Consider the following 144,179-nt stretch of genomic DNA (forward strand, 5'->3'; position numbering starts at 1 on the left):
GTTCAAAATATCGCAAATATCGATCATGTTGCGATATTTTGAAATATAAAAGTCAATTGATTGTCCATAATATCGCTTACCTATTTTTTCAAAGAAATGTTTGTTAAAAGAAAAGTCCATCACCAGCTGGATTCGAACACACAACCTGCCAGTTGGTAGTCACGCACCTAGACCAGTAGGCTACAAGACAGCTCGCATGAACAGGCAGGCGAAACAGCCCTACACAGCCCTGTCGCAGCACACGAATATAATCATACCGTTATTAAATTCTTTAGATACGAGATTCCATATTATATTCCCTTTTAATCAAATTCTAAAAGTATGCTTGTTGACTCAGGTATCACGTTAGTTAAAGACTTCGAAGCTTACAATGTTTAGGGAGAAATGGAATACTGGTGTGTATTTTTTTCTTTAAAGTACCAAGACCAGCTATATACTGTATGTTTATGTTCCAAAATTAATATCGTTTATGACCTTCAGATGCGTTATGCTCCTCTTCTTTTTATGCTCAGCTACTAAAATTTCCCTTTAGTGGTAAAATTCCATATAAATATTCAAAACTAAGCGGATTGAATTGTGCACAGTAAAGACATTAAATGATTAAATCTTTTCACTACCAACCAATGCACCACGAGTGCCCCTGTCGGTCATTTTGGCCAGCCAATCACTTACCGCGGTGCCCTGCGGTTACTGTACCGCGGGTTTTTACCGCTCATTTTGAATGGCTGCATCTGTACGACAAGCAAGTGCTGCAAGAAAATTTGACATCGTTGCCCTACGGATATTAACACGATGGATGTCAGGTTAAAACACCCTTTTTCATGCATTTTGTCCGGACCCTCAAATTGCAGTAAAAGTTATTTTATAAAACAACTCTTGGAGAACAGTGATACCGTTATGACTCGTAAACCCGAAAACATAGTCTGGTGTTACAGCTGCTGGCAACCTCTATACACTGAGTTACTTGTGAAATTTCCATACATTCAGTTTATAGAAGGACTACCGACGTCGTTTTCCGACGACCAGCTACTGCCACCAGGTAGAGTACATTTGATTATAGTTGATGATTTGATGGAGTCTGCGTGTGAAAATAATGAGATAGAAAAAGCTTTTATCAAATACGTACACCACCGAAACCTCAGCATCATGTATATTGGCCAAAATGTGTTTTGTCAAGGCCGGAAAAGTAGAACCATAGCGTTAAATACAAAGTACATGGTGCTGTTTAAAAACCCTAGAGATAAACTACAGATTACAACCCAGTCCCGGCAGATGTACCCTAGTAGAGCCAAATTTTTTTTGGAAGTGTTCGATGACGCTACTAAAAAACTTTTCGGTTACTTGTTGGTGGATTTAAATGCCGACACCCCAGATGACTATCGCTTGCGAACAGGTCTTTTCCCCCCAGATGTACCCACGGCTTATGTATTTTAAAAATCTAAAAGCCGGTGATCTCGCAACCACAGACTCAGTCAAAAAAACACATTCGGGGCGTCGTCATGTCTTCACGCGTTCGGAGAAACCTGACTCTCTTACATTTTCTGGTAAAAGCCACCCCCTAACCCTAACCAGTCCGGCGGGGTTTATCGGGACCTTGTTGAGTATTGCAGTACCATTGATTACTGGGCTTCTACAACGTCAATAATGGAGCATGCTGAAAAAATGTACCTGGTACATCAGAAACAGCTCGATCGACTCCGAAAGCGGTCTGGGTTCGAAAGCGATGTAAGAAAAATAACAACCCGTCGGTTGGATGATGAAATGAGAGACATTCTTCAGAACTCGCATCTGGCCGAATATGAAAAAGTGAAATTGTACAGTCAGGTGTTACAACGGTATTTGACATTAGTACGCCAGGAGACTTCAGAAAAGGGGACTTTAACTGTTGTACTACCGGAAAATGCACCCGCCGAGCTATCACGCACGTTAGCACAACCGCCGTCATCGAGCGATGCTGACTTTGGGTATATTCTGGACAGCGTGTCTCAGTGGTTCAGGAGAAACGCCGAGATATTGTTAAAGACCATGGCCCGCAATGAACCATTAATAGCCTGGAATGAAAAAGGGGAATTTGTGTACAAGGGGGCACCCGTTGAGGGCTCTCACATGATTGATCTTGTCAGGGCTCTCACGCAGCAGCAAGCAGTTGCGGTCGGTAAGAAGCCAAAAGGTTGGGATGTGTTCATGGAGGCTATGGCAGAAATCAACGTGCCGGGCACCTTGCTAGCCAACGCTGGTAACCGAGAGCTACTTGAAAAACCAAAGGCTGCCCCGCTGGGGTGTGCAGCATCGGTCAAAACAACCGGTAGAGTTGTCGACAGTCGACCCGGTCTCTAAGATAACCGCTGAAAGGAGACGATCATTAATACCTAGACCCACATGGTTGTCTTTATAATATTATTCTTTATAATAAGCTTGAGCTATAACAGCGAATGTATAATAAAAATATTGTATTGATTTTAATTCATGTTTTGTGTTCTTTTTTAAATAATACCCACAAAGATGTCGAAATGGTTCGATTTCATTTTTATTTTACACGGTCGATTAACTTTTATGACATGTTTTAAATTGTCATAAACACCCGCATAATTGAACATTCGTATTTTCAAATGGCTTAAAAGGGTACAGGGGTCTCCATCTCACACGACGTCGGTTTTTCAGAAACATTTCCACCATGCGGTCATTCTGGATTGCATTCATAGAATAAAGTTCTAAAATATTTCTAAAAGATAAACCTTTACATCTATGGTATAGAAAAAAGACGCAATGTAGACCGCAGGTCACCGCAAAAGAATCTTGCAATTGTCTGTTGTTGTAAAATATGGAATTAGCATTTCTGTTTAAGAAATCAATAATGTTCTTGGGAAAGAACAAGGCTTCGGGTGAAAATCCATAGGAGTTGAAAAATTCTGCGCCCTCGTCATCGGGTAAGTAAATAGCAAGCCAGTGTTCACCGGGGCGGTCGTGTGGGTGAGTATTAACTATTAAACTCAGCAGGCGCCGCTTGTCTCTCGCGCGTTAAGGCATCACTGGGGAACACGCCTAGAAAACTGTCTCAGGTGTAGCCGTCTCGGTTTAGAATGTCTTCCAGCTGTTTGGTGTTCATCTTTATGTGCAGGTTGTGTGGCCTCCCGTGCATTTTAGCTGAAGTCGTAAATGACTTGACGTCTCATATCAAGCTCTATTACGTTGTCGAACAGCGCGTACACAACCATGTTAACTGTAGTGGGTGGCGGTAGCGCGAAGCGTATTTCAGCTCTCAGATTACCCGTTTTGATAAGTGAATGCCCTGTGCACTCGTTGTCGGGGCTGAGGTTGAAAGCGAACAATATGTAACTGCACGTGTACTCCTCGCGGTCCACCAGAAGTGGTTTGTCTTTCAGACGCTTTCCGGATGTTTCCACCAGGTTAAAATATTCAAGGACGCAATGTCCATTCCGGAAGTCTGGTTGAAGTGGTTTAGGGGGGATTTGTTCAATGTCCGCGTAGAGAGCCAGAAAGTTAACGTTGTAGTGTTTAAAATTGAAGGGGTTTTGTGTAAAACTGCCGCTGAATGCCGCGTTGTCCACAAACCCCAAAATTACCACTTTGGGTAACTGCCCGAGAAAGAGGTTTTCTTGGTTACACACACGGCTCCCTGCAGGCAGACTGAAGACTTTCATCTGTACGCAGTCTATGGGGTATTTCGGCGTGTCCCAGTCTGACCCTGGGGGAAACTCTGACTCTTTTCACAAACAAAGATGCAGAGAGTACGCTCAGTTTGTGTTCTCCGACGTTGTTCATTAAGCAGAAAGCATCCGTGTTGCGCATGAGTTTTATTTTCACCCTTTATTTTGGAAACCCGCACGCGATCACTCACATTAAATGAAAACTTTGACGGTTTTCTCTTAAAGTGTTCGTCATGGACCATTCTCCACACCTCAAGGGAGTTGTCGGACGTAACAGAAGCCGGGGTTCGTTTAATAGTCGTGTGGTAACTATGGTTATAAGCCTAAATAAGATCTGAAAGGACGTCGATATATCGAAAGGTGTTTTTGTGTGTCAGGTACATCCACATTTTTGTTTTAATAGTTCTGTTAAACCTCTCGACCATGCTAGCCTTTACATCGCTGTCCGTAACGAAATGTTCAATATTCTCACGTTTGAGAACATTTTGGAAGGTCCTGTTAAGAAATTCTTTACCCTCATCCGTTTGTAGCTTTTTAGGAGCATGCCCCTCTTGCAGTATATTTCGGAAGGCGCCTGTCACGGCCCCTCAAGTCTTGGTTTTCAGTGGCACGGCCCAAGCGTATTTAGACAGCATGTCTATACACATTAAGATGTAACAGAAACCGTCGTTGAACTTGCGGTGTTCTCTCATGTCCACCAAGTCGGCCTGCCACTGCCAGTCCATTTCGGACATCAACATCCTGTTTCTCTTAAAACGTACGTGCGCCGGCTTGTGCAGCGTATAAGCAGCCTGGCCGGACAACCACTCGGCCACCTGGCCACGGCTGGCGCCGCTCACACCCCGGGATCTCATGGCCCTCACCAGACTCCCCGCGCCGCCGTAACTACCCAATTCCCTAGGGTTTTAATAGAGCGCACTCAACCCCGCTGCAGACATGGTCCCCTTCTAAACCAATACACACTTTCACACACCTAAAGTGAGGGATGCGCCGCCCTGGGGCTTTGGGACCCTGAGACTCCAGACCGACCGGCCGGGGGGGAAGGCGGGGGTTCCGACACTTAACGACAGACCATTGGCTCCTGAGGGGGCGGGACATGCACACATAACAACACGCCATTGGCTGGCAAGGGGGTGGGACATCCACCCACCGCTAACTCCCATTGGCTGGAAAAAGGGGGCGAGGTACCTGTCAAAAGTTTGACGAAAGGTGTCGCTTTATACTACTAAAGTATTTTCGTTTACAAAGACGGTTACAAAGAATGTGGACCAGGGTAATACTTTGAGTTAACAGCTTGTCCAAGGTCATTCATTATTAATTCTATTAGTAATATCTTCGGTAAAGACTTTGATGCATAAAATAATTCTGCATAATTAAAATATTTATGATAAAGGTGGTAGGTTCTATCCTTTTGTCCAACTGAGCAATCTTGCTTTCATAAAATATACCAACTTTTTAATGTATAATGATTAACATGTTGTAATACACAGTTTAAATTTAAAAGTCTTAAGAGTATACACATTAAATTCGTAACTGAATAAAGATTGTCCCTTAATGTCCCTTAAGCAGTGATCGAGATTCGAAACCAGATGTTTTCTGGTGACAGCGCAAATGCTGTACAGGAGAGGTTAAGCTTTATTAGCTCCACCTGATGGTTTTGCAAGGTGATTCTGGATACTATTAACATAATCGAATTTGCATATGGTATATACACCGTATGTAAATTTGATTAGATAATGTTAGAGAGAAAACATTTAACATCTCCTAATATGGAAACTTAGAGTGAACTTTCCTGTGTGAATTTGCTGTATAAAACTTATTGCATTTACCATCTCGGAATGGATAGATGTTTACAAATCTGTATGAGAGACTGCTTTCAGGTCTGCATGATCTTATCCTCCTCATGCTCATGAATAAAGGATTAGGCTTGACCACACCTAACCTGAGTGAAGAATTTTTGTAGACATTATGCATAAATATTTTATGCATCAAAGTTTTTAACTTGGTAACTTACAGTGGGTTCTGGTTTTAAAATGCTTATTCTAACATTATTAAGCTTATATCCTGTACTTCATAAAAAGTTATAACATTTTATCCTTTCCTAAGAATACCACTAGCTGTAATTGTAAAAAGATAAATGTTGTAGTGATTTAACATCACTTAATGGTTACATTAATATAGAATTATTAACTAAAGCATCACAAAAAAAACTTATATTGTCCTTGTAGTGGTAATGAGCACTGTAATGTAGCAGGCTGCACCCAGGTGGTTCAAAGCGCGATCAGAGAATTACTTTCGGTTCGTTTCTCAACCGAATGCATAAAAATAGTCCACTATAATAGCTTATTTTGATCATGATGTGTCTCTTTCAGGTTTACAACCCAATTGAGACAATCTATATTTTGTCTTAATCCAAATGTCAGCATCCAGTAATCAGCCAACAATTTAACTTGCAATAAAAAAGTTTGAACTGTACTGTATTGTATATCACCTGGAATTGAACATGGTCCATCAGCATCATTCAACAGGGAACCAGCTGGATGAAATATTATACGTGATGGTTTAGTGTTTAAGGATTTCTTCAAGGAAATCTTTAAATTAAAAGAGGGAGGAGGGAAGGATTATTTTTTACAATATCCAGTAATCAGGGAACGATTTTTTTTATTTTTTAAAAACCAAATCCAAAATAAGTTACAATGATATGCTCTACCTAACTCAAACATTGTATGACATTGAAAGCTTTAAAAAAGTAGTTTAGATAGTTAAAAAACACTGTTTATGCGCGACAAACAGGTAATTTTTCTTCCTCATGATCTGGTTAAAATCTTTGTGTATGCTGTAAGATTTTTATTTTTTAATTAAAGTTTTAAATACTGATGCAGCCATTCAAAATGAGCAGGGTAAGCTGCGGTACAACGCGGTATCACATCATAGTGTGTCATAATGCGTCCTTTCCTGTATTTTTACCGGATGCAAATTTAATTATGTTAATAGTATCCGGAATCACCTTGTAAAACCGCATTTTTTATGCATCAAAGTCTTTACCGAAGATATTACTAATAGTGTTAATAATGATTGACCTTGGACAAGCTGCAAACTCAAAGTATAACTCTGGTTCACTGAATCTCCGATTCACCATGCCTTTCACATGCTCACAAACTATATTAATTTAGGAACATAAACATATTATTTAAACTGCATATTGCTGGCATTGGTAGTTTAAAGAAAAAATACACACCACTATTCCATTTCTCCTTAAACATTTTAAGCATTAAAGTCTTACATGTGGTTATTTCGGAAACGTTTTTACGTGCTCCTTCTGACCATATTAGTGTACATTTATATGCTGTACTTTGTGAGAAAAGTGAATACACTCATTGTCGAAGTAAGCAAAAGCGTGCTTTTAGAATTTGATTAGGTGAGCCATCCAGTGAAAGACTGTCTCCCTTCACCCCACAGACAGAATGACAAATGTTATATGAGAAAAAGAGATTCACAAAGCTGTGTTGGTCTTCACAGCCGAAATGTTGCATTTTCTCTCTTCTCTTTTCAATGTGGAATAAACCTATTACTTGTTCCTTTTGCAGACTACACTACTTCTTAGTTAAACATTTGAAACAGTTTAATTTTTTAAACTTGGCACGCATTCCATACAGAAATAAAATAATGTTTTCAACAGTTGTTAAACAGATGAGCAGGCTACTGATAAAATAGCACACCGTCCACCACTGCCCAATGATATAACTTTAATATAAACAAGATCTAATACCTGGTGCCGTTTTTACAAAAAAAATGTTTTTTTTAAATTAAACAAATCTGAGGTGTGAGTTCATAAAGCCTGAATTATGTACTATGCTTACGTCTGTGAAACACCTGATCATCTACTAGAAAGATTTCAGTCCTTTGTGTATATTCTAATTGCAGTGGGGGCAGAGACAGGTTAAGGCTGAAATTGAATTGGTGATCTGTATTCTTCACACCTGAAACACTGTTTTCTCCGAAACTTTGATGCAGGAAAAAATTATTTAACAGAAGCTATACTGATTCTCCCCGATGCATTGCAGTTAAAAAATATTTCTGATGCAGTTCCTAAATTAATATCATTTATGACCATCAGACGCTTTTTCTCCTCTTCTTTTGATGCTCAGCTACTGGAATTTCCCTTTAGTTTCCCTACCGGCCATGTAGTACACAGCATTGTGGAATAATTGTTAACTTTAAAGGGAACATAGAGAAACTAGGAACTAGAAAAATAAAAAAGTCTGTTTTCAATAGAATTAATAAATGAAGATCCTGTTCACTGAGTTATTTAAATCCACACTGAGCAATCTCCAATATGTTCAGAATTTGACAGCCAGAATTTAGATCCCACTTTTAAAGGTGCTATATAAAATAAAGTAATATATTTACAGTAATTTAAAGTATATATTTAAAGTAATAATTTAACAATTTATGTAAATGTTTTATGATATGTCTGTAATATGTCTGTACATTGTATCTTATTTTTATTTTTTGTTTTGTTTCATATTAATTTTTGTATATAAATATATTTTATATTTTATAATTTTATAAAGGAGAGTATAATAGAGTCTCCATTCCCCCATCTTGATTAAAATTGCAAATGTATGTTTCATAAAATACTTTTATTTTTCACAATCTGACAATGCAAGACAGAACTCACATTCACTGCGCCCAACATCCTTACAGATCAGCCAATCAAGGAAGAAAACAACTATTACGCCCGGCTTTTCAATTGAATTGCTTTAACTTGCTAATGTGTCTAACACATTTCCTGGCGTATTGTCTTGTCAATGTAAAGAACATTAAGGTTTTTTCCCAGGTATTAGCTCATCAGTATAGTACACATTTATCTGTACCATATGTCGGTTCAGACAACTTACTGGACTATAGCTTTGGTAAGGAAACGGACTATGGCCAAAATCACGAAGACTCTCTCACACCAAATAATGAAGATGAAAAGAAACAGGAAGTCAACACAAAACATTGTACAGCATTTGGCTTCCATGGACATCTTTGTTTGTGAAAGCACAGTGAGATGATATTATAAAGGGGAGAGGAGGCAAAGAGAAACTAAATCAAGATTTAAAGGTAAATAACTTTGTTAAAGTACTTAATTACATGTAAATACAACTACACACATTAATTTTATAACTAACTGTTGATCTCTTTTTTTAAAGTACAGTACTATTGTGCGAGCCATTGCCAGCTATCAGCGGTGCAAGTTCAAAGACGGCTGTGGGCTGACCTCGGTGCAAGCGTGAGTCCGACATCTTTAAAAAGAGTGTGCAGAGGGCTTGGATGGAGATATAACAAAAACAACACAGGCCCCATGATAAGGATAAAAATTAAAGATGAAAGGCTCAAACAAGGGCTCCAATGGATTGAGCATGGAGAGGTACAGATGCAGCCATTCAAAGTGAGCGGTACAGACACGTACCGCAGGTAATTGGCTGCAGTGTCGCGTATCATGACGTAAGATGACGCGGGGTACCGTGGTACGTGATTGGTTGACCGACAGGGGCACTCGTGGTCCGTTGGTCTGTCGTAGAAAGACTTACTGTACAGTAAATGTCTTTACTGTGCCCGTTGTAGATATTGAATTTTACCACTGAAGGGAAATCTAAGTGCCTGAGCATAAAAAGAATAGGAGCATACTGCAACGCGTGTGAAGGCCATAAACGATATTAATTTTGGAACATAAACATACAATATATAGCTGGTCTTGGTACTTTAAAGAAAAAAATACACACCAGTATTCCATTTCTCCCTAAACATTTTAAACTTCGAAGTCTTTAACTAACGTGATACCGGAGTCAACAAGCATACTTTTAGAATTTGATTAATAGGGGATATAATATGGAATCGCGTATCTAAAGAATTTAATAACGGTATGATTATATTCGTGTACTGCGACAGGGCTGTGTAGGGCTGTTTCGCCTCCCTGTTCATGCAAGTTGTCTTGTAGCCTACTGGTCTACGTGCCTGACTAATAACTCGCAGGTTGTGTGTTCGAATCCAGCTGGTGCTGGACTTTTCTTTTAACAAACATTTCTTCGAAAAAATAGAATAGCGATATTATGGACAATCAATTGACTTTTATATTTTAAAATATCACAACATGATCGATTCTAATTCATTTTTGATAACAATCAACAAACAAACATTTCTTTGAAAAAATGAGACGTTTCCCTTGGTCAGAGATATAAATATATTATATATAAATAAATTAAATGTAACTAGCATGTGAAATAGCGTGTGAAAAAGTGGTAGTTTTAAGCGTTTCTGCTAATATAATATGGAATCGCGAATCTAAAGAATTTAATAACGGTATGATTATATTCGTGTAGTGCGACAGGGCTGTGTAGGGCTGTTTCACCTCCCTATTTATGCAAGTTGTCTTGTAGCCTACTGGTCTACGTGCCTGACTAACAACTCACAGGTTGTGTGTTCGAATCCAGCTGGTGCTGGACTTTTCTTTTAACAAACATTTCTTCGAAAAAATAGAATAGCGATATTATGGACAATCAATTTACTTTTATATTTCAAAATATCGCAACATGATCGATTCTAAGTCATTTTTGATAACAACGAATAGTCACCTTCTTCCCTTCTGACAACGGTCCCTGCTTCCTGCTTCTATTGTGTGTGTGTGTGTGCAACAGAGTAAATTTTTATAGAGAAATGGAGGCTGGACAGTATGCGTTACAATATAAACATTTATATTGATTTAAATCGTGTTCTGATTTAAATCGCAAACGCGTGTTTAATTATATGTGTTTTTTAATCATAATCAGGCTAATGCAACATAAATTGATACAGTATCTTTGTCTTCTAAGTATCTTAATAAACTTTCAGCATAGCTTTCTACCCGTCAAGATTTATATTTCTTGGGATTTTGGGATCAAACGTGGAAGAATTAGATTGTAATCGTTTTTATTTGTCAAATACGTGATTGTATTTCTGAATGTTATGTGACACCTACAGTAGTTCACTGCTTTAAATACATCGAATTAAGAAAGTTATGTGTAGCACTTTAGATCTTTTTTCTGAACCAGGGAAAATCTGATCATGTTTCTCTATAACAATAATAAAAAACTTTATTTTACATATCGCCTTTAAAAGTGGCATCTCAAAGCAATACAGTAGATCGAAAAACAGTTTAAAGGGACCAAATTAAATACCAGACAATCGCAAACGCGTTTTCAATAAAATTATTTTATTCATTCAGCAGAGAGTGAGAGGGACATCCAGCAGAGAGAGACACACACACCGGTTTTCATTGACAAAATTGTTTTTTTTCAATTCCTCTTGTCTAACAGGAATGTTTTGTTTGTGGACAGACTGTTAGACTAGAGGAAAAGAGCGCCTCCTCCTCCGAAGCATTTCGTTGATCCGATCACGAATTATTTTCCAGTCCCACGCAGCAAGGGTTGAGAATCTCCGATTCACCATCGTACTAATGGTTTCCCGGAGATTGCAAGGCAAGGCACTTTTGCCTCTGGACCCATCGAAATTTACAGACGTGGTCCACCCCCAGTAAATTTTCGAAGTCACAAGATTTCGAAACATGAGGGCGGCATAGCGGTCGGCTCTTGCTTTCCCGTCTATGCCGATGCACTGCAAGTACAACCCCCCCTCCATCTCCTGGGTGATGGGTAGCAGTTGGATATCTGGGAGAATTATTCGTCCCACTGGCGTCTGTGAATTCCGCTGTGCTTCCTGGGGGGAGATAGACGGCGGGGACGGCATCAACAGATTCCTGCGCGGTGGTGAACGGAGAGGCCGGGATGGAGTGTCCTGAGGCGGTGTGTGCTCTGCGGGGGGCAGAGCTTCCGCCAGGCATTGCAACCTGCGCGGCGGGGAGAGGCACTTTTCGGGAGACAGCCTATCAACTGTTTGACTGCTGGAACATACTGTCTCCTTCCTCTACATTTTCAGGAGTGTCTCTAGCCTCCCAATCCTCCCCAGTAATGCATCGTACTGCTCCCGCTGCTGCCGAAATGTCTCCATACAGGTGCTGCTTCTACAGGTTGGCACCCTGGCCAGTGGCCGAGAGCAGAGACCCACGGCCTGTGGCAAAATAACATAATTCATGTAAGTAATAAAGTCACACAGTAGTAGTCATCAGTCGCGGAACAGAAGTCAAAATAAACTTTTCTTTTTTTCCGTCTTACCGCTTTCTTTTTTACTGTCCTGGTGGTAGATTTCGAAGATCGTTTCGCCCGTGCGGTGTTTTCTTGAAGAACAGGCTACAAAGAAATAATTATAATTGAATTTAAAATTCAAAACGGCAATAATACCTTGTAATATGCGCTGTAATCGCGTATTTCAGATGAAGTCTGCTGTATTTGCTTACCCTTCGCTCTTTGGAAGCTGGGGCGGCAGAAGCAGCCCGTCTCTTCCCATAAAAGGTCTTGGTCTCCATACTGTACTATGGTCGTTGTAGTGCAGGTTCGCAGTTTTTTTTTTTGTGATGGGAGCTCACCCAATCCCTTGGTGTATTTATGCTATATTCACATGTACGGCTAGAGTGTGTTCATTGTCTTCCAATGAAAGGCGGGTGCCTTTTGCCGAAGCCGGGAGACATTAGAGGCTTGCCACACCCGGACTGTTAAACCAACGCATTAGCACGTCAAAGCCCATTGAGGACCCAGGCGCAATAGTTGTTTTGTCCCTTGATTTACTGATCTGCATTAATTAAATCTTGTCAGTCAGGTCTTTTTTTCTCTATTTGAATTGTCGTTTACACATGCATGACTTTAAAAGCTAGCAAGACAGGTTTCGATTCACATTAGCTGGCGAGCCTTGTTAACAAAAAAACGAATAATAATATAACATGCCACTGTTTGTTCATGAACAAAGTTATACTGAGATTTCCTTAGATACGCGATTAAAAAATAAATAAATAAAAATTTGAATCCCCTGCGGAACACATTCCATAAGAATCAGCGGTTTTACAGTATATATCGCCTTTAAAGGTGGCTTCTCAAAACGCTTTACAGGATAAAAACAACCAGTACAGCAACAACAACAATATTGTATTTCATTGCACTTTGAAAACCAAGTAATAACTTAACTATACGTGCAAACGTTTCATATGTTGCTGTTGTGAATGCCTGTGTACCCGTAAGTATCTTATTTGCCTTGAGTCCTGGCTATCTCTCTCCCCCTCCCCCCAATTCAATTCAAGGTGTTTTATTTGCATGACAGATGGGTACAATTAGTGTTGGGTACGATGTGCTTTTCACTGATGAAACAACAGTGGCTCTGGAACAGTTTTCAACCATCTCGTTTTACAAAAAGGGGAGATACAGATGCAGCCATTCAAAGTGCGCGGTACAGACACCGCAGTACAGATACCGCAGGTAAGATGACACGCGATACCGCGGTGCGTGATTGGTTGACCGACAGGGGCACTCGTGGTCCGTTGGTCTGTCGTAGAAAGACTTACTGTACTGTAAACGTCTTTACTGTGCCCGTTGTAGATATTGAATTTTACCACTGAAGGGAAATCTTAGTAGCTGAGCATAAAAAGAATAGGAGCATACTGTAACGCGTGTGAAGGCCATAAACGATATTAATTTTGGAACGTAAACATACAGTATATGGCTGGTCTTGGTACTTTAAAGAAAAAAATACGCACCAGTATTCCATTTCTCCCTAAACATTGTAAGCTTCGAAGTCTTTAACTAACGTGATACCGGAGTCAACAAGCATACTTTTAGAATTTGATTAAAAGGGAATATAATATGGAATCGCGTATCTAAAGAATTTAATAACGGTATGATTATATCCATGTACTGCGGCAGAGCTATGTAGGGCTGTTTCGCCTACCTGATCATGCGAGCTGTCTTGTAGCCTACTGGTCTAGGTGCGTGACTACCAGCTGGCAGGATGTCTGTTCGAATCCAGCTGGTGCTGGACTTTTCATTTTTATTTATTTATTTTTTAATCGCGTAACATAAACATATTACCGTATGCAAACTGTACTGTATACAGTATGTATATGTATATTTAATGTCTTAACTGTGCCCGTTTAATTGAATTTAAAAAAAATATTTAACACGAACATTAAGCTGCTTACATCTTCCGCCTGAGAACAGTCACCCGTTGCTACCCAACGCAGAATGGTGATTGGCTGACACCATCTGACACCCCTCTGATTGGAGAAAAAAGACGTGCTGGTGTGCTATACCAGGAAGAGGATTTCTTTCAATTCTAAACGTGTATTTGAAAAGTTTAAGAAGTAAAAACCTTACAGCGTACACAGATTTCTAAACTGATCAGGATCGTTATCTTTGTCTCATGCATAATAATGTTCACCGCTCTGTCCAGCAAATTAATAATAAACTTTATTTTATATAGCTTTTTAAATGAATAAGTAATTAGATTGCTCATAAACCTAATCACTTGCTTTTTCTTTTTATTTAGGCTCAGATTTCAACTATAGATCGTATTATTAATAACCATAATAACAACCAACCAACAAAAACAACCATATAAACATAATACCAACCAAAAACATAGATAACAACCACAATACAAAATCAAATAATCAAACCATTTTACACTCGCAAAGTCCTCCAATTATCATAATCCCGCCCCTTATGCAAAACCAAACCTTCCTCCCATCCCAGTTTATCCTGTTTATCATAAACAAAATCCACCTCAATTTTCAACATAAAGCATTACACAAAATCAATACCTCAACACTCCATACTCAACAACGATAATTCACAAACAGCCAGAACATGTAACTACACATTCCCAAACATACCTACTTTCCATAACCCTTATGCAAAACCAACATCCCTCCCCTGTTCTCTCTCTCCCCTGGCGGTTGTAATTGTTTTTATTTTCAAATAAATTTTAGCAAAGTCATATATTTTAAAAATCTTAAGATTTTTCTATTTATGTCTTTATTTAGTGGTTTCATTAGTGACAAAGGCTAAACTTTCTTGGAAAAATGTCTTTTATGTAAACCATGTTTGCTATTAATTCATTCAGGGCTAAAATATGTTCATTGTCTTCTAATGAAAGAAGGGTTCCTTTCGCCGTAGTCGAGAGCCTAGCCTTTAACTAGTAAGTACTGTATTTACTGGGTTTTTGAGGGAGGGGGTGTCTTTCGCTGGAAATCTCGCCTCCTACTTTGAAAATACCCGTGAAACCGGTTCAATTCGTCACAGCCAGCACTCCTGCAGAGAGTTGGGTTGTACTTGCAGTGTATACAGTACACGCGTTATGCTCTTCGTTAATGTCTGTGAAGTTTTATTTAATCTCTGAGCCATACTGATTCTTCTGGAAGCACACCAGTATTCCACTTTCTCCGTAAACATTTTTAGGATCAGAGTCTTACATGTGGTTATTTCGAAAACGTTTGTACGTGCTCCTTCTTACCATGTTACTGTTTACCGTTACTGACCATATTAAGTTTAAGTGCCTGTGGGCACTTTTCCTGTCCGTGGGGGGTGGACCGTCTTTCATTAGAAGGTTAGTCTGTTCTACTCTGAGAATGTAGGGGGGGTGGGAAGTGCCCGCGGTCATTTAATTAGTATTAAAATCTTAGTTATCTTTCTAGTTCACAGGTTTGCATGCATAATTTAATTTTGAAAGCCACTGAGACATCAGGTACTACTGTTGTATTTATGAAAAAGAAACAAAACAAAAAACATACTAACAACTGTGCCATCCTACTCCTTAGTTAATACATTTTATTATTCATAAACAGTTAACATTGTTAGCAAAATATTTTGAATTATATTTAACCCTATTTTTTCTTTAGTTTTGTATTTAACTTATTATATGATAGTCAGACTTAATGTATATTAATGTATATTTGAACAATGAAAATATATTTTTACAAGATTTTACATTAAGCACTTAAAATTAATATGGTTAATAATAGTAAACTGTAACATGCTGTAACAAGATCAGTTTAACTTCGAAGAAAATCCTTTCAGAGAAAATGTTTCAGGTGTGAAGAACAAACCTGTTCCCACACACCCTGCCCCCACTACCATTAGAATATACACAAACATTTTAGCGTTTCATTCTGAGCAGAAGACCCTCACACCTGAAGAGTGCTGGCTGTGACGAATTAAACCGGTTTTACAGGTTTCAATCACAGATTGGGACTCAGTAAAGTAACACACAGCGCCACTGGATTTGATAATACTGTACCTAACCAAAATCCGCAATATGGAAACAGAACCTGTGTAATTGTTGATAGATGATGTACTCGTAACATTTTTTCAAGACGAACTACAACATTTAAAAAATGACTTGTATGTACTTGATATCTCTAATCAATCCACGGGTTCCAGCACAAAACGAAACTAAAACGCATACCGTTTAGCGCTTCTTATTAGTTGCTCAAAAGTAATTTGACCGTATGAAATGCATAATATAAACCTAGAAACATATACGTGAGCAGTACTTAAGCACTGTAGTATCGGTGTTAAGACATACCTCTCAAATACTGTAAATCAAGTTAAAAATATCTCAAGACCGATTCTGGTCGTAATGAAACCATGTTTCGTGTATGTTTTCTTTTTCATCTTGAAATAACTCATTTCTAAATACCTTTTTCACTGTTAACATCTTGTAGCAACTTTGCGACAAAATATACACTCTGACAGTTCATCCTGCTACCAACATTAAATAAAACAAATCTTAAGATTTCTATATTTATGTCTTTATTTAGTGGTTTCATTCGAAGCTTACAATGTTTAGGGAGAAATGGAATACTGGTGCGTATTTTTTTCTTTAAAGTACCGAGACCAGCCATATACTGTATGTTTATGTTAAGATTTCCCTTCAGTGGTAAAATTAGATATGAATATTCAATACTTAAACGGGCACAGTTAAGACATTAAATATACATATACATATTGTATACAGTACAGTTTGCATACGGTAATATGTTTATGTTACGCGATTAAAAAATAAATAAATAAAACTGGAAGGTCCAGCACCACCATTATGTTTATATGGTTGTTTTTGTTGGTTGGTTGTTATTATGGTTATTAATAATACGATCTATAGTTGAAATCTGAGCCTAAATAAAAAGAAAAAGCAAGTGATTAGGTTTATGAGCAATCTAATTACTTATTCGTTTAAAAAGCTATATAAAATAAAGTTTATTATTAATTTGTTGGACAGAGCGGTGAACATTATTATGCATGAGACAAAGATAACGATCCTGATCAGTTTAGAAATCTGTGTACGCTGTAAGGTTTTTACTACTTAAACTTTTAAAATACACGTTTAGAATTGAAAGAAATCCTCTTCCTGGTATAGCACACCAGCACGTCTTTTTTCTCCAATCAGAGGGGTGTCAGATGGTGTCAGCCAATCACCATTCTGCGTTGGGTAGCAACGGGTGACTGTTCTCAGGCGGAAGATGTAAGCAGCTTAATGTTCTTGTTAAATATTTTTTTTAAATTCAATTAAACGGGCACAGTTAAGACATTAAATATACATATACATAATGTATACAGTACAGTTTGCATACGGTAATATGTTTATGTTACGCGATTAAAAAATAAATAAATAAAAATGAAAAGTCCAGCACCAGCTGGATTCGAACACACAACCTGCCAGCTGGTAGTCACGCGCCTCGACCAGTAGGCTACAAGACAGCTCGCATGATCAGGCAGGCGAAACAGCCCTACATAGCTCTGCCGCAGTACACGGATATAATCATACCGTTATTAAATTATTGAGATACGCGATTCCATATTATATTCCCTTTTAATCAAATTCTAAAAGTATGCTTGTTGACTCCGGTTTCACGTTAGTTAAAGACTTCGAAGCTTACAATGTTTAGGGAGAAATGGAATACCGGTGTGTATTTTTCCTTGTGATATTTTAAGCTCTAGTTGAATGATAGGTGTCGCATTTTAAATCATTTTCGTAGCTAGAAATTATGAAACGCCCTGTTAAAAGCAAGGAAGTTTTTATGCCCCGTTGAAGTAAAACAAAATGCCTGACAAAGTATGGCTTGGACAGATTCCAAGTGCTTGTACAAATGTGCTAAAGAAATTATACTTTGAGTATACAGCTTGTCCAAAGTCATCCATTATTAATACTATTAGTAATATCTTCAGTAAAGGCTTTGATGCATAAATATTTCTGATAAAGGTAGGTTGTGTACTTCTGTCCAACTGAGCAATCTTGCTTTCATAATATATACCAACATTTTAATGACTGATGATTAACATGCTGTAATACACAGTTCAAAATTAAAGGCTCAAATGCTGTACATGAGAGGTTAAGCTCCCCCTGGCGGTTTTACAAGGCGACGCCGGATAGTTAGTCACGTGACACACGTGATACCGCGTGATACTGCGTGATACTGTGACACGCCCACCGGGGTATGCCGCGAAATACCTCACCCATTTTGAATGGCTGCATCTGTATGTGAATAAACCAAAGCCAAAACATCCACTGAAGGTTCACGTCTGGGGGGGTATATCTAGAAGAGGCCCAGGACCACTTCTTATTTTCAAAGGAATTATGGATCTTGAATTTTTCGAGGAAGTCGTGGTCAAACAGCATGCTGCCCCATACATCAGGGAGCACTTTGGATCAAGGCACCGTTTCTTTCAGGACAACGATCCAAAACACACAGCAGCAAAGGCGAGGCTTGTAGCAGAGGGAGTGAACTGGGTGAAAACTCCAGATGAATCACCAGATCTAAATCCAATAGAGATGGTATGGCATTCCCTGAAAGACTATACTCGGAAAACGGTTAAACCCAGCACAAAGCAAGAACTTTATTCAATGCAATTTACAAGTTCTGGGAGTAAGAAATGACAGAACAAAATTGCAACAATTTTATTAACAGGCTGTTTCGTGTTCTTCCTAAAATTGTTGAGCGGGGGGGTGGGGTGGGGGCATTCAGGAATGTGAGTTATGTGAATCAGACTGTGAATAGCATTTTATTAAAAACACATTTGTGATTTAAATCGAGATGGGGGTAAAAGGGACACAGTCTATTATATTGAAGCACATTCACCTTGTGCTGCGGCTGAAGAGCGCCCAGCTAGGGAATGCGCCGAGGGGCAGGATGGGATTAATGGTCAGCGCGGGGACTAGGAGAGCCACTGACCCATTGCAAAATGGGCGTAAAGTTTGGTGGGATCGCCCATATTATACTTGTACCCAATTTCCACCCTATCCCTGTGTAGCTACCCAAATAGACCCAAGTGTGTTGCTCTCTCTCTTGCTCTAACTCTTTCTCTCAATTCAAATAAATTCTAGGTGCTGTATTTGTCACAGGTGTCGGAAAGGATTAACCGTGGAATGGCAGGAGAGGGAAAATAGACCCTATGCATAGTGGCGAGACAGGGGTTAGCCTGGGCTCAGCTCTTCAGGAAACGCCGTATAGAAAGCTATGCCCTCAGGCCATGCACAGGAGTGACCTGGTGCTAGGCGGATCTCGGGACATTTGAACCTCAATGCTGAGCGAGTAGCAGAGCAGAAGAAGGAAGTAAATAGGCTACACTACAAGACACACCAAAAAGACATGAATAATCACAGGGAACTAGGAACAGAAGAGAAGTAGAGCGCCCTCTAGGTGTACTCGGCGTGACAGGTGTACTGAGCGTGCCCTTCAAGGGCGGCTCCTGATGCCCAAAAAAGAGCCGCACAGCACTGGGGGGGAGGAAAAACCTAATTTAATTGAAAGGAAACCTCTGGGAGTCCACAGCTGAGAGCTACTCCCTCCTCTGGGGTAAAAAAAACTTTATTGAGTAGAGGAAAGGGGGACAGGACTGGGCTCCAGAGGAGCAAGACAAAAAAACAGACCTGAACAAACAAAAAATCATGAACAACAAAAATAAACCCTGATGGAACAGGGGAACAAATAACACAAAAGGGCATGGAAGTCCAGACCAGAGGACATGGGAGCCCGGAGCCAGGGAGACCAGAGGGCATGGGAACCCGGGACAGACAAAAAACACATAAAATAAAAAAAATTAAAAATTCACACACAACATAATAAACCCTGACGGAACAGGGCAACAGAATACACATAAGGGCATGGAAGCCCAAACGAGGGGGCGTGGTAGCTCGGAGCCAGGGAGACCAAGGGGCTTGGAAGCCCGGAACACAGAAGCAGCAGGGGCTGTGGGAGCCCCAGGACAGAGACAGAAGCAGGGGGCGTGGGAGCCCGGGACAGAGACAGCAGCAGGGGGAACACAACGTTGTAGTGACACCTGAAGAAGGCTCCATGGCCAAATGTTGTTTTCTTTCTTCTCTTTTCAGCATGGAATAAACTTATTGCTTGTTCCTTTTCATCCTACGCATGTTGTACATGGCTACCCACCTGTATTAAACCTATTTCACTCAGTAGTTTAAACTAAGTGTAAAATGATATGAGGAGGAATGCATGAATCTACTCCCACATTTTTATGAAAGACATATTTTTTTAATCCTTAAAGTCATGGGTGCTTCTACAGTTGAGAGGTCTGCATAAAGGACCCAGAGAATCTAAAAGTTTCACAGCTCAAGGGCAATCAAACAAATTATGCCTAGGGATGTTTTTTTAAAGCAAGAAATTATGTTGTGTCTGTACAACTGAACACATTTTGGAGAACTTTCACAATGCTTTTCACAATGAAAATGTCTCTGGAACAGGCATACTGTATAAATGATAAAAGGCTAAGGAGAAAAAAAGTCTCTGTGGGAGCACATCTGCAATAGAAAACAAAGGGTTTGACATGTACAGTAAAATGTGAAATCTCTGGAGCGTCAAGTATATATCCAACAGTGTGAGCTCATTTGCAAGGCTATTAAGGTTGATTGAGTTACTGTAACAATCTGGGTGTGGCGAGTTTCTACTGTCTCCTGACCGTCTTGGGTGAAAGGAACCTGTCTTTCATTGGAAGACAATGAAACTATTCTACTCGTACATGAGAATATAATATAAATATCAGATTGGGCTGAGTTCATATTACAAAAAACTCTGCGAGCCTGCACTAAAGCGGCCATAGTATGGAGACAAAGACTTTATACGGGTTAGACGAAATCCAACGAAATGCTTCGAAGAAGGAAGCGCTCTTTTCCTCTAGTTTAACAGTCTGTCCAGAAACAAAACAATCCTGTTAAACGAGAGTGTGGCATTACTTTTTGTCAATGAAAAAGTGTGTGTCTCTCTCTCTCTGCTGGTACACGGGCGCGGGGGATGATGTGCCAGCTGTACCAAAAAATAAAGTGCCGTTTTTTCATTCAATGAGTGCCTGAGTCACTCTGTCCGTCTTATATAATAATGCCACAATATTATAAATACCTTAGGCTGGGCAATCAAATTTTTTAATTAAAAAATAATAATAAAAAATTAGATGTAATAATGTGTTCCTGCTTAACTTGGAAATTGCATGACTTTAAAAGCGATAAAAACAGGTTTAGATAGTTAATAACCACTTTTTGCGTACGTAAAATGGGTGATTTTTCTTCATTGTTATCAGATGTTTCTTGGAAAACTGTAAGAGAGAGAAGAGAGAAATAATAAATGCATGTTTAATTAACGTTTTTTTTATTGATTCACAATCTGACAATGCAACGTAAATTATCTTTGTCTTCTAAGTATCTTAATCAGCTTTCAGCATTAGCTTTCTCTCCATTTAGATTTATTTTTCATACCATCGCTAAACAAAGCAGGAGCGTATTGTAATTAGGCGGGATCAAACGTGGAAAGTAGTCATTTTTATTTTTTAAATATTTTTTTAGAAAAGTGTAATCTATACTAAAAAGCTGTTTTTATTTAATACCACTTAATAGTTATATTAATAGAGATAATAACTAAAGTTGATACTGTCTAGACTTTAAATGATTTTTAACTGTATTACAGCATTTTACATGAAAAATGTAAACAAACATGAAAAAGTCGGTATATTTTATAAAAGCAAGATTGCCCAGTTGGACAGTATAATGTCTGTATTTTAATCTTTGTAATCACTATTCTGTCAAGTACGAACACAACATAAACTGGAATGCTACAGTACCCTAAACAGACAATACACACTACCCGAATATACCGTAGCTGTGTCAGTCTTCTGTGTAAAGAAATCACGGACATCATGATTTGAACATCATTGGGTGCTGTTTTTAAAAATCTGTTGAGTAAAGAATATGAATTTTCATATGTGCACGCTCCAAGTTTAATTTTGTTTCTTTCGTACCTGCTACGATTCGGGCACAGAAGGGTTAAAAAGAAAGTCAGACAGGCAGAGGGAAGGATGAGTTGTGAAACTGTTACCTGTCGTGGATAAAGTGGTTAATAAATAGGTGGATTTACACCTGTGAAAGGCGTTTCAATTTTAATGCGATACAGAAGACATTATTCATAAAAAATTATCCTGTACGGTCTGTAAACTGAAAATTTATGAAGGAGACTCGTTGAGTATCACCTCTTTTAACACTTGGAAGAACATTCCAATGTTAATGCAACACTGAAGATATTATTAATAACTTTTTAAATCTGAAGGGAGATCTAAAGGGATCCACACGGTACAGGTTCCTGCTAGCTATTCAGAGGGAAAGACGGTGACGTCACCGCGCAGGCAAGCAGACATACCCTCTAATGTCAGGCGTATGCATTAAATATATTTAGATATTTGAATTAATATCATTACTGATTTCTTTAGCTTCACAACATTGTCCAATAATACTCTTCTTTTGTCTAATTTTTAGTTAAGCAGGATTTGTGCTACAGACCATAAAAAACAGGATTCACTTTTTTCACATATTGATTATAATAATATCAGTAGCAGTTTGAAACTATTCGTTGTTATTAATAAATGACTTAGCATCGAACTTGTTGTGATATTTCGAAATATAAAAAAGTCAATAGAGTGTCCAAAAAATTTGCTATTTTAGTTTTTCAAAAGGTTTATTTGTTAAAAGAAAACTAGTGATGAGAGCTGGATTTGAATACCCTCCCTCAGCTTTATAAGTCAGTTATTTAAGCCATTACGCCACAGATGCAGTCACTTAACAGGCAGTGAAACACCCATACACATATCAATAGAAAGTCTTATACTACTGTTTGTGCTACAGTACATGAATATAATTATATCGTTATTAATTTCTTTAGATACGCAATTCCATATTATATTCCCTCTTAATCCAATTCTAAAAGTATGCTTTTGTTTACTCTGATAATGAGCGTATTCACAGAAAAGGTTAAAACAATCAATTTTCACAAAGTATATAAATGTACAGTAATATGGTCAGGAGCACGTAAAAACGTTTCTGAAATAACCACTTTGATGCTTAAAATATTTAGGGAGAAATGGAATACTGGTATGTATTTTTTGTTTAAACTACCAATACCAGCCATATACAGTACAGTTTACATAATATGTTTATGTTCCTAAATTAATATCGTTTATGAGCATGTGAAAGGCATGGTGAATCGGAGATTCAGTGGACCAGAGTAATACTTTGAGTTTACAGCTTGTCCAAGGTCATTCATTATTAATACTTTTAGTAATATCTTCGGTAAAGACTTTGATGCATAAAATATTTCTGCATAATTAAAATATTCATGATAAAGATGGTAGGTTGTGTACTTTTGTCCAACTGAGCAATATTGCATTTATAAAATATACCAACTTTATAATGTTTAATGATTAAAATGCTGTAATACACAGTTTAAAATTAAAAGTCTAAAGAGTATACAACTTAAAATCTTAATTGAATAAAGATTGTCCCTCAGCGGTGATCGGGATTCGAAACGAGGTGGGTGTTTTCTGGTGACAGCTCAAATGCTAAAGGTTAAGCTTTATTAGCTCCACCAGGCGGTTTTACAAGGTGATTCCAGATACTATTAACATAATCTGATGTGGCAAAATGCAGTACGACGCGATATGACGTGTTATGACACGTTTTGATGCGACACGCCCACCGCCTTGTACCGCAGCCTACCTTGCTCATTTTGAATGTCTGCATCTGTACATACAGATTACATACAGATGATCTGTCTGAGAGAATCCAGCCCAGGTCCAGTGCCTGCAAGAAAGCTTGTTTCAAATCATTAAAAATGGTTTCTGCTGCAGGGGTCACGGCAATTTTGTCTTTAGACTGCACTATCCTCCTTAAGCCAATTCTTCACCAGGCGAGCTTTTGGATTCCCTCATCAGGTAAAACAATCACAATACCTCAGAGCTCTATTGAGGTAGTTCACATAAATGTTGTCTCATACAGTAATTCATTATAAATGCTGCAGAACATCCCAGCCAAATAGGTATGGTGTGTCCCACACCCACGTCTGTAGTTTAAACTCTACATCTTTTCCCAGGCATATTGTGACAGCTTGTATCTCCTTTAAACAAAATCCTTGCCCTCCTACTCCTGTAGCCTCCTCCTGTTTTATTCGATAAACAGGACAAATGTGCTCCTTTATCCCCCAATAGGGGAACCTGGACACCATTTACTGTACACTGTAAGATTATTTCTCTTTTATTTAAATCCTGAGATAATTTTAGGGAGGCTACAAAGGGGTTTCCTAGTTTAAATCTATTATTTAATGGAAGGCTCTCATTTCAGCTTCTGACATATTCTTTAACTGTGTAATCAAGCCTCTTTCTTAGTTTCTCCAAAAATTCCCTGTTTTTCTTGTTGTTGTTTTTTACAGTAACTGCACACCAGCTTGTTAGTAGTTTTATCTTTGGGGTTTTGTCACCCCTTTTCCAGGGCTAGTTAACACGCCCCCATCTGGATATGCTCAATCAGGATATTTATCCCAGTCCTCATTATTTCCTTGAAGGGGTCTTATATCTAACTCAAAGTATTACGGAGGTCCACATTATTTGTAACCGTCATTTTAAATGAAAATACTATTTTTTTTCATCGACAAAACGTAACACCACAGCATTTCGTTGATCTAACTAACAAGGACGGGACATTAGCTAGACAATATGATAAAGGAATAAATTACTTTTTTGTTTATTTCTTTAGCACATTTATTTGAACATTTCCATCGATTGTACAAGCACTGAAAAAATGTCCAATCCCTAGTTCGTCGGACATTTTCTTTTAGTATAACAGACATAAAAACTCCCTTGCTTTTAACAGAGCGTTTCATAATTTCTAACAACGAAAATTATTTAAACTGCGACACTTATCATTCAACCAGAGCTCAAAATATCTTAAGGATCCTAAAGAGCACAACAAAGACTGTTTTAAAAGATATTTGTACCAGATACATGAGAATCCAAGCTTTTTTATCTACGGCTTTAAAATTTCTCACACAGTAACAGGTCAAATTTCAGGGTATCTTTTTAAAGATACCTGTTATGGTATCCCATTGTTGAGAGGGTCTCTGTGAAATTTGTATGCACTTTTTCTGCTTACACTGCAGTATTTTATAAAGTGGATTTACAGAACTGGTTTGAACTTGATTGGAAGAATGCTGGAGACAAGGGCTACTATGTAATTTTATACTGTGTTATATAGAAATGTGTGCTATGAACCTAATTAATCAATTGTGCTAAAGGAAATTATCTTTGGCAAACAGAAAATTAGTAAGATGTGCGTGATTTTGTAACTGCCAATCTGATAAGCACAGGGAAGAGTGATAGATAAGAGAAAAATATTTAAGGACTGTTCTAGTAATTTACTTTGAGAAAAAAGCACTGAGCATCTCTTTGTGTTTCACTCCCATGCACATGACATAAAAACTTCTTTTAACATCTGAGACAGACTCCTAACTGTCTTTTAAGGGGAAACAGAAAAATTTCTCCAACACTGCTCGCAAGTATGTCAGTCATTTTTAATTTGTTTTTATTATTTTATTTATATCTCTGTATAACACACTTATAATTCCAGAAATCTGCTTACTGTAGTTTCATACTCTTGCTAATGCATGTTTTGCTATTTTGTGACCATAATTTCATACAGTATTCAGTTTTATACATACACATAGCTTCTTCACTCTTCATCAGCAGCTATCCAAAAGTTAAGCTAAAAGTTGGTAAGGGTTTTTAAATTCAGTTTTCCTTTTTTCAGAGTTGTTTGATTTCTAAAAAATATTGATAACAGAAATGAATTTTGATAAATCAAACTATTTCATTAATAATATTTTCAATTAATGATCAGAGTCTAAAAAGAATATGTTCTTTTTACCATCTCAAAACAGACCAAAGCATGCATCAAGGCTTAATGTTTGCATCAGTTAAATATGCGTGAAAGTAAATTAAATGGAGGACTGATCACACTGCTGCATCTTTAGACTGGGTGGTCTATACAACATTACACAGTTCCTACTGGAATGTTACAATGCCTTGATATTGTGTCTCCATGATACAGGAGTCACAGTCACGCTTAAGGCAGAACAAGGTCTCTAGACTGGCTAACATGTCTGCTTTCTTCTCTTCATACAACAAGACAAAGAGATAACACCACAAATTCTGAAGAAAAAAATCACTTTATTTCAATTTATACACCAAATAGATTTGATACAGAATTATTTATCATTCTTATAGAAATACTATCAGACTAATCTGAAAATAATTTAGTTAATGTGCTAATATGAATACATTCATAAATCTGATTCTAGAAATATCATCTGGATTGCAGGGAATTTCACAAGACACGGCAGCTGCTGCACCTTGCAGAACACCCCCCCCTCTCCAAGGCTGTCCTTGTCAGAAAAAAATGGGGACTCTACATAGTTATTTTTACCCTATCTGTACTGTATTGAACATTTGAAAGGTTGTAGAGCAAGCCTCCAACAGGTAATTTGGGATATTCTGCCTTCAGTTTTATAGTTTTTGTCATTTCGATCCCCCTGCTAGTCATTTGTTTAGTTAGTGTTATTTTGACATAATTAACTCTATGCTGCTGAATGCACTTTAATCCTAAGAATAGGAGGTAATAAGAAGCCATGAACACATGGTTAGTAATCAGCTACCACATAACAATCTGCTACCAAACACTTAGTTCCTCCTCAGGAAATCATTGCCTTTGAGTAGAAATGTGTTTATTATTTAACCTTGTAATGTTATATAAATATGTTCTAATGTTACGTGCTTATTTTGCTCAATAAAACACTGAAGCTTGGATTCCTGACTTCAGTGTAATTGTTTAAATGGAGTTTGGCTTGCTGTCAAATTGTGTTAGAAACACGCAAGGAGGACAATACATGAGCACTGGTGTAATGCATGTACTAAAGACATAGTAGGGCTCAAAGATCTGCACATTTTTGTTCCGTTTTTACATGAGACACTCCAAGGCCCATTTGATGGCCAGGCATTTTAACTCTCCAGAAAACTGATACTGGTCAGCCATTTCTCACCGTCTTTGCCTTGCACCCAGCTGTACACCTGAGTCATCATTCTGCAAAGTAAAAAGAATGCTAATTTCAGGACTTTGAAGTACAGGTTCTCTGTGCATACATTCCCGTGGATCCTTAAAAGCAGCCTCACAACCTTCAGTCTAAATACCTTATACCTTATACAACAAACCTGGACTTGACTTCTTTGAGAGGTCAGTGAAAGGGGCAGCACATCAGGAGAACCCAGGGATAAATCTTCAATGCCACCCAGCAAGACCCAAGAACGAGTTTTTAGTAGTAGAGTGTAGTCTATTCTGAATGATTTGATCTTCTCTCCTCCAATTACGTAACTAAAGTACTGAACCTTGGATTGTGCAAGTCTGCATTTACTTACTTTACTAATCCAGTGTAGTGTATTAGGTTAAAGATGTCCTGTAGGTGATAAAGCTGTGCCCCACATGCCTAAACACCTCTTACTTTCCTGAATTTGTGGCTTTCCCCTTGCGCTTTTGATGTAATAAAAAGACAACTTCTCCCATAACGCTTTCTCACCCTCACTCTTATTCTGGGCCTGGGCTCCAGTTACTACTCACATTTCAGTCATCTCCATCTCTAACTCACACAATACGTCAGACAAAATTGGTAAATCCTGGTACAAAATACAGATGCAGCCATTCAAAGTGCGCGGTACAGACACGTACCGGAGGTAATTGGCTACGGCGTCGCGCATTGTGACGCAAGATGACACGCGGTACCGCGGTACGTGATTGGTTGACCGACAGGGGCACTCGTGGTCCGTTGGTCTGTCGTAGAAAGATTTACAGTAAACGTCTTTACTGTGCCCGTTTAAGTATTGAATATTTATATGGAATTTTACCACTGAAGGGAAATCTTAGTAGCTGAGTATAAAAAGAATAGGAGAATACTGTAACGCGTGTGAAGGCCATAAACTATATTAATTTTGGAACATAAACATACAGTATATGGCTGGTCTTGGTACTGTAGCGGCGAGGCTTAATAATAAGGCAGAATTAAGTGTTTCTGAGCTTCCCAAATGAGGCCTCATTTCTCTGTTCATCTCTGTGGTGCAGCCACAGAGAAACCATTCATGCAAGGTGATTTAAGGTCCAAGGACAGCTCCCAAAGGGGGATGCACTTAGCTAAGCCTGGCTATCATGATCAATGGTCATCCATTGGTGCCTATCTGTCTAGGGAGTGCGAGTTGGACATCTGGATTGCATTCCTAAGTGTCAGGACTAAGTGACTCATATCTCACCTTGATCAACCAATCAGGGACTGGTAGGGCCGAGTAACCCACGTGGGACTCTGATGCCCATGGAACTTTCAGCCAATCAATGAGCTGAAGTTCCTCCAGGTAAAAACAGGCAACACAGAGAGCCTGAGAGATTCAGACAAGATTCAGATTCGGATTCAGATTCAGATTCAACAAGATTCTGTGAGAATTCCAGGGCAGGACGGCCCAGGAGAAGAAGGCTCCCAAGGGCAGGACATTCTCGCAGCGCGCCTCCTGACCATCCTGAGACTCAGCCCGGACAACCACGGAACGGCCAGTGTGTCCGAGTGCCAGAACTTTCCTTTGTTCTGAGAGTCTAGAGAGGAGGTTGCCAGGGAGTACCCAGCAGCAGGCCTCGTGAACAGGTCGGAACTGTGGACAGCTGAATCACTATTCAGAACTAGCTCTTCACCAGGAACGAACCGGTCCTCTTCCTGACTTGCTGGGACCCACAGTCATCTTTTCTCCTGTGCACAAACTTTGCTAGTTAAAGCCAACAATGAGCATCAGCAGCGCACCGTCGCAAGCCGCACAGCACAGCCTGGCACGGAGCCAGAGAGCGCGGATTGGACAGCAACAGCCTGCAACTGTTTCTTTGTGCCCGCAGGAGATCTGAATCCCCAAAGATTGGATGAGTATTCAACTTCAATGCATTACAGCTCGAGAATTCAATTGTTATCCCAACCAGTTGATATCAATTTAATTCCTAAGAGTTATGTACTTGTTTGAGTATCTAATGTAGAAGTTGTAACCAAGTTCACTTTACGAAACGGTCTTAATGAATGATATACTGAACGTATGTCCTCTTGATGTGTAACACTTTGTAACTGATTGAATATATATCTTTTGTATTCTGATAACCCTCTCGATAAGATCTGTTAGGTTTATATGCATATTCTATGTATTAATAAATGTATCCTCGTGTATTAGTACCTGTGTGTGCGCGTTGTTTGAGTTATGTCGCATGGTTGGATTCTAAAGCCATCAAAAGAGTCAACTTTGTGATTTACTGCTACAATTAATAATTGTCTCAGTAAATGCCCAAACCCTACAGAACTGGTGCCTTCAGAGAGCCACTATGATTACATATTTGGCGTCCCTGAACCGGCTATGAATCACTACATTTATTTGGCGTCCCTGGGTGGGCGTGGCAAGACTGAAATGAGTCAACCAAGCGGAATAATTCAATATAAAACGCCGCGGGTTTCATACACGACAATACAGTGTGCTGAAAGCCGAAAGGAAAAAAAGTTCCCCTTGCTCTTTAAGCAGTGCTTGATTGTTTTGTGATCTTTTGCGATCTACCGGGTTGATTGCACACTTGATCTTGTGGTTTTCTGTGGTAAAACTGTGATTTCGTACTTAAAAGTAATACTCTTTAAGTTTAACGATGGTTGCTAAAAGGTCTGAGTTCGAGTCGCTATTAAGCACTCTCTCTAGCAGCGACAGGTCTGACCACGATCTCTTCCATATCTCCGTCAGCGGAGAAGCTAGGAGAATAAACCTCCATTCTCTGAGAGAGCTAGCGAAGGACATAGAGAGATTTGACCCCGCAGTGTCAGAGAATAATATCGAGAGTTATATTCAAGACCTCAGGTATAACCTGCAGTACCTGCCAAACGCCACAGAACAGGAGAAAGTGTTTCTGGTCAGGAAAACTACCAGCAGAGCTGTACATGAGTGGATGGCTAGGCAGATGAAAGAAGTCTGTAATGATTTTGAGCAGCTATGTCAAGCACTTATCGAGGAATACAGTGCGTTTATTGACCCGACTGCTGCGATAGCCGACGCTCTTAACATTAAGCACGAGAGAGCAGAGTCCCCTCGCGAATATTACGAGAGACTTAGACGAACTTATTTTGCAGGGCGAAATGATGAGGGTTGCGAAGAGAACACACATTTCAAGGGTTTATTCATTGCGAATCTCCACCCGTCAGTCAGAAAGATGATCTTAATGCATATAGATGCCCAGACCATGAAAATGACTGATATTAAGAGATTCGTGCAGAAAGCCTGGGAGTATGATGTCCAAAGTCGCTCTGAGCAAAAAGTTGCTAAAGCGACTGCGTTCGCCGTCAGAGCCAGCAGGGTTAATTCCCCCCTGCTCGAAGGAGCACAGGCTCCTGAGCTGGCTAAGCCCCGTTCCAAAGCACTCACACAGGACCGCACCCAGCGTCCTAAGTGCCATGAGAACACCGGGGGAGGGAAAGGGCTAGAAAAAGCTGAACAAAAGGATTCAGTAGCCGCCCGCCTGGCCAGGCTTGAACAAGCTTTATTAGGACAGGGACAACCGCTCCCCAAGGCTGCCGGAAGCGTGAATGAGCTGATACTCTCCACTGGAGGAGGCGGAGACCCGCCCCCTCTCCCTCCCTCAGTCTATCTGATTGAGCGGAAGGGTTCCTGCCTGGATGAATTCAGCCACTCCCAAGTGAGTGCTGACTCCACCCCTGAAGTCACAGAGCAGGCAGTAAAACACAGAGGAAAAGCAGGAAGCTTTTACCTCAAGGCTGCCATGGGAGATGTCTTACACAGTGAGACACTGATTGACACTGAGGTTGAAAGGTGTTTGATGTCACACGGCAAGCTCAAACGGGTTGAAAAAGAAAAGGGCATGCGACTCAGAGAGGAACCTTTGGTGGATCACCAGAAAGGCAAGGTGTGGAAACAGGTCAAGGCTCCTAAGCCTTCTGTACAGAAGGAAAGGGGGGCCAAGAGGCAGACTGTGCTCACACAGAGCCCACCGAACACAGAAGCCTATGCGGAGATTCCTTCTGTTCCCTCTGGACAAGAAATAAAAATATTTCCTTGTTCCCCAGATATACAGGGAAGTCCTGTCCCGGCTGAGGTCCCAACAGCCTCCCTGCCACAGGAGCGCTGCTCCGAGCAGCCGCCTGATCCACCAGGTAAAGCACACACCTTTTACATCCCTAAAGAGGAGCAGATCTCCCCACCTGGCGATGAAAAGGAGCTTTCCCTGTACACCCTGGCACCCAAGAGGGGTCAGGACCACCACCCTGCAGTGGTGGAAGGGATCCAGATGGCAGGAGAGCAGGTTGGTGATGTAGCCCTCACCCTTAGCCCTGAGAGGTCCTCTATTAGTGAGGATCTGCTTGAGCAGCTGTCACAGGGCCACCGCCAGGTGCCCCTAGTGCAACATTCACAGGTTAGACAGGAGGTCCAGCTGGACGCTGAGACTACTGCGCTGTGGACACACCTGATCCCAGATGCTGATTCCCTCTGCTTTGACCCAGGGAACCTGCAGTCAGGTAACATTATTTCTCACGACTACCAGGTAGTGAGTGAGACTGACCTGATTGTTCCTGCCTCAACGGCAGGGTTTCCAACACACCCAGTCCCCCAGAAGGGACAGGGAATGAAAGCCGAGCCGGTTTTCTTACAGCCACCAGCTCAGTCTGTCAGTCTGAGTCTGACCAACAGTGGTTCAGCCAGACTGGAGCTGGATGGTAAAGTCACCCGCCTGCCAGTGCAGGACATTGCAAAGAGAGGTGTCAGAATCCCCGCCTGCACTGACATGGGCCTGGTGAGTGATAGTGAGTTCAAAGACAGTGAACTAGCTATCCCAGTGCTGGGCCAGCTCCCTGAACCCCTAGCGAGGGAAGGGGGGAGCGAGCAGGTGTCCTACACCTACCCCCAGCGAAAGATTGTAAACATGCCGATAGAGGGATTCCTCAATCAGGAAGTGTGCAGGGTGGACCTGAACAGTGAGAATAGGATAACAATCCCAGATCACTCAGGTGCTCCAGATGACCACTCAGCCGAGGGTCAGGCATGCTCCACCGCTGCTCCACTCCCTGCAGGGTTCCTAGAGCACAGGCATGAACAAATCGAAAAAGCAGATGCCCTGGAAACGGAGGAGCAGCATCAGCCGCTGCGTCAGATCTCCCCAGATTTTCAGGATGTTGGTGCCCAAGATGCCACAGGGCATACTGAGAAAGACACCATGTACACGCTGCGCCAGCTTAGAAAGGCAACAGTCACTCAGAAGGAGATGACTGGGATCAGCCACCCGAAAAGACTTTTGGGAGGACTGATTGCTGCCACCACTGTTGTGCATTTGCTATTTCTGGTAGGTTTGTGTGCTACTGGCACTCTCACCCTGACTGCCCCAAGAAGGCAGGGGTCAGAGATGCCAGAGGGTAGTGACAGACTGTATCAACAGCAGCAAAAGTTGGAAAGCTTAGGGAAAACCCTAAAGGCAACTTCCTATGCAACAGGGTTAAACCTTATTCCCCAAACAGTGGACATGATTGTTGGTGTTATACAGTGGGTTTATGCTTGTGTGCAACAGGCCAGAATGTTGACACAAGACCTGTTAAGGGAGTTTAGTGCCACTGTAGCCAGTCTAACCATGGCACAAATCCCAACCCACTTGATTCCACTCTTCTCAGTAGAGGAGTATGTGACATTAACCCCATCGCTCATAGCTCACCCAGAAGGCAAACCAAGATTGAATTCGGTTCCAAATCTTGAGATGGGTATGGCTACCAAAGCTATCCATTGGCTGTGTCTAAACGATTCACCAATGAAGGGTGTAAAGCTACTAATGGGCAGAGGGAGGTTAATGAACCCCATGAAGAGCAGGTGGGAAGTAAATGGCTGGTCAGCACACCACATTTAACTGACACTATGACTTGTGACGGGCATGATACAGCTACCACAATGCAGCTACCTAACCAATAGTTTTCCTGTAAGTTCCCGAGGAGGCCATAGTACAGCATGGTAACTTAACACTGTACGGTCTGGAACCAGACAATATAAGACCAAACTTGAGGTCTAAGATGCCTTCAGGTGCCACACTATTCAATTGGATAGAAATCCAAGAAACAGTAAGCCCTGAAGAGGTACAGGTAGTTAGTTTGCTTTAATGGAACAAACCTCCAAACCACCCTAGCAGATACCCAACACAGGTGTTGTGGTTTATCGGGGGCTGGGAACAGGAACTGTTGTTATTGTAACACTACTGCCAGGTAGCTGGATCATGACTGACAGTGTACTCTGAATGATGTACTCTCACATCAAGATGTACTCTGGGTAGCATGAATGAGTCAAAGGTAGCATGTCAAAAGAAAGGAAGTGACTTCTCCCCAAATATCTACCACAGAGGTATCAGATATTGACAGTGAACTTCCTGATGTGTAATTCCTAGACTGAGATAATGTCTCCTACCGTGTTTATACATACTCCAGATGTTATTCATCCTGTTTGTATCCAATGCTGGTTCCGGTATGAATTCTCGAGGAGTAATGTAGACATTTAAGATTAATGTTCTAATGGCAAGGGACATCACTTAACTCTGTTTTGTTTTGAAGGCAACAATGCCTCGGGACCTCGTGACCTTCAAAAAGGGGGGATATGTAGCGGCGAGGCTTAATAATAAGGCAGAATTAAGTGTTTCTGAGCTTCCCAAATGAGGCCTCATTTCTCTGTTCATCTCTGTGGTGCAGCCACAGAGAAACCATTCATGCAAGGTGATTTAAGGTCCAAGGACAGCTCCCAAAGGGGGATGCACTTAGCTAAGCCTGGCTATCATGATCAATGGTCATCCATTGGTGCCTATCTGTCTAGGGAGTGCGAGTTGGACATCTGGATTGCATTCCTAAGTGTCAGGACTAAGTGACTCATATCTCACCTTGATCAACCAATCAGGGACTGGTAGGGCCGAGTAACCCACGTGGGACTCTGATGCCCATGGAACTTTCAGCCAATCAATGAGCTGAAGTTCCTCCAGGTAAAAACAGGCAACACAGAGAGCCTGAGAGATTCAGACAAGATTCAGATTCGGATTCAGATTCAGATTCAACAAGATTCTGTGAGAATTCCAGGGCAGGACGGCCCAGGAGAAGAAGGCTCCCAAGGGCAGGACATTCTCGCAGCGCGCCTCCTGACCATCCTGAGACTCAGCCCGGACAACCACGGAACGGCCAGTGTGTCCGAGTGCCAGAACTTTCCTTTGTTCTGAGAGTCTAGAGAGGAGGTTGCCAGGGAGTACCCAGCAGCAGGCCTCGTGAACAGGTCGGAACTGTGGACAGCTGAATCACTATTCAGAACTAGCTCTTCACCAGGAACGAACCGGTCCTCTTCCTGACTTGCTGGGACCCACAGTCATCTTTTCTCCTGTGCACAAACTTTGCTAGTTAAAGCCAACAATGAGCATCAGCAGCGCACCGTCGCAAGCCGCACAGCACAGCCTGGCACGGAGCCAGAGAGCGCGGATTGGACAGCAACAGCCTGCAACTGTTTCTTTGTGCCCGCAGGAGATCTGAATCCCCAAAGATTGGATGAGTATTCAACTTCAATGCATTACAGCTCGAGAATTCAATTGTTATCCCAACCAGTTGATATCAATTTAATTCCTAAGAGTTATGTACTTGTTTGAGTATCTAATGTAGAAGTTGTAACCAAGTTCACTTTACGAAACGGTCTTAATGAATGATATACTGAACGTATGTCCTCTTGATGTGTAACACTTTGTAACTGATTGAATATATATCTTTTGTATTCTGATAACCCTCTCGATAAGATCTGTTAGGTTTATATGCATATTCTATGTATTAATAAATGTATCCTCGTGTATTAGTACCTGTGTGTGCGCGTTGTTTGAGTTATGTCGCATGGTTGGATTCTAAAGCCATCAAAAGAGTCAACTTTGTGATTTACTGCTACAATTAATAATTGTCTCAGTAAATGCCCAAACCCTACAGAACTGGTGCCTTCAGAGAGCCACTATGATTACATATTTGGCGTCCCTGAACCGGCTATGAATCACTACAGTACTTTAAAGAAAAAATACACACCAGTATTCCATTTCTCCCTAAACATTTTAAGCATCGAAGTCTTTAACTAAAGAGATACCAGAGTCAACAAGCATACTTTCAGAATTTGATTAAAAGGGAATATAATATGGAATCGCGTATCTAAAGAAATTAATAACGATATAATTATATTCATGTACCGCAACACAAGAATAGTACACGCTGTACATTGTCTGTCGGTAATGTTTCTGTAGTGCTTTTTCAGCACTCTGCATGTGACCTTGCCGGTGGCGCTGTGGGTTAGGTTCCTGACTCCCATGTCACACGGTCTGTGATCGAATCCCACTGGAACTATGACTTTTTTTAACAAACATTTCTTTGAAAAAATGAAACGTTTCCCTTGGTCAGAGATTAAATAAAACCTCACTCGCACCAAACAAATTTATATTTCTAAATATCACAACATGATTGAATTTAAGTCTTTTTATAACAATGAATAGTCACCTATGTGTTACAAAATAAACATTTATATTGATTTGAATCGCGTTTTGATTTTAATCGTAAACGCGTGTTTAAATATATGTGTTTAAAGGCGATATATAAAAGCGTTGATTCTTATGAAATGTGTTCTGCCGGGGATTCAAAAAATGTATTTTTTTAATCGCGTATCTAAGGAAAATAGCAGTATAACTTTGTTCATGCACAAACAGTGGCATGTTACATTATTAATTTGGGTGTCTCCTCTTGCCAGAAAGCTCTAAATTGCATTTTGAGTGCGGTTTTTGACTTTTTCTAAAGTGCAACCCATAAATAAAGCTGATACAGTTTAGACTTATTTTAAGCTGTATTACAGCAGCCCAATGGACAATGCAACGTAAATTGCAAAAATGCACTTGGAATCTGTCCAAGCCCTACTTTGTCAGGCATTTTCTTTTACTGCATCGGACATAAAAACTCCCTTGCTTTTAACAGAGCGTTTCATAATTTCTAACTACAAAAATTATTTAAACTGCGACACTTATCATTCATTCCATTCCATTCCATTATCAGTTTTCCATTTCTCCCTAAACATTTTAAGCATGAAAGTTTTATGAAACGGTACCCAAATATGCGATTGCTGTATAGAATGAATTTTAATTTAAAAAAAAAATATTTAACACGAAAATTAAGCTGGAAATCTTGCCCCCTTCTACTTTGAAAATACCTGTGAAACCGGTTTAATTCGTCACAGCCAGCACTCCCCCAGAGAGGGGGGTTGTACTCGTTAATGTCTTAGCCGGAGCACATCATTTTATCTCATTTTGTATTTCTATAAAAAAAAATTGTTTGCCCAGCCACTATTGTTGTTATTGTTTTTATCCTGTAAAGCGCTTTGAGGAGCACAGCTTTCTCACCACTTAGATTACTTTTTGATACCATCCTTACACAAAGCAGAAACTTCTTGTATTTTCCGATGACATACAAGTGGAAAGATTACTGATTTTAATAGTCTTTTTTCTGAACCAGGGAAAATCTGATCATGTTTCTCTATAACAATAATAAAAAACTTGATTTTACATATCACCTTTAAAAGTGGCATCTCAAAACAATACAGTAGATGTAAACCACAGATTACAAAGTAAATACCCAGACAAACGCGAACGCGTTTTTAATAAAATGCTTTCATTCATTCAGCAGAGAGAGAGCGTAAAACCTGGGTGTAACAGCTGTTCCTTTTTCTGATCACTCGCTCTCTGGACAAACGTCTCGCCTGTCCTGTTCTTTGTTTTCCTAATTTGCCGATTATGCCTGCTGCGATCCACTCCTACCCTCACACCTAAAGAAGACTATTTTAAATTTCTTTGCGTGGTCCATTGTGCAATTAACCCTTGTTTGTGCTGTCCTTAAGGTGATATCACATAAAGGTGATATGTAAAATAATGTTTTTTTTATTATTGTTATAGAGAAACATGATCAGATTTTCCCCGGTTCAGAAAAAAAGATCTAAAGTATACTAGTTAAGAAAAATAAATCTAAACGGGGAGAAAGCTATGCTGAAAGTTTATTAAGATATTTATAAGACAAAGATATCAATTTATTTTAGTTAAAATTTTATATATTACCTTTAAAAGTGGAATCTCAAAGCAAAGTAAATACCCAACACTGATTGTACCCATCTGTCATGCTAATAAAACACCTTGAATTGAATTGAATTGAGGGAGAGAGGGGGGGAGGGCATAAGATACACTCCACAGACATTCACAACAGCGACATATCATAAAACGTTTGCACATATAGTTAAGTTATTACTTGGTTTGCAAAGTGCAATGAAATAAAATATTGTTGTTGTTGCTGTTCTTGTTGTTTTTATCCTGTAAAGTGTTTTGAGAAGCCACCTTTAAAGGCTATATATAAAAGTGGTGATTCTTATGGAATGTGTTCCATTCAATTTTTTTTTTAAATCACGTATCTAAGGAAATCTCAGTATAACTTTGTTCATGCACAAAAAGTGGCATGTTAAATTATTAATTTGGGTGTCTCCTCTTGCCAGAAAGCTCTACATTGCATTTTGAGTGTGGTTTTTGACTTTTTCTAAATTCCAACTGTAGAGGTTTGATGGGTTTACTGAGACAATTATTAATTGTAGCAGTAATCACGAGGTTGTTCGTTGGGGCTTTTAGAAAATCAATCGTCAGAACAACTAACAACGCACACACACGGGTTCAATACACGAGATACATTTATTAATATAAATTGTGCACCAAACATATACTAGTCTGCCTGGATACGAGCGACAGACCTTACTGTGAGGGTTATCAATATACAAGGTACATAATCTCGAAGAGATGCAAACACAAAGAGATACACAACAGAGAATATATGTCAATATATATCGTTCGGTTACCAAATCGATAATCAGTGTTATTACCCACTGTTACTCTAAACTCGTAAGTAAATACATTACTCATGAATTAAATTGATAACAACTTATGTTGAGGTACAATTGAATTCTCGAGACGCAATGTAGAACATGGGGTTTACTTATCCACTGTGTATGGATTTGGAACTTCCTGGCACGAACACCAAACCAGCTGACAGGCTCTGTTGCAGCCTCTGTTCCAGCGGTTGTCCAGTGGGCGTTGTCCCGGCGTCCTCTGGCTACCGGCCAGGTGCAGCTCGGTGCAACTTGGAGTAGGACGGGCGGAGGAATCTGACTGCGGCGCGCAGGGTAGTCGTTGCTCCGAGGGGATCTACCAGCAGTCCGGCTGGCTAGTAGAAAGTCTCTATGCACAGAGTGTGACCACGAGTCCTCACAAGTCACTCTTTTGCCTGGGAAGAAGCTGGTTCGTTCCCGGTCCAGCGCTACTTCTGAATAAGCTATTCAGGTTGTCGACGATGGTCCGACTGTAGACTGCCGTTGATCAAGCGGAGCATTCACGTTGGTAGAATTCTGAGTACGTACGGGCTCCTCGGCCTCGTGCTTAGAACAAAGTCAAAGTCCCTTTGCAGACAACAGCAGTTTTCACGTGATTGTCACTGAGGATGCGCGAAAATGGCCAAGGAGAGCCCCGATCTGAGCTTGCGCTCCCTTTTTGACCAAGACACAGATGTGTGTTGATTGGTTGAGAGTTTGGCGGGCATTGGAGACCCACGTGGTATTACCATGCCCTGCCTGTCCCTGATTGGTTGGTCAAGGTGAGATATAAGTGTAGGGAAAACTGGCTCAGGGACGCCAAATATGTAATCATAGTGGCTCTCTGAAGGCACCAGTTCTGTAGGGTTTGGGCATTTACTGAGACAATTATTAATTGTAGCAGTAAATCACAAAGTTGATTCTTTTGATGGCTTTAGAATCCAACCATGCGACATAACTCAAACAACGCGCACACACAGGTACTAATACACGAGAATACATTTATTAATACATAGAATATGCATATAAACCTAACAGATCTTATCGAGAGGGTTATCAGAATACAAAAGGTATATATTCAATCAGTTACAAAGTGTTACACATATCAAGAGGACATACGTTCAGTATATCATTCATTAAGACCGTTTCGTAAAGTGAACTTGGTTACAACTTCTACATTAGATACTCAAACAAGTACATAACTCTTAGGAATTAAATTGATATCAACTGGTTGGGATAACAATTGAATTCTTGAGCTGTAATGCATTGAAGTTGAATACTCATCCAATCTCTGGGGATTCAGATCTCCTGCGGACTCAAAGAAACAGTTGCAGGCTGTTGCTGTCCAATCCGTGCTCTCTGGCTCGGTGCCAGGCTGTGCTGTGCGGCTTGCAACGGTGCGCTGCTGATGCTCACTGACCGGCTAGTTAGTGTTGGCTTTAACTAGCAAAGTTTGTGCACAGGAGAAAAGATGACTGTGGGTCCCAGCAAGTCAGGAAGAGGACCGGTTCGTTCCTGATGAAGAGCTAGTTCTGAATAGCGATTCAGCTGTCCACAGTTCCGACCTGTTCACGAGGCCTGCTGCTGGTTACTCTCTGGCAACCTCCACTCTAGACTCTTAGAACAAAGGAAAGTTCTGGCACTCAGACACACTGGCCGTTCCGTGGTTGTCCGGGCTGAGTCTCAGGATGGTCAGGAGGCGCGCTGCGAGAATGTCCTGCCCTTGGGAGCTTTCTGCTCCTGGGCCGTCCTGCCCTGGAATTCTCCTTTGAATTCCCTTTAGAACAGTCCACAGAATCCTCTCCAGAATCTTACTGAATCTTACCGAATCTTGTTGAATCTCTGTGTTGCCTGTTTTTACCTGGAGGAACTTCAGCTCATTGATTGGCTGAAAGTTCCATGGGCATCAGAGTCCCACGTGGGTTACTCGGCCTTACCAGTCCCTGATTGGTTGATCAAGGTGAGATATGTGTCACTTACTCCTGACACTTAGTAATGCAGTCCAGATGTCCAACTGGCACTCCCTAGACAGATAGGTGCCAATGGATGACCATTGATCATGATAGCCAGGCTTAGCTAAGTGCATCCCCCTTTGGGAGCTGTCCTAGGACCTTAAATCACCCTGGGAATAGTCTCTCTGTGGCTGCACCACAGAGATGAACAGAGAAATGGGGCCTCATTTGGGAAGCTCAGAAACACTTAATTCTGCCTTATTAATAAGCCTCGCCGCTACATAAGTCACTTACTCTTGACACTTAGGAATGCAGTCCAGATGTCCATTCGGCACTCCCTAGACTGATAGGCGCCAATGGATGACCATTGATCATGATAGCCAGGCTTAGCTAAGTGCATCCCCGTCTGGGAGCTGTCCCTTATCGAAAGAAAACATCTTAAATCAGCCTGCATGAATACTTTCTCTGTGGCTGCTCCACAGAGATGGAGGGTGAGATGGGGCCTCATTTAGGACAGCATACCAACGCTTAATTCTGTCTTATTAACAAGCATTGCCGCTACACAACCCATAAATAAACTGCAACACTTTAAACTGCGACACTTATCATTCAACCAGAGCTCGAAATATCACAAGGACCCTCAAGAGCACAGCAAAGACTGTATTAAAAGAATCGCGTATATAAAGAAATTAATAAGATATAATTATATTCGTGTACTGCAACAGGGCTGTGTAGGGCTGTTTCACCTCTCTCTTCATGTGACTCTATTCAAAAGCCATTTAGCAGAGAGGGCATGAGAAGAGTGACAAACTAGTATAGCAATATGTATAGTATAGCAGTCAAGCAATATGAAGCATCTCCTTTTACTTTTAAGTCCCTTAAATACATTGAGCACAGCTTTCTCACCACTTAGATTACTTTTTGATACCATCCTTACACAAAGCAGAAACCTCTTGTATTTTCCGATGACATACAGTACAAGTGGAAAGATTACAGATTTTAAACGTCTTTAATTTTGTTACGTTATACGTTTTAGGAACGTTTCATCTATACAAACACCACAAAACTATTCTCGATTGTATTTCTGAATGTTATGTTACACCTACAGTAGTTCACTGCTTTAAATACATCGAATTAAGAAAGTTAGGTGTAGCACTTTAGATCTTTTTTCCTGAACCAGGGAAAATCTGATCATGTTTCTCTCTAACAATAATAAAAAACTTTATTTTACATATCACCTTTAAAAGTGGCATCTCAAAGCAATACAGTAGATGGAAAAACAGTTAAAAGGGACCAAAGTAAATACCAGACAAACCAGTTTTTAATAAAATGCTTTTATTCATTCAGCAGAGAGAGAGGGAGATATCCAGCAGAGAGAGACACACACACCGGTTTCCATTGACAAAAGTCTGCATTTTCAGGAGTGTCTCTAGCCTCCCAATCCTCCCCAGTAATGCATCGTACTGCTCCCGCTGCTGCCGAAAAGTCTCCACACAGGTGGTACTTCTACAGGTTGGCACCCTGGCCAGTGGCCGAGAGCAGAGACCCACGGCCTGTTGCAAAATAACATAATTCATGTAAGAAATAAAGTCACACAGTAGTAGTCATCAGTCGCGGAACAGACGTCAAAATAAACTTTTCTTTTTTTCCGTCTTACCGCTTTCTTTTTTAATGTCCTGGTGGTAGATTTCGATCTGCATTAATTATGGAAATCGAGTTCCTGCTCTTTGCAGATGACCTGGTCCTGCTGTCGCCCACAGAACAGAGGCTGCGCCAGAACCTGGCACTGCTGGAGCAGCACTGTCAGACCTGGGTGCTGACAGTCAATCTGGACAAGACCAGAGTTATGGTTTTCCAGAAAAAAAGCCAGACCTCAGGGAAACAGGTACAAATTCACACTTAACAACACATTAACACCTAACAACGGAACAGGGACGAATTAGGCCAGTACCCACTATTGTTAAATATACAGAAAAGAATATTAAAGTATTGAAGTATTGGCTTTAGTATTAGCCATACAGAACATTAAAGTGCCCCTTTTCCATTCAGCAGGTGCCTGAGCCGCTGTGTCCTATCTTCTGACAGTCGCCGTTGTGAATGTCTGTAGAGTATATCTTATTTTTAGTACTATATTTTTGTATTATATTCCCTATTAATCAAACTCTAAGAGTATGTATCGGCTTGTCCCCTCCTCCCGCCCCTCTCTGTGTACAGTAGAGCCTCCTGTCCAGCCAGCACATGTCCACAGACATTCACAACAGCGACATATCATAAAACGTTTGCACATATAGTTAAATTATTAGTTGTTTTTCAGGAAGTTAAAAAAAACACTTGAATTACTTATCCAGTCTCTCGAAATAAAGTTATTTTTCAAGCAATGCAACAAACGTCGGGCAATGTGTTTTTTTTAATCCAACATTGACAGCCACATCTTAAATCTTGTCAGTCAGCTCTTTTTTCTCTATTTGAATTGTGGCTTACACATCACATGACTTTAAAAGCTAGAAAAACAGGTTTCGATTCACATTAGCTGGCGAGCCTTGTTTTGTCAAAGGACAGCACAAAAAAACAGACAATACACAGGGAGGGGGAGGGCAAGCGAGAGAGAGAGTTTTTTACCCTCTGTCAAAAAACCATAATAACCCGGGGCAGAGACTCTTGGGGGATCATTGCGTGGTACAGAGCGGAGCTCAGTCAATTCTTATGGAATGTGTTTTTCTTTCTTCTTTTTTTCAGCATGGAATAAACCTGTTACTTGATTCAAATGGATGCCCGGTTCCGCCGGGGATTCAAAACATTTTTTAGATGTTTTTTAATCGGGTATCTAAGGGAATAGCAGTATAACCCTGTTCATGCACAAACAGTGGCATGTTACATTATTAATTTGGGTGTCTCCTCTTGGCAGAAAGCTCTAAATTGCATTTTGAGCATGGTTTTTGACTTTTTTTTAAATTGCAACCCATAAACAAGGCCGATTAGGGTAGGCCCTACTCTGTCAGGCATTTTCTTTTACTGTAACGGACACAAAAACTCCCTTGCTTTTAAAAGAGTGTTTCATAATTTCCAACACTGAAAATTATTTAAACTACGACACTTATCATCCAACCAGAGTTCGAAATATCACAAGGATCCCCAAGAGCACAGCAAAGACTGTATTAAAAGTATACTAGTGACAAACTAGTATACTTTATATCTTTTTTTTCTGAACCGGGGAAAATCTGATCATGTTTCTCTATAACAATAATAAAAAACATTATTTTACATATCACCTTTATGTGATATCACCTTAAGGACAGCACATACAAGGGTTAATTGCACAATGAACCGCACCAAGAAATTTAAAATAGTCTTCTTTAGGTGTGAGGGTAGGAGTGGATCGCAGCAGGCATAATCAGCAAACCAGGAAAACAAAGAACAGGACAGGTGAGACGTGTATCCAGAAAGCGAGTGATCAGAAAAAGGAAATGGTGTTATCCCCAGGTTTTCGACCCAATTGTTTTAACTTGCTAATGCATCAGACACATTTCCTGGTGTATTGTGTTTTAAATAAAATAGGAGTGTCTTTCCCTGGTATTAGCTCATCGGTATGGTGTAAGTTTTATCTGTACCATACCATACAGTATATAGGTACAGAATTCAAGCTGCACCACTGTATCGCTTTGGTAAGGAGACGGACAGTGGCCAAAATCACAAAGACTCTCTCACACCAAATAATGAAGATGAAAAGAAACGGGAAGTCAACACGGGACATTGTACAGCATTTGGCTTCGATGGACATCTTCGTTTCTGAAAGCACAGTGAGACGACATTATAAAGGGGAGAGCAGGCAAAGAGAATCTAAACCGAGGACGATTCAAAGGTAAATAAATTTCTAAAAATACCTTTCTTGCATGTAAATGCAACTACGCACATTATTTTTAAAACTAACTGTTGATCTCTTTTTTTTTCAAGTCCTATTGTGCGAGCTATCGATAAACTGACTGATGAAAATGATGAGCTACCGGCGATGCAAGTCCAAAGACGGCTATGGGCTGACCTCGGTGCGACCGTTAGCCCGACATCAATAAGAAGAGTACGGAGGAGGCTTGGATGGAGATACAGAAAAACCAACACATGCCCCATGATAAGGCTAAAAAACAAGAGGAAAGACTCAAACAAGCGCTCCAATGGATTGAACAGGGGGAGGCATTTCAGGATGTACTTTTCACCGACGAAACAACAGTGGCTCTGGAACAGTTTTCAACAATGGCATTTTGCAAAAAGGGGAGATATGTGGACAAGCCAAAGCCCAAACATCCACTGAAGGTTCACGTCTGGGGGGGTATATCTAGAAGTGGCCCGGGACCACTTCTTATTTTCGAAGGAATTATGGACCGTGAATTCTTCGAGGAAGTGGTCCTCACACAGCATGCTGCCCCATATATCAGGGAGCAGTTTGGATCAAGGCACAGTCTCTTTCAAGACAACGATCCGAAACACACAGCAGCAAGGACGAGGCTTGTAGCAGAAGGAGTGAACTGGGTGAAAACTCCAGCCGAATCCCCAGATCTAAATCCGATAGAGATGGTTTGGCATTCGTTGAAAGACTACGTTCGGAAAACTGCTAAGCCCGTCACAAAGCAGGAACTGATCGATGCGATCTATAAATTCTTGGAGGAAGAACTGACCGAACAAAATTGTAACAATTTTATTAGCAGGCTGTTTTGTGTTCTTCCTAGGATTGTTGACCGGGGCGGGGGACATCCGGGAATGTGAGTCTGAGAAAGACAGTCTCACGTTTGTGGACAGTCTGTCCACAAACAAAACATTCCTGTTAGACAAGAGGAATGTAAAAAAAAACAATTACTTTTTGTCAATGAAAACCTGTGTGTGTGTCTCTCTCTGCTGGATGTCTCCCTCTCTCACTGCTGAATGAATAAAAGCATTTTATTAAAAACTGGTTTGTGCAGTATATACTTTGGTCCCTTTTAACTGTTTTTCCATCTACTGTATTGCTTTGAGATGCCACTTTTAAAGGTGATATGTAAAATAAAATAAAATTCCTAAACCCCGCCCTGACCACTTTCACTCCTGTCCTGCTCTTCCCCGAGCACCCCAGCCGGGCGCTCTTCGGCCTCTGCCCGGGACGAATGTATATTTAGATATTTACACCCGTCGCGGCACCAAGGGAGCGTCTGCATTTATAACTTAGTTTTTAAAATTAGTCAAGCTAAGTCTTATTGTTCTTGGTGTGTTACAGTCGATGATCAAAATCAGAAAAAAGGTACTTCCTAAGGTGTAGGCTGTAGTAGTTCAGGTGGGTAGCTGCTTCAGAATGCCTGGGCTGCAAAGGAACAAGTAATAGGTTTATTCCATGCTGAAAAGAGAAGAAAGAAAACACAACGTTTCGGCCATGGAGCCTTCTTCAGGTGCGAGCAACCTGAAAAAGGCTCCTCGGCCGAAACGTTGTGTTTTCTTTCTTCTCTTTTCAGCATGGAATAAACTTCCTAATGTGGCCCCTGTTGTAGATAATCCAGCTGAGTAAAATTTCATTGAGTACAATTATAGAACAATGTGTTTCTCTGTTAGATATGTCCATTTCTTATTTTGTCTCTTCACACATTCTGAGATTGCAAGTCTATCTGCTGATGTTAAGTTACAAGGAGTTTTCAGAATTCAACCTGTGCCATTTAGACTCATCTCTCATGTGTAAGAGAAACATACACTGCTATACTGAGAAGTGATGCCGTTAGGTCTCCCATCGAATCTGAAGTGCAATTCATCCTCGTTGGTCTAGTAAATTATCTACCCAAAAGCCACCTGTCCAGCACACGTGATGCTCCCCAGTACAAATCTAAAATACCATGTAAGCCAGCTCAATTTATTAATAAGAACTCCTGCAGTAAATCTTTCATTCTCATTACAAAATGAGAGCCCTCACATTTACAAAATGATAAAACAACCTTTCCCTTTTTAAAAAATGTTAACATAATTCTTTACCTAAAGAAGCCACCATTAAAATCAACTAAAAACTAAGAAAAATTAACTTACTAAACCATACATCACAACCCTTAATGCTTCTGCTTGTTGAAATCCATCCTCCTGTAATAATTTTTAAATGTGCTTTTTATAAAGTTGTATTACATATATTTCTACGCTCCTTTATGTTTCCCACTTAAAAGCTCTCTGACCAGCTATAACTTTTTCTTCTCTTGTAGAATAGAAAGTAAACCTTATGGTTGCACTATTCAGGTTTCACAAAACACAAGTTAAAACTTATACTTAAGTGTCATAACAATAAAACTTTTAAACAGTTTATATGGGTACAGCATACAGCAACAAACCATTTCTTTTAACTCTTTCCTATTTCTAGCCACCTTAAAAAAACTATAACATCATCATTATCATCATCATCATCACCATCATCAGGTCCGTAGCGCCGATCTTGTATGGCCACACCTGGTAGCATGGTTCCATTCCTTCAATAGCTTCCACAGAGCCTGACGATCAACTCAGTCGAAAGCCGCTTTCAAGTCAACAAAGGTGACATGGAGCAGGCGATTAGACTCTCTTTGAATTTCAGACAAAAGCCTGAGGGTAAGGATGGCATTCATCATGGATGAATGCTGCTGTGAAACCTGACTGTTGAGGTCGATGATTGGCAGTGAAAAGTGGATGGAGCCTTGCAAGGAGGACGTACACAAAAACCTTGCCTGGGACCCAGAGCAGCATGATAGGTCTATAGCTGGTGCACTCAGTTTTAAAAATATGATCCAGTTCATTCTTTGGTCCGATTATATTTTCGTAGCCAGCTGTCCTAGGTCAGGGGTTCGCATTCATGTCACCGAAGACGAGGAGCTCATTGTGCAGGGGTGCTGACTGGATAATGGACGCCATCTGATCATAAAATGCATCTTTCTCTTTATCATCGCTGTCCTCTGTGGGGGCATATACTGTACTAACACAAGTGATAAGTGTCCCCAACATTCCAGGTTGTGAATTGAGTTGCTGTACGCAGATCAGTTTTGGTCCCCACCAGTAGACCATGATCTGGAAAGGGCCATCCTGAGGCCGGTTTAAGGCTCTACCCATTATATGCGCACCTCGCGGTGTGGGTTGGCCATGGGAACCACAGATGTCAGGGGCGCTAACCCTGGTGCGGTTCGTCGTGTGAGCCATATCTGATCAGGCGTCCCTGAATACTTCATCGTCTTGGGACAGGGACGATTGGAAGCACAGTAGTGGAGGCCTCTTCCCAATGTATTTGGTATGGAGCCCTCCGCTGGCTCTCAGTGTTACCGTTCGCCTCAAGTATAGGGTAAATCCGCTGCCAGTGAGGAAGAGACCGCTGCTGCCCGGCCTTCACCAGAGCCTCATTAGCCAGCTGTTTCAGGGTTTATGACAGGCCTTTAAGATTACTTTAGTAGCTAAGGGGAGCAAACCCCACCGTACTTCACCATGTAAATTATGTTTTGTATCATTCTGAACAAGTACAAAATGAACTTCACCTGGGACTGATTCCATGTGCCATTTAAACACATCCTCGTACAGATGTAGCCACGCAGAATGTGTGGTATTTCTTCCAAATATGATACAAGTTGTATAGTGCATTGGGATATGCAATTCACTGGTCAAAGATGATCGATAGTTGGCACTTGTGGTACATTAGATATTAGTGAAACAATTACTTCATTTAAATCTGCTTAATATGGAATTTTACAATTAAAGGGAAATTTTGGTAGATGAGCATAAAAATAACATTATAAACGACATTAATTTAGGAATATAAATATATTATACAAACTGTACATGGCTGGTAATGGTAGTTAAAATTTAAAAAATATACAACAGTATTCCACTTTCTCCATAAACATTTTATGCATCAAAGTCTTTAGCTCAGTCACTTACTGTGGTTATTTTGAAAAAGTTTTGATGTGCTCGTTCAGACTATATTAAGTTAATTTATTTTAGAAAAAGCTATAATGTTTTAACCTTTTCTATGAATACTTGCTCTCAGTATTGCAGTAAAAAAAACGTACTTTTTAGAATATGCTTAACAGGGAATATAACGTGGAACCGTATTTCACTTTCTTTGTAAACATCTGCATCAATTTATTTGACTCATTTGCTCGTGATTACATTGCTAACATTTTAACCTGTGTCAGCACTGTTTTTTTTACTTTTTATTTAGCGATGAAAATTTTTAAAAACAGAACGCGTCCAAAACATAAAATATGTTTGTCTTAATTTTTCATTTTTGTTACATTATGTTCATACATACATATAAAATAAACTAAATGTTTTAAACTATTTACAGATGATTTAACAAATGGATAATAAAGTATTTTTACCATTCAGTAACAAATTATTCATGTTGATAAATCATTCATTAATGTCTAGCTGATTAGTAACAAATGTCTTTAAAGACCAATTACATCTGTTTTATTTATCATATACAAGTTTGTTTTTCATGATTTGTACAGTCTGTAAAACTGTCTTTTTCAGGTTTCTGCCTGCTTTGTAACATTGAAAGAATGTATGCAAGCTTTTACACTTTACATCATTTATTCATGAGTTGTAGATCATTTTGCAGTACCTAATCTAAAGTTGAAACTAATCATCCATTGCAAAGTTTTGTAAAGGTTTTCTATCTATTAGTAATTTTATAGACATTGGGCTTTGAGCTGACAAAGTTTGTGTCCTGGTGAAGAGAACAATGTGTCCTAGGGAGTGGTTGGTTAAAAAGTTTAGTTGTATGCTTGCAACAGACATTAATGACAACAACAACTTCAACCAAAACTTCAGGTTTATTGCCTCAGTAAAAGATTTATAGTGTACTACATCCTAAAACAAAGAATATCCCTTTGATCATAAAACAATAGCATTTAACAAGTCCAATTTTCAATTAAACAAAATTCAATTAATCACTTTATAGTATAATCACAGTAATACTAAACCAAGAGTTGGAACCGTGTTACCTTAAGAATCAAATAAAAAATATAAATGTCTCTAAATTATGTAAAAATAAATAACAAAACATTTGTTTATATAAGACTAGCCAAAATATCAATTATTATATTATTCAAGTTTGTGTTAAACATTCAGGGAACATATAACAGAATTTAGCTAAGTCCAGTCCCACACTCCCCCCCCAAAAAAATGGTTATGAAACTTCTTTTTCTAACTTAAAGTGCAACATTTCCCCATTTTAAAAAACATATATCCATTTTCCAAAATACTTTCAGCTCCTAATATTACCATTGCTAGCTGAACTCTACACACATAAAGGAAGCTCTAAAGGAGCTGGACTAAACAATAGTGATACGATTTGTAGCATGCTGATGTTTTTTTTGAGAGGGAGCAGCAACAAGTCATTCTTATATTGTTGAATTCTCTCTTGGACACATGGATCACTTAAAGCTAAAGGCAAGTAATATTTTACTTGTCACAATGTGACATCCAGGACTACTAAAAAACTGGACACAATTTACATTCCCAGCAATTGTTAGCTAGGAGGTGTATTACAGGTAACATAGCTTGTTATGACACTGCGATTGGACACGGACACCCTACAGGTGTTGCAAAGAGATGTTTTTCTCAGCTAACAGGCCACAATGAGACAATGCCACACATTTCAGCCTACAATGCTGTAAGTTGCACTATCCAATTGCAACTTAGCTTTAATTTTGCCAACATCACTACCAAGATGAATGTCATAGTCAAGCTAGAATTCACAATGACTTATACCAGACAAATCTGCATGGAGAAAACTTGAGCACGATGATGTCAATGAAGCGTTTTCCAACCCATCATGCTACACTCCTTTCCACTGTAAATTGGGACTAGGAGGAGTTAATAGGTATGTAACCAAATTCTTAGAACATACCTCTGTAGCTGCAATGCTTGTTAATAAGACATAATTAAGTGTTGCTTTGCTTTCCCAAATGAGCCCCCATCTCTCTCTTCATATCTGTGGTGCTATTCATGCAGGCTGATTTAAAGATTTTTTCTTTTGATAAGGGACAGCTCCCAAATGGGGATGCACTTAGCTAAGCCTGGCTATCATGATCAATGGTCATCCATTGGCGCCTATCTGTCTAAGGAGTGCCAGATGGACATCTGGACTGCATTCCTAAGTGTCAGGAGTAAGTGACTCATATCTCATCTTGATCAACCAATCAGGGACTGGTAGGGCCGAGTAACCCACGTGGGTCTCTGATGCCCATGAAACTTTCAGCCAATGAACGAGCTGAAGTTCCTCCAGGTAAAACAGGCAACACAGAGAGCCAGTAGGAGAATCTCTAAGGAGAATTCCAGGGGTGCAAGACAATTCCAGGGCAGGACGGCCCAGGAGCAGAAAGGCTCCCAAGGGCAGGACATTCTTGCAGCGCGCCTCCTGACCATCCTGAGACTCAGCATAGACAACCACGGAACGGCCAGTGTGTCCGAGTGCCAGAACTTTCCTCTGTTCTAAGAGTCTAGAGCGGAGGTTGCCAGAGAATAACCAGAGGATCCATCCGAGGTTAGCACCAGCAGCAAGCCTCGTGAACAGGTCGGAACTGTGGACAGCTGAATCACTATTCAGAACTAGCGCTTCATCAGGAACGAACCGGTCCTCTTCCTGACTTGCTGGGACCCACAGTCATCTTTTCTCCTGTGCACAAACTTTGCTAGTTAAAGCCAACACTAACTAGCCGGTCAGTGAGCATCAGCAGCGCACCGTTGCAAGCCGCACAGCACAGCCTGGCACCGAGCCAGAGAGCACGGATTGGACAGCAACAGCCTGCAACTGCTTCTTTGTGCCCTCAGGAGATCTGAATCCCCAGAGATTGGATGAGTATTCAAATTCAATTGTTATCCCAACCAGTTGATATCAATTTAATTCCTAAGAGTTATGTACTTGTTTTGAGTATCTAATGTAGAAGTTATAACCAAGTTCACTTACGAAACGGTCTAAATGAATGATAAACTGAAGGTATGTTCTCTTGATATGTGTAATCCTTTCAACTGATTGAATATATACCTTTTGTATTCTGATAACCCTCTCGATAAGATCTGTTAGGTTTACATGCATATTCTATGTATTAATAAATGTATCCTCGTGTATTAGTACCTGTGTGTGTGTGTTGTTTGAGTTATATCGCAAGGTTGGATTCTAAAGCCATTAAAATAATCATTTTGTGATTTATGGCTACAATTAATAATTGTCCCAGTAAATGCCCAAACCCCTACAGAACTGGTGCCTCGTGAGAACACACTACACCTTTAACAAACAATTTAATAAATTAGGACTTTAACAGGGTTAACAATGTCCACACTTAATCCTGGTCATTTAATAAAATGATCAAAGCAAAGAGGAAATATTTCATTTCCATAAACATGCCTCTAAATCAGTGGTTCCTAATTCTGCTCCAGCGGAGCTCTGCTTTAATTAACTTAAGAGGGGAGTTATTAGATTAACAATGTATGTGGCATCTTGTTGTAAGAAACTGGAAGGAAAATAATTTGTCTGGAGGCCCCCTAAGGGCAGTAATGGGAAAAAAAAAACATTCTAAATGACTCGTTTGTATGAGATGTTTGGACTCAGAACATGGGGAGAATGTATGGATTGTGAAAAGCTTTTAAGATAAACTACAGTGTTCCTTTTACTCTTCCTCTTACATTTCTTTTCCATTTTTCTCTTATTCTCTCTCTTTTTCTTCTCTTTCCTTTTTTTCTTGCACTTTTCAGTTGATGTAGATGTAGATGAGAGGTGTTCTTTTTAGCTAAAACCAAAAATAACAAACAGCACACATAAAAAGTCTGGAAGTGCTATCATGCTGTATCACACTGTAACTCATGTATTCAGTTTTAATCGATAGGACAAAATCAGTTAACCTTTGAAAAAAAAAGATTTGCTGTATAGACATATACAAAGCAAAACTAAATATTGACTGAAAAGATATCAAAGTACTTTGTGAGAAGGAATATGTAACATCACTAGACGGTTTCTATAGAATACGACAGCCTAAATAATTATATCAAGGGTGTTCTTAACAGTTCTTTCCCCAAGATATTAGCCTTTAAATAGCTGAATTGTATATTATAAAATGCCCATTTACGTATATCAACAAGAGGTGACTTTCCCAAAAGCATCATAGCTTTAAGATCATCTTAACTGTTAAAAAGAGCATTCATAGTGTTGTAACAGACAAATAAGTTCTGGATCCCGAGATGAAGTTAAACAGTTACAGTTTTATTGCATGTAAGGAACAATAAAACCGAAATATTGTTCGGAGTACCGGTACAAAATTTCCAGTTTATATAGCCCTTTTCTGCCGCTTCTGATGTAGCTCGTTACCATGGCAATGGGGGGAGGTCATGGTGTCCGGCCAGTTCACAGACATTGGTCACTCTTAATGGTCCATGTTAGGTTTCCTTCCCTGGGGGTTTCCTAGCTGGCATCTGGAATCATTATCAGTTATCCCCCTTTCCTGCTATAACTCTAACCTTTTACTTAGAAGTCCAGTCCTCATGCAGAAAGGACTCAGTTAACCCTTTCTTCACATTTTATATCTTTCTTCAATAGTAATACCCTCTCTACCATCTTTTAAATATCTTTGTGCTACAATGCTTTCAGGAAACCAGGCCAAGAGTTAATTGAATTAAAGTTACTACTTTCCCCGCTTTGGCGCCGTATTTTTAAATCTTGCTTGTCCAGAACAAGAGAAATGCTGGGCTTCATCCATGGTGATGAAACAATACTTCAAGAATTATTATTTCAATTTTTGCTTTTACAGCCGGCTGCTACTCAGCTACAGTACGTACAAGACGTTGTCAGATATTTTCAAATCACTTTTTAATGCAGGATGTGTCAGCATGCAAAATGCAGCGGGAGGAACATCATGAAGTCAATCAGACACAAGTCCATATTCACCACTCCAAAATTTCACCACTCCAAAATTATACAGGTCAGAAAATCTGTAGAGAGCAAGAAAATCTCCAAATGTGTCCCAGCCAAACGAACCCAAAAATATGTAAACGTAATATTAAAATATTACATATAACAGTTTCTTGTGATAGTTTAACATTTTTTTATAATTTAAGGCTATAATTTAAGGCTATAATGTGTTTTTAAATGCTTTGTTGCCTTGTAAGGTGTAAGGTATGAGAGAGTGGAGAATAATTAGAATGCTTTATCTTCTACCTTGCTTCAAATAATTTTGTGAGGTGTTTTAGTATGTTACATCTTTATATTGTTTCTTTAAATATGTCTACTTAAACTATTGGCTTTTGAACATTCCAGGTTTTCACAGGGCATGCAGTTATGCCAGATTGATATGATGGCAGATGGCATTGCAGGGAGTTCTGCTACCTTATCGAATCATCTGTAATAAGTGATGAGTGGCATGCCTATAAAAGGTCTTTGCCCTGCCTTGGCTACAAACATTTCACTGTAAACCACAGTTTGAGCTAAGTAGACCCAAGAACTGGAGTCCGCTCTCAGCACATTAAGAGGACATGGCGCACATATAAGGAGCAGGTGTAGAGACTGAGGGGAAATAGATCAGAAGGTTTACTGTAAGACAATCATTGAATGGAATGAATGGCTGGCTAAAAAACACAACAATAGAGCACTGGGCAGATTAGTTCATGACATTTAAAAAAAATACAAATAAAGATTGAAGGCACCATTCAGTTGGTTCTAAATGTCTAGTAGTAGGCTGGGCAAACGATTTTTAAATTTTTTTAAAAAGAAATAAAAAATGAGATATAATGATGTGTTCCTGCTTAACTTAGACATTGCACGACTTTAAAACCTATAAAAATGGGTTACGAGAGTTAAAAACCACTTTTTATGCGCGAAAAATGGGTGATTTTTCTTCCTCGTGATCAGCTCAGAATCTCTGTGTACGCTGTAAGGTTTTTACTTCTTAATTAAACGTTTAAAATACACAAATTTCATAAAGACAACACACGTTTTCTCTTCCTGTTGTGTGAAACTCATCAGCAGGTCTTTTTTTCCCAATCAGAGGCTCTGAAAATAGCGTACCGCCCACTGCGCTCCGTCAGAGAGGGGCGCGGCACCGAGAGAGGGAGGAGGCGCGGAGCTCAGCAGTACAGAACGAACGTTCTACTGCCTGGAGCGCTTATGGCAGCGATCGCGTCTGCATTTATAACTTAGTTTTTAAAATTAATCAAGCAATATGAACCATCTCTTTTTACTTTTAAGTCACTTAATTATCATTAAGCACAGCTTTCTCACCACCTAGACTACTTTTTGATACCATCCTTAGACATAGCAGAAACTTCTTGTTCTGTCTAATGACATTACAAGTGGAAAGATTACAGAATTTAATCGTCTTTAAATTTGTTACGCTATACATTTTAGAAACGTTTCATCCATACAAACACCACAAAACTATTCTCGATTGTATTTCTGAATGGTATGTTACACTTAGTTCACTGTTTTAATTACACCTAATTAAGAAAGTTAGGTGTTAGCATAAACTATTAGCAATCAATATTAAATTTAGCACTGTAATAAGTTGTTGCACTTTCCCCCGCATCTTGTAAAAATATATTTTCATTGTTCAAATATACATTAAATCTGACTAATTAAATATAATTCAAAATATTTTGCTAACAATGTTAACTGTTTATAAATAATAAATTGTATTAACTAAAGAGTAGGATGGCACAGTTGTTAGTATGCTTTTTGTTTTGTTTCTTTTTCATAAATACAACAGTAGTACCTGATGTCTCAGCGCCTTTCAAAATTAAATTATGCACGCAAACCTGTGAACTAGAAAGATAACTAAGATATCCATCCATTTATAATGGTGGCAAAGTGGTTAGCATTGCTATCTTGGAGCACTGGGGTCCTAGATTCAATTCCTGCCATCCTGTGTGTGTGGGGTTTGCATGTTCTCTCTGGGTTACATGGTTTTTCTCCATATGTGTGATATGACTCCCTCTCGCACTCCAAAACATACTGGTAAGTTAATTGGTTTATGGGAAAACTGGCCCTGGTGTGTGTGTGTTTGTGTCTGTCTGTCCTGTGATGGACTGGCGCTATGTCCAGGGTGTATTCTGCCTTGTGTCCGTTGCTTACTGGGATAGGCTCCTAATCCTCTGTACTGGATAAAGAGATTAGAAATGGATGGAAGTAAAGGCACTGTGTGGATTGAACTATACACAGTGTTAGAAACCCACTATGAAATGGCAGCATCTCACTGAGAATAAAATATTTTATAGTGCTGGCTTAAGTAAACAGCCTTTCCACCTCTCTGGCACATCAGTATCCATACCTAGTTATTTAAACAAATTGCCTCTAATTATAAACATCTTAATATGCTGGCTCTGTGGATCCGCATCAGCGATGTTTGCCCATTCCTTCAATTCATGTGCATCCAACACACAGTTCAATGCTAGCAACTAAACAAAATCTAAAATACAATCCTCATTTCAGTATCTATGTAAACATACAGTCTGTTAACTTCATCATCTTCATCAAAAGTATGCCTAACCCCATTAGGAAGTGTTCTTGTTATCAGTGTATTCCTCAGCTATCCCAAAATTATCTTCTTACCAACATCTCTAGTTTTTTATCCTGCAATAACTCAGCCAACACTTAAATCTCGAAAAGCTGCTTGTGTTCATTTCTTTAAATCACAATATCATGTGTAAATACTGTCCATATAATACTCTGCATTGTGGAATAATAGTTTATTTTAAAGGGAACTAGAGAAACTAAGAACTAGAGAAATCAAGAAAAGCTTTTTTTTCTAGAATTAATAAATGCACATCCTGTTCACTGGGGAAATTAAATCCACACTGAGCAATCTTCAATATGTTCAGAATATGACAGCGAGAATCCTATCAGGGATGCATTACACCTGTTTTCAAGTCCTTGCATTGGTTACCTATCAGGTTTCGAGTCAACTTCAAAATCCTCATCCTCATTCAGTACCTACAGTATATGGCTTATTATCTGTCTACTCCCCACCTTTGTCCGTCTGACTCTGGTCTTCTAGCTGTCCTCAAGAACATCTACATTCTGTGGGTGACAGGGTCTTCTCTAGCTGCACCCCAGAGCTCTCAATTTGTATTCCCAGTGATATCAGTCACGTACCCTGAGTGCATTTAAATCTAACCTCAGAACCTTTCTTTTCAGAAGACTTAGTGTCTGTATCTGCTTCATTTTCTAATTTTGGTAGCACCTCTAACTGCTTGTCTTTCTTATATCTGTTTTTATATCTACTGTATTGCTTTGAGATGCCACTTTTAAAGGTGATATATAAAATAAAGTTTTTTATTATTGTTATAGAGAAACATGATCAGTTTTCCCTGGTTCAGATAAAAAGATCTAAAGCATACTAGTTTGTCACTCTTCTCATTCCCTTTGCTAAATAACTTTTCATACTAATCTGCTCAATCTAACTGCCTGTTTTCTGTGCTTTCTCTATCCTGCTAGATTTGCAATTATTCTGAACATTTTCTTCTTGAAATAACTCATTTCTAAATACCGTTTTTCACTGTTAACATCTTGCAGCAAAGCTGCGACAAAATATACACTTAGCACAGTTCATCCTGCTACCAACATTGAATAACAAAATCTTAAGATTTCTATATTTATATCTTTATTTAGTGGTTTCATTAGTGACAAAGGCTAAACTTTCTTGGAAAAATGTATTTTATGTGTTGCAGAAAAAACTGACTTGCTTTAACAAAGTATGTTTACAAATCCTTTCACCTGGCAATCTACCTGAATGCCCAACTATCTGAGAAGCCCTCCATGAAACCATGGTTGCTATTAATTCATTTAGGGCTTATTGACAGAATTGCTGTTTTTTATGCATGCTAATTTTCTGATTCCTCACTCTGTTTCATGTTTATAGATAAGACTTTATTGATCGTGAAGGGAAATTGATGTACATGATGAACATGTTTGCATGTTCTTTTGTAACATACACCTTTTTGTGATTTGTTTTGTATATCTAAGCAAGTGTTCCTGCATCCCTCTTCTGCACTTTAGTCATGGCTTTTTTTCTGTTTGCTTATTTCAAAGCAACACCTGCTCCATTTCTAAAACTTTTTACTCATGTGCATTTTTGTATTTTTTACACCTCTAGCACTTTAACATCCTGAATTTTCATTTGCCTTAATTTGTAGAATGAACTTGAGTTTTAGCCTAAAGAAGTTTTCATTATCTTTTGTTTCTTGTCCTACAACTGTTATTATTGATCACCGAATTATTGTTCTTGACATGACTTCATTCAGCCTTTCCTGAACGTCTATGACAGGCAGAGAGAGTGCTGTTTCTGGTGTGATCTTTTGCAGCTGACATTTCACTGTTTTAAACGAACAAGAAATTAGATTGCTCATAAATCACTTATCCTATATAAATACAGTGTAATTGCCCTCCGAAAATCCTCTTTTTCTTGTTCGTTTTAGAGACCTTGATCGAAACTGATTTTAGATGTCAGAAAGGATTTCTTTTCTCTGTATTTCCTACATTGCTTTGTCGAGATTTGAACTTTATATCTAACTTTATATCTAGGCTCAGATTTCAACTATAAATCGTACAGTAATTAATAGCAGTAAATACTGATGTTTTGCGCCCTCTTACCACAAAAATATATATGTTTTGTAGCTGGGATGAACTTTATTTCATACGCGTAGCTACTGCGATTCGGACACGGACGGTTAAACATGGCGGCAAATCAGACACCCAGAGAGGGGGGGGGGGGGGGCGTCTTCTCGCCTCCATAACTAAAATGCCAAATAGGAGTGGCTTAAGCGACATACACAGTCGTGTAACTGACAGTTTGAGGTAGCCTATCGTGTAAATTTCGCTTTGTTGCTGATAGGTTAAGCTTTCGAAACTCTGCCCCAAAGTCATGTGACTGATTTTTCGCCCTGTTTCGTTGGTTTAACGCAATGATCACAAGCACCACCATGGTAACTGGGATGTGTAGTTTTTAATTCCGTTTGAATTATAACTGTACGTACTGTCTTCGTATTTGGCCAGGGCTTTAAAGAGAGGGCGCGCCAAAAATTTTCGGTGCCGTCGTCTCCGCTTTAAAGGTACCCCTGTCGCGGAAGAATTCGATCTCGGGACGTTTGCCCAGCGTACTAGTAGTATACACTGTTGTCATTGTTGCTGTTTAACATAAGACAATCAGCAATCAAATGTCCTGCTTTTTCTTAACACTTGTTTTTCCATGCCAGTTATAGTTTTAAAGCCACTACAGTATAGCTTGAGGGTAATACATTCATTTGTATTACATCAAAGCTTAACTCGTTCAGAGTGCTCAACATTACAAACTCAGAGTTAAAAGGAAGATGTGAAATATTTCCAAAATAATCACAAGTGAACGAGCTGATGGATTCGATAATAATAGAGAAATCATAACAATAATCATGCATTCCAACTGAAAGAAGGACACTTAAATCAACATGAAAAGACTATATAAATCAGTTAAAAACACTTTTTAGAGTGGTTAGAGTCATTGTGTAAGCTGGAAGTTATTTTTACTTCTTAATTAAACATTTGAAACACTTTAATTTTGTAAACGCAACGCACATTCCATACAGAAATAAAATCATGTTTTCTACAGGTGTTAAGAAGATTAGCAGGTTCCTGAACAAATAGTGCACTGTCCACTAACCGTCCACCACTGCCCAGTGATATAACTTTTATATAAACAGGATCTAGTACCTGGAAGCAATTTTTAAAAAACAACTTATTTTAAATTAATTGAATCCCGTGTGACTTCATAAAGCCAGAATTATGTTCTATCCCAAAGTCTGCGAAACACCTGATTATCTACTGTAAAGCTTTCAGTGCTTTGACTGTGTATATTCCAATCGCTTCAGGGGCAGGGTGTGTGGGGAAAGGTTTAGGCTGCAATTGAATTGGGGCTCTATTCTTCACACCTGAAACAATGTTTTCTCTGAATGCCTTTTTCTTCCCTCTTTAGCTGATCTTTTGCTGCCTACGCATGCTTACACAGCTCCCTACGTGAATTCTCATACTTGACTGAGAAAGTTTTAGAGAACTTTAAATTTTTATTTTCAACAAATTTTAAATAAGACACTTACATTGGCGTTTTAATTAATTTTTCACTTAAGCATATGGAGGAGTGTCAGCTGTCAAGAAGGGCTTCCCCCTTCCCCTATGGACAGACTGATAAAGCCCTTTTGAAGTGTTAACTCCAGATGCAGCCATTCGAAACGAGCGGGTGTGCTGCGGTACAACACTCTGGGCGTGTTGCAATTAAACGTGTCATTCTGTCTGGCAGAATACACTGAATAAACTGAGTTAGTTAATGCACACAGAATTATTAAGAATTATAACTTCTTTTTGCACTTGAGAACAAATGAGAACATTTCACTTAGTGGGCAATGCATTGTCACCTGAAACCCCATTTTGAATAAAATCACAAACGCGTGTTTAATTAAATGCCTTTTTTGATTCACAATCTGACAATGCAAACCGGGGTTAAGTTAGCTTGAAGTTCAAAAAAGATTTTGGCACGCCTGTAGCATTTTCACCAAACCCCCTAGAGTTGTAAGAACAGTTGTTTTGTGTATAAAGTACATTGTGAATGTTTTCACAGCCTTCACTTTGTCATTTTTATGCCATTCCTTTTTACTATGCATTAATATTCTTATGTCCCTATCTTCGCAAGGAAATCAGTGCGCTGGCACTTTCCACCCCCTCTGCATTCTCAGAGTAGAATATGCTAACCTTCTAATGAAAGACAATCCACCCTTCCCCCCACAGACAGGAAAAGTGCCTGCAGGCACTTAAACTGAATAGAAACTTTATATGATCAGAAGGAGCAGGTAAAAACGTTTCCAAAATAACGACATGTAAGACTTTGATGCTTAAAATGTTTAGGGATAAAGTGGGTACTGGTGTGTATTTTTTCTTTAAAATACCAGTACCAGCCATATACAGTTTGTAATGTAGAGATTTCTATATTCTTCTTTATTTAGTGGTTACATTAGGGACAAAGGCTAAACTTTTAGCTTCAGTAACACGTACGCCGTATGGCATACATGTTTGTAATGACAATATCGATGTCGATAATATTTATTGTCAGTAATAATATCAACGAAAATGGTTTCATGGAGGGCTTCTCAGAAAGTTGGGCATTCAGGTAGACTGCCAGGTGTAGTGTGCTCTCTGAAGGCACCAGTTCTGTAGGGTTTGGGCATTTACTGGGACAATTCTTAATTGTAGCAGTAAATCACAAAATGATTCTTTTGATGGCCTTAGAATCCAACCATGCAATATAACTCAAACAACGCACACACACAGGTACTAATACATGAGGATACATTTATTAATACATAGAATATGCATATAAACCTAAAAGATCTTATCGAGAGGGTTATCAGAATACAAAAGTTATATATTCAGTCAGTTACAAAGCGTTACACATATCAAGAGGACATACGTTCAGTATATCATTCATTAAGACCGTTTCATAAATGAACTTGGTTATAACTTCTACATTAGATACTCAAAACAAGTACATAACTCTTAGGAATTAAATTGATATCAACTGGTTGGGATAACAATTGAATTCTCGAGCTGTAATGCATTGAAGTTGAATACTCATCCAATCTCTGGGGATTCAGATCTCCTGCGGGCACAAAGAAACAGTTGCAGGCTGTTGCTGTCCAATCCGCGTTCTCTGGCTCGGTGCCAGGCTGTGCTGTCCGGCTTGCGACGGTGCGCTGCTGATGCTCACTGACCGGCTAGTTAGTGTTGGCTTTAACTAGCAAAGTTTGCGCACAGGAGAAAAGATGACTGTGGGTCCCAGCAAGTCAGGAAGAGGACCGGTTCGTTCCTGATGATGAGCTAGTTCTGAATAGTGATTCAGCTGTCCACAGTTCTGACCTGTTCACGAGGCCTGCTGCTGGTGCTTACCTCGGGTGGATCCTCTAGTTACTCTCTGGCAACCTCCGCTCTAGACTCTTAGAACAAAGGAAAGTTCTGGCACTTGGACACACTGGCCGTTCCGTGGTTGTCCGGGCTGAGTCTCAGGATGGTCAGGAGGCACGCTGCGAGAATGGCCTGCCCTTGGGAGCCTTCTGCTCCTGGGCCGTCCTGCCCTGGAATTCTCCTTTGAATTCCCTTTAGAAAAGTCCACAGAATTCTCTCCAGAATTCTCAGGCTCTCTGTGTTGCCTGTTTTTACCTGGAGGTACTTCAGCTCGTTGATTGGCTGAAAGTTCCATGATTGTCCCTGATTGGTTGATCAAGGTGAGATATGAGTCACTTACTCCTGACACTTAGGAATGCAGTCCAGATGTCCATCTGGCACTCCCTAGACAGATAGGCGCCAATGGATGACCATTGATCATGATAGCCAGGCTTAGCTAAGTGCATCCCCCTTTGGGAGCTGTCCCTTATCAAAAGAAAACATCTTTAAATCAGCCTGCATGAATAGCTTCTCTGTTGCTGCACCACAGAGATGAACAGAGAGATGAGGCCTCAGAACACTTAATTCTTTCTTATTAATAAGCCTCGCCGCTACACAGGCGAAAGGATTTGTAAATATATTTTGTTAAAGCAAAATATCCCCACACACCCTGCCCCCACTACAATTAGATTATACACAAAGCACTGAAATCTTAATAATTTCTAATAATAAAGCCTGAATTATGTACTATGCCTACGTCTGCGAAACACCTTTGCTAGTTAATGCTACTTCACATTCTCGGGTGTGAATTTTTTAGGCAAAAACCAGGCTAACAGGCTTGTTTTGTGATCTTCCTAACATTGTTAAGCGCAGTTTCAAAATGTTTCCAGATGAAAGGCAGTGACGTCACCGTCCAGAGGCGTTTGTGTGTGCAGGCAGGTCTGTTAAGCCTTTGTCACTAATGAAACCATTAGATAAAGACATACAGATGCAGCCATTCAAAGTGCGCGGTACAGACACCGCAGTACAGATACCGCAGGTATGATGACACGCGATACCGCGGTGCGTGATTGGTTGACCGACAGGGGCACTCGTGGTCCGTTGGTCTGTCGTAGAAAGACTTACTGTAAACGTCTTTACTGTGCCCGTTGTAGATATTGAATTTTACCACTGAAGGGAAATCTTAGTAGCTGAGCATAAAAAGAATAGGAGCATACTGTAACGTGTGTGAAGGCCATAAACGATATTAATTTTGGAACGTAAACATACAGTATATGGCTGGTCTTGGTACTTTAAAGAAAAAAATACACACCAGTATTCCATTTCTCCCTAAACATTGTAAGCTTCGAAGTCTTTAACTAACGTGATACCGGAGTCAACAAGCATACTTTTAGAATTTGATTAAAAGGGAATATAATATGGAATCGCGTATCTAAAGAATTTAATAACGGTATGATTATATCCGTGTACTGCGGCAGAGCTATGTAGGGCTGTTTCGCCTACCTGATCATGCGAGCTGTCTTGTAGCCTACTGGTCTAGGTGCGTGACTACCAACTGGCAGGTTGTGTGTTCGAATCCAGCTGGTGCTGGACTTTTCATTTTTATTTATTTATTTTTTAATCGCGTAACATAAACATATTACCGTATGCAAACTCTACTGTATACAGTATGTATATGTATATTTAGTGTCTTAACTGTGCCCGTTTAATTGAATTAAAAAAAAATATTTAACACGAACATTAAGCTGTTTACATCTTCCGCCTGAGAACAGTCACCCGTTGCTACCCAACGCAGAATGGTGATTGGCTGACACTATCTGACACCCCTCTGATTGGAGAAAAAAGACGTGCTGGTGTGCTATACACACTACCAGGAAGAGGATTTCTTTCTATTCAAAACGTGTATTTTAAAAGTTTAAGAAGTAAAAACCTTACAGCGTACACAGATTTCTAAACTGATCAGGATCGTTATCTTTGTCTTATGCATAATAATGTTCACCGCTCTGTCCAGCAAATTAATAATAAACTTTATTTTATATAGCGTTTTAAACGAATAAGTAATTAGATTGCTCATAAACCTAATCACTTGCTTTTTCTTTTTATTTAGGCTCAGATTTCAACTATAGATCGTATTATTAATAACCATAATAACAAACAACCAACAAAAACAACCATATAAACATAATGGTGGTGCTGGACCTTCCAGTTTTATTTATTTATTTTTTAATCGCGTAACATAAACATATTACCGTATGCAAACTGTACTGTATACAATATGTATATGTATATTTAATGTCTTAACTGTGCCCGTTTAAGTATTGAATATTCATATCTAATTTTACCACTGAAGGGAAATCTTAACATAAACATACAGTATATGGCTGGTCTCGGTACTTTAAAGAAAAAAATACACACCGGTATTCAATTTCTCCCTAAACATTGTAAGCTTCGAAGTCTTTAACTAACGTGATACCGGAGTCAACAAGCATACTTTTAGAATTTGATTAAAAGGGAATATAATATGGAATCGCGTATCTCAAGAAATTAATAACGATATAATTATATTCATGTTGCAAAAGAACTGCAACGGACATAAAAACTCCCTTGCATGGTTTCATTACGACCAGAATCGGTCTTGAGATATTTTTAACTTGATTTACAGTATTTGAGAGGTATGTCTTAACACCGATACTACAGTGCTTAAGTACTGCTCACGTATATGTTTCTAGGTTTATATTATGCATTTCATACGGTCAAATTACTTTTGAGCAATAAGAAGCGCGAAACGGTATGCGTTTTATTTTCGTTTTGTGCTGGGACCCGTGGATTGATTAGAGATATCAAGTACATACAAGTCATTTTTTAAATGTTGTAGTTCGTCTTGAAAAAATGTTACGAGTACATCATCTATCAACAATTACACAGGTTCTGTTTCCATATTGCGGATTTTGGTTACGTAATATTATTTTCTAGATTTCACGTTGTGAATATGATGGGATGTCTGATGGGATGTTTCTAAAAATCCATCCTCTGTAAAACGTCTTCTCTAGTTGTCCTGCATATGTATTCGCTAATGAAGCTGTGTGTTCTGAGCCTAGATCTCTACATTTCTGTATGAACCAGCTTGGAGGGCTAAAGACAGCTTGTGTTTAAATTGAGTGTAAGGCAATTTATGCTTCTAAAGTCATGGTCAGCATTTATCTTTGTACTGTGCTGTAAACTTGTTCTGTGCCAAGTCACATTATTTTATAGCGTTTTTAAAGCGTTATCAAATACGGTGTTACTGTAGTTTACTGAGTCCCATGTCACATGGTCTGTGATTGAAACCTGTAAAACCGGTTTAATTCGTCACAGCCAGCACTCTTCAGGTGTGAGGGTCTTCTGCTCAGAATGAAACGCTAAAATGTTTGTGTATATTCTAATGGTAGTGGGGGCGGGGTGTGTGGGAACAGGTTTGGTTGAAACATTTTCTCTGAAAGCATTTTCTTCGCAGTTTAACCGATCTTGTTACAGCATGTTACAGTTTACTATTATTAACCATATTAATTTTAAGTGCTTAATGTAAAATCTTGTAAAAATATATTTTCATTGTTCAAATATACATTAAGTCTGACTATCATAATAAGTTAAATACAAAACTAAAGAAAAAATAGGGTTAAATATAATTCAAAATATTTTGCTAACAATGTTAACTGTTTATGAATAATAAAATGTATTAACTAAGGAGTAGGATGGCACAGTTGTTAGTATGTTTTTTGTTTTTTTTAACCCAATCTCCGGGAAACCATTAGTACGATGGTGAATCGGAGATTCTCAACCCTTGCTGCGTACGACTGGAAAAGAATTCGTGATCGGATCAACGAAATGCTTCGTAGGAGGAGGCGGTCTTTTCCTCTTGTCTAACAGTCTGTCCACAAACAAAACATTCCTGTTAGACAAGAGGAACTGAAAAAAATCAATGTTGTCAATGAAAACCGGTGTGTGTGTCTCTCCCTGCTGGATGTCCCTCTCACAAACTGCTGAATGAATAAAATAATTTTATTGAAAACGAGTTTGCGATTGTCTGGTCTTTAAATTCTGGAGATACGCGATTCCATATTATATTCCCTTTTAATCAAATTCTAAAAGTATGCTTGTTGACTCCGGTATCGCGTTAGTTAAAGACTTCGATGCTTAAAATGTTTAGGGAGAAATGGAATACTGGAGTGTATGTTTTCTTTAAAGTACCGAGACCAGCCATATACTGTATGTTTAAGTTCCAAAATTTATATTGTTTATGGGCTTCACACGCGTTGCAGTATGCTCAGGCACTAAGTAAAAGGAGATGCTTCGTATTGTTTGACTAATTTTAAAAACTAAGTTATAAATATAAAAATTGCAGGCGCTGCTCTGGTGTGTCGGCTCCTACACAGTGCCTGTCTGCCGTAAGCGTTACAATATACATACAGTACCCAACACTGCTTGTACCCATCTGTCATGCAAATAAAACACCTTGAATTGAATTGAATTGAGGGGAGAAGGGGGGGATACTAAAGCCAATACTGGCTCAATGGGCTTTGACGTGCTAATGCTTTGGTTTAACGGTCCGGGTGTCGCAGGCTTCCAATGTCAACTCGACTCGATTAGAAGACAATGAACGTATTTTAGCCCTAAATGAATTAATAGCAAACATGGTTTACATAAAATACATTTTTCCAAGAAAGTTTATAATAATACGATCTATAGTTGAAATCTGAGCCTACTTTAAAAATAAAGGAAAAGCATTTTCAGAGAGCAATCACGCTGTGTTTATGTAGAAAAAGTGATTAGGTTTATGAGCAATCTAATTACCTAGAAGCTTACAATGTTTAGGGAGAAATGGAATACCGGTGTGTATTTTTCCTTGTGATATTTTAAGCTCTAGTTGAATGATAGGTGTCGCTTTTTAAATCATTCTCGTAGCTAGAAATTATGAAACGCCCTGTTAAAAGCAAGGAAGTTTTTATGCCCCGTTGAAGTAAAACAAAATGCCTGACAAAGTATGGCTTGGACAGATTCCAAGTGCTTGTACAAATGTGCTAAAGAAATTATACTTTGAGTATACAGCTTGTCCAAAGTCATCCATTATTAATACTATTAGTAATATCTTCAGTAAAGGCTTTGATGCATAAATATTTCTGATAAAGGTAGGTTGTGTACTTTTGTCCAACTGAGCAATCTTGCTTTCATAAAATATACCAACATTTCAATGACTGATGATTAACATGCTGTAATACACAGTTCAAAATTAAAGGCTCAAATGCTGTACATGAGAGGTTAAGCTCCCCCTGGCGGTTTTACAAGGCGACGCCGGATAGTTAGTCACGTGACACACGTGAAACGCGTGATACCGCGTGATACTGTGACACGCCCACCGGGGTGTGCCGCGAATTACCTCACCCATTTTGAATGGCTGCATCTGTATAGAAATCTCTACATTACAAACTCCAAACATTTCATTTTGTCTATTGCTACAATATTGACAACAGTGTAGTTACAAGGAACATGTCAAATCGCATGTGGACAAGCCAAAAAATCCACTTCTTTTTGGCCCGGGACCACTTCTTATTTTCGAAGGAATAATGGATCGTGAATTCTTCAATGAAGTCGTGGTCAAACAACATGCCACCCCATATATCAGGGAGCACTTTGGATCAAGGCACTGTTTCTTTCAGGACAACGATCCAAAACACACAGCAGCAAAGGCGAGGCTTATAGCAGACAGAGTGAACTGAATTAGAGTTAAGACTAAAGTTAGGATCAGAATCTTTAAATATACTTCTGCTGTGTGCTGATAATAACCTGACAAGCCATTATGAGCAAATGTATATGGACAATTAAAATCTTTAGTTTTGTAACAAGTCAAAAGTATTAGAAAAGCACAAAAACTTAAACATGACATAATTTGAAGGCTAATGAACAGGCTTGAGTTTTGGATTATATAATACATCATTTCATCCAGAAAATTATTACTACTTTTGTATGATTAAATTGCCTGCATGTTCATTTCTCCATGTTCCCTATTTGTAGTGCAATTAAATGAGCTCAAGCAAAAAGATTAAATAAGATATTCCATGTAAGATTATGCCACATGTGGTATGGCAGGTGAATTTTCAAAATTAATAATGATTGCCACTGCAATGCTCTATTTAAGTCAACAACAATGCGATTTGCGATTTCCTGCAATATCGCCGCCCCTTACAAGAGCAATATCAAATTGTGTCAAATGGGCAGTTACATTATGATTGTTGAGGGAAAGGGCATTCAACGATCGCAAGCTAAAAGTCCGTTTTATTAAAAATCAATTATGAATTAAAGTGTGTGTTTTTTGCATTAACGGTCTAAAGATCAATAAGAGTTATCCCCTCGGCTACAGAAAAGCTGAGGAAAAGCTCTGAGGCCATCAATGCATCTTGAAAGCCAATTATAGTTATTGAATATCTTGATGCCTAAGCATTGACTGACTAATGCCAGACTTTTAATTATTTTAAACTGTATTACAGCATCGTACACATTAAACATGAAAAAGTGGGTATATTTTATAAAAGCAAAATTGCTCCGTTGGACAGTATAAAGCAAGTATGATTTTAATGTTTGTAATCGCTATTCTTGCAAGTACTAACATAAACTGGAATGCAACAGAACCCTAAACAGACAATACACACTTTTAGTTTAGCAGGATATGCGCGATACGCACATTGTTTAATGGGGATGACATTACCCACATCTATTATGATGATGTAGCGTTTTTGGCTCACATGGATTTGCGCTTTACACCCTGCGGTACCACTGTATACATACAGTATGAACATAATGTGATATTTAGAAGTATAAAAAATGTCAATATACTGTAGTGTCCATAATATTTGCTATTTTAGTTTTTCAAAGAAATGTTTATCTGTTAAAAGAAAACGCGATTGCTGGATTTGAACACCCGACCTCACGCTTATAAATCAGTCACTTAAACTGTCACGTCGCTGATCCAGTCATGTGACATCCATCGAAACATTCGTACACATATCAATGTAAAGTTTGATACTACTGTATGTGCTACAGTACCTGAATATAATGATATCGTTAATAATTTCTTTAGATACGCGATTCCATATTATATTCCCTTTTAATCCAATTCTAAAAGTATGCTTTTGTTTACTCCGATATTGAGCTTATTCACAGAAAAGTTTAAAATGATCACTTTTCAAAAAGTATATAAACGTACAATAATATGGTCAGAAGGAGCACGTAAAAATGTTTCTGAAATAACCACATGTAAGACTTTGATGCTTAAAATGTTTAGGGAAAAATGGAATACTGGTGTATATTTTTTTCTTTAAACTACCAATACCAGCAATATACAGTTTACATAATATGTTTATGTTCCTAAATTAATATCATTTACGACCTTCAGATGCATTATGCTCCTCTTCTTTTTATGCTCAGTGACTAAAAATTCCCTTTAGTGGTAAAATTCCATATACATATTCAATACTTAGCTGATTCCGATGAGGAAGAGAAATGGAGACCTCATTCAGGAAAGCACAGCAACACTTAATTCGGTCTTATTAATAAGCATTGTCGCTACATGTGTATTACGCAGTGGGGGAAGGTTTAGGCTGCAATTGAATTGGGACTCTATTCTTCACACCTGAAAGAAACATTCACAGCCGAAACATTGCATTTCTTTTCTTCCCTTTTCAGCATGGAATAAACCTTTACTTTTTCCCTTGCAGCCTACATATGGTAATGCTGCTCCCTACTTGGACTCTCAGTTCTTGACTGAGAAGGCTTTGGAGAACTTTACAACCATTTTTATTTTCTTTGTGACTTTATTTTCTCCTCATCATAACTGTAACAAATTGTCACATTTCACTTCTTTGTGTTACAATCATGACATTTCCGAAATATGAAGCTTCTTAATTTTTGAAGAATTTAAAGTGCCATTAACAATATTCATTTACTGACATAGATACTGTATATATATTTAGCTGGTTGGATCAGCATATTGATTTTATATATCACATTTTTTAAATGTTCAATTCACATTCATGTTCTCATAGCGGGGTACTGGGGACCCCATTCCCCCCGGACAGACAAAGGTTAAAGGTGTTAATAATTCAGAGGGGTGCCTGTCACGGAGTTCAGCGCATTTTAAATTAATGAAAGGAACAGCAGCAGCACCTCTGTTTATGTTAGCGGTTTTATAATAAATAATATAATAAACTGAATTCCAAAAGATTAACTACAGAATGTCTTCTTTTTCTGTTTCAGCTTAATGGGGCAAATATAAATAATAATAATAGCTTACATTTATACAGCACTTTTCTGGACACTCCACTCAAAGCGCTTTACAGGTAATGGGGACTCCCCTCCAATGCTCCTGCACCTCCTGCACCAATGTGCAGCATCCACCTGGATGATGTGACGGCAGCCATAGTGCGCCAGAACACTCACCACACATCAGAGCAGAGAGCAGAGTAATGAAGCCAATTCATAGATGGGGATTATTAGGCCATGATTGGTAAGGGCCAATGTGAAATTTGGCCAGGACGCCGGGGTTACACCCCTACTCTTTTCGAGAACCGCCCTGGGATTTTTAATGACCACAGAGAGTCAGGACCTCGGTTTTACATCTCATCCGAAGGACGGCGCCTGTTTACAGTATAGTGTCCCCATCACTATACTGGGGCATTAGGACCCACATGGACCGCAGGGTGAGCGCCCCCTGCTGGCCCCACTAACACCTCTTCCAGCAGCAACCTTTAATTTTTCCCAGGAGGTCTCCCATCCAGGTACTGACCAGGCACACACCTGCTTAGCTTCAGTGGGCTGCCAGTTGTGAATTGCAGGGTGATGTGTGATATCAGTCAGGATCTCAGAGTTTAACAATTGTCAAAAACATTTTGCATAACAAAACCATGAAAGAAGCAGACCTTAAATTAAGATCACCGTAGGTATCCGAACAGTTCAATTAAATAAGATGCAATACAGTTAGGTAGACAGATTTTAAATTCTTCAAGCAAAATTAGCTCTTTAAGGTTTGTCAAATCAGATGCTTTACAAGCAGTACACGACTCAAAAGATACCCGTTTCTCTCATCCAAACAAAGGTTTGATTTGTTTTATAATTTTGAAACCTTGGATGGTATGCCTCAGGTACTTATTCATTCTGTAATCCAAACCAGCTGCTCGGCGCACTGTGATCTTGACATGCAGGTGTGAAGTACAGTTAACATCTCCTATTTTAAATGGTTTTGGATTTATGTTAAGATTTTTATCTGTTGTAACTGTTAATACAATGGCTAATGTAATTCAGGGTCTACTGTTTAATGTTTAAGCCTTTAAACATTAAAGATCAATGACATAATTTAGCAATTTGCCAGCCAGTCATTACTCAGGTCCCACATAGTCCTACAAAAGAAAAACACACACAATCCAAACAAGCCTGCTTATTCCAATTAACAAACACAGTGGAACGTAAAACCCCCACCCTCTATAACAAACAATGTTTGTTAAAAAAAAGTAGGCAGTTTCACAAGATAAAATTCTGCTATAACTCTTCGGCTTATGGAAAAATTCCCCCCAAATAAGCATGTGATTGGCTACAACATTGGCAGGCCCTTCTAATTTCCAGAGAGAAACTCTGTAACGTAAGTGACCAGCTCATCAGTCATTGATTAAGGTTATACATAAAATCAAGAACAATTTTAAGGATGGTGATACAGAAATAACCAAAGACTTGAGCCTAAATTAAACTCAAAATGCTCTTTCTGCTTCTTCAGATAAGTTACAATACAGTCAGTCAGTTTTTAAATTCTTCAAGCAATGTAACATTTTTCTATGATTTACAATCAACTTCTAATCATTTGGCTTCACATATGCTTTCTCACTTAGCACCTATGTCCTCATAGAGGGGGGAGGGAAACCAGATGTAAGCTACACTCTTAATTAAACAACATTTGAAGAGTGTCTTCTGTGTGGAATTGGAAACATAAAGGAAACATTTTACACAAGATTAGGTAAAGAATAAAGCATTAATAAAATGGTTTTGATTTCAAGTTCTTTAATCACAAATACATCACTTACAATAATTTATCTTGTCTGTTGATTATTTTAATCAAAGTGAAACTGTCACCAAACCTGTTAATACTACTTTCCATACATAAATGACATAAAAAGTCTCAAATTTCATATTAACTGTGAGACATAAAATGAATAAAAATGTCAAATGTATATATATTTAATTTATTTATGGGAAAAGAACATTTTTCCCATCAGGGAAAGGATGGGCTGGGATTCACACCCAGGCGTTTTCGTGTGACAGCCCACATGCCACGATAAGTATTCACTGCTCCACCTGGCAGGTTTTCAAAGTAGTGCAGTCCCACATCAGATTTTTAGAAAAACACAAAAAGTTATTTTACGTACCACGTGGTGTAATGACATACATGATTTGCATTATGGTACATTATGCTCATTCTGAATGGGTAGATCTGTATACAATCACACCAGGGATAACTTACAGAAACCAATTAACCTTCTGGTATGTCTTTGGACTGTGGAAGGAAACATAAAAAATATACTCCACATAGATAGATAGACAGATAGATACTTTATTGATCCCGTGAGGGAAATTGCAGTGCAACAGCAGCTTAACACAGACAACACAGCCACAGTGTAACGAATGATACAATAATAATAGTAATACAATACAAACAATACAATCAGTACAGTGAGGGGTGCACTAAAAGAGTCACTCACAGTCCAGGACACACAAAGAACAAACTAGAACAGAACAGTACGCAGAAAAATCGTATTGCACATATGAATATAAATATAGATGTAAATATAGATATAAATATAAAGGTATTGCACGGGTCCCTGGCATATATTGTACAAAAAACGGTTGTTACAACGGTAAATGTGTAGATGTGTTCAGTCCAGAAACAGATCACTGTCAATGTTGCCTCTGCCCAGACGCAAGGTGGATGCTTTGTACAGTCTTATGGCAGAAGGCAAGAATGACCTCCTGTAGAGCTCCCTGTCGCACCGTGTATGAATCAGTCTATTGCTGAACGTGCTCTTCATTTCTACAAGCCTGTCATAGAGGGGATGGGAGTTGTTGTCCATGATGGCCTCTAGTTTGGACACCATTCTCCTCTCAGCCACTGCCTCCAAGGGGTCCAGGTCAGACCCAATGACAGAGCTTGCTCTCCTGATGAGCTTGTTCAGCCTTTTAGAATCCACTGCTCTAATCCCAGGGCCCCAGCATACCACTGCGTAGAAAATGGCGCTCACTACCACCAACTGATAGAAAATATGTAGCATCTTACTACATACATTTAAGGACCTGAGCCTCCTCAAGAAGTAAAGTCGGCTCTGTCCCTTCTTATAGATGGCCTCGATGTTCTTAGACCATTCCAGTCTATTGTTGATCTAAAGTACTTGTACGAGTCCACCATCTCCACGCCACTCCCATGGATGTAGACAGGAGTAGGTTTGACCTTTTTCCTCCTGAAATCTACCACCAGTTCCTTTGTCTTTGTTACATTCAGTTCCAAGTGGTTCACCCCACACCACTCCACAAAGCTGCTGACTAGTCCTCTGTACTCCTCCTGCTCACCCTTGATACATCCCACAATTGCAGAGTCATCTGAGAACTTCTGCAGGTGGCATGACTTTGAGTTGTACTTAAAGTCCGAAGTATAGAGGGTGAAGAGGAATGGAGAAAGAACCGTCCCCTGTGGAGCACGTGTTACTCACTACCTGTTCAGACACACAGTTCTGAAGTCTCACAGACTGTGGTCTGCCTGTTGGGTAGTCAGTGATCCACGAGGTCATTTTAGGCATCAACTTGCATCTCCACCAGCTTCCTTCTTAGAAGTAAGGGCTGGATGGTATTGAAGGCACTGGAGAAGTCCAAAAACATGATCCTTACAGTCTTGCCAGCCCTGTCTAGGTGTGAGTAGGCCCTTTGCAGCATGTAGATGATCGCATCCTCCACACCAACATTGGGCTGGTAGGCGAACTGTCCAGTGATGAGCTAACCAGGGGTCTCAGGTGGGATAAGACCAGCCTCTCCAGTGTCTTCATGACGTGAGAAGTTAGTGCAACTGGTCTGTAGTCGTTGAGGACAGAGGGGCGCCCTTTCTTCGGTACCGGGACCAGGCATGATGTCTTCCAGAGCACAGGGACTCTCTCCAAGTGCAGGCTCAGGTTGAACAGTCGCTGGAGCACTCAGCTCAGCTGATCAGCACAGGCCGTCAGAACTCAAAATCTGGTTCAACTCGTTGGCCATCTCCAGGTTCCCCTCCGTTGCACCCCCAGCCTGTTTGAAGCCAGTGATCTCTCTCATGCTGCTCCATACATCTCTCACCCTATTCCTTTGCAGCTTGTCCTCTACCTTCCTCCTGTAGGCGTCCTTGCTCTCTCTTAACTTCTGCTTTAGTTTCCTCTGTACACGCTTGACCTCTTCCTTATCTCCCCTCCTAAAAGCTCTCTTCTTGTCATTCAGAAGAGCCTTCAGGTTGCTGGTGATCCAGGGTTTGTTGTTGGAAAAGCAGTGTATGTATTTGGTGGGGATGGTGTTGTCTATGCAGAAGTTAATGTAGTCAGTGACACAGTCCACCATGCTGTTTATGTCATCCCCATGTGGTTCGCACAGCACATCCCAGTCGGTAGTCTCCAAAGCACCACGTAGATCCTCCATAGCCTCCTGAGACCATCTCCTCACAGAAGATAACACACCAGGAATTGAATCCAGGGCTCCAGTGCATAAAGCCATCCTCTTTTGATTAAAAAAATTGAATATGAGATATCAAGTGAGCAAATATGTAACCTAAAAATATATGTCAAAAAAATTATCAGGGTTGGAAAAAGTGCTTTATTCACCATATTTGAGAACGGAGAAACCCTTTGTGACTCCGTATTTAATTTAAAAGCCTACTACTGTATGCTCATTAAAATAATAGTGTTTTATATATTTGCCACTTGGGAGGAACATCATATAAACCATGAAGGGTAAGCCTATTTCTACAAAAGGCAAACTGGCAGAGCACGCAGCACAAGTGAAGGACAGAGATGTCATAAACTTGCATGTTATTGGACATAAAAATAGCTTTCAAAGACAAGTATAAAATAATTTGTTATTCCACCAAAAGAGAAAGACAACATTCCAACCAAAAAAAATCCCTTACTTATTTAAGGAAAACAGTGCATTTTCTATCATATTTTTTCTCCTTTAAATTTTAGTGTCAAATTGCAAATTATTAATTAAACAATGGACAGGAAGCTTAAAATTTCACAAAGTTGGCAAGAAGAAAATAATCTGAACCTCTTATTAGAGGTTCTTATATAGAAGAAAGATGAAACAGCTAAACTGTTACTTTTCACATAAAGGCACATATGTCAAAAATAAGCAAAATTTTAGATTATTTTTCTTGCAACATCAAAAAATGTCCACTTACAAAGCAATTTTCTGGTTTGTTGTAATTGTGGCAAGTGTTTCTTCCAATGAAAACATAATTATTCCATTTAATCTCTTTGAGGATGAAAAATAAATTTAATAATACATGACAACCTATAGAATATCCTTTCTAGAGTTAAATAAGAAGCTTCTATAAATATATTCAAGGGCAAAAAAGAAGAACAATGTAAGGGAAAGTGAATTTTCCTTATATTCTGCAATACATCAGCATCAACAATACATTTTAAGTATTTCTCCTGCCAGGTCCAAGACAGGGTTCTCGTCTGTCCAGTTGCCTTCAATTGTGAATGTAATCTTCTCTATTGGAGCTCTGCTCAACTTTAATTGGATTCCTATATTTTACATTTCGAAAATCAATGAAGCTTCACATTTTGTTGAATTTATTTCACTTGTTTCAAGTTGGACCTTTTTTTCTTAGTTTCTAAACAGATAATGCTTCACGGAAATAAATGCTTCAAAAGGTTGAATAACACAATAACACATGGTTTATTTGTGATTAGCAGTGGCAATTTTAATACAGAGCATTCTTAATTTCTCATGAAAGCTGATTGCTTTGAGTTGTGCTTGAAATGTGCAGTGTAGTTACAAGGAACATGTCAAAATGTCAAGAACCACAGCTGAACGAGTTTTGATAATAACAGAGAAATAATGGAGAGTCCCCACTAACCCCATTTTGATTTAAATCACAAACACGTGTTTAATTTAAATGCCTTTATTGATTCGCAATGTGGCAATGCAACATAAATCGTTATCTTTGTCTTCTAAGTCCCTTAATTAACTTTAAGCATAGCTTTCTCACCGTTTAGATTTCTTTTTCATACCATCGTTATTCAAAGCAGGAGTGAACTGTACTTCTTCATGGGATCACACATTGAAAGATTAGATTGTAATTGTTTTTATTTTTTAATACATTTTAGAAGTGTCATCTATACTAACCAGCTGTGTTTTTTTAAGACCACCTGATAGTTATATTAATAGAGATATGAATTCAAGTTGTATACTGTTTAGACTTTTAATCATTTTAAGCTGTATTACAGCATCTTACACATTAAACATGAAAAACATGTCTTTTCTCACTTGCTGCGATTTGGGGTTTAACAGAGGGTTAAAAAGTGAAGGGGGAGGGGTGAAACTGTTAGCTGTCCTGGATAAAGCGGTTAGAAAATAGATGGATTTACACCTGTGAAAAGCGCTCCAATTTTAATGTGATACGGAATACATTATTCATAATAAATTATCTTGGACGGTCTGTAAACTGAAAATATATAGAGGAGACACGTTTTGTATCACCTCTTTTTACTCTTGGAAGAACATTCCAATGTTAATGTGACACTGAAGATATTATTAATAACCTTTTAAATCTGAATCTTTTAACTCTACTACAGACCACACCCGCAGGTCAAGATCATGGTTCATCATGCGTAAATGAGTCAAATTAAAAATAAAACATGTTTACAAAGAAAGTGGAATACAGTAATACCTCTGAGGACTCAAACCCGGGCCTCTGACATCACTCAATAAAGAACCAGCCAGCTTGGCTAAAGGGAGACCTCTCCTCAGCTGCCAGGGTTCTAGCTTTTCACAGGGAAAGGCGGTGACATCACCACGCTGGCTTGCCGGCTCACACAACCTATAATGTCGGCCAAATGCATTACAATATATTTAGATCTTTAAATTAATATTGTTATTAATTTCTTTAGCCTCACAACATTGTCCAATAATACTCTTCTTGTGTCTAATTTTTAGTTAAGCAGGATTTGTGCAGCATACTGTCAAAACATCTTTTTTTCACCTTAGAAATATCGCAAGACTATGCCCTATGCTATCATTAACTGTGGCTGAAAACCTGATCAACACATTTGTATTCTCTCGAAATTACTACTGTAATGCTCTACTCGCTGGGGTATCTACAGATGCAGCCATTCAAAATGGGTGGGGTATTTCGCGGCATACCCCGGTGGGCGTGTCGCGGTATCACGCAGTATCATGCGGTTAATCGCGTCATTTGACGTCATGCCGGAAAGTATCTGGCATCACCTTGTAAAACCGCCAGGGGGAGCTTAACCTCTCATGTACAGCATTTGAGCTTTTAAATTTGAACTGTGTATTACAGCATGTTAATCATCAGTCATTAAAATGTTGGTAATAATGAAAATTATTTAAAATGCGACACTTATCATTCAACTAGAGCTCAAAATATCACAAGGATCCTCAAGAGCACAGCAAAGAGTGTATTAAAAGATACTTGTATGAGATACATGAGAATCCAGGCTTTTTTATCAACGCTTTCTTTTCCGTATACCAGATATTATGGAACCACTTCAGGTGTCAGCCAGTCAGATTCCAGGAATCGGTACTTTAAAGGAAAAATACACACTGGTATTCCATTTCTCCCTAAACATTTTAAGCAATATCGAAGTATTTCACACTATGTGAAATAGTGTGTGAAAAAGTGGTAGTTTTAAGCTTTTCTGCTAATATAATATGGAATCGCGTATCTAAAGAATTTAATAACGATATGATTATATTCGTGTACTGCGACAGGGCTGTGTAGGGCTGTTTCACCTCTCTCTTTTCATCTGACTTCCCTTGTAGCCCACTGGTCTACGTGCCCGATTACCAGCTCACGGGATGTGTGTTCAAATCCAGCTGGTGCTGGACTTTTCTTTTAACAAACATTTCTTCGAAAAAATAGAATAGCAATATTATGGACAATCAATTGACTTTTATATTTTTATATAATATTCATTTTTGATAACAATGAATAGTCACCTTCTTCCCTTCTGACAACGGTCCCTGCATCTGCTTCCTGCTTCTATTGTGTGTGTGTGTGTGCAATAGAGTAATTTTTTATAGAGAAATGGAGGCTGGACAGTATGCGTTACAATATAAACATTTATATTGATTTAAATTGTGTTTTGATTTAAATCGCAAACGCGTGTTTAATTATATGTGTTTTTTAATCATAATCAGACTAATGCAACATAAATTGATTCAGTATCTTTGTCTTCTAAGTATCTTAATAAACTTTCAGCATAGCTTTCTACCCATATATATTTTTTTTCTTGGGATTTTGGGATCAAACGTGGAAGGATTAGATTGTAATTGTTTTTATTTTTCAAATACATTTTAGAAAAGTGTAATCTATGCCTGCCCAGACTGTACACATTCCTAAACCCCGCCCTGACCACTTTCACTCCTGTCCTGCTCTTCCCCGCGCACCCCAGCCGGGCGCTCTTCAGCCTCTGCCTGGGACGAATGTATATTTTGATATTTACACCCGGCACGGCACTGAGGGAGCGTCTGCATTTGTAACTTAGTTTTTAAAATTAGTCAAGCAATATGAAGCATCTCCTTTTACTTTTAAGTCCCTTAAATACATTGAGCACAGCTTTCTCACCACTTAAGATTGCTTTTGATACCATCCTTACACAAAGCAGAAACTTTCCGATGACATACAGTACAAGTGGAAAGATTACAGATTTTAATCGTCTTTAATTTTGTTACGTTATATGTTTTAGGAATGTTTCATCTAAGCAAACACCACAAAACTATTCTCGATTGTATTTCTGAATGTTATGTTACACCTACAGTAGTTCACTGCTTTAAATACATCGAATTAAGAAAGTTAGGTGTAGCACTTTAGATCTTTTTTTCTGAACCAGGGAAAATCTGATCATGTTTCTCTATAACAATAATAAAAAACTTTATTTTACAAATCACCTTTAAAAGTGGCATCTCAAAGCAATACAGTAGATGGAAAAATAGTTTAAAGGGATCAAAGTAAATACCAGACAAATGCAAACGCGTTTTTAATAAAATGCTTTTATTCATTCAGCAGACAGTGAGAGGGACATCCAGCAGAGAGAGACACACACACCGGTTTCCACTGAGAAAAGTAATTGTTTTTTTTTCAATTCTTCTTGTCTAACAGGAATGTTTTGTTTTTGGACAGACTGTTAGACTAGAGGAAAAGAGCGCCTCCTTCTACGAAGCAATTCGTTGATCCGATCACGAATTATTTTCCATTCGCACGAAGTAAGGGTTGAGAATCTCCGATTCACCATGCTACTAATGGTTTCCCAGAGATTGCAAGGCAAGGCACTTTTGACTCTGGACCCATCGAAATTTACAGACGTGGTCCACCCCCAGTAAATTTCAAAAGTCACAAGATTTCTAAACACGAGGGTGGCGTAGCGGTCGGCTCTTGCTTTCCCGTCTATGCCGATGCACTGCAAGTACAACCCCCCCTCCATCTCCTGAGTGATGGGTAACAGTTGGATATCTGGGAGAATTATTCGTCCCACTGGCGTCTGTGAATTCCGCTCTGTAAACGGTGCTTCCTGGGTGGAGATAGACAGCGGGGACAGCATCAACAAATTCCTGCGCGGTGGTGAGCGGAGAGGCCAGGATGGAGTGTCCTGAGGCGGTGTGTGCTCTGCGGGGGGCAGAGCTTCCACCAGGCATTGCAACCTGCGCGGCGGGGAGAGGCACTTTTCAGGAGACAGCTGCTCAACTGTTTGACTGCTGGAACATACTGTCTCCTTCCTCTGCATTTTCAGGAGTGTCTCTAGCCTCCCAATCCTCCCCAGTAATGCGTCGTACTGCTCCCGCTGCTGCCGAAAAGTCTCCACACAGGTGCTGCTTCTACAGGTTGGCACCCTGGCCAGTGGCCGAGAGCAGAGCCCCAAGGCCTGTGGCAAAATAACATAATTCATTTAAGAAATAAAGTCACACAGTAGTAGTCATCAGTCGCGGAACAGACATCAAAATAAACTTTTCTTTTTTTCTGTCTTACCGCTTTCTTTTTTACTGTCCTGGTGGTAGATTTTCGAAGATCGTTTCACCCGTGCGGTGTTTTCTTGAAGAACAGGCGACGAAGAAATAATTATAATTGAATTTAAAATTCAAAACGGCAATAATAACTTGTCATATGCGCTGTAATCGCGTATTTCAGATGAAGTCTGCTGTATTTGCTTACCCTTCGCTCTTTGGAAGCTGGGGCGGCAGAAGCACCCCGTCTCTTCCCGTAAAAGGTCTTGGTCTCCATACTGTACTGTGGTCGCTGTAGTGCAGGTTCGCAGTTTTTTTTTGTGATGGGAGCTCACCCAATCCCTTGGTGTATTTATGCTATATTCACATGTACGGCTAGAATGTTCATTGTCTTCCAATGAAAGGCGGGTGCCTTTTGCCGAAGTCAGGAGACATTAGAGGCTTGCTACACCCGGACTGTTAAACCAACGCATTAGCACGTCAAAGCCCATTGAGGACCCGGGAGCAATAGTTGTTTTGTCCCTTGATTTACTGATCGGCATTAATTATGGAAATCGAGTTTCTGCTCTTTGCAGACGACCTGGTCCCGCTGTCGCCCACAGAACAGAGGCTGCGCCAGAACCTGGCACTGCTGGAGCAGCACTGTCAGACCTGGGCGCCGACAGTCAATCTGGACAAGACCAGAGTTATGGTTTTCCAGAAAAAAAGCCAGACCTCAGGGAAACAGGTACAAATTCACACTTAACAACACATTTACACCTAACAACGGGAGCAGGGACGAATTAGGCCAGTACCCACTATTGTTAAACATACAGAAAAGAACATTAAAGTATTGAAGTATTGGCTTTAGTATTAGCCATACAGAACATTAAAGTGCCCCTTTTCCATTCAGCGGGTGCCTGAGCCGCTGTGTCCTACAGATGCAGCCATTCAAAATGGGTGAGGTATTTCGCGGCATACCCCGGTGGGCGTGTCGCGGTGTCACGCGGTATCACGTGGTGTCACGTATCATTTGACGCTCTGCTGGAAACTATCCGGCGTCGCCTTGTAAAACCGCCAGGGGGAGCTTAACCTCTCATTTACAGCATTTGAGCCTTTAATTTTGAACTGTGTATTACAGCATGTTAATCATCAGTCATTAAAATGTTGGTATATTTTATGAAAGCAAGATTGCTCAGTTGGACAAAAGTACACAACCTACCTTTATCAGAAATATTTATGCATCAAAGCCTTTACTGAAGATATTACTAATAGTATTAATAATGGATGACTTTGGACAAGCTGTATACTCAAAGTATAATTTCTTTAGCACATTTGTACAAGCACTTGTAATCTGTCCAAGCCATACTTTGTCAGGCATTTTGTTTTACTTCAACGGGGCATAAAAACTTCCTTGCTTTTAACAGGGCGTTTCATAATTTCTAGCTATGAGAATGATTTAAAATGCGACACCTATCATTCAACTAGAGCTTAAAATATCACAAGGATCCTCAAGAGCACAGCAAAGAGTGTATTAAAAGACACTTGTATTTATCAACGCTTTCTTTTCCGTATACCAGATTTTATGGAACCACTTCAGAGGGGTGTCAGCCAGTCAGATTCCAGGAATCGGCACTTTAAAGGAAAAATACACACCGGTATTCCACTTCTCCCTAAACATTGTAAGCTTCGAAGTCTTTAACTAACGTGATACCGGAGTCAACAAGCATACTTTTAGAATTTGATTAAAAGGGAATATAATATGGAATCGCGTATCTCAAGAATTTAATAACGGTATGATTATATCCGTGTACTGCGGCAGGGCTGTGTAGGGCTGTTTCGCCTGCCTAGGAGTTGACTTCAGTGATGTCACTGATGGGATGTTTCTAAAAATTCATCCTCTGTAAAACGTCTTCTCTAGTTGTCCTGCATATGTATTCGCTAATGAAGCTGTGTGTTCTGAGCCTGGATCTCTACATTTCTGTATGAACCAGCTTAGAGGGCTAAAGACAGCTTGTGTTTAAATTGAGTGTAAGGCAATTTATGCTTCTAAAGTCATGGTCAGCATTTATTTTTGTACTGTGCTGTAAACTTGTTCTGTGCCAAGTCACATTATTTTATAGCGTTTTTATAGCGTTATCAAATCCGGTGGCGCTGTGTGTTAATTTCCTGACTCCCATGTCACATGGTCTGTGATTGAAACCTGTAAAACCGGTTTAATTCGTCACAGCCAGCACTCTTCAGGTGTGAGGGTCTTCTGCTCAGAATGAAACGCTAAAATGTTTGTGTATATTCTAATGGTAGTGGGGGCAGGGTGTGTGGAAACAGGTTTGGTTGAAATTGCATTGGAGATCTATGTTCTTCACACCTGAAACATTTTCTCTGAAAGCATTTTCTTCGCAGTTTAACCGATCTTGTTACAGCATGTTACAGTTTACTATTATTAACCATATTAATTTTAAGTGCTTAATGTAAAATCTTGTAAAAATATATTTTCATTGTTCAAATATACATTAAGTCTGACTATCATATAATAAGTTAAATACAAAACTAAAGAAAAAATAGGGTTAAATATAATTCAAAATATTTTGCTATCAATGTTAACTGTTTATGAATAATAAAATGTATTAACTAAGGAGTAGGATGGCACAGTTGTTAGTATGTTTTTTGTTTTGTTTCTTTTTCATAATAATAATAATAATTGCTTACACTTATATAGCGCTTTTCTGGACACTCCCCTCAAAGCGCTTTACAGGTAATGGGGACTCCCCTCCACCACCACCAATGTGCAGCATCCACCTGGATGATGCGACGGCAGCCATAGTGCGCCAGAACGCTCACCACACATCAGCTATCAGTGGGGAGGAGAGCAGAGTAATGTAGCCAATTCATAGAAGGGGATTATTAGGAGGCCATGATTGGTAAGGGCCAATTGGAAATTTGGCCAGGACACCAGGGTTACACCCCTACTCTTTTCGAGAAGCACCCTGGGATTTTTAATGACCACAGAGAGTCAGGACCTCGGTTTTACGTCTCATCCGAAGGACGGCGCCTGTTTACAGTATAGTGTCCCCATCACTATACTGGGGCATTAGGACCCACATGGACCACAGGGTGAGCGCCCCCTGCTGGCCCCACTAACACCTCTTCCAGCAGCAACCTTAGTTTTTCCCAGGAGGTCTCCCATCCAGGTACTGACCAGGCTCACACCTGCTTAGCTTCAGTGGGTTGCCAGTTGTGAGTTGCAGGGTGATATGGCTGCTGGCTATAAATACAACAGTAGTACCTGATGTCTCAGTGGCTTTCAAAATTAAATTATGCATACAAACCTGTGAACTAGAAAGATAACTAAGATATCCATCCATTATATTCCATAATATCCATGAAATATATGGCGCTGAAATATGTGTGACGCAGTGGTGGCCTGACACGGTGAGGTGCCCTGGCAGCTGTATGATGCAGTGGTGGCCTGGCACTGTGAGGTGCGCTGGCAGCTGTGTGATGCAGTGGTGGTCGGGTATGTAGAGGTGCACTGGCAGCTGTGTGTTGTGACGCAGTGGTGGCCTGGTACGGTGAGGTGCGCTGGCAGCTGTGTGGTGTGACGCAGTGGTGGCCTGTCACGGTGAAGTGGGCTGGCAGCTGTGTGGTGTGACGCAGTGGTGGCCTGGTACAGTGAGGTGCGCTGGCAGCTGTGTGGTGTGACGCTGTGCTGGCCTGGCATGGTGAGGTGCGCTGGCAGCTGTGTGATGCAGTGGTGGCCGGGCACGGTGAGTTGCGCTGGCAGCTGTGTGGTTTGACGCAGCTGGTGGCATGGCACGGTGAGGTGCGCTGGCAGCTGTGTGATGCAGTGGTGGTCGGGTATGTAGAGGTGCACTGGCAGCTGTGTGTTGTGACGCAGTGGTGGCCTGGTACGGTGAGGTGCGCTGGCAGCTGTGTGGTGTGACGCTGTGGTGGCCTGTCACGGTGAGGTGCGCTGGCAGCTGTGTGATGCAGTGGTGGCTGGGCACGGTGAGTTGCGCTGGCAGCTGTGTGGTTTGACGCAGCTGGTGGCATGGCACGGTGAGGTGCGCTGGCATCTGTGTGATGCAGTGGTGGCCTGGCATGGTGAAGTGCGCTGGCAGCTGTGTGATGCAGTGGTGGCCTGGTACGGTGAGGTGCGCTGGCAGCTGTGTGGTGTGACGCAGTGGTGGCCTGGCACGTTGAGGAGTTTTTATGTCCATTGCAGTTCTTTTGCAACATGAATATAATTATATCGTTATTAATTTCTTGAGATACACGATTCCATATTATATTCCCTTTTAATCAAATTCTAAAAGTATGCTTGTTGACTCCGGTATCACGTTAGTTAAAGACTTCGAAGCTTACAATGTTTAGGGAGAAATGGAAAACTGGTGTGTATTTTTTTCTTTAAAGTACCGAGACCAGCCATATACTGTATGTTTATGTTCCAAAATTAATATCGTTTATGGCCTTCACACGCGTTACAGTATGCTCCTATTTTTTTATGCTCAGCTACTAAGATTTCCCTTCAGTGGTAAAATTCCATATGAATATTCAATACTACAATGGGCACAGTAAAGACGTTTACAGTAAATCTTTCTACGACAGACCAACGGACCATGAGTGCCCCTGTCGGTCAACCAATCACGTACCGCGGTACCCCGCGTCATCTTGCGTCAAAATGCGCGACGCCGTAGCCAATTACCTCCGGTACGTGTCTGTACCGCGCACTTTGAATGGCTGCATCTGTAAATCTACTCTGAACAAACTCCAGTATGTCCAAAATTCAGCAACCAGAATCCTGACCAGGTCTAGTGCAAGTGTTCACATTACTCCTGTCCTGGAGTCCTTGCACTGGCTCACAGTCAAATTCAGTGTAGACTTTAAAATCCTCATGCTCACCTATAAGGCTCTGCATGGCTTGGCACCTCAGTACCTGTCTGAACTATTATCGCCCTACTCCCCACCTTGCAACCTCCGCTCTTCAAATTCTGCCCACCTTACTGTCCCCCAAGCCCGTCTACATCGTATGGGTGACAGGGCCTTCTCCTGTTATGCCCCCAAGCTCTGGAAGTCTTTGCCCAAGGATATCAGAGAGTCACCTTCTCCAAACTACTTCAAATCCAGACTCAAAACCCTCTTCTTCAGAAAAGCCTTTACTTAACTGGTTCCATTCTTCACCCCTCTGCCCTTCTTAGTACCACCATCCACGGTCTCCTCTATATATTGTAATTGTGTCTTATCTTATGTAGTCTCCTTACTTATTGTTGTATTCTTCTTATTTATTGTTATTTGTCATCCTGTAAAGCGCTTTGAGAAGCAACCTTTAAAGGTGCTATATAAAATAAAGTTTATTTTTATTATTATTATTATTATTATTATTATTATTATTATTATTATTATTATTATTATTATTATTATTATATTATTTGAGCCACAGACCATTAAAAAAAACAGGATTAACTTTTTTCCGTCTCTTTCTCACCTGCTGTGATTCGGGTGTTAATAAAAAAAAGTGGAATACAGTAATATTACCAGCTATATAAATACATATACAGTATTTAGATTCTTAAATTAATATTGTTATAATTTCTTTAGATGCGTGATTCCATAGTATATTCCCTAATAAAAAATTCTGAAAAGTATGAGTTTCTTTTACTGTGATAACGAGTGAAAGTATTCATGGAAAATGGTAATCACTTAACTTTGAATGTTTTGTGATATTTAGAAATACCAAAAAATTCAGTATAGTGTCGATAATATTTATTATCAGTAATGACAACAGTTATAGCAACTTGAAATTATTTGTTGTTATTAATAAATGACTTAGCTTCAAACATGCTGTGATATTTAGAAATATAAAAATGTCAATATGGTGTCCATAATATTTACTATTTTCGTTTTTCAAAGAAATGTTCATTTTTTAAAAGAAAACTCATGGCGACAGCTGGGTTCAAACCCCTGACTTCCAGTAGATAAGGCACACACCTAACACGTAATCACGTGGGAATGAGTAAAACTGGTGCAGACATTTCCAAAGAAAGTGTCCTACTGTGATAATTTGAGCTACAGTATATGAATATAATTATATAATTATTAATTTGTTTAGATACGCGATTCCATATTATATTCCTTTTTAATCAAATTCTAAAAAGTTTGTGTTTTTTTACTGCGATAACGAGCATAAGTATTCGCAGAAAAGGTTAAAACATTTTAACTTTTTTAAAAAGAATATAAACTTAATATAGTCAGAAGGAGCATGCAAAAACTTTTCCAAAATAACCACAGTATGTAACCGAATGAAAGACTTTGATGCTTGAAATGTTTAAGAAGAAAGTGGAATACTGGTGTATATTTTTTTAAAACTACCAATACCAGCCATATACAGTATACATAATATGTTTATGTTCCTAAATTTATATCGTTTATGACCTTCAGACACTTTATGCACCTCTTCTTTTTATGGTCAACTACTAAAATTTCCCTTTAGCTGTAAAATTCCATATAAATATTCAATACTAAGTGGATTAAAACATGCACAGTAAAGAGATTAGATTATTAAATCGTTTAACTAACAACCAATCCACCACAAGCACCCCTGTCGGTCATTTTGGCCAGCCAAATCACGTCGGGGAAAATGCAGTGAACTGTGGGTAATTTCACGCGGTATGGGATTGGACCGTGCATTTTGAATGGCCGCATCTGTACGTATTGTAAGATGACCAGGGGAAGGGTCATCCAGGACAGATATTTCAGGAATGATCTGCTGAATAGACTCGACTTAGACCTAAACAAGATTGCCGCTAAGAGAAATCGTCTGACCCGCAGATGGAAAGGGCTTAGTCCGAAAAACCAGAGACACAGGTGTGTCTCATCAGGAAACAAAAAAAATAGATAAGACTTTATTAATCCCGTAGGGAAATTGATGTGTTACAGCAGTCAGCCCAAGACAAGCAAAAACAGACATCAGAATAGTTATAAAACAAAAGACAACAAAATAAATAAAAATAATTAAAAATATATATATATAGGTGTGTGCAAAATGTGATGATCATAGTCACTGTAAAAACAATAAAATCTTTGCAAAATGAGCATAGGTTTATACAGACTGATTGTCCAAAAAGTACAATGGAGCAAACATGCTGTCCATAGACGAGCAAATGAAGGGCTAATAGTCCTAGCCTAGGGCAGCATTATACACCCTGACAGCCGCCGGAAGGAAAGACCTGCGGAAACGTTCCCTTGAACACCGTAGCTGGAGCAGTCTGTTGCTAAAAGTGCTCCACTGCCCAGTTACAGTCCCATGAAGCGGATGAGAGGCTTTATTCATGATGGCTGTGAGCTTGGTCAGCATTCTCCTCTCAGCCACCACCTCCATGGGGTCAAGGCTCATCCCCAACACAGAGCCAGCCTTCTTGATAAGTTTATTGAGCCTTTTTGCATCTTTTGTCATGATGCTGCTGCCCCAGCACACAACAGCGTAGAAGATGGCCGCCGCCACCACTGATTTATAAAAAATGTGTAGCAGTGTTCCACACACACCAAAGGACCTGAGCCTCCTAAGAAAATTGAGTTGGCTCTGACCTTTCTTGTACAGGGCATCAGTGTTACCAGACCACTCCAGCTTATCATCCAGGTGTACCCCAAAGTACTTGCAGGACTGTACGCCCTCTTTGTCCTCATCCTGGATGGAAACAGGGTTCAGCAGAGACTTATTCCTTTGAAAGTCCAAGATCATTTCTTTGGTCTTGCTGGTGTTAAGATGGAGATGGTTAAGATGACACCACTCCACAAAGTTGTTAATCAAGCTCCTATATTCCTCCTCCCTGCCCTCTCTAATACACCCACAATTGCAGAGTCATCCGAAAACTTCTGCAGATGACATGTCTCAGAGTTGTACCTGAAGTCAGAGGTGTAAAAGGTGAATAGGAATGGAGCAAGGACAGTCCCCTGTGGAGCCCCAGTACGCTAACAACCTGTTCGGACACACAGCTCTGTAGCCATACATACTGTGGCCTGCAGGTCAGATAGTCTATAATCCAGGACACCAGGGGAGTGTCCACCTGCGCCGCCCTTAGCTTATCTCTCAGTAGAGGTGGATGGATGGTGTTAAAGGCGCTGGAGAAGTCATAGAACATAATGCTCCACTTCTTCTCCAGGTGAGAGTTAGCTCTGTGTAGCAGACAGATGACTGCATCCTCCACTTCCAAGTGTGACCAGTAGGCAAACTGCAGGGGGTCCAGTGCTGTACTCACCAGGGTTCTGAGGTGGTCCAGTAAAAGCCTTTCCAGAGTTTTCATTAGGTGTGATGTAAGTGCCACTGGTCTGTAGTCATTCAAGACTTTAAGGTGCCCCTTTTTGGGTACTGGCACCAGGCAAGATGTATTCCAGAGCATCGGAACCTTTTCTAATTTCAGGCTGAGGTTAAAGATGTACTGCAGCACTGAACCCAGTTGGTCCACGCAGATCTTTAGCACCCTGGAGCTGACACCGTCAGGACCCTCTGACTTCCCTGCATGGAGTCTCCTCAACTCCCTTCTGTGATGGATAGGCCAAGGAGGGCAGGGGAAGATGAAGTAGGAGTAGGAGGGATCTCATGATGGGGTGACTGACGACATGAAGACGGTGTCTGGGGTGAAGGCCTGTGAGGTGAATGGGCAGTGGACCCTGTATCGAATCTGTTAAAGAAAAGATTCAGCTCATTGGCTTTCTCCAGGCCTCCCTCACTCTGTTGGCCGCCGGACAACTTGTATCCGGAGATTTTCCTCATGCCGTTCCACACTTCTCTCACATTGCTCTCCATCAGCCTCTCCTCCATTTTCCTCCCATAAGCCACCTTGCTCTCCCTAACTCTCACCTTCAGCTCTTTCTGTGCTCGCTTCAGCTCCTCCTTGTCACCTGCCCGGAAAGCCTTTTTTTTCCTATTAAGGATGGCCTTCAGATCACTGGTGACCCAGGGTTTATTATTGGAGAAGCAGCACACTTTCCTGGTGGGCACTGCACTGTCAACACAGAAGTTTATGTAGTCAGTGATGCAGTGGGTAATACCATCAATGTCATCTCCATAAGGCTCACAGAGTATCTCCCAGTCCGCTGTTTTAAAACAGTCCATCAGTGCATCTTTAGCTTCGGCTGACCATCTGTCCTGGTGGTTACTGGTTGCTGTAGTACAAGCGGCTTGTACAGAGATAGAAGGTGAACAAGGTTGTGGTCAGATCTGCCAAGGGGGGGGGGGTGATGAGGAACTGTAGGCATCCTTGACATTAGCATACAGCAAGTCCAAAGTCTTGTTATCTCTAGTAGGGCATTTAACAAACTGACTAAAAGTAGGTATATGCCCTATATATGCCCTGGAAACAGTGAACCACCACGGAAGCCAGTAGGTGAATCCGTTTTGGAGGAGATAGTGGAATTAGATTGGTGTTGGTACAGATTTAAGGATAAAGGACTAACGGAAGAAATAAAGGATTACGGTTTACAGTTTGTGATTTGGATACAACGCCGATTTGTGGAACTTTACGGACCTTGGAACTCAGACTGAATAAGGATTGAGAGAACGGATTGCTGACTGGCTTGGAAGACGGACGAACTAGAGAAACAGAGAAAAACTCCACGAAAAGTAAAGAAGAGAAGTGTGGTGTGAGTACTTTTGTCTCCATTACATAAACCTTTCTCCTGGAGGCACCACAATTGGTGGAGGATGCGGGCACCCGCTGATCGGGACTGAGAATTGTGGAAATAAATAGTTGATTTTTTTTCTCTCGGTTTGTGTGTGAACTCTTGCTAAGAAAAATGGAACAATTGATACAACAATTAACCCAAGCCACCCTAACCCAGTTCCAGGCTTTAAAGGGACAACAAGAATCTGTACAGACACAGCAGGAGGCTAATAAAATTCAAACTGAGACTAATCAATGAATTATAGGAGAGCAGAATTTGGTGAGAGAGGAATTACAAAGATTATGGGAGGAAATTAGATGTCCTGAGTAACAGGGAGAGATCCCAGTAAGATAGAAGAAATTGGGCTTCAAAAGATGACAGAGCTAGATGATGTGGAAGCATATTTAACAACTTTTGAAAGAACAGCTGCCAGGAATCAATGGCCCAGAGAGCAATGGGCAGTGAGAGTAGCACCTTATTTAATTGGGGAAACCCAAAAGACTTATTATGATTTAAAAGAAGAGGAGGCTGAGAACTATGAAACTATGAAAGGAGATCTTGGCAAGATTAGGGGTATACATAGAATATGCGTGTAACAACGGCGATGCGAGCAGTCCGGTTCCATAACTGGAGGTATCAAATGGACAATCCCACTAGATCTCAGATGTTTGACCTTGTACATCTGACGAAGAAATGGCTTCAGCCAGAAGAACTTATCTCGGGGCAAGTGGTAGAAAGAGTAGTATTGGATCTGTAGCGGCGAGGCTTATTTAAATACAGGAATTAAGTTTTCTTCTCCCTTGCCAGTGAGGCCCGATCTCTCTCCTCATCTCTGTGGTGTAGCCACAGAGAAGCTATTCATGCAGGCTGATTTAAGGTTTCTTTTGATAAGGGACAGCTCCCAAATGGGGTATGCACTTAGCTAAGCCTGGCTATCATGATCAATGGTCATCCATTGGCGCCTATCTGTCTAGGGAGTGCCAAATGGACATCTGGACTGCATTCCTAAGTAAGTGACTCATATCTCACCTTGATCAACCAATCAGGGACTGGTAGGGCCGAGTAACCCACGTGGGTCTCTGATGCCCACGAAACTTTCAGCCAATGAACGAACTGAAGTTCCTACAGGTAAAAACAGGCAACACAGAGCTTCTAAGGAGAATTCCAGGGGTGCGAGACTATTCTAAAGAATTCCAGGGCAGGACGGCCAAGGAGCAGAAAGTCTCCCAAGGGCAGGACATTCTCGCAGCTGTAGTGTGCTCTCTGAAGGCACCAGTTCTGTAGGGTTTGGGCATTTACTGGGACAATTATTAATTGTAGCAGGAAATCACAAAATTGATTCTTTTGATGGCTTTAGAATCCAAACATGCGATATAACTCAAACAACGCACACACACAGGTACTAATACACGAGGATACATTTATTAATACATAGAATATGCGTGTAAACAGATCTTATTGAGAGGGTTATCAGAATACAAAAGGTATATATTCAATCAGTTACGAAGAGTTACATATATCAAGAGGACATACGTTCAGTATATCATTCATTTAGACCGTTTCATAAATGCACTTGGTTATAACTTCTACATTGGATACTCAAAACAAGTACATAACTCTAAGGAATTAAAGTGATATCAACTGGTTGGGATAACAATTGAATTCTCGAGCTGTAATGCATTGAAGTTGAATACTCAGCCAATCTCTGGGGATTCAGATCTCCTGCGGGCTCTCTGGCTCCGTGCCAGGCTGTGCTGTGCGGCTTGCGACGGTGCGCTGCTGATGCTCACTGACTGGCTAGTTAGTGTTGGCTTTAACTAGCAAAGTTGTGCTCAGGAGAAAAGATAACTGTGGGTCCCAGCAAGTCAGGAAGAATACCGGTTCGTTCCTGATGAAGCGCTACTTCTGAATAGTGATTCAGCTGTCCATAGTTCAGACCTGTTCACGAGGCTTGCTGCTGGTGCTAACCTCAGGTGGATCCTCTGGTTACTCTCTGGCAACCTCCGCTCTAGACTCTTAGAACAAAGGAAAGTTCTGGCACTCGGACACACTGGCCGTTCCGTGGTTGTCCGGGCTGAGTCTTAGGATGGTCAGGAGGCGCACTGCGAGAATGTCCTGCCCTTGGGAGCCTTCTGCTCCTGGGCCATCCTGCCCTGGAATTCTCCTTTGAATTCTCCTACTGGAATAGTCCGAAAAGTCTCTCAGGCCTTCTGTGTTGCCTGTTTTTACCTGGAGGAACTTCAGCTCGTTCATTGGCTGAAAGTTCCATGGGCATCAGAGTCCCACGTGGGTTACTCGGCCCTACCAGTCCCTGATTGGTTGATCAAGGTGAGATATGAGTCACTTACTCCTGACACTTAGGAATGCAGTCCAGATGTCCATCTGGCACTCCCTAGACAGATAGGTGCCAATGGATGACCATTGATCATGATAGCCAGGCTTAGCTAAGTGCATACCCCATTTGGGAGCTGTCCCTTATCAAAAGAAAACATCTTTAAAACAGCCTGCATGAATATTTTCTCTGTGGCTGCACCACAGAGATGAAGAGGGAGATGGGGCCTCATTTGGGAAAGCACAGCAACACTTGCTGATTCTGTCTTATTAACAAACATTGCCGCTACACAGCGCGCCTCCTGACCATCCTGAGACTCAGCCCGGACAACCATGTAACAGCCAGTGTGTCCGAGTGCCAGAACTTTGCTTTGTTCTAAGAGTCGAGAGCGGAGGTTGCCACGAGTAACCAGAGGATCCACCCGAGGTTAGCACCAGCAGCAAGCCTCGTGAACAGGTCGGAACTGTGGACAGCTGAATCACTTTTCAGAACTAGCGCTTTATTAGGAACAAACCGGTCCTCTTCCTGACTTGCTGGGACCCACAGTCATCTTTTCTCCTGTGTACAAACGTTGCTAGTTAAACACTAACTAACTATCACTACCAACACTAACTATCCGGTCAGTGAGCATCAGCAGCGCACCGTCGCAAGACACACAGCATAGCCTGGCATGGAGCCAGAGAGCGCGGATTGGACAGCAACGAGTCTGCAACTGTTTCTTTGTGCCCGCAGGAGATCTGAATCCCAAGAGATTGGATGAGTATTCAACTTCACTGCAATACAGCTTGAGAATTCAATTGTTATCCCAACCAGTTGATATCAATTTAATTCCTAAGAGTTATGTACTTGTTTTGAGTATCTAATGTAGAAGTTATAACCAAGTTCAATTACGAAATGGTCTAAATGAATAATATACCGAACGTATGTCCTTTTGATATGTGTAACTCTTTGTGACTACATGAATATATATCTTTTGTATCCTGATAACCCTCACGATAAGATCTGTTAGGTTTACATGCATATTCTATGTATTAATAAATGTATTCTTGTGTATTAGTGCCTGTGTGTGTGGGTTGTTTGAGTTATACCGCATGGTTGGATTCTAAGACCATTAAAAGAATTATTTTGTGATTTACTGCCACAATTAATAATTGTCCCAGTAAATGCCCAAACCCCTACAGAACTGGTGCCTCGTGAGAGCACACTACAGATCACTTTGTGAAGAGTCTGCCTGTTCACTTGAAAAGAAAAGTGAGTGATGGAGAACCCCAGACATTAGACCAGGCGGTTGGTTTAGTGGGATGACAGCATGCCACTGAAGCCTTGATAAAGGAAAAAAGAGGAGAATTTCAAAAAGAGGAGAGCAGAAACCCCCAGAGTTCGGGGAATGGAATGAAGTTTCAGTCACTAAAGTACAGGGACTATCGAGGTCCACCACAAGACATCTTTTCAGGAAAGATCGGTTCAAAGGCCCCAACCATGGAAAGAGTCCTGTAGATGCTTTAAGTGTCATGAAGAGGGACATTTAGACAGTAATTGCCCCAACTTGTGTCAACCTATGCAAATGGACACCAGAGAGGGAAAGTGTATACCTCACGGCAAGCGTCTCATCCTGTGAGGAACCCCATATTGCTCAAATCAAGATAGGGGAAAACCATGTCGAGGCCTTGTTAGGGAAGTACAGTGACACTGGTGACCTCTACAGCTCTACCTGAAGACACCGAGATCAGGCAAGCAGAAGAAATCTCAATTACTTGTATTCATGGGGAAACTAAGGTATATCCGTCTGCAGAAATTCCAATTTCTACCGAAATAGGAACATATAGTTCGACTGTAGGGGTGGGTGAACAATTACCTTACCCCGTGGCGTTGGGATGAGACTGTCCCCACTTTCTTCAACTTTGGAATAATGTCCAGTCTGCTAGGCAATGTCGACTCGGAGGACAGCACCGATTCCCCTGGAGAGGCAGACCAACAGGAAGAAGGCTCCGAACTTGGAGATTAATTCTTAAATATGGATTTGCCAGACTGGGAGCCACCAGAACATCGAGGGAGGTTTGGATAACAGTGCCCTGAGTTACCCTTATTTCATGGTGAAAAACAATCTCCTCTATCAGGTGCAGAAGAGGGATCAAGAAGAAGTGAAGCAACTCCTTATTCCCTGAGCCTAAAAAGTGAAACTCCTCAACTTGGCCCATAGCCACCTCCTGGGAGCACACCTGGGCATGAAGAAAACAGCTGAGAGACTGCTCTCTCCACTTTTCTGTCCGGGAATATACAAGGCCATTGAGAGGTATTGTCAGGAATGCTCAGAGTGTCAGAAAACTGCCCCGCAACCTTATTATAAGAATCCCTTGATTATAGAAACTCCATTTGAGCGGATTGGGATGGAGTTAGTGGGATCCCTGATTAAAACCACAAAGGGACATCAATACAGATGCAGCCATTCAAAATGCGCGGTAAAAACCCACGGTACAGTAACCTACCCACAAGCCACCGCAGGGCACCGGAGGGTACCGCAGGGCAAGTGATTGGCTGGCCAAAATGACCGACAGGGGAACTCGTGGTGCATTGGTTGGTAGTGCAAAGATTTAATCATTTAATGTCTTTACTGTGCACATTTTAATCCGCTTAGTTTTGAATATTTATATGGATTTTACCACTAAAGGGAAATTTTAGTAGCTGAGCATAAAAAGAAGAGGAGCATAACACATCTGAAGGTCATAAACAATATTAATTTAGGAACATAAACATTACTGTATGTATGTAAACTGTACTGTGTATGGCTGGTCTTGGTAGTTTAAAGAAAAAAATACACACCAGTCTTCCATTTCTCCCTAAACATTTTAAGCATGAAAGTTTTATGAAACGGTACCCAAATATGCGATTGCTGTATAGAATGAATTTTAATTTAAAAAAATTATTTAACACGAACATTAAGCTGTTTACATCTTCCGCCTGAGAACAGTCACCCGTTGCTACCCAACGCAGAATGGTGATTGGCTGACACTATCTGACACCCCTCTGATTGGAGAAAAAAGACGTGCTGGTTTGCTATACCAGGAAGAGGATTTCTTTCTATTCAAAACGTGTATTTTAAAAGTTTAAGAAGTAAAAACCTTACAGCGTACACAGATTTCTAAACTGATCAGGATCGTTATCTTTGTCTTATGCATAATAATGTTCACCGCTCTGTCCAGCAAATTAATAATAAACTTTATTTTATATAGTTTTTTAAACGAATAAGTAATAAGATTGCTCATAAACCTAATCACTTGCTTTTTCTTTTTATTTAGGCTCAGATTTCAACTATAGATCGTATTATTAATAACCATAATAACAACCAACCAACAAAAACAACCATATAAACATAATAACAACCAAAAACATAGATAACAACCACAATACAAAATCAAATAATCAAACCATTTTACACTCGCAAAGTCCTCCAATTATCATAATCCCGCCCCTTATGCAAAACCAAACCTTCCTCCCATCCCAGTTTATCCTGTTTATCATAAACAAAATCCACCTCAAATTTCAACATAAAGCATTACACAAAATCAATACCTCAACACTCCATACTCAACAACGATAATTCACAAACAGCCAGAACATGTAACTACACATTCCCAAACAGACCTAATTTCCATAGCCCCGCCCCTTATGCAAAACCAACATCCCTCCCCTGTTCTTTCTCTCCCCTGGCGGTTGTAATTGTTTTTATTTTCAAATAAATTTTAGCAAAGTCATGTATTTTAAAAATCTTAAGATTTTTATATTTATGTCTTTATTTAGTGGTTTCATTAGTGACAAAGGCTTAACTTTCTTGGAAAAATGTCTTTTATGTAAACCATGTTTGCTATTAATTCATTCAGGGCTAAAATATGTTCATTGTCTTCTAATGAAAGAAGGGTTCCTTTCGCCGTAGTCGGGAGCCTAGCCTTTAACTAGTAAGTACTGTATTTACTGGGTTTTTGAGGGGGGGTGTCTTTCGCTGGAAATCTCGCCTCCTTCTTTGAAAATACCCGTGAAACCGGTTCAATTCGTCACAGCCAGCACTCCTGCAGAGAGTTGGGTTGTACTTGCAGTGTATACAGTACACGCGTTATGCTCTTCGTTAATGTCTGTGAAGTTTTATTTAATCTCTGAGCCATACTGATTCTTCTGGAAGCCAGTTTCCGCCAGGGAGTAAAAAAAAACACACTATGGTATTCTCTCCAATGCAGTGCAGTTAAAAACATACCTCTGATGCTGCTCCTAAATGAATATCGTTTATGACCATCAGAAGCTTTATGCTCCTTTTCTTTTTTCCAGTGGATTGAACAGGGAGATGCATTTCATGATGTACTTTTCACTGATGAAACAACAGTGGCTCTGGAACAGTTTTCAACCAAGTCGTTTTATAAAAAGGGGAGATATGTACACGTTACTGAAGCTAAAAGTTTAGCCTTTGTCATGTAAACACTAAATAAAGACATATAGAAATCCCTACGTTACAGACTGTATATGGCTGGTATTGGTAGTTTAAAGAAAAAATACACACCAGTATTTCACTTTCTCCCTAAACATTTTAAGCATCAGAGTCTTACATGTGGTTATTTCGAAAACGTTTGTACGTGCTCCTTCTTACCATGTTACTGTTTACTGTTACTGACCATATTAAGTTTAAGTGCCTGTGGGCACTTTTCCTGTCAGTGGGGGGTAGACCGTCTTTCATTAGAAGGTTAGTCTGTTCTACTCTGAGAATGTAGAGGGGGTGGAAAGTGCCCGCGGTCATTTAATTAGTATTAAAATCTTAGTTATCTTTCTAGTTCACAGGTTTGCATGCATAATTTAATTTTGAAAGCCACTGAGACATCAGGTACTACTGTTGTATTTATGAAAAAGAAACAAAACAAAAAACATACTAACAACTGTGCCATCCTACTCCTTAGTTAATACATTTTATTATTCATAAACAGTTAACATTGATAGCAAAATATTTTGAATTATATTTAACCCTATTTTTTCTTTAGTTTTGTATTTAACTTATTATATGATAGTCAGACTTAATGTATATTTGAACAATGAAAATATATTTTTACAAGATTTTACATTAAGCACTTAAAATTAATATGGTTAATAATAGTAAACTGTAACATGCTGTAACAAGATCATTTAAACTTCGAAGAAAATCCTTTCAGAGAAAATGTTTCAGGTGTGAAGAACAAACCTGTTCCCACACACCCTGCCCCCACTACCATTAGAATATACACAAACATTTTAGCGTTTCATTCTGAGCAGAAGACCCTCACACCTGAAGAGTGCTGGCTGTGACGAATTAAACCGGTTTTACAGGTTTCAATCACAGATTGGGACTCAGTAAAGTAACACACAGCGCCACTGGATTTGATAATACTGTACCTAACCAAAATCCGCAATATGGAAACAGAACCTGTGTAATTGTTGATAGATGTACTCGTAACATTTTTTCAAGACGAACTGCAACATTTAAAAAATGACTTGTATGTACTTGATATCTCTAATCAATCCACGGGTTCCAGCACAAAACGAAACTAAAACGCATACCGTTTCGCGCTTCTTATTAGTTGCTCAAAAGTAATTTGACCGTATGAAATGCATAATATAAACCTAGAAACATATACGTGAGCAGTACTTAAGCACTGTAGTATCGGTGTTAAGACATACCTCTCAAATACTGTAAATCAAGTTAAAAATATCTCAAGACCGATTCTGGTCGTAATGAAACCATGTTTCGTGTATGTTTTCTTTTTCATCTTGAAATAACTCATTTCTAAATACCTTTTTCACTGTTAACATCTTGTAGCAACTTTGCGACAAAATATACACTCTGACAGTTCATCCTGCTACCAACATTAAGTAAAACAAATCTTAAGATTTCTATATTTATGTCTTTATTTAGTGGTTTCATTCGAAGCTTACAATGTTTAGGGAGAAATGGAGTACTGGTGTGTATTTTTTTCTTTAAAGTACCGAGACCAGCCATATACTGTATGTTTATGTTAAGATTTCCCTTCAGTGGTAAAATTAGATATGAATATTCAATACTTAAACGGGCACAGTTAAGACATTAAATATACATATACATATTGTATACAGTACAGTTTGCATACGGTAATATGTTTATGTTACGCGATTAAAAAATAAATAAATAAAACTGAAAGGTCTAGCACCAGCTGGATTCAAACACACAACCTGCCAGTTGGTAGTCACGCACCTAGACCAGTAGGCTACAAGACAGCTCGCATAACCAGGCAGGCAGGCGAAACAGCCCTACACAGCCCTGCCGCAGTACACGGATATAATCATACCGTTATTAAATTCTTGAGATACGCGATTCCATATTATATTCCCTTTTAATCAAATTCTAAAAGTATGCTTGTTGACTCCGGTATCACGTTAGTTAAAGACTTCGAAGCTTACAATGTTTAGGGAGAAATGGAATACTGGTGTGTATTTTTTTCTTTTCATGATAGGTGTTTGGAATTTAAATCATTTTCGTAGTTAGAAATTATGAAACGCCCTGTTAAAAGCAAGGAAGTTTTTATGCCCGTTGAAGTAAAACAAAATGCCTGACAAAGTATGGCTTGGACAGATTCCAAGTGCTTGTACAAATGTGCTAAAGAAATTATACTTTGAATATACAGCTTGTCCAAAGTCATCCATTATTAATACTATTAGTAATATCTTCAGTAAAGGCTTTGATGCATAAATATTTCTGATAAAGGTAGGTTGTGTACTTTTGTCCAACTGAGCAATCTTGCTTTCATAAAATATACCAACATTTGAATGACTGATGATTAACATGCTGTAATACACAGTTCAAAATTAAAGGCTCAAATGCTGTACATGAGAGGTTAAGCTCCCCCTGGCGGTTTTACAAGGCGATGCCGGACAGCTAGTCACGTGACACACGTGATACCGCGTGATACCCCGATGGGCGTGTCGCGGTATGCCGCGAAATACCTCACCCATTTTGAATGGCTATAACACGTATATGTTTCTAGGTTTATATTATGCATTTCATACGGTCAAATTACTTTTGAGCAACTAATAAGAAGCGCTGAACGGTATGCGTTTTAGTTTCGTTTTGTGTTGGAACCCGTGGATTGATTAGAGATATCAAGTACATACAAGTCATTTTTTAAATGTTGTAGTTCGTCTTGAAAAAATGTTACGAGTACATCATCTATCAACAATTACACAGGTTCTGTTACATATTGCGGATTTTGGTTAGGTACAGTATTATCAAATCCAGTGGCGCTGTGTGTTACTTTACTGAGTCCCAATCTGTGATTGAAACCTGTAAAACCGGTTTAATTCGTCACAGCCAGCACTCTTCAGGTGTGAGGGTCTTCTGCTCAGAATAAAACGCTAAAATGTTTGTGTATATTCTAATGGTAGTGGGGGCAGGGTGTGTGGGAACAGGTTTGTTCTTCACACCTGAAACATTTTCTCTGAAAGGATTTTCTTCGAAGTTTAACCGATCTTGTTACAGCATGTTACAGTTTACTATTATTAACCATATTAATTTTAAGTGCTTAATGTAAAATCTTGTAAAAATATATTTTCATTGTTCAAATATACATTAAGTCTGACTATCATATAATAAGTTAAATACAAAACTAAAGAAAAAATAGGGTTAAATATAATTCAAAATATTTTGCTATCAATGTTAACTGTTTATGAATAATAAAATGTATTAACTAAGGAGTAGGATGGCACAGTTGTTAGTATGTTTTTTGTTTTGTTTCTTTTTCATAAATACAACAGTAGTACCTGATGTCTCAGTGGCTTTCAAAATTAAATTATGCATGCAAACCTGTGAACTAGAAAGATAACTAAGATTTTAATAATAATTAAATGACCACGGGCACTTCCCACCCCCTCTACATTCTCAGAGTAGAACAGACTAACCTTCTAATGAAAGACGGTCCACCCCCCACGGACAGGAAAAGTGCCCACAGGCACTTAAACTTAATATGGTCAGTAACGGTAAACAGTAACATGGTAAGAAGGAGCACGTACAAACGTTTTCGAAATAACCACATGTAAGACTCTGATCCTAAAAATGTTTAGGGAAAAAGTGGAATACTGGTGTGCTTCCAAAAGAATCAGTATGGCTCAGAGATTAAATAAAACTTCACAGACATTAACGAAGAGCATAACGCGTGTACTATATACACTGCATACAAGTTTAGCCTTTGTCACTAATGAAACCACTAAATAAAGACATAAATAGAAAAATCTTAAGATTTTTAAAATACATGACTTTGCTAAAATTTATTTGAAAATAAAAACAATTACAACCGCCAGGGGAGAGAGAGAACAGGGGAGGGATGTTGGTTTTGCATAAGGGGCGGGGCTATGGAAAGTAGGTATGTTTGGGAATGTGTAGTTACATGTTCTGGCTGTTTGTGAATTATCGCTGTTGAGTATGGAGTGTTGAGGTATTGATTTTGTGTAATGCTTTATGTTGAAAATTGAGGTGGATTTTGTTTATGATAAACAGGATAAACTGGGATGGGAGGAAGGTTTGGTTTTGCATAAGGGGCGGGATTATGATAATTGGAGGACTTTGCGAGTGTAAAATGGTTTGATTATTTGATTTTGTATTGTGGTTGTTATCTATGTTTTTGGTTGGTATTATGTTTATATGGTTGTTTTTGTTGGTTGGTTGTTATTAAGGTTATTAATAATACGATCTATAGTTGAAATCTGAGCCTAAAGAAAAAGAAAAAGCAAGTGATTAGGTTTATGAGCAATCTAATTACTTATTCGTTTAAAAAGCTATATAAAATAAAGTTTATTATTAATTTGCTGGACAGAGCGGTGAACATTATTATGCATAAGACAAACATAACGATCCTGATCAGTTTAGAAATCTGTGTACGCTGTAAGGTTTTTACTTCTTAAACTTTTAAAATACACGTTTTGAATAGAAAGAAATCCTCTTCCTGGTATAGCAAACCAGCAAGTCTTTTTTCTCCAATCAGAGGGGTGTCAGATGGTGTCAGCCAATCACCATTCTGCGTTGGGTAGCAACGGGTGACTGTTCTCAGGCGGAAGATGTAAACAGCTTAATGTTCGTGTTAAATATTTTTTTTTAATTCAATTAAACGGGCACAGTTAAGACATTAAATATACATATACATACTGTATACAGTACAGTTTGCATACGGTAATATGTTTATGTTACGCGATTAAAAAATAAATAAATAAAAATGAAAAGTCCAGCACCAGCTGGATTCGAACACACAACCTGCCAATTGGTAGTCACGCACCTAGACCAGTAGGCTACAAGACAGCTCGCATGATCAGGCAGGCGAAACAGCCCTACATAGCTCTGCCGCAGTACACGGATATAATCATACCATTATTAAATTCTTTAGATACGCGATTCCATATTATATTCCCTTTTAATCAAATTCTAAAAGTATGCTTGTTGACTCCAGTATCACGTTAGTTAAAAACTTCGAAGCTTACAATGTTTAGGGAGAAATGGAATACTGGTGTGTATTTTTTTCTTTAAAGTACCAAGACCAGCTATATACTGTATGTTTACGTTCCAAAATTAATATCGTTTATGGCCTTCACACGCGTTACAGTATGCTCCTATTCTTTTTATGCTCAGCTACTAAGATTTCCCCTTCAGTGGTAAAATTCAATATCTACAACGGGCACAGTAAAGACGTTTACAGTAAGTCTTTCTACGACAGACCAACGGACCACGAGTGCCCCTGTCGGTCAACCAATCACGCACCGCGGTATCGCGTGTCATCTTACCTGCGGTACGTGTCTGTACCGCTTACTTTGAATGGCTGCATCTGTATGTATACAGATGCAGCCATTCAAAATGCGCTGGCGATACCGCATTATTTTGCAGTGCGCTTTACGCGGTCTACCGCGAGTTACCGTAAATTCTCCTATAATACCGCAATTAAAATAATAGTATCCAGAATTTCCGCAAGGTGGAGCTAGTAAAGCTCAACCTCTCATGTTTGAGCTGTCGCCATCAAAGTCTTTAACTAAGATATTACTAATAGTATTAATAATGAATGACCTTGGACAAGCTGTAAACAAAGTATTGCCTTTGTCCACGTTCCTTTTTTCATTGACCGTCTTTGTAAAAGTAACACCACAGCATTTCGCAATCACGCATTTGTTTCCAATCATGCAAAGTACAGTAATTTTTGAGTATTGATTCACCATGCCTTTCACATGCTCATAAAAGAGATTGATTTAGGAACATAAACATATTACCGTATGCAAACTGTACTGTATACAGTATGTATATGTATATTTAATGTCTTAACTATGCCCGTTTAAGTATTGAATATTTATATGGAATTTTACCACTGAAGGGAAATCTTAGTAGCTGAGCATAAAAAGAATAGGAGCATACTGCAACGCGTGTGAAGGCCATAAACGATATTAATTTTGGAACTTAAACATACAGTATATGGCTGGTCTCAGTACTCGGTAAAACATACACACCAGTATTCCATTTCTCCCTAAACATTAAGCATCGAAGTCTTTAACTAATGTGATACCGGAGTCAACAAGCATACTTTTAGAATTTGATTAAAAGGGAATATAATATGGAATCGCGTATCTAAAGAAATTAATAATGATATAATTATATTCATGTACCGCAACACAAGAATAGTACATGCTGTACATTGTCTGTTGATAATGTTTCTGTAGTGCTTTTTCAGCACTCTCCACATGACTTTGCCGGTGGTGCTGTGGGTTAGGTTCCTGACTCCCATGTCACACGGTCTGTGATCGAATCCTACTGGTTTTTTTTTAACAAACATTTCTTTGAAAAAATTAAACGTTTCCTTAGTCAGAGATTAATTAAAACCTCACTCGCACCAAACAAATTTATATTTCTAAATATCACAACATGATCGAATTTAAGTAATTTTAATAACAATGAATAGTCACCTAGGCGTTACAATATTAACATTTATATTGATTTAAATCGCGTTTAAATCGCCTTTATTTAAAACCCATAAATAAAGCTGATACTGTTTAGACTTTTAATTATTTAAAACTGTATTACAGCAGCACAATGCACAATGCAACATAAATCGCTATCTTTGTCTTCTGTGTAATAATGTTCACCTCTCTGTCCCGCAAATTAACAATAGTAATAATAATGAACTTTATTGTATATGGCGCCTTTAAAGGTGGCTACTCAAAGCGCTTTACAGGTTAAAAACAATAACAACAATACTGTTAGGCTGGGCAAACAATTTTTTTTTAAGAAATACAAAATGAGATATAATGATGTGTTCTGGCTTAGACATAACACGTGGGCGGCATAGAGGTCGGCTCTGGCTTTCCCATCTACTGTATACACTGCAAGTACAACCCCCCTCTCTGCAGGAGTGCTGGCTGTGACGAATTAAACTGGTTTCAGAGGTATTTTCAAAGTAGAAGGAGGCGAGATTTCCAGCGAAAGACACCTCCCCCCCTCAAAAACCCAGTAAGTACAGTACTTACTAGTTAAAGGCTAGGCTCCTCAATGAAATCGCTTTAATATGCTAATGCGTTGGTGTAACAGTCCGGGCGTGGCAAGCTTCTAATTTCAACCCGACTACGGCGAAAGGAACCCTTCTTTCATTAGAAGACAATTAACATATTTTAGCCCTGAATGAATTAATAGCAAACATGGTTTACATAAAAGACATTTTTCCAAGAAAGTTTAGCCTTTGTCACTAATGAAACCACTAAATAAAGACATAAATATAAAAATCTTAAGATTTTTAAAATACATGACTTTGCTACAATTTATTTGAAAATAAAAACGATTACAAACGCCAGGGGAGAGAGAGAACAGGGGAGGGATGTTGGTTTTTCATAAGGGGCTATGGAAATGAGGCCTGTTTGGGAATGTGGAGTTACATGTTCTGGCTGTTTGTGAATTATCGTTGTTGAGTATGGAGTGTTGAGGTATTGATTTTGTGTAATGCTTTATGTTGAAAATTGAGGTGGATTTTGTTTATGATAAAGAGGATAAACTGGGATGGGAGGAGGGTTTGGTTTTGCATAAGGGGCGGGATTATGATAATTGGAGGAATTAGTGAGAGTATAATGGTTTGATATATTTGATTTTGTATTGTGGTTGTTATCTATGTTTTTGGTTGGTATTATATTTATATGGTTGTTTTTGTTGGTTGGTTGTTATTATGGTTATTAATAATACGATCTATAGTTGAAATCTGAGCCTAAATAAAAAGAAAAAGCAAGTGATTAGGTTTATGAGCAATCTAATTACTTATTCGTTTAAAACGCTATATAAAATAAAGTTTATTATTAATTTGCTGGACAGAGCGGTGAACATTATTATGCATAAGACAAAGATAACGATCCTGATCAGTTTAGAAATCTGTGTACGTTGTAAGGTTTTTACTTCTTAAACTTTTAAAATACAAGTTTCGAATAGAAAGAAATCCTCTTCCTGGTACAGTACTGTATGTATAGCAAACCAGCATGTCTTTTTTCTCCAATCAGAGGGGTGTCAGATGGTATCAGCCAATCACCATTCTGAAGCCCTACCATAATCTCTGGTATGGGGAGACCCCAGAATTCTGTCCCATAGTTTAGACAGATGATAGATACTTTTATTGATCCCGTGAGGGAAATAAAGTAAATCATTTTCATTTTAGGAAATTATTAAACGCTCGGTTAAAAGCAAAGGAGATTGTCTGTTATAGTGGACATAAAAACAAGAGTTCGCTGACATTATATCCTAGAAGACACAGACCAGCGCCAGACCGGTAAAATGCCTGATGAACTAGGGATCGGACAGTTTCCAAGTGCTTGTACAATCGATGGAAATGTTCAAATAAATGTGCAAAAGAAATAAACAAAATAATCATTTATTTCTTTATCATATTGGCTAGCTAATGTCCTCTCTTTGCTAGTTAGTGGCTGTGTTTCTGCGTTGGGTAGCAACGGGTGACTGTTCTCAGGCGGAAGATGTAAACAGCTTAATTTTCGTGTTAAATAATTTCTAAAAATTAAAATTCATTCTATACAGCAATCGCATATTTGGGTACCGTTTCATAAAACTTTCATGCTTAAAATGTTTAGGGAGAAATGGAGGACTGGTGTGTATTTTTTCTTTAAACTATCAAGACCAGCCGTACACAGTTCAGTTTATGTACATACAGTAATGTTTATGTTCCTAAATTAATATCGTTTATGACCTTCAGATGCGTTATGCTCCTCTTCTTTTTATGCTCAGCTACTAAAATTTCCCTTTAGTGGTAAAATTCCATATAAATATTCAAAACTAAGCGGATTAAAATGTGCACAGTAAAGACATTAACTGATTAAATCTTTTCACTACCAACCAATGCACCACAAGTGCCCCTGTCTGTCATTTTGGCCAGCCAATCACTTACTGCGGTGCCCTCCGGTGCCCTGCGGTGGCTTGTGGGTAGGTTACTGTACCGCGGGTTTTTACAGCGCATTTTCAATGGCTGCATCTGAATTTAATGTCTTTACTGTGCCTGTTTTAGTATTGAATATTTTTATGGAATTTTACCACTGAAGGGAAATTTTAGTAGCTGAGCATAAAAAGAATAGGAGCATATCGCGTGTGAAGGCCAAAAACTATATTAATTTTGGAACACAAACATACAGTATTACAATATGTAAACTGTATATGGCTGGTCTCGGTACTTTAAAGAAAAAATACACACCAGTATTCTATTTCTCCCTAAACATTTTAAGCATCTAAGTCTTTAACTAACATGTGAAATAATGTGTATAAAAAGTGGTAGTTTTAAGCTTTTCTGCGAATATGCTCTATACTGGAGTAAACAAGTATACTTTTAGAATTTGATTAATAGGGAATATAATATGGAATCACGTATCTAAAGAAATTAATAACAATGTAATTATATTCATGTACTGCAACACAATAGTATACACTGTACAATGTCTGTTGATACTGTATGTGTAGGGCTGTTTCACCACTTATCATGCGACCTTGCGAGTGGCGCGATGGTCTAAGTGCCTGACTTCTAAGTGAGAGGTCGGCTGTTCAAATCCAGCAAGCGCCATCAGTTTTCATTTAACAAATACAAATGTCTTCGAAAAACTAAAATAGCTAATATTATTTTGACAGTGATAAGTTCTTGCTTTGTGCTGGGTTTAGCAGTTTTCCGAACATAGTCTTTCAGCGAATGCCATACCATCTCTATTGGATTTAAATCTGGGGATTCGGCTGGAGTTTTCACCCAGTTTACTACTTCTGCTATAAGCCTCGCCCTTGCTGCTGTGCGTTTCAGATCGTTGTCTTGAAAGAGACGGTGCCTTGATCCAAAGTGCTCCCTGATATATAGGGCAGCATGCTGTTTGAGCACGACTTCCTCGTCACAAAGTTTTAGAGAACTTAACATTTTTATTATCAACAAATTGTAAATATGACGTTTACATTGGCGTTATTAATTTTTCACTTGAGTGTATGGAGGATTGTCAGCTGTCACGAAGAGCAGACCCCCCCCCTCTTAGGCTTTCCTAAGGCAAACGATTTTTTAAATTTTTATAAGGAAATGGAGCTGTATGCGTTACAGTATAAACATTTACTGTCAAACTTTAAATCAACAATTGATTTAAAGACGATCTGTCAAAGTTCAATGAAATACAATATTGTTGTTGTTATTGTTGTTTTTATCCCGTAAAGTGCTTTGAGAAGCCACCTTTGAAGGCGCTATATAAAGGCGCTGGAATGTGTTTGCTTTCTTCTTTTTTTCAGCATGGAATAAACCTATTACTTGATTCTTATGGAAGTCCAGTTCCGCCAGGGATAAAAAAAAGCACCACGTCTCTTCCCGTTAAAAAGAGGAAACACTTTACACTTTAACTCTTCAGTTAACAGCGAAATTTCACCAGAGCCACTCATTAATAGTTTATGCTAACACCCAACTTTCTTAACACACAGCGCCCCTCCCCCCCTTTTTTCATGAAAAAGCTACAGGCGTGCCAATTGTAATCGTTTTTATTTTTTAATACATTTTGGCAAAGTCATCTATACAAAAAAGTTGCATTTAATACCACTCAACACCCGGCTGGCTGTGCCGAAAAATAGATAAAAACCAGTTGAACAGCTCTGTTGTTTTTATCCCGTAAAGCGCTTTGAGAAGCCACCTTTAAAGGCGCTATATAAAGGCGTGTATGGCTAGTCTTGGTACTGTATTTTAAAGAAAAAATACACACCAGTATTCCATTTCTCCCTAAACATTTCTTACATGTCTTACATGTGGTTATTTCGGAAACATTTTACAAGCCCCTTGCTCCTTCTGACCATGTCACTGCGCATTTAAAAGCATACTTTTATAGTTTGATTAATAGGGAATATAATGTAAAAATATAATACTAAAAATAAGATACACTCTACAGACACAACAGGGACCGTCAGAAGATAAGACACAGCGACTCAAGACACCCGTTGAATGGAAAGGGGCACTTTAATTTTCTGTACAGCTGGTACAGCAACCCACCGCCTCCGCACGCCAGCAGAGAGAGAGAGAGAGAGAGAGAGAGAGAGAGAGAGTTTTTCATTGTCAAAAAGTAATTGTTTTTTACTTTTGTACAAATTTTTTTTACATTCCTCTTGTTTAACAGGAATGTTTTGTTTTTGGACAGACTGTTAAACTAGAGGAAAAGAGTGCCACCTTCTTCGAAGCATTTAGTTGATCCGATCACGAATTATTTTCCAGTTGCACAAAGTAAGTGTTGAGAATCTCCGATTCACCATGCTACTAATGGTTTCCCAGAGATTGCAAGGCAAGGCACTTTTGCCTCTGGACCCATCGAAATTTACCAATGTGGTCCACCCCCAGTAAATTTCAAAAGTCATTTCCGCGTAGCGGTCGGCTCTCGCTTTCCCATCTATACCAGGAAACGTGTCTGATGCATTAGCAAGTTTTAAAAAATTGCGTCAAAAAGCCGGGTGTAACAAATGTTTCCTTTTTTGATCACTCACTGTTTGGATACTCGTCTCACCTGCCCTGCTCTGTTTTCCTGTTATTTGCTGTGTATTCCTGCTGCGATCCACTCCTGCCCTCACACCTAAAGAAGACTATTTTACATTTCTTTATGCGGTTCATAGTGCAATTAACCCTTGCTAGTATCTTTGCGGTCTTTTGAAAGTCTGTGCTGTCCTTTGAAAGCGAGATGATCTCTGGTTCTTTGACATAACAAGGCTCGCCAGATAATGTGAAAAAGACATATTTTTTACCTCACTTGCTGTCTTCCAATCACATTACATCAACATCCAAAAACATGATTTCTTCTCTTAACATGTCTTGTAAAGATGACTCGTAGCTTGGCTTGTTTTTCAGCAAGTTAAAAAACACTTGAATTATTTATCCAGTCTCTCAAAATAAAATTATTTTTCAAGCAATGTAATGCAAGATGCTTTCTAACGTCGGGCAATGTGTTTTTTTTAAATCTAACATTGATAGATAAAAAATAATTCCTAATAGCAATTATTTACCTGCATAAACTTATAAAGGTTGTATTTTCACACAGTGAAGAGGTCTTAGCTATAGTTGTGCAAGCTCCGGTGAGTGTGTCTTTTTTATGAGTTTCAAAGGGAAATAGGTTCGTATTCGTCTTCCCTGACACAAAACACTCACATTCATGTGAAGACAGAGCCATTTCCTCTTGTGAAGATTCCCTGTGTGACAAAATCTGAACAGTGCTGATTTTAGGTACAGCTAAAAGTAGTTTTTGTTTTCTGATGCCGTACTAAATGTGTCTGAAAATGATTCTAAAAACACAAAGGAATACATTTTATTTAATGCCAATTAGCATTAACTTTTAGCATAGATGCAGACCTAAATACTCACCTATTCCATGTTATACTTCTCAGCCTGTGAGTGATAGAAATGATTTTTAGCTACAACATTTTGTGCACTGCCAACATGTCTTCAGAGAATAGTTTTGGGTTTCCGGCACATACTAACTTGATTGTGTCTGAACATATCCAAGAGCACCTAAAACTGGGAATCTGTGAAATGGTGATGATGGAAATCTGTAGGGCACAAAAAAACTTAATTGCACATTCTTTAATTCATTTCTTTATGGAGCCACATCATAAATCTAGTCAGTCAGCTCTTTTTTCTCTATTTGAATTGTGGTGATTCACATAACTTGGGATAACAAGTGGTCTCAAATCACCGAGCTCACAGAGCTTCAACAACAGATGACAATTTCCTTAGTCCTTCCGTAATCTTCCTAAAATTGTTAAGCGGGGTGGGGGGCATTCGGGAATGTGAGTTATGTGAGTTAGATTATGAAGGAATAAAAGCATTTTATTACAAACACGTTTGCATTTGTTTGGGTGCTATATAATGTATTTTTCATATATAAGATATAATGATGTGTTCCTGCTTAGACATTGCATGACTTTAAAAGCTATAAAAACAGGTTTCGATTCAGGCTTGATGAACTCTAACAATTGATAACCCTCATTAATCGAATCCCAGGTGTGAGTTCATAAAGCCTGAATTACGTACTATGCCTACGTCTGCGAAACACCTGATCATCTGCTTGAAAGATCTCAATGCTTTGTGTACAGTATATTCTAGTCGCAGTGGGGGCAGGACATTTGAGGTGCCTGCCTGCGCGGTGACCACTCGACAGCCGGCTGGCTGTGTCCAAAAAAAAATAAAAACCGGTTTGACAACTCTAAAGCATACTTAAGCATACTGTGGTTTTTGTTAACACAAGTTTATCAGTGAAAAGACAACGGATATTCTCAGAGTAGTATAGTCCTGCTTTCCAATAAAAGACAGTCCCCCTTCCCCCCACGGAAAGACAGACAAATGTTTTCACTGCCTATTCATTCGCTATTCAGAGGGAAATGTGGTGATGTCACCAAGCAGGTGAGCAGCTCCAATGTCTGGCGTAGACAATAAATATATTTAGCTGAAAAGCTGTACAACACAAGAAATTTTGTTACTCTAGGAGGTTTCGTGAAAAAGCTACAGGCATGCCAATTGTAATCGTTTTTATTTTAAAATACATTTTAGCAAAGTCATCTACACAAAAAAGTTGCATTTAATACCACTCGACAGCCGGCTGGCTGCGCCAAAAAATAAATAAAAACCGGTTTAACAGCTCTGTTGTTTTTATCCCATAAAGTGCTTTGAGAAGCCACCTTTAAAAGCTCTATATACAATAAAGTTAATTATTATTACTATTGTTAACTTGTTGGACAGAGAGGTGAACATTATTATGCAGAAGGCAAAGGTAGCAAATTACGTTGCATTGTGCCACGGAACTGGGCTTCCATAAGAATCAAGTAATAGGTTTATTCCATGCTGAAAAAAGGAAGAAAGAAAACACATTCCATAAGAATCAGTGCCTTTATATAGCGCCTTTATATAGCTCCTTTAAAGGTGGCTTCTCAATGCACTTTACAGGATAAAAACAACAATAACAACAACAACAATATTGTATTTCATTGCACTTTGACAGATCGTCTTTAAATTGTTGATTTAAAGTTTGACACTAAATATTTATACTGTAACACATACAGCCTCCATTTCTTTATAAAAATTTAAAAATCGTTTGCGCAGCCTAAGGGGGAGGTCCCGCTCTTAGTGACAGCTGACAATCCTTCATACACTCAAGTGAAAAATTAATAACGCCAATGTAAATGTCGTATTTACAATTTGTTGATAAAAATGTTAAGTTCTCTAAAGCTTTGTGATAGTTTACCCAGGGAGCTGTGTAAGCATGTGTGGGCAGCAAAAGATCAGCTAAACTGGGAAGATCCGACACCGAAGATATTATTAATAACCTTTTAAATCTGAAGGGAGATCTAAAGGAATCCCCACACGTTTGAAGCAGGAAGCAGAAGCAAAAGCAGGAACCGTTGTCAGAAGGAAATATGGTGACTATTCGTTGATATTAAAAAATGACATAGATTTGAACATGTTGTGATATTTAGAAATATAAAAAGTCAATTAATCATGTCAAAGACATGTTTGCAAGCTGGATTTGAACAGTTGACTTCTTGCTTAGAAGTTAAGCACTTAGACCATTGTGTCACTCACACAGTCACATGACAAGTGATGAAACAGCCCTACACATACAGTATCAACAGACATTGTACAGCATATACTATTCTCGTGTTGCAGTACATGAATATAATTATATTGTTATTAATTTCTTTAGATAAGCAATTCCATATTATATGCCCTATTAATCAAATTCTAAAAGTATGCTTGTTTACTCTGGTATGCGTTGGTGTAACACTCTGTGTCTACAGTACATTGGGTATTTTCAACCCCCAGCCACTGTTGTTTCATTGGTTGTTATCCTGTAAAGTGCTTTGAGGAGCCACCTTTAAAGGTGCTATATAAAATAAAGTTTATTATTATTATTAATATTGATCATATTTTTCCTCCCAGAACTTGTAAATTGTTGTTTTTATCCTGTGTAGCGGCGAGGCTTATTAATAAGAAAGAATTAAGTGTTCTGAGCTTTCCCAAATGGTCCCATCTCTGTTCATCTCTGTGGTGCAGCCACAGAGAAACTATTCATGCAGGCTGATTTAAGGTTTCCTTTGATAAGGGACAGCTCCCAAAGGGGGATGCACTTAGCTAAGCCTGGCTATCATGATCAATGGTCATCCATTGGCGCCTATCTGTCTAGGGAGTGCCAGATGGACATCTGGACTGCATTCCTAAGTGTCAGGATTAAGTGACTCATATCTCACCTTGATCAATCAGGGACTGGTAGGGCCGAGTAACCCACGTGGGACTCTGATGCCCATGGAACTTTCAGCCAATGAATGAGCTGAAGTTCCTCCAGGTAAAAACAGGCAACACAGAGAGCCTGAGAGATTTCAGGAGAGGATTCTGTGGACTTTTCTAAAGGGAATTCAAAGGAGAATTCCAGGGCAGGACGGCCCAGGAGCAGAAGGCTCCCAAGGGCAGGACATTCTCGCAGAGCGCCTCCTGACCATCCTGAGACTCAGCCCGGACAACCACGGAACGGCCAGTGTGTCCGAGTGCCAGAACTTTCCTTTATTCTAAGAGTCTAGAGCCGAGGTTGCCAGAGAGTAACCAGAGGATCCACCCGAGGTTAGCACCAGCAGCAGGCCTTGTCAACAGGTCGGAAGTGTGGACAGCTGAATCCCTATTCAGAACTAGCTCTTCATCAGGAACGAATCTGTCCTCTTCCTGACTTGCTGGGACCCACAGTCATCTTTTCTCCTGTGCACAAACTTTGCTAGTTAAAGCCAACACTAACTAGCCGGTCAGCGAGCATCAACAGCGCACCGTCGCAAGCCGCACAGCACAGCCTGGCACCAAGCCAGAGAGCGCGGATTGGACATCAACAAGCCTGCAACTGTTTCTTTGTGCCCGCAGGAGATCTGAATCACCAAAGATTGGATGAGTATTCAACTTCAATGCATTACAGCTCGAGAATTCAATTGTTATCCCAACCAGTTGATATCAATTTAATTCCTAAGAGTTATGTACTTGTTTTGAGTATCTAATGTAGAAGTTATAACCATGTTCATTTATGAAACGGTCTTAATGAATGATATACTGAACGTATGTCCTCTTGATATGTGTAACACTTTGTAACTGACTGAATATATACCTCTTGTATTCTGATAACCCTCTCGATAAGATCTGTTAGGTTTATATGCATATTCTATGTATTAATAAATGTATCCTTGTGTATTAGTACGCTGGGCAAACGTTCAGAGGTCAAATTCTTCCAGCACGGGGGTACCTTTAAAGCGTAGACGACGGCACCGAAATTTTTTGGTGCGCCTTCTCTTTAAAGCCCTGGCCAAATATGAAGACAGTACGTACAGTTATAATTCAAACGTAATTAAAAACTACACATCCCAGTTACCATGGTGGTGCTTGTGATCATTGCGTTTAACCAACGAAACAGGGCGAAAAATCAGTCACATGACTTTGGGGCAGAGTTTCGAAAGCTTAACCTATCAGCAACAAAGCGAAATTTACACGATAGGCTACCTCAAACTGTCAGTTACACGACTGTGTATGTCGCTTAAGCCACTCCTATTTGGCATTTTAGTTATGGAGGCGAGAAGACGCCCCCCCTCTGGGTGTCTGATTTGCCGCCATGTTTAACCGTCCGTGTCCGAATCGCAGTAGCTACGCGTACGAAATAAAGTTCATCCCAGTTGCAAAACATATATATTTTTGTGGTAAGAGGGCGCAAAACATCAGTATTTACTGCTATTAATTACTGTACGATTTATAGTTGAAATCTGAGCCTAGATATAAAGTTAGATATAAAGTTAAAATCTCGATAAAGCAATGTAGGAAATACAGAGAAAATAAATCCTTTCTGACATCTAAAATGTGCTAGAGGTGTAAAAAATACAAAAATGCACATGAGTAAAAAGTTTTAGAAATGGAGCAGGTGTTGCTTTGAAATAAGCAAACAGAAAAAAAAGCCATGACTAAAGTGCAGAAGAGGGATGCAGGAACACTTGCTTAGATATACAAAAAAAATCACAAAAAGGTGTATGTTACAAAAGAACATGCAAACATGTTCATCATGTACATCAATTTCCCTTCACGATCAATAAAGTCTTATCTATAAACATGAAACAGAGTGAGGAATCAGAAAATTAGCATGCATAAAAAACAGCAATTCTGTCAATAAGCCCTAAATGAATTAATAGCAACCATAGTTTCATGGAGGGCTTCTCAGATAGTTGGGCATTCAGGTAGATTGCCAGGTGAAAGGATTTGTAAACATACTTTGTTAAAGCAAGTCAGTTTTTTCCGCAACACATAAAAGACATTTTTCCAAGAAAGTTTAGCCTTTGTCACTAATGAAACCACTAAATAAAGACATAAATATAGAAATCTTAAGATTTTTTTATTCAATGTTGGTAGCAGGATGAACTGTGCTAAGTGTATATTTTGTTGCAGAGTTGCTGCAAGATGTTAACAGTGAAAAAAGGTATTTAGAAATGAGTTATTTCAAGAAGAAAATTTTCAGAATAATTGCAAATCTAGCAGGATAGAGAAAGCACAGAAAACAGGCAGTTAGATTGATCAGATTAGTATGAAAAGTTATTTAGCAAAGGGAATGAGAAGAGTGACAAACTAGTATGCTTTATATCTTTTTATCTGAACCAGGGAAAACTGACCATGTTTCTCTATAACAATAATAAAAAACTTTATTTTATATATCACCTTTAAAAGTGGCATCTCAAAGCAATACAGTAGATATAAAAACAGATAAAAGGACCACAGATTACAAAGTAAATACATATAAGAAAGATAAGCAGTTAGAGGTGCTACCAAAATTAGAAAATGAAGCAGATACAGACACTAAGTCTTCTGAAAAGAAAGGTTCTGAGGTTAGATTTAAATGCACTCAGGGTACGTGACTGATATCACTGGGAATACAAATTGAGAGCTCTGGGGTGCAGCTAGAGAAGACCCTGTCACCCACAGAATGTAGATGTTCTTGAGGACAGCTAGAAGACCAGAGTCAGACAGACAAAGGTGGGGAGTAGACAGATAATAAGCCATATACTGTAGGTACTGAATGAGGATGAGGATTTTGAAGTTGACTCGAAACCTGATAGGTAACCAATGCAAGGACATGAAAAGAGGTGTAATGCATCCCTGATAGGATTCTCGCTGTCATATTCTGAACAAATTGAAGATTGCTCAGTGTGGATTTAATTTCCCCAGTGAACAGGATGTGCATTTATTAATTCTAGAAAAAAAAGCCTTTCTTGATTTCTCTAGTTCTTAGTTTCTCTAGTTCCCTTTAAAATAAACTATTATTCCACAATGCAGAGTATTACATGGACAGTATTTACACATGATATTTGTGATTTAAAGAAATGAACACAAGCAGCTTTTGGAGATTTAAGTGTTGGCTGAGTTATTGCAGGATAAAAAACTAGAGATGTTGGTAAGAAGATAATTTTGGGATAGCTGAGGAATACACTGATAACAAGAACACTTCCTAATGGGGTTAGGCATACTTTTGATGAAGATGATGAAGTTAACAGACTGTATGTTTACATAGATCCTGAAATGAGGATTGTATTTTAGATTTTGTGTAGTTGCTAGCATTGAACTGTGTGTTGGATGCACATGATTTGGCGGATCCACAGAGCCAGCATATTAAAAAGTTTATAATTAGAGGCAATTTGTTTAAATAACTAGGTATGGATACTGATGTGCAAGAGAGGTGGAAAGGCTGTTTCCTTAAGCCAGCACTATAAAATATTTTATTCTCAGTGAGATGCTGCCATTTCATAGTGGGTTTCTAACACTGTGTATAGTTCCATCCATTTCTAATCTCTTTATCCAGTACAGAGGATTTGGAGCCTATCCCAGTAAGCAACGGACACAAGACAGAATACACCCTGGACATAGCGCCAGTCCATCACAGGACAGACAGACACAAACACACACACACCAGGGCCAGTTTTCCCATAAACCAATTAACTTACCAGTATGTTTTGGAGTGCGAGAGGGAGTCATATCACACATATGGAGAAAAACCATGTAACCCAGAGAGAACATGCAAACCCCACACACACAGGATGGCAGGAATTGAACCTAGGACCCCAGTGCTCCAAGATAGCAATGCTAACCACTTTGCCACCATTATAAATATATGGATATCTTAGTTATCTTTCTAGTTCACAGGTTTGCATGCATAATTTAATTTTGAAAGGCGCTGAGACATCAGGTACTACTGTTGTGTTTATGAAAAAGAAACAAAACAAAAAGCATACTAACAACTGTGCCATCCTACTCTTTAGTTAATACAATTTATTATTTATAAACAGTTAACATTGTTAGCAAAATATTTTGAATTATATTTAACCCTATTTTTTCTTTAGTTTTGTATTTAACTTATTATATGATAGTCAGATTTAATGTATATTTGAACAATGAAAATATATTTTTACAAGATGCGGGGGAAAGTGCAACAAATTATTATAGTGCTAAATTTAATATTGATTGCTAATAGTTTATGCTAACACCTAACTTTCTTAATTAGATGTATTTAAAACAGTGAACTAAGTGTAACATACCATTCAGAAATACAATCGAGAATAGTTTTGTGGTGTTTGTATGGATGAAACGTTTCTAAAATGTATAACGTAACAAAATTAAAGACGATTAAAATCTGTAATCTTTCCACTTGTAATGTCATTAGACAGAACAACAAGTTTCTGCTTTGTCTAAGGATGGTATCAAAAAGTAGTCTAAGTGGTGAGAAAGCTGTGCTTAATGATAATTAAGTGACTTAAAAGTAAAAAGAGATGGTTCATATTGCTTGATTAATTTTAAAAACTAAGTTATAAATGCAGACGCGATCGCTGCCATAAGCGCTCCAGGTAGCAGAACGTTCGTTCTGTACTGCTGAATTCCGCGCCTCCTCCCTCTCTCGGTGCCGCGCCCCTCTCTGACGGAGCGCAGTGGGCGGTACGCTATTTTCAGAGCCTCTGATTGGGAAAAAAAGACCTGCTGATCAGTTTCACACACCAGGAAGAGAAAAGAATGGGATTTTTTCTCTTCGAAACGTGTGTTGTCTTTATGAAATTCATGTATTTTAAACATTTAATTAAGAAGTAAAAACCTTACAGCGTACACAAAGATTCTGAGCTGATCACGAGGAAGAAAAATCACCCATTTTTCATGCATAAAAAGTGGTTTTTAACTCTCGAAACCTGTTTTTATATGTTTTAAAGTCATGCAATGTCTAAGTTAAGCAGGAACACATCATTATATCTCATTATTTATTTATTTTTAAAAAATTTTAAAAATCGTTTGCCCAGCCTAGTATTAGTACCTGTGTGTGCGCGTTGTTTGAGTTATATCGCATGGTTGGATTCTAAGGCCATCAAAATAATCAATTTTGTGATTTACTGCTACAATTAATAATTGACCCAGTAAATGCCCAAACCCTACAGAACTGGTGCCTTCAGAGAGCACACTACACCTGTAAAGCGCTTTGAGAAGCATACTGTCCAGCTTGTCAGGTGCATTCTCTTGTAAAATAATAAGTAGAGCTTTGGGCTTATTAGTGCTCCACTTACAGCAACCCAATGTAAATACATTTTGTCTCCAAATTCACCACCACTTGTACGAATCATAGCCCTGCCAAACAATGCAAATTCCGCTGCAATGGTTGTGTGCAGGAATTATTCAGTATGGCATCTCCATGTTCAAGTAAACACTGCTCTGTGTGCAAATGCAAATGCATTTAAAAATTTTGTTTTAAAAAAAAAGGCCACCTTTAAAGGCACTATATAAAATAAAGTTTATTATTATTATTAATATTGATGATATTCTTCCTCCCAGGACTTGTAAATTTTGTTGTTATTGTTGTTATCCCATAAACCGCTTTGAGAAGCATATTGTCCAGCATATTGTATTTCATTGCACTTTGACAGATCGTCTTATAATCACTTGTTGTTAGAATATCCCTCAAGAGGATATTCCCCCCAAGAGGTATCCAGGTAACAGTGAAACGGGCGTACAGTCTGGGGAGATCGCTCATTTTCCATGTAAATAGTTCTCTGGTTCCGCACCCCTTGGTCTCTCTCTCTCTCTTTCTCTCTCTGCCTCTCTCGGGCCGGCACTTTTGGCGGGCTTGTCTTGTGTCTCTCTCTCGTCTGGGTGCGGGAGTGCTGCTGGTGGGTGGTGACGGAGAAGAAATAAAGCCCAGGTTTTAACTCCACAAGTCTGAGTCTCTGTGTTCGTCCTCAACGAACTCAAATTCATTAAATTGGTGTCAGAAGCGGGAGGATGGACAGTGAACGGCTGATGATGTTGGACTCTGAGAACTGCCAGTTCCCCCAGCCTTGGGGACTCCGGAGGCCGTCGGGAAATGGGAGCAGGGTAGCCTAAAGGGGGGAAGGCCACCCTTGAGCGACGCTACCCCCGCTCCGGAAAGCCAGAAGGAGTGCTTCACCCCACTTGCTGTGGGAAGGGTTGGCCACAGCCGGGGCTTATTCCTTCCCTGCCTCATCGAAGGCAGACCCTGCCAGGCCCTTGTCGACACCGGTTCGACCATCACCCTGCTGCGGCCTGGTGGCCTGCCTAGCACTGAGGCAGCCGGACCCCCAGGGCGCTCACCGTGCACCGCAAGACTGATTTGTTCCCCCTGCCCCACCAACTCTCGTCAGACCAAGTCAAGGCAACCACCCACTTGCTGCAACCAGTCCAACCCCAGGATACAGTCCTCGCGGACTTGGGCAAGGTAGAAGGGGTGTTTCACACTTGCAGCCCCAAAGTGCACGGTGTGCGCCCTGGGGGTCCGGCTGCCTCGGTGCCCGGCAGGACACCAGGCCGCAGCAGGGTGATGGTCAAACCGGTGTCGACGAGGGCCTGGCAGGGTCTGCCCTTGGTGAGGCAGGGAAGGAATAAGCCCCGGCTATGGCCAACTCTTCCCACAGCAGGTGGGGTGAAGCGCTCCTTCTGGCTTTCCGGAGCGGGGGTAGCGTCGCTCAAGGGTGGCCTTCCCCCCTTTAGGCCACCCTGCTCCCATTTCCCGACGGCCTCCGGAGAGTGCTCCTGACAAGCTGGACAGTATGCTTCTCAAAGCGCTTTACAGGATAACAACAACAATAACAACAACAATGTACAAGTTCTGGGAGGAAAAATATGATCAATATTAATAATAATAAAAACTTTTTTTATATATAGTGCCTTTAAAGGTGGCTCCTCAAAGTGCTTTACAGGATAACAACCGATGAAACAACAATGGCTGGGGGTTGAAAATACCCGTGAAACCGGTTGGTTCACAAACAATGTACTGTAGACACAGAGACTCAGTAGCAATAGCAATGAGCAATATCAAAATAGCAATATTATGGACACACAATTGACTTTTAAAAAAAAACTTTTTGTTGACAGCTTGACACAAGTTTATCAGTGAAAAGACCACGGGCATTCTTCCTCCCCCCTACATTCTCAGAGTAGAATATAATTTATTATTAGCACGATTTATTACAGTGCTAAATTTAATATTATTGATTACTAATAGTTTATGCTAACACATAGCTTTCTTAACGCGAGAAGTACTACCGTAAGTAAGTACTGTACTTAAGTACTACTACTGTAAGCAAAAAAAGGTTGTTGTTGTTGTTTTTTTAGGAGGGGGTGGGTGTCTTTCGCTGGAAACTTGCCCCCTTCTACTTTGAAAATACCTGTGAAACCGGTTTAATTCATCACAGCCAGCACTCTCGCAGAGAGTGATGAAAACCGCGTAGCGCCAGGCGAATGCACATTAATATGTTGGGCTTTTGGGCTCGGGTGGATTTGCGCCCTACTGTTCAACCTGCGGTACCACTGTGTACTGTACATACAGTACGAACATGTGTTATTTTGAAATATAAAAAATGTCAATATACTGTAGGAGAAATTGAGTATTGGTGTGTATTTTTTCTTTAAAATACCAATTATAGCAACATACAGTTTACATAATAAGTTTATGTTCCTAAATTTATATCGTTTATGACCTTTATGACCTTCGTTATGCTCCTCTGCGTTTTATGCTTAGCTACTAAAATTTCCCTTTAGTGGTAAAATTCCATATAAAATATTCAATACTAAGCGGATTAAAATATGCACAGTAAAGAGATTAAATGATTAAATATTTTCACTTACGACCAATAAACCACATTATCTTCCGTGTCGCATTAACATTGGAATGTTATTTTTTACGTGTCAAAAGAAGCGATACACAACCTGTCTCCTCTATAACTCTTCAGTTTACAGAGAAATTCCGCCAGAGCCTCACAACATTGTCCAATAATACTCTTCTCATGTCTAATTTTTAGTTAAGCAGGATTTGAGCTACAGACCATAACAGACCAAAAAACAGAATCCACCTGCGATTCGGGTGTTAACAAAACGTGTTTACACAGAAAGTGAAATACAGTAATACTACCAGCTATATAGATACATAGATTTAGATATTTAGATCCTTAAATTAATATCATTATTAATTTATTTAGATACGTGATTACATATTCTTGATTATAAAACAGATAATTCCGGTCCTGGAATCTGACTAGCTGACACCTTTCTGAAGCGGTACCATAATCTCTGGTATACGGACGCCCCTGAAATTTGACTTTTTACTGTGTGATAAATTTAAAAGACTACTTCTTAGCGTGGGTAAGAAAGCGTAGATAAAAAAGCTTGGATTCTCATGTATCTGGTACAGGTATCTTTTAAAACAGTCTTTGTTGTGCTCTTGAGGATCCTTGTGATATTTTGAGCTCTGGTTGAATGATAATTGTCGCAGTTTAAATAATTTTCGTTGTTAGAAATTATTAAACGCTCTGTTAAAAGCAAGGGAGTTTTTATGTCTGTTATACTAAAAGAAAATGCCCGACGAACTAGGGATTGGACAGTTTTTCAGTGCTTGTACAATCGATGGAAATGTTCAAATAAATGTGCTAAAGAAATAAACAAAAAAAAGTAATTTATTCCTTTATCCTGTTGGCTAGCAAAAGTCCCATCCTTGTTAGTTAGATCAACGAAATGCTGTGGTGTTACTTTTTGTCGATGAAAAAATAGTCTTTTCATTTAAAATGATGGTTACAAATAAAGTGGACCAGCGTAATACTTTGAGTTTACAGCTTGTCCAAGGTCATGCATTATTAATACTATGAGTAATATCTTCGGTAAAGGCTTTGATGCATAAAATATTTCTGCATAATATAACATTGACATATTTAGACAATTTCCGCCTGGAATTTCTGTCCCCTTAAACATTTGTTATATCTCTGCAGCAGAACATAGCAGGAGCCTGGTTCAGGTCTTAAATTGAAGCTAACCCCCTTGGCTTTGAGTGTGAATAGTCAAATTGCTTATATTTCTTAATGTGTCCACTCAGCAGACAAACATATGAAAAAAAAACAGCTGGCGAACATGTTTTTTTGGTCTTCAGAGGTCAGATTTTTCAACTATATGCATGTCAAGGGCCTGGGAATGATTTGAAAACCTTGTTCTAGGTGACTACTAGCTTGGATAAAAATCTGGGACAAATTGATCAGAAAAAATTCTACATCATGTTTTGTGAAGACTGGACCAGGAATGAAAGGCACTGCTAGAGAGCCTTTATCTGCTGTTATGCAATGAAAAAAAACCTCAGAGTTGCCTTCTGGTGTGGAAAAAAAGGAGCACTGATAAGAAACTGATAAAAAACTGATTGATTACCCCTTCTGAGTCAATGATTGACGGCTAAAAATGCAGCCTGAAGCTTCTAGAGGAAGTCTCACCCCCTAAGGGCTCTGAATGGCTGAAAATACAAAAAATGACAGCGGTTCTTACCAATCAAATCGCCTTATTTCTGGCGGTCGTTCTTCAAACATTTACTACGTAATCAATAACGTTTACTAGTCTCTAGCTCTTGAGATAAACTAGTCTGGGTTATTTTGGATATATATCATGCTCCAGAATAAGGTAAAAACATGGGATATATATATATATTTGCTGGATTTTGCTTTTGCGGTTTTGTTGGTAAAAATGTATGATATTGACATGCTGTGCTTGCTGGGTTGCTGTGTGTTTTTATTGGGATTCTGCTAGTTCATTAATTTATTGGTTTATTGCATAATAGTGTCATGTCTGTGGAAACAAACTTTATGGTTTTGTTGTGGTGATATTGGAGAATACGTGCATGTGAGAAAATTTGTGGAGCGGTTTCAAACAAACGTTGTTTATCTTGCGTTTATCTTAAAAATAAAAAGTGTCATCTGGGGAGGCAGGAGTTCCCCTCGGTGACCGCGATCCGGACTAACAGGTTAACTCTTTCCCCCCTTCCCCCCACAGACAGACTGACAAAGCAATTGGGAAGTGTTAACTATCCATCCATTGCAACCCACTGCAGCAGCCACAAACAAATAAAATAAACTTTTTTTCTCACGATGGTAACTAACAAATTGTCAGTTTACAGAGAAATTCCGCCAGAGCCTCACAACATTAAGAGTCCAATAATACTCTTCTTGTGTCTAATTTTTAGTTTAGCAGGATTTGCGCTGTAGCGGCAATGCTTGTTAATAAGACAGAATTAAGTGTTGCGGTGCTTTCCCAAATGAGGCCCCATCTCTCTGTTCATCTCTGTGGTGCAGCCACAGAGAAACTATTCACGCAGGCTGATTTAAAGATGTTTTCTTTTGATAAGGGACAGCTCCCAAAGGGGGATGCACTTAGCTAAGCCTGGCTATCATGATCAATGGTCATCCATTGGCGCCTATCTGTCTAGGGAGTGCCAGATGGACATCTGGACTGCTTTCCTAAGTGTCAGGAGTAAGTGACTCATATCTCACCTTGATCAACCAATCAGGGACTGCTAGGTTCGAGTAACCCACGTGGGACTCTGATGCCCATGGAACTTTCAGCCAATCAACGAGCTGAAGTTCCTCCAGGTAAAAACAGGCAACACAGAGAGCCTGGAGTAGATTGTGTGGACAATTCTAAAGGGAATTCAAAGGAGAATTCCAGGGCAGGACGGCCCAGGAGCAGAAGGCTCCCAAGGGCAGGACATTCTCGCAGAGCGCCTCCTGACCATCCTGAGACTCAGCCCGGACAACCACGGAACGGCCAGTGTGTCCAAGTGCCAGAACTTTCCTTTGTTCTAAGAGTCTAGAGCGGAGGTTGCCAGAGAGTAACCAGAGGATCCACCCGAGGTTAGCACCAGCAGCAAGCCTCGTGAACAGGTCGGAACTGTGGACAGCTGAATCACTATTCAGAACTAGCGCTTCATCAGGAACGAACCGGTCTTCTTCCTAACCTGCTGGGACCCACAGTCATCTTTTCTCCTGTGCATAAACTTTGCTAGTTAAATCCAACACTAACTAGCCGGCCAGTGAGCATCAGCAGCGCACCGTTGCAAGCAGCACAGCACAGCCTGGCACGGAGCCAGAGAGCCCGCAGGAGATCTGAATCCCCAAAGATTGGATGAGTATTCAACTTCACTGCATTACTGCTCGAGAATTCAATTGTTATCCCAACCAGTTGATATCAATTTATTTCCTAAGAGTAATGTACTTGTTTTGAGTATCTAATGTAGAAGTTATAACCAAGTTCATTTACGAAACGGTCTAAATGAATGATATACTGAACGTATGTCCTCTTGATATATGTAACTCTTTGTAACTGACTGAATATATACCTTTTGTATTCTGATAACCCTCTCGATAAGATCTGTTTACACGCATATTCTATGTATTAATAAATGTATCCTCCTGTATTAGTACCTGTGTGTGTGTGTTGTTTGAGTTATATCGCATGGTTGGATTCTAAGGCCATCAAAAGAATCATTTTGTGATTTCCTGCTACAATTAATAATTGTCCCAGTAAATGCCCAAACCCTACAGAACTGGTGCCTTCAGAGAGCACACTACAGCGCGATAAGCACATTGTTTAATGTTTAATTACCCACATCTATATCACTGTACAACATTTGTTTGTGTTGGAGTGTCTGTTAATAAAACAGAATGCCTTCCAATACATATACTGTAACTTCTTCAGGAGGGTAGCTGCATCAGTATGCGTAGTCTGCAAAGGAACAAGAAATGGGTTTATTCCATGTTGAAAAGAGAAGAGAGAAAACACGTTTTGGCTGTGAAGCGTTCTTCAGGTGTGATGGTCTTCAGCTCACAGCTGAAGAAGGCATCACAGCCGAAACGTGTTTTCTCTCTTCTCTTTTCAGCATGGAATAAACCTATTACTTTTTTCTTTCCTGTAACTACTGCATGATTTCTGTATCCATTTCAGCTAATTGAGGGGAATTAAATCAGTCAGAATCTCAGAGTGCCAATTGTAAAAATAACCCTTCTTCCCTCCTTTGTTTAACTTAAAGAATTTCGCGAATAAATCCTTAATCACAATACCATCACTTAATTTATCCAGATACACAAATTCATGCCAGAGCTAACAACAAGCCATAATAGTGGACTATTTTTATGTATTCACTATCACTATCACTATCATTCACATCATCCAGCTGGATGCTGCACATTGGTGGTGGTGGAGGGGAGACCCCATTACCTGTAAAGCGCTTTGAGTGGAGTGTCCAGAAAAGCGCTATATAAGTGTAAGCAATTATTCATTATTATTATTATAAGAAACAAACCGAAAGTAATACTCTGATCACGCTTTGAACCATCGGGTGCAGTGCTTTGTCCATTACCACTACAAGGACAATCAAAGTTTTTAAAAAAGAAACTGATGTCAAAATGTTTCCGAAATGTCCACCTGTGATATTTAATCCGTGAAGTTACACAATTCCATATTCATATAACTATGAAGTGGTTAAATCACTACAACATTTATCTTTTTACAATAACAGATATCATAGATGGGGATTTTTGATTATTGGCCATGATTTGTAAAGACCAATGGGAATTTTGGCCAGGACGCCAGGGTTACATCCCTACTCTTTTTAAGAGATGCCCTGGGATTTTTAATGACCACAGAATCAGGACCTCGGTTTTACGTCTCATCTGAAGGACAGCAGCTGTTTACAGTATAGGATCCCCATCACTATACTGGGACATTAGGACCAACATAGACCACAGGGTGAGCACCCCTTGCTGGCCCCACTAATACCTCTTCTAGCAGCATCCTCAGTTTTTCCCAGGAGGTCTTCCATCCAGGTACTGAGCAGGCTCACACCTGCTTAGCTCAGTGCGTTGCCAGTTGTGAGTTGCAGAGTGATATGGCTGCTGATACCAGCAGTTACCAGGTTAAAGGCTTTGATGCGTAAAATATTTATGAATAATTAATTTATGATGAAGGTGGAAGGTTGTGTACTTTTGTGCAACTGAGCAATCTTGCTTTTATAAAATATACCGACTTTCTAATGTTTAATGATTAGCATGCTGTAATACACAGTTTGAAGTTATTAAAAGTCTAAAGAGTATACAACTTAAATTCTTAATTGGAAAAAGATTGTCCCTCTGCAGTGACCAGTACTCGAAACCAAGCGTTTTCTGGCAACAGCTCAAATACTGTACATGAGATATTGAGCTTTATTTGCTCCACCTGGCGGTTTTACAAGATGCTTCCAGATACTATTATCATAATTCAATTAAAATGCGGTATGATGCACCACACGTTCCGCACATTTTGAATGGCTCGATCTGTATACAGTCTACATAATATTATTATGGTCCTAAATTAATATAGTTTATGACCTTCAAACACTTTCTGCTCCTCTTCTTTTCATGCTCAGCTACTAAAATTTCCCTTTAATTGTAAATTCCATATTAATATTCAATATTAAGCAGATTTAAACATGCACAGTAGAGATTAAATGAAGCAATCATTTCACTAACAACCAAAATAACCAATGCACCACGAGTGCCGTCTGTCAGTCATTTTGGCCAGCCAATTACGTACTGTGGTATAACGCGCTAAAGTGCAGATAATTTTGTGCAGTATGGGGTTTTACACACATTTTGACTACCGTCATCTCCAGGCTTGGAGGAAACTGAGAGGCATTGGCTATTTGAGCTATTTTTAGAAAACAGTTGTCTCTAAATAGCTGGTCTAATAGGTTGAAATTGCTGTCATTCATTGTATTTTCAGCAATTCAGAGCCTAAAGGCCAATTCACACCGAAAGCGTTTCTGAAACCTTTTTTAGTCGTCCGTCTCATGTCTGACTCATGGAACAGACACTTTTCCATTTTATCCAACGTTTTAATCCACACCGGATCCGAGAGCGTGAGCGTCCTCCAGAGTGGAGTGTAAACCCCATAGAGATCCATTCAAATCACACAAAACTCACACTTCTTATACCCTGTGAACTATATAAGCAAATCTACACCAATATTATGATCGTACTGGTCCAGAGTGGTCCATTAATACAGTGTAACTTTTTGCTTTGTTGTCACGAGCACAATACCTAGCTGATAACACTGTGTATTGTGGTTGTTTAGCAACAATAAACAGAGATCTGTTGTTTGTCCACCTGCCCATGTCGGGTTTTAATCAACTACACTGTGTTGTAATTACAGGTAATCCAACTTAGGCTATTTTTCTTTCTCTCTAGAATGTTCTGTTGACTTTCCCATGTTTGAATACGTAACGCAACTATTCCGAGTTGGTTTAGATTGGATGGATGCCCGCTTACGCTACGCTTTCGCTGTACTGATGTGTTGCTTCTGGTATGAACTCGGGGTAAGGGGAAGGGACTTTTTTTCTATTTGATTATTGACAAAGCAGTTAATGATCAATCAGATTCATATCAGTGGTCATCACTGCACACCTGGAGGTCTTCCAGCTCTATTTTTTTTACTGCTAAACAAGAAGAGGCTAGAGGCTTTCTGTAGTAATTGCAATAGCTACGGTTCAAAGTGCGCAGTACAAACCCGTACTGACCACAACTACCTATGTCATACCGCAGTACGTGATTGGCTGGCCAAAATGACCAACAGGATAAATGAATGAATTTTTTATTTCTTTTGCACATTTATTTGAACATTTCCATCGATTGTACAAGCACTTGGAGACTTTCCAAATCCTAGTTCGTCTGCATTTTCTTTTACGCTCCCACTGGTGCCGATCTGTGTCTTGTAGGATATAATGCCGGCGATTTGTGTTAAACTTGGGTTTCCAATAACGCCGCAGCAAACTCTTCTTTTTATGTCCACTATAATGGGCAATCTCCCTTGCTTTTAACCGAGTGTTTCATAATTTCCTAAAATGAAAATGCGACAGAATTCTGGAGTGTCCCTATACTAGAGATTACGGTACGGCTTCAGAATGGTAATTGGCTGACACCATCTGACACCCCTCTGTGATTGGGGAAAAAAGACCTGCTGATCTGTTCTACATACCAGGGAGACAGCAGCATATGTTGCTTCTATTCGAAACGCGTATTTTAAAAGTTTGATTAAGAAGTAAAAACCTTACAGCCTACACAGATTTCTAAACTGATCAGGAGGAAGAACGATCACCCGTGTTTCGCACATAAAAAGTGGTTATTAACTATCGAAATCTGTTTTTATTTCGCCTGGCAATCTACCTGAATGCCAAACTACAGTATCTGAGAAGAGCCACAATTGAACTAGTGTTGATAATAAGAGAGAGAGAGTCCCTGTTACCCTCATTTTGATTTAAATCGCAAACACATGTTTAATTATATGTATTTTTTGATTCACAATCAGACAAATGCAACATAAATTGTTATCTTTATCTTCTAAGTATCTTGATAAACTTTCAGCATAGCTTTCTCCCCATTTAGATTTATTTTTCTTGGGATCTTGGGATCAAACGTGGAAAGATTAGATTGTAATTGTTTTTAGTTTTTAAATACATTTTAGAAAAGTGTAATCTATACTAAGAAGCTGTATTTATTTAATACAACTCGATACTTATATTAATGGAGTTTAGTTGATACTGTTTAAACTTTTAATTATTTTAAATTGTATTACAGCATTGTACACATGCTTAAAAGAGAAGAGAGAAAATGCAAGCCTTCTTCAGGTGTGAGGGTCTTCTGCTCAGAATGAAACGCTAAAATGTAATGTAGGCTCTGAATGGGTTCAATTATGATTTGGACTTCATTAAGGTCGCTGCCTTTCATCCTTCTAAACTAAAAATTAGACACAAGAAGAGAAGAGGCTCTGGTGAAATTTCTCTTTTTTTCTTGGAAAAACATCTTACCCGCTACAATCTGGGCACAGAAGGATTAAAAGAAGTCATACAGGCAAGGGGGAGAGTGAGTTCTAAATAAAGAGGTATCCAGGTAACAGTGAAACGGGCGGACAGTCTGGGGAGATTGCCCGTTTTCCATGTAAATAGTTCCCTGGTTCCATGTAAATAGTTCCCTTGGTGTTTCTCTCGCTCTCCCTCGGACTGGCTGGCTTGTCTTGTGTCTCTCTCTCGTCTGGGCACGGGAGTGCTGCTGGAAGGTGATGACGGAAACACCTGATCATTAGCTCGAAAGATTTCAGTGCTTTGTGTATATTCTAATGGCAGTGGGGGCAGGGTGTGTGGGAACAGGTTTGGTTGAAATTGCATTGGAGATCTATGTTCTTCACACCTGAAACATTTTCTCTGAAAGCATTTTCTTCCCAGTTTAGCCGATCTTGTTACAACATGTTACAGTTTACTATTATTAACCATATTAATTTTAAGTGTTTAATGCCATTTTTTGACCACGCACGAATATTCGTATATCGATATCTTCGCGAGGGAATCAGTGGGAATTGTAACACTAATTAAATGACCGCGGGCACTTTCCACCCCCTCTGACAGCAGGAACATTCCTATTTTTAGCTCAGCAGCTTAATACAATATAGGGTGTTTAAATAGTTTTTTTTACACAGTGACAGCGTCGAGTTGTGAATCCGTTTTTCCGTGTTTACAAAGAAAGTGGAATACAGTGATGCTACCTGCTATATAGATACATATGTTTAGATATTTAGACCCTTAAATTAATATCATTATTAATAATAATGATAATAATGATAATCGGCCAGTGAAAGCTCTGTTGTCCTTCACATGAATGCCTGAAACATTTTACAGAACCCAGGATTTTACACTATATTTCCCATTATAAAACGGATAATTCCGGTCCTGAAGTCTGATTGCCTGACATACAGATGCAGCCATTCAAAGTGAGCGGTACAGACACGTACCGGAGGTAATTGGCTGCGGCGTTACGCATCATGACGCAAGATGACGCGGGGTACTGCGGTACGTGATTGGTTGACCGACAGGGGCACTCGTGGTCCGTTGGTCTGTCGTAGAAAGATTTACAGTACAGTAAACGTCTTTACTGTGCCCGTTGTAGATATTGAATTTTACCACTGAAGGGAAATCTTAGTAGCTGAGCATAAAAAGAATAGGAGCATACTGTAACGCGTGTGAAGGCCATAAACGATATTAATTTTAGAACATAAACATACAGTACTGTATATGGCTGGTCTTGGTACTTTAAAGTAAAAAATACACACCAGTATTCCATTTCTCCCTAAACATTTTAAGCATCGAAGTCTTTAACTAAAGAGATACCGGAGTCAACAAGCATACTTTTAGAATTTGATTAATAGGGAATATAATATGGAATCGCGTATCTAAAGAATTTAATAATTATATGATTATATTCATGTACTGCGAGAGGGCTGTGTAGGGCTGTTTCGCCTCCCTCTTCATGCGACTTCCCCTGTAGCCTACTGGTCTACGTGCCCGACTACCAACTCACGGGTTGTGTGTTCAAATCCAGCTGGTGCTGGACTTTTCTTTTAACAAACATTTCTTCGAAAAAATAGAATAGCGATATTATGGACAATCAATTGACTTTTATATTTCAAAATATCACAACATGATCGATTTTAAGTCATTTTTGATAACAATCAACAAACAAACATTTCTTTGAAAAAATGAGACATTTCCCTTGGTCAGAGATCTAAATATATAATATATAAATAAATTAAATTTAACTAACGTGAAATAGCGTGTGAAAAAGTGGTAGTTTTAAGCTTTTCTGCTAATATAATATGGAATCGCGTTTCTAAAGATATGATTATATTCGTGTACTGCGACAGGGCTGTGTAGGGCTGTTTCGCCTCTCTCTTCATGCGACTGTACCAGGAAGAGGATTTCTTTCTATTCGAAACGTGTATTTTAAAAGTTTAAGAAGTAAAAACCTTACAGCGTACACAGATTTCTAAACTGATCAGGATCGTTCTCTTTGTCTTATGCATAATAATGTTCACCGCTCTGTCCAGCAAATTAATAATAAACTTTATTTTATATAGTGTTTTAAACAAATAAGTAATTAGATTGCTCATAAACCTAATCACTTGCTTTTTCTTTTTATTTAGGCTCAGATTTCAACTATAGATCGTATTATTAATAACCATAATAACAACTTACCAACAAAAACAACCATATAAACATAACGACCACAATACAAAATCAAATATATCAAACCATTATACTCTCGCAAATTCCTCCAATTATCATAATCCCGCCCCTTATGCAAAACCAAACCCTCCTCCCATCCCAGTTTATCCTCTTTATCATAAACAAAATCCACCTCAATTTTCAACATAAAGCATTACTGCTTACTGGGTTTTTGAGGGGGGGGGGAGGTGTCTTTCGCTGGAAATCTCGCCTGCTTCTACTTTACGTGTACAACCCCCTCTCTGCCGGAGTGCTGGCTGTGACGAATTAAACCGGTTTCACAGGTATTTTCAAAGTAGGAAGTACAGTATTAACTTGTAGCTGGGCTCCTCAATGGAATCGCTTTAACATGCTAATGCGTTGGTTTAATAGTCCGGGAGTGGCAAGCTTCCAATGTCAACTTGACTCGATTGGAAGCCGATGAACGTATTTTAGCCCTAAATGAATTAATAGCAAACATGGTTTACATAAAATACATTTTTCCAAGAAAGTTTATAATAATGCGATCTATAGTTGAAATCTGAGCCTAAATATAAAGGAAAAGCATTTTCAGAGAGCAATCACGCTGTGTTTATGTAGAAAAAGCAATGAGCAATCTAATTACCTATTCGCTTAAAACGCTATATAAAATAAAGTTTATTTAGAGATGAATGATCAGTGTGGCAGTTTAAATAATTTTCATAGGAGGGCTTGGACAGATTCCAAGTGCATTTTTGCAATTTACGTTGCATTGTCCAATGTGCTGTTGTAATACAGTTTAGAATACAGTTAGTCTAAGCTTTATCAGCTTTATTTATGGGTTGCAATTTAGAAAAAGTCAAAATGCAATTTAGAGCTTTCTGGCAAGAGGAGACACCCAAATTATAATGTAACATGCCACTGTTTGTGCATTAACAAAGTTATACTGCAATTTTCCTTAGATACGCGATTAAAAAAAATAATTCTTTTGAATCCCCGGCGGAACACACTCCATAAGAATCAGCGCTTTTATATAGTATATCGCCTTTAAACACATATATTTAAACACGCATTTACGATTTAAATCAAAACGCGATTCAAATCAATATAAATGTTTATTTTGTAACGCATAGGTGACTATTCATTGTTATTAAAAAGACTTAAATTCGATCATGTTGTGATATTTAGAAATATAAATTTGTTTGGTGCGAGTGAGGTTTTATTTAATCTCTGACCAAGGGAAACGTTTCATTTTTTCAAAGAAATGTTTGTTAAAAAATAAAGTAATAGTTCCATGGGATTCAATCAGACCATGTGACATGGGAGTCAGGAAACTAACACACAGCGCCACCAGATTTGATAACGCTATAAAAACGCTATAAAATAATGTGACTAGGCACAGAACAAGTTTACAGCACAGTACAATAATAAATGCTGACCATGACTTTAGAAGCATAAATTACCTTACACTCAATTTAAACACAAGCTGTCTTTAGCCCTCTAAGCTGGTTCATACAGAAATGTAGAGATCCAGGCTCAGAACACACAGCTTCATTAGCGAATACATATGCAGGACAACTAGAGAAGACGTTTTACAGAGGATGGATTTTTAGAAACATCCCATCAGTAACATCACTGAAGTCAACTCCTAGGTACTGTAACTGTCGTGTGGATAGTTTCACAAGAATCAGACAAAGGTTTAAGCATCGCTTGTTCTAGATTAAACTGCAAAAAAAAAAAAACAACAACCCATAATGTACTTCTTTGCGGCTCTGTTTGCCCAAATCATATATTCACAACGTGAAATTTAGAAAATAATATTACGTAACCAAAATCCGCAAGATTGAAACAGAACCTATGTAATTGTTGATAGATGATGTACTCGTAACATTTTTACAAGACGAACTACAACATTTAAAAAATGACTTGTATGTACTTGATATCTCTAATCAATCCACGGCGACATTTTTAAAAGCAGAGTCCCAGCACAAAACGAAACTAAAACCGTTTCGTGCTTCTTATTAGTTGCTCAAAAGTAATTTGACCGTGTGAAATGCATAATATAAACCTAGAAACATATACGTGAGCAGTACTTAAGCAATGTAGTATCGGTGTTAAGACATACCTCTCAAATACTGTAAATCAAGTTAAAAATATCTCAAGACCGATTTTGGTGATAATGAAACCATGTTTCGTGTATGTTTTCTTTAAAGTACAGAGACCAGCCATAAACTGTATGTTTATGTTCCAAAATTAATATTGTTTATGGCCTTCACACGCGTTGCAGTATCCTCCTATTCTTTTTATGCTCAGCTACTAAGATTTCCCTTCAGTGGTAAAATTAGATATGAATATTCAATACTTAAACGGGCACAGTTAAGACATTAAATATACATATACATACTGTATACAGTACAGTTTGCATACGGTAATATGTTTATGTTCCTAAATCAATCTCTTTTATGAGCATGTGAAAGGCATGGTGAATCGATTCTCAAAAATTACTGTACTTTGCATGATTGGAAACAAATGCGTGATTGCGAAATGCTGTGGTGTTACTTTTACGAAGACGGTCAATGAAAAAAAAGAATGTTGACCAGGGCAATACTTTGAGTTTACACTTCCAGCTTGTCCAAGGTCATTCATTATTAATACTATTAGTAATATCTTAGTTAAAGACTTTGATGGCAACAGCTCAAACATGAGAGGTTGAGCTTTATTAGCTCCACCTTGCGGAAATTCCGGATACTATTATTTTGCTTGTCGTATTATAGGAGAATTTACGGTAACTAGCGGTATTTACCGGTAACTCGCGGTATTTATCGGTAACTTGCGGTACACTGCGTACAGTGTACCGGAAAATAATACGGTATCGCCAGCGCATTTTGAATGGCTGCATCTGCAGATTCGAAGAAGTCCTATATTTTCTAATACAGGCACATCCCAGAATTTTGACTTCACTGTGTAATGAAGAAATTTTAAAGACTACTTCTTAGCGTAGATAAAAAAGCTTGGATTCCCATGGACAATATCTTATTCACATATCTTTTTCTGTTGTCTTTGTTGATCTCTTGAGGATATTTTGAGCTCTCGTTGAATGATAAAAGTGTCGCAGTTTACATCATTTTCGTTTTTAGAAATTATGAAACGCTCTGTTAAAAGCAAGGGAGTTTTTATATCTGTTATAGTAAAAGAAAATGCCCGACGAACTAGGGATTGAACAGTTTTTCAGTGCTTGTACAATCGATGGAAATGTTCAAATAAATGTGCTAAAGAAATAAACAAAAAATTAAGTTATTCCTTTATCATATTGGCTAGCTAATGTCCCATCCTTGTTAGGTAGATCAACGAAATGCTGTGGTGGGTGTTACTTTTTGTCGATAAAAAAATAAAGTATTTTCATTTAAAATGATGGTTGCAAATAGTGTGGACCAGCGTAATACTTTGAGTTTTACTGGTGGACCTCATACAGCTGTGTCTGGATATCTTGGTCAAATATTCGGCTACTGTGTATTGTCTGTTTAGGGTTCTGTAGCATTCCACACGGCTGGGCAGCTTGTTCCCCCCTCCCGCTGAAGACTCGACCAGTTGAAAATACCTGTGAAACCGGTTTAATTCGTCACAGCCGGAACTCCCACAGAGAGTAATGAAAACCACATGTAAGACTTTGGTGCTTAAAATGTTTAGGGAGAAATGGAGTATTGGTGTGTATTGGTGTGTGACTTGCGGAGTTAAAAGCTGCCTTTATTTTCTTCTCCGTCACCACCTGCCAGCGAACTCTCCCGTGCCCCAACCAGAGAGAGACACACGACGAGCCCAGCTAATAAAGCACCTTGAATTGAATTGAATTGAGAGAGAGAAGGGGGGAGGGCGAGAGAGAGAGAGAGACTGTGTTCCCACTGCCAGCAGGGAGAAATAGAGACACAGGTGCACTTCCTACTGCACTGTGACAGATACTCTGGGATTAGAGAAACATTCTTCCCTAAACTCAGAAATCTAGTACCAGAGTTCCCACACCTGCCAGAATCACAACAGGTCCCAATCTTACTGGGAGAGGGAGGAGGGAACTCAGTTGAACTGGACAGTCACAGCCTGAGGAACAGTGAGCCTGTCTCCCAATAATGCTCCTTCTGTCTACATTATATGTAAATATTCTATCATATGTCATTGTTGTAAATGTCTGTAATATGTCTGTTAATTTTATATTAATATTATTTTTTGTTTTGTTTCATGTGAATTTCATTTAATTGTGAGTTTTTATATCTGTTATAGTAAAAGATAATGCCCGACAAACTAGGGATTGAACAGTTTTTCAGTGCTTGTACAATCAGCCGTATGGTTGAAGCTGATACCCTGGATTTTCTCCAGACACAGCTGTATGAGCTCCACCAGTCAGGACAGGGGGCTCTACTGTACACAGAGAGGGCAGGAGGGGGGAACAAGCTGCCCAGCCATGTGGTTGAAGCTGATACCCTGGATTCTCTCCAGACACAGCTGTATGAGCTCCACCATCCAGGACAGGAGGCTCTACTGTACACAGAGAGGGGCGCTGCAACCAGTCCAACCCTAGGATACAGTCCTCGCAGACTGGGGCAAAGTAGAAGGGGTGTTTCACCTTCGCAGCCCCAAAGTGCACGGTGAACACCCTGGGGGTCCGGCTGCCTCGGTGCCCAGCAGGACACCAGGCCGCAGGAGGGTGATGGTTAAACTGGTGTCGACGAGGGCCTGGCAGGGTCTGCCCTCGGTGAGGCAGGGAAGGAATAAGCCCACATCCCACAGTAAGTACTGTACTTACTGTACTGTACTTAAATACTAGTGTAAGTAAACAAAAGGGGTTTTGGAGGGGGTGGGGAGGTGTCTTTAGCTGGAAGACTCGACCCCTTCTACTTTGAAAATACCTGTGAAACCGTTTTAATTCGTCACAGCCAGCACTCTCGCAGAGAGTGATGAAAACCGCGCTGCGCCAGGCGAATGCACATAATGTTGGGCTTTTGGGCTTAGGTGGATTTGTGCCCTACAGTTCAACCTGCGGTACCACAGTGTACTGTACATACTTTTTATTTTGAAATATAAGTTTGAAGTGGTAAAATATAAATATTCAATACTAAGCGGATTAAAATTTGCACAGTAAAGAGATTAAATGATTAAATCTTTTCATTTCTTGGTCATTTTGGCCAGTCAATCACATACCGCGGTACGGCGCGGTGGCTCACGCATAGTTGCCTGCAGTATGGGTTTTTACCGTGCTTTTTGAATGGCTGCATCTGTAATTTGAGAAATTTTCATTCTCTGGCACAACTTCGGTGAAAAGAATGTAATGATTCATAGCCATTCAGGGACGCCAAATATGTAACGTTGCGGTTCTCTGAAGGCACCAGTTCTGTAGGGTTTGGGCATTTACTGAGACAATTATTAATTGTAGCAGTAAATCACAAAGTTGATTCTTTTGATGGCTTTAGAGTCCAACCATGCGACATAACTCAAACAACGCACACACACAGGGACTAATACACGAGGATACATTTATTAATACATAGAATATGTATATTAAACTAACAGATCTTATCGAGAGGGTTATCAGAATACAAAAGGTATATATTCAGTCAGTTACAAAGTGTTACACATATCAACTTAGGAATGCAGTCCAGATGTCCATCTGGCACTCCCTAGACAGATAGGCACCAATGGATGACCATTGATCATGATAGCCAGGCTTAGCTAAGTGCATCCTCCTTTGGGAGCTGTCCTAGGACCTTAAATCACCCTGCATGAATAGTCTCTCTGTGGCTGCACCACAGAGATGAACAGAGAAATGGGGCCTAATTTGGGAAAGCTCAGAAACACTTAATTCTGCCTTATTAATAAGCCTCTCCGCTACAAGAATAATAAATCACACTGGGTAAAACACATATTTATTAATAATGACACACAACATAAGCATAGAACATACAAGTTACACTATTTACAAAGCATCTTGAAGGCCTATGTTCTGACCAAACAGAAAAAACCCAGACTGCTACTCTGAGTATTTGAATCCTATATAACACATAAAAGGCTAAAAAACAGGGATAAAGCTGCTCTCTAAACTGAACAGAATATGTCCTACAGTTACATTCCCCTCTCATTGCAGTAATTAAATGACTTACTGGAATTATGAAGGTGTTGCAATGGGATGATTACTTAATGAATGGCATTGGAAGAGGTTAACCTTTTGGTGCTGGAGAATTCAAATTATGCAAGAAAAACTCAAAATCTTAAGGGGAACTGTCAGAATTCTACAGATCCAGCCTTCAGAATGAGCGAGGGATGCTGCAGTAGTTAGCAGTCCAGCCACTTCGTGAGACTGAGGCAGATTGCGGTAGGCCCCAGCATTTTAGACATTTTCAGTTATGTGAGTGTGCTACTTTGTAAAACTGCCAGGTGGAGCTGCGAAAGCTGATCGTGGCATGTGGAGCATTTGGGCTGTCGCCTGGTTATGAATCCAGCTCAATGCTGAGGAACAATCTTTTTCCAATTATAGAATGTAAATTGCACACTGTTTAGACTTTTATTCATTTTAAACTGTTATTATACTGGAGCTTGTGAACGTGATGTGCCTCTTTCACGTTTACATCCACATAGAGAAAATCCATAATATAACACATACCTAATGTAGACACAGTAGCTGGTAGTGATAGCTAAATATGAAAACTTACACATCAGTACCACCCTCTTCATAAATATTTTATGCATCAAAGTCCTCTACATGGTGACTTACGGTGCATTATGGTTTTAACTTGCTTGTTCAGGCATTATATACAGTTTATATACTGCACTCACAAAATGTTACTGTATAATGTTTTATCCTTTTCTAAGAATACCTAGTAAGAACACCACTTGCTGTTATTGTAAAAAAAAATGTGTACTGATTTAATACCACTTGATAGTAAAATTAGTATGGAATCGTGTAGCAGCTAAAATACCACAAGTGGTTGTTTTAGAAACATTTTGACATTAATTTATTTGAACAAACTTTTATTGTCCTTATAGTGGCAATGGACAATGGAACACTCATGGACTGTAAAGTAGCGCGTTGCACCCAGACTTTAACTGTGGTGTTGCCTGAAAACAAGCCTGCTGACTTAACACCCTCACTTATATGGGTATAGACCTGTGCTGACTTTGGGTATATTTTAAACAGCATGTCTCAGTGGTACAAGAAAAATGCTAAAATACTGTAATGGTGTGTCACTGTGTGTTTTAAGGTGAGGGGTGCTCAGCTCCTAAGTGTGTCAGTGTGTGAGTAATGGTGTTAAAGACAATAATACACAACACCCTTTGATCACCTGAAATGGAAACGGAAAATTTGTGTACAATTATTTACCTGTTGTGGGATCTCACATGATTGAACTCATTAAAGCTGTCACACAGCAGCAATCTGAATCAAGAAAAAAGCTGAAAGGCTGGCATACATTTATGGTGACTGTGGCTGAAATTAACATCTAAAAGAATGTTAATTCCCCAAGTATTTTACTTGGGAAAGCCAATAACAGAGAGCTATTGGTAAACCTCAAAGCATTCTCTGGTGGGTACAAAACATCTGTAAAACCTGCTGTGGAGCTGCCAGCTGCTACTGCAACTCCTGCAGGGATAACCATGGAAACACCTTGGAGGCACACACTGTTTTCAAGACCCTCCTGGCAGTCTTTGTAACATTTGTAATTTATGTGTTTTAACTTTAAATGGTATATCTATAGCATCTATAGTAATTGCATGGTAATTATTGTTTGTAATATTTTTGTAATGGTATAATATTTAAAAGTGTTTGAAATATATTTTATACTGTTTGAATGTAAAATGTTAATAAAATTTGTTTGAAATATATTGTAAAAAGGGTCTGTAAATTGCATGTATTTTATACATGCAATATACAATCAATTATTTACCAATAATCACGTTGATAGTAAAAATAAGGTTAATCTATTTAATATGCTTGAAAATAACATTTGTAATGGGAGTACCACAGAGAGAGGTAGAGAGTCATTCAGTTACATCAAATTTCCAGAAACATTTTTTAATTTTGATTTTATCTCTTATTTCTGAATTTTATTTTGGAGGTATTTTTGTTCATGTGAAACATGTACTGTAGTAATTCTAGTAGTACTGTCCTTCATCCAGATGATCCTGAAGATCACCAACATTTCAGGACAGCACAGCTAAAACAACATGAATCAAAATCAACCAATTCACAGCACAAGCCAGACAACTCTACCTCACTGGGACACACACACAAACAAAAAATAAACTGGAATGCTACAGAACCTTCAACAGACACACAACACAATATCTAGAAGTAGCAAAGAGAAACAGACCGTAACAAAATACAGGTTCAATGACCACAAACTAGCCACTGAAACTGGGAGGTAAAGGCAGATCTGACTGCCCAGGGAGAATAGACTATACTCTCAATGCACACAGGGAGAAAAAGAGACAAAGGTGCACTTTCTTCTGAACTGTGAGAAATACTCTGGAATTATGCAATTATTATTCCCTAAAATAAATCTAATTTCGGAATTCCCACACCTGCTTGAAACAGCTCCCAATCTTACTAGGAGAGGGGGGAGGGAATTCCATAGAGCAGCGCAGCATGTGATCTCCTGTCACAGACTGAGGAATGGAGAGAGTGAGCCTGTCTAAAAATAATGTTTTATGATTTGTATGTTGTCGTGTTTATGTGCTGATTGTTTATGCTTTGACAACACTTTAATTAATCAGTATGACACCAAAGCTGTTTGAATTTGAATATTGTTATGAGTCAGGTGGGGAAGATGCCCAGTTTTGTCAGCTAAATATTTGTTATTCCAAGATACTTTATTTTGAGTTTTTGAAATAATGGGTTTTGTTTTTCAGTATTTAAACAGTTGCCTTGGCCAAGATACAAAAGATGTTCATAATAATTAATTGATAAATTAACATGAATTAATTCATGTTAAAAGAAGACCATGTTAAATCGTTAAGTTAACCATACTAGAACATCAATATTCAACAGTTTATTTTATTTAGCAAATACAAAGTCCCTGAGCTAAAGAGTAGTTTCTGGTCCAGCTGTGTTGAGTGTGAATAGTCCAACACTGAGTCTGTGGATTGGGCAGACATTTAGAATGTCCTGCATAGTTTGCTCCATTACAGGTACAAAGAGTCTTGTACCGATTCCCTGTGCCCCATTTCTCAGACATTAACTGTGACCAGTCCTAAAGTGAATTATAATGTACCATTCTTTTCATGGGAGATGAAACTTAGATGGTTTTTGGGGTGGGGGTGGTGATGCGGTGCTTCTTAAGTCCAGTGATTACCATTCTTGCACATAGGTGGAGTCTGTGTTAAAGTCTTTTTCCACAGATGTGTCTTTGGTAGATTAGATATGTCCTCATTAATGAGAAGCGAGGAGTGTTATGAACCTTTTTGAGCATTTTGTGAGTTATTGTGAGTCATCGGATATGTGTGGAGGAGAAGTGGAGCACTGGCTGAGTGTCTTCTCTGTGACTATATGATGAGCTTGACCAGACAGAAGCATATTGTTCTGCTGCTAAGAATGACAGTCTGGAGGGTAGGGCTGAGGTCTGGAGGATAGTATTGGCAGTGCCCTATGTTCAACCAGGTTTGGAGATTGTTCTTTGATTTGACCTTGGCTGCTGTTGTCTATTCTATACAGGATCACTCAAACTTATTTTGGAGGAGGATGATTCAAATTCTGATTGTTTTTTTAGCTTTTTTATAGATTTTTCATTGTGGAGGTGAAAAAGATGGCATACTGATTTTGTGGGGCTTGGTTTGAGTCAACATTCATGGCAGTAGTGATGATGTTTATATTTTTCCTCATTTGGACCTGGTCTGAGGTGTTGAATTTTGGTCTTGAATGAATTTCATCCTCATATTTACTGTACCCTTTCAGGATGTGGGTTTTGGGAGGTCATTCATGTACAGATTAAACAAGGTGGGAGCCAAGATTGATCCTTGAGGGAGTCTATTTGTCTGTCTATTCCATGTACATCCTTCCTGTCTGAGGTGAACTCTGAAAAGTATGTTGCTCAGCAGTGTTTGGATTATTATGGTTGCCTTGGAGGAGGGTTTACAACTTCAACAGAAGACTGGATTGACAGACTATATTGTAAACTGCTGTGAGGTCGAGGAACACAGCTCTTGTCTTCAGGTTCTTATGAATTAATACATCTACTGATGCACCTAGACACATCATCTGTGATGTTCCTGGGTTCATTGGGTGTTTTGGGTCTTTCAACATCATACACCCGACCCCAGGTGACCCAGCTGAGGCTTATCAGACCTCAGCTTGTGTCTAGGTGGCACTAAACTAATCCCCTTGGATCTCTTCTCTTAAGCCAGAGCCATCTTACAGCTCTTTCTGCGACTTCATTCGTTTTACAGATGGCCCCTCTCTCCTCTCCCCCTCAATGCCCAGTGAACTAAGAGACCTAAACAGTGATCGAGTTGCAAAACCTCTGCATCCGACCTTGAACAGTGTAGCGGCGAGGCTTAATAATAAGGCAGAATTAAGTGTTTCTGAGCTTCCCAAATGAGGCCCCATTTCTCTGTTCATCTCTGTGGTGCAGCCACAGAGAAACTATTCATGCAAGATGTTTTCTTTTGATAAGGACAGCTCCCACAGGGAACCCATCATGATCAATGGTCATCCATTGGCGCCTATCTGTTTGGGGAGTGCCAGTTGGACATCTGGACTGCATTACTAAGTGTCAGGAGTAAGTGACTCATATCTCACCTTGATCAACCAATCAGGGACTGGTAGGGCCGAGTAACCCACGTGGGACTCTGATGCCCATGGAACTTTCAGCCAATCAATGAGCTGAAGTTCCTCCAGGTAAAAACAGGCAACACAGAGAGCCTGTAAGATTCAGATTCAGATTCAGATTCAGAAGGGATTCTGGAGAGGATTCTGTGGACTGTTCTAAAGGGAATTCAAAGGAGAATTCCAGGGCAGGACGGCCCAGGAGCAGAAGGCTCCCAAGGGCAGGACATCCTCGCAGCGCGCCTCCTGACCATCCTGAGACTCAGCCCGGACAACCACGGAACGGCCAGTGTGTCCGAGTGCCAGAACTTTCCTTTGTTCTAAGAGTCTAGAGTGGAGGTTGCCAGAGAGTAACCAGCAGCAGGCCTCGTGAACAGGTCGGAACTGTGGACAGCTGAATCACTATTCAGAACTAGCTCTTCATTAGGAACGAACCGGTCCTCTTCCTGACTTGCTGGGACCCACAGTCATCTTTTCTCCTGTGCACAAACTTTGCTAGTTAAAGCCAACACTAACTAGCCGGTCAGTGAGCATCAGCAGCGCACCGTCGCAAGCCGCACAGCACAGCCTGGCACCGAGCCAGAGAGCGCGGATTGGACAGCAACAGCCTGCAACTGTTTCTTTGTGCCCGCAGGAGATCTGAATCCCCAAAGATTGGATGAGTATTCAACTTCAATGCATTACAGCTCAAGAATTCAATTGTTATCCCAACCAGTTGATATCAATTTAATTCCTAAGAGTTATGTACTTGTTTCGAGTATCTAATGTAGAAGTTATAACCAAGTTCATTTATGAAACGGTCTTAATGAATGATATACTGAATGTATGTCCTCTTGATATGTGTAACACTTCGTAACTGATTGAATATATATCTTTTGTATTCTGATAACCCTCTCGATAAGATCTGTTAGTTTAAGGCATATTCTATGTATTAATAAATGTATCCTCGTGTATTAGTACCTGTGTGTGTGCGTTGTTTGAGTTATGTCGCATGGTTGGACTCTAAAGCCATCAAAATAATCAACTTTGTGATTTACTGCTACAATTAATAATTGTCTCAGTAAATGCCCAAACCCTACAGAACTGGTGCCTTCAGAGAGCCACTAACATTACATATTTGGCGTCCCTGAACGAATATGAATCACTACATATTTGGCGTCCCTGGCACGGGCGTGGCAAGACTGAAATGAGTCAACCAAGCGAATAATTCATATAAAACACCGCGGGTTTCATACACCACAATACAGTGTCCTGAAAGCCGAAAGGAAAAAAAGTTCCCCTTGCTCTTTAAGCAGTGCTTGATTGTTTTGTGATCTTTTGCGATCTACCGGGTTGATTGCATACTTGATCTTGTGGTTTTCGGTGGTAAAACTGTAATTTCGTACTTAAAAGTAATACTCTTTAAGTTTAACGATGGTTGCTAAAAGGTCTGAATTCGAGTCGCTATTAAGCACTCTCTCTAGCAGCGACAGGTCTGACCACGATCTCTTCCATATCTCCGTCAGCGGAGAAGCTAGAATAAATCTCCATTCTGTGAGAGAGCTAGCGAAGGACATAGAGAGATTTGACCCCGCAGTGTCAGAGAATAATATCAAGAGTTATATTCAAGACCTCAGGTATACCCTGCAGTACCTGCCAAACGCCACAGAACAGGAGAAAGTGTTTCTGGTCAGGAAAACTACCAGCAGAGCTGTACATGAGTGGATGGCTAGGCAGATGAAAGAAGTCTGTAATGACTTTGAGCAGCTATGTCAAGCACTTATCGAAGAATACAGTGCGTTTATTGACCCGACTGCCGCGATAGCCGCCGCACTTAACATTAAGCACGAGAGAGCAGAGTCCCCTCGCGAATATTACGAGAGACTTAGACGAACTTATTTTGCAGGGCGAAATGATGAGGGTTGCGAAGAGAACACACATTTCAAGGGTTTATTCATTGCGAATCTCCACCCATCAGTCAGAAATATGATCTTAATGCATACAGATGCACACACCATGAAAATGACTGATATTAAGAGATTCGTGCAGAAAGCCTGGGAGTATGATGTCCAAAGTCGCTCTGAGAAAAAAGCTGTTAAAGCGACTGTGTTCGCCATCAGAGCCAGCAGGGTTAACTCCCTCCTGCTCGAAGGAGCACAGGTTCCTGAGCTGGCTAAGCCCCGTTCCAAAGCACTCACACAGGACCGCACCCAGCGTCCTAAGTGCCATGAGAACACCGGGGGAGGGAAAGGGCTAGATAAAGCTGAACAAAAGGATTCAGTAGCCGCCCGCCTGGCCAGGCTTGAACAAGCTTTATTAAGACAGGGACAACCGCTCCCCAAGGCTGCCGGAAACGTGAATGAGCTGATACTCTCCACTGGAGGAGGCGGAGACCCGCCCCCTCTCCCTCCCTCAGTCTATCTGATTGAGCGGAAGAGTTCCTGCCTGGATAAGGTCAGCCACTCCCAAGCGAGTGCTGACTCCACCCCTGAAGTCACAGAGCAGGCAGTAAAACAGAGAGGAAAAGCAGGAAGCTTTTACCTCAAGGCTGCCATGGGAGATGTCTTACCCAGTGAGACACTGATTGACACTGAGGTTGAAAGGTGTTTGATGTCACACGGCAAGCTCAAACGGGTAGAAAAAGAAAAGGGCATGCGACTCAGAGAGGAACCTTTGGTGGATCACCAGAAAGGCAAAGTGTGGAAACAGGTCAAGGCTCCTAAGTCTTCTGTACAGAAGGAAAGGGGGGCCAAGAGGCAGACTGTGCTCACACAGTGCCCACCGAACACAGAAGCCCATGCGGAGATTCCTTCTGTTCCCTCTGGACAAGAAATAAAAATATTTTCTTGTTCCCCGAATATACAGGGAAGTCGTGTCCCGGCCGAGGTCTCAACAGCCTCCCTGCCACAGGAGCGGTGCTCCAAGCAGCCGCCTGATCCACCAGGTAAAGCACACACCTTTTACATCCCTAAAGAGGAGCAGATCTCCCCACCTGGCGATGAAAAGGAGCTTTCCCTGTGCACCCTGGCACCCAAGAGGGGTCAGGACCACCACCCCGCAGTGGTGGAAAGGATCCAGATGGCAGGAGAGCAGGTTGGTGATGTAGCCCCCACCCTTAGCCCTGAGAGGTCCTCTATTAGTGAGGATCTGCTTGAGCAGCTGTCACAGGGCCACCGCCAGGTGCCCCTGGTGCAACATTCACAGGTTAGACAGGGGGTCCAGCTGGACGCTGAGACTACTGCGCTGTGGACACACCTGATCCCAGATGCTGATTCCCTCTGCTTTGACCCAGGGAACCTGCAGTCAGGTAACATTATTTCTCACGACTACCAGGTAGTGAGTGAGACTGACCTGATTGTTCCTGCCTCAACGGCAGGGTTTCCAACACACCCAGTCCCCCAGAAGGGACAGGGAATGAAAGCCGAGCTGGTTTTCTTACAGCCACCAGCTCAGTCTGTCAGTCTGAGTCTGACCAACAGTGGTTCAGCCAGACTGGAGCTGGATGGTCAAGTCACCCGCCTGCCAGTGCAGGACATCGCAAAGAGAGGTGTCAGAATCCCCGCCTGCACTGACATGGGCCTGGTGAGTGATAGTAAGTTCAAAGACAGTGAACTAGCTATCCCAGTGCTGGGGCAGCTCCCTGAACCCCTAGCGAGGGAAGGGGGGAGCGAGCAGGTGTCCTACACCTACCCCCAGCAAACGATTGGAAACATGCCGATAGAGGGATTCCTCAATCAGGAAGTGTGCAGGGTGGACCTGAACAGTGAGAATAGGATAACAATCCCAGATCACTCAGGTGCTCCAGATGACCACTCAGCCGAGGGTCAGGCATGCTCCACCACTGCACCACCCCCTGCAGGGTTCCTAGAGCACAGGCATGAACAAATCGAAAAAGCAAATGCCCTGGAAAAGGAGGAGCAGCATCAGCAGCTGCGTCAGATCTCCCCAGATTTCCAGGATGTTGGTGCCCAAGATGCCACATGGCATACTGAGAAAGACACCATGTACACGCTGCACCAGCTTAGAAAGGCAACAGTCACTCAGAAGGAGATGACTGGGATCAGCCACCCGAAAAGACTTTTGGGAGGACTGATTGCTGCTGCCACTGTTGCACGTTTGCTTTTTCTGGTAGGTTTGTGTGCTACTGGCACTCTCACCCTGACTGCCCCAAGAAGGCAGGTGTCAGAGAGGCCATAGGGTAGTGACAGACTGTATCGACAGCAGCAAAAGTTGGAAAGCTTAGGGAAAACCCTACAGGCAACTTCCTATGCAACAGGGTTAAACCTTATTCCCCAAACAGTGGACATGATTGTTGGTGTTATACAGTGGGTTTATGCTTGTGTGCAACAGGCCAGAATGTTGACACAAGACCTGTTAAGGGAGTTTAGTGCCACTGTGGCCAGTCTAGCCATGGCACAATTCCCAACCTACTTGATTCCACT

The sequence above is a fragment of the Lepisosteus platostomus genome, chromosome 14, assembly GCF_059453375.1.
Source record: "Lepisosteus platostomus isolate fLepPlt1 chromosome 14, fLepPlt1.hap1, whole genome shotgun sequence".
Classification (NCBI taxonomy): domain Eukaryota; kingdom Metazoa; phylum Chordata; class Actinopteri; order Semionotiformes; family Lepisosteidae; genus Lepisosteus; species Lepisosteus platostomus.